General features: G+C 42.9%; 4 protein-coding genes and 1 long non-coding RNA gene across 5 annotated transcripts; 3 read left to right on the forward strand and 2 right to left on the reverse strand.

Annotated features, from left to right (window-relative positions):
* Window positions 1-5,364: 5,364 nt before the first annotated feature.
* Window positions 5,365-26,983, forward strand: ppm1g (protein phosphatase, Mg2+/Mn2+ dependent, 1G). The gene is made up of 10 exons (XM_060925537.1): window positions 5,365-5,937; window positions 6,324-6,393; window positions 6,493-6,578; window positions 14,373-14,502; window positions 14,594-15,051; window positions 15,881-16,000; window positions 21,224-21,458; window positions 21,554-21,683; window positions 24,729-24,825; window positions 25,923-26,983. The coding sequence occupies exons 1-10, from the start codon at window positions 5,827-5,829 to the stop codon at window positions 26,109-26,111; spliced, it is 1,626 nt and encodes a 541-aa protein (XP_060781520.1). The 5' UTR covers window positions 5,365-5,826; the 3' UTR covers window positions 26,112-26,983.
* Window positions 26,984-28,340: 1,357 nt separating this feature from the next.
* On the reverse strand, window positions 28,341-31,693 carry si:zfos-1056e6.1 (uncharacterized protein LOC107988029 homolog). Its single transcript, XM_060924940.1, has 9 exons — window positions 31,630-31,693; window positions 31,060-31,127; window positions 30,540-30,587; window positions 30,344-30,408; window positions 30,081-30,118; window positions 29,907-29,986; window positions 29,718-29,780; window positions 29,171-29,221; window positions 28,341-29,082 (listed from the first exon to the last, which is right to left on the reverse strand). The coding sequence occupies exons 1-9, from the start codon at window positions 31,691-31,693 to the stop codon at window positions 29,029-29,031; spliced, it is 531 nt and encodes a 176-aa protein (XP_060780923.1). The 3' UTR covers window positions 28,341-29,028.
* An 11,667-nt stretch (window positions 31,694-43,360) lies between these two features.
* apmap (adipocyte plasma membrane associated protein) lies at window positions 43,361-80,325 on the forward strand. Its single transcript, XM_060925538.1, has 9 exons — window positions 43,361-43,621; window positions 48,690-48,806; window positions 53,226-53,341; window positions 54,101-54,193; window positions 66,744-66,860; window positions 67,409-67,583; window positions 67,735-67,869; window positions 73,340-73,532; window positions 79,382-80,325. Exons 1-9 carry the CDS (start codon window positions 43,530-43,532, stop codon window positions 79,589-79,591), a joined length of 1,248 nt encoding a protein of 415 aa, XP_060781521.1. The 5' UTR covers window positions 43,361-43,529; the 3' UTR covers window positions 79,592-80,325.
* On the reverse strand, window positions 79,850-81,729 carry LOC132889243 (cystatin-F). Its single transcript, XM_060925539.1, has 4 exons — window positions 81,621-81,729; window positions 81,229-81,404; window positions 81,017-81,136; window positions 79,850-80,817 (listed from the first exon to the last, which is right to left on the reverse strand). Exons 1-4 carry the CDS (start codon window positions 81,706-81,708, stop codon window positions 80,737-80,739), a joined length of 465 nt encoding a protein of 154 aa, XP_060781522.1. The 5' UTR covers window positions 81,709-81,729; the 3' UTR covers window positions 79,850-80,736.
* Window positions 81,730-88,588: 6,859 nt separating this feature from the next.
* LOC132888597 (uncharacterized) lies at window positions 88,589-89,887 on the forward strand. Its single transcript, XR_009654956.1, has 2 exons — window positions 88,589-89,150; window positions 89,251-89,887. It is a non-coding gene; the product is annotated as an uncharacterized LOC132888597 (long non-coding RNA).
* The last annotated feature ends 54,292 nt before the right edge of the window (window positions 89,888-144,179 follow it).

Raw genomic sequence — 144,179 nt, forward strand, 5'->3', positions numbered from 1 at the left:
ATGAGACAAAAATATTCTACTTGGTCATTTATTTATTGAGGAAAATGATCCAATATCACATATCTGTGAGTGGCAAAAGTATGTGAACCTCTAGGATTAGCAGTTAATTTGAAGGTGAAATTAGAGTCAGGTGTTTTCAATCAATGGGATGACAATCAGGTGTGAGTGGGCACCCTGTTTTATTTAAAGAACAGGGATCGATCAAAGTCTGATCTTCACAACACATGAAGTGTATCATGGCATGAACAAAGGAGATTTCTGAGGACCTCAGAAAAAGTGTTGTTGATGCTCATCAGGCTGGAAAAGGTTACAAAACCGTCTCTAAAGAGTTTGGATTCCACCAATCCACAGTCAGACAGATTGTGTACAAATGGAGGAAATGCAAGACCATTGTTACCCTCCCCAGGAGTGGTCGACCAACAAAGATCACTCCAAGAGCAAGGCGTATAATAGTCGGCGAGGTCACAAAGGACCCCAGGGTAACTCCTAAGCAACTGAAGGCCTCTCTCACATTGGCTAATGTTAATGTTCATGAGTCCACCATCAGGAGAACATTGAACAACAATGGTGTGCATGGCAGGGTTGCAAGGAGAAAGCCACTGCTCTCCAAAAAGAACATTGCTGCTCATCTGCAGTTTGCTAAAGATCACATGGACAGAAGGCTATTGGAAAAATGTTTTGTGGATGGATGAGACCAAAATAGACCAGTTCACAGATACGGCAAACCGCAAGGAGTTGTGGGAAAGGTCAAAGGTTAAGGCCTCATAAACGAGAAAAGTAGAGCATGTCAACAATGGCAGAGGCTACAGGCTCGCTGTGGGGACACTGTTGTGTTGTCGATTGCTACAAAGGACGTCGACTGCTTGAACAGTGGATGCGAGAAGACTGTAGTGTACATTTAAGTGAGTGTATACAGAAAAAATTATGTGAATCCAAGCACACAGTTTAACGCAAAAGTTCGTTTATATCCCGACCTTGTCAGCTGTCAGATTTATGTTAATGGACCCGGTAAGCTGGTAAATAATATTTATTTTTTTTCTTTACCAAATTCTAACAGAAAACAAGAGCGCCCAAAAGGGAAAACCGAGCCGAGCCGAGCCGCCTCACGGCTGTAATGCAAATTGCTTTCCTCCTCCGTATACAAGTGCGCTTCCATGGCAGGGAAAAAGAAACTACATTTTGGCGCCTATGTAGCTAGTCCCCTATTTAAACAAATAGGAGTCATTCAGGATTCAGCCATGTTTTTGCTCCGTGTTTTTACTCGACCAAAGTTATACAGTATTATGAGCTTTAAATTGCATAAATAAAACCATTTGGTGAAACTTTGAAGAAGAGATTGTACTGGTTTAAAGTTTTTACCTAACGTTTTCATGTCGACTCCAATTAATACACTAGTAGAATCGATGACTAGTTTAGGAGGCCAAAACTTTTTTTTCAATTTTTGACTGTACCAGCCTGAAAAAACTTGCGACAGTCAAATGGAAAAAAAGCAAGCTGGTCATGTTGTACTGGACTAATCTATGACTGAGTATAGTAAGTGATACTAGTACTGATACAATAAAAGAGACGACTGTAATCTGGTAGGCAGCACGATTTATATTATTTCTCCGTGTCAGATGTTGACCTGTCAAAAACTGCAGTGGGCGTGGCAGTATCACCGGGTACATACCTCGATTTTCCTTCGTCTTCCTTGGACGGTACAGGCTGGATTTTCAAAATATCTGTGGCATATGCAAGCACCCTTAACTCTTCTACCCCCATGGTAGTTGGCAATCCCCGTTCTCTCATATCCATAAGGCGCATTTACTAAGGTTTGGCTTGTTTGCCGCTATGTTTTCATCTCCGATGAGGCCTCGACCTTTGACCCTGCACATGCGCGGCGATATCTGTGAACTGGTCTATAGAACTTTTTGGTTTAAATGAGAAGTGTTGTGTTTGGAGAAAGGGAAACACTGCATTCCAGCATAAGAACCTTATCCCATCTGTGAAACATGGTGGTGGTAGTATCGTGGTTTGGGCCTGTTTTGCTGCATCTGGGCCAGGATGGCTTGACATCATTGATGGAACAATGAATTCTGAATTATACCAGTGAATTCTGAAGGAAAATGTCAGGACATCTGTCCATGAACTGAATCTCAAGAGAAGGTGGGTCATGCAGCAAGACAACGACCCTAAGCACACAAGTCGTTCTACCAAAGAATGGTTAAAGAAGAATAAAGTTAATGTTTTGGAATGGCCAAGTCAAAGTCCTGACCTTAATCCAATTGAAATGTTGTGGAAGGACCTGAAGCGAGCAGTTGATGTGAGGAAACCCACCAACATCCCAGAGTTGAAGCTGTTCTGTACGGAGGAATGGGCTAAAATTCCTCCAAGCCAGTGTGCAGGACTGATCAACAGTTACTGGAAACGTTTAGTTGCAGTTATTGCTGCACAAGGAGGTCACACCAGATACTGAAAGCAAAGGTTCACATACTTTTGCCACTCACAGATATGTAATATTGGATCATTTTCCTCAATAAAGAAATGACCAAGTATAATATTTTTGTCTCATTTGTTTAACTGGGTTCTCTTTATCTACTTTTAGGACTTGTGTGAAAATCTGATGTTGTTTTAGGTCATATTTATGCAGAAATATAGAAAATTCTAAAGGGTTCACAAACTTTCAAGCACCACTGTACAGACAAACAACCATTCACAGTCAATTTAGAGCCACCAATTAGCCTAACCTGCATGTCTTTGGACTGTGGGGGAAACCGGAGCACCTGGAGGAAACCCACACAGACACCAGGAGAACATGCACACAGAAAGGCCCTCGCTGGCCGCTGGGCTCAAAACCAGGACCTTCTTGCTGTGAGGCGACAGTGCTAACCACTACACCACTGTGCCGCTCCTCCGTGAAGTCAAATTCTCGACCATCTTTTCTGATTTTCAAAAAAAGAAATCAAACTTATTCAATTTATTACCAGCTTTATAATAAATTTCATACATTCAATAAGTGTCATAAATAATAAATCATAATAATCATAATAATCAATTCTACTGGACTGTCAAAGACTTTTTCTCATGAATAAATACTAACTGAAGCATACAGGTTGCTTTTTCTTCTAAATTAAAGTACAACAGAAATGTTGTAATGAAAACAAGTTTCAGTTTTCACCCATATTGGAACTCCAATATTTCAGTATCTAAAGGTTGCATATAGGTTATCCTTCAGGTATATTTTACCATGAACCAAATGAAGCATTTTGTTGAGTTTAAGCTGTGTGTCATAAATTCAGGGCATTTTATTAGCATTTGAAAATGCTTTCATAGGCCATGAGTGCTGTGCATGCATGCGAACACCACACTTTCAAAAAATCATTTTGCAAAAATAAGGCAGAACACCATCACAAATTTTGGATATGTTAAAAACAGACATCTAATCTTTCTAAAACAGTCAATTTTATGTTGGTGGATGCTGTCTTTTTTTTTTGCTATAACATGCCAAAAACGTCACCAAATTATTTTTTTTTCCATTTTTAAACTTTAATATCTTCCAAACCGCTCATCAGAGAAGGGCAGTTTTAGAATACAAAGTACAAAGTATAAATGGGAAGGTGTTTGTACAATATCAAGCCTCTGTCTTTGAAATTGCACTTTCCACAGTCCTTCAAATATACTGCCACAGAGCATAGTGTAGAATTTCCGAACAAATTCAAGCCCCCAGAATTCTATGATAAACCAAAAGCACACATGTAAAAGTCCATATTCTACAAGTACTGGTGCCAGATTTTGGCCCTTGAAAATGTGAAGGTCCTAGCTTAAATACTTTTCTAGTTACAGCAATCTCAAAGTGGCTCCCCAAAAAACTCTGCTCAAAACAGGTCCGAGGTTAGTTGCAAAAATGTTTTTTAATGACAAAACTATATAAGGAGGGCGGCACGATGGTGTAGTGGTTAGCGCTGTTGCCTCACAGCAAGAAGGTCCGGGTTCGAGCCTCGTGGCCGGCGAGGGCCTTTCTGTGCAGAGTCTGCATGTTCTCTGCGTGGGTTTCCTCCAGGTGCTCCGGTTTCCCCCACAGTCCAAAGACATGCAGGTTAGGTTAACTGGTGACTCTAAATTGACCGTAGGTGTGAATGTGAGTGTGAATGGTTGTCTGTGTCTGTGTGTCAGCCCTGTGATGACCTGACGACTTGTCCAGGGTGTACCCCGCCTTAGAACAGGATAAAGTGGCTACAGATAATGAGATGAACTATAAGGAGTTCTCATCTCATCTCATTATCTCTAGCCGCTTTATCCTGTTCTACAGGGTCGCAAGCAAGCTGGAGCCTATCCCAACTGACTACCCTTACGAAAATCTACCATGGTTTACTATGGTTTTACCATGGTTTTTATGTAGTAACCATGATTCTACCATGGTATCTCATGGTTATTCTAAGTACTATGAACCAACCATAGTATTACTATGGTTCATCCATGGTAGTAACCATGGATCTACTATGGTATTTCATGGTGATTCTAAGTACTATGAACCAACCATAGCATTACTGTGGTTTATCCATAGTACTGCAGTAGCTGTGGTAACATCATAGTTGTATGTGTAATAGGTCATAGTAACTAGGAAATTAGTTTAAAAGGGATAGTATGGTTTTTAAAAGGATGCACTAACTGTAGTATTACCATGCTTTCGTCCAACAGTCAATGCTGTAGAGAAGGATCTCGATTAACAGCCCAGATACATTAACATTTACTTAGAACCTAAAAATTTAAGTGAACATTGATGTAAAATGCACCATGGTTTTCATGGTTGCCCAAAAAACCATGAAAACCATGAATAACTATAAACCATGGTAAATTTTCATAGTAAAACCATGGTTAATTTTCATAAGGGTACGGGCGAAGGCGGGGTACACCCTGGACAAGTCGCCAGGTCATCACAGGGCTGACACTGACAACCATTCAAACTTACGGTCAATTTAGAGTCACCAGTTAACCTAACCTGCATGTCTTTGGACTGTGGGGGAAACCGGAGCACCCGGAGGAAACCCACGCGTTCATGGGGAGAACATGCAAACTCCGCACAGAAAGGCCCTCGCCGGCCACGGGGCTCGAACCCGGACCTTCTTGCTGTGAGGCGACAGCGCTAACCACTACACCACCGTGCCGCCCACTCCTATTGTATGATTGTATTTGTCAATTTAAAAACTTAAAAAATGACTCTTCTTCAGAAGGATCCGACACGGAAGGACTCGTTTTCCCAAGGAAGCATCCTTGACATTGAGAAGCACTCGTTCTTGTTTTCCTGCGTAAATGTCACGCAGCCAGTGTTTTCACCAGCGCGAGCTCTCTTTCGTGTATGTGTCATGCGCAAAAGCTCGAGCTTCCGCTTCCGGGTAGAATCTCAGTCAGCCCTGTGTGAAATGGATGTGATGGGCTGTTGATTATGTTAGCTCTTACACGTGTTAGATTACTTGTGTATTTTGGAAGAGAGCTCATTTGCATCGGAGTTTGAACCGAAGCGCGGTTCGGGTTGTGTTCGATTGTTAGAGCGCTCGTTTCTGACTGCTTACAGGTTCGAGTTCGGTTAAAAATAAATAAATAAATAAATAAAAATCCCGCAGCATCTCTTGTGTTAGCAGTGAGTGAGTGATCTGGTTAAAGTCCCGGGTGGACGGACAGCTAGGTTTCTCAGAGTGAAATGTGTGACAGACCCGTTGTGTAGACACACACACACACAGCACGCCTTTAAGACTTTTAAATACTCTTTCGTGACCCTTTAGCGGGTTTTGTTTGTCCTGCTTGCTGTTTTGTTTTAAACATTACCCCGGTCGGAGGCTGTAGGACAGCATGGGGGCGTACCTGTCGAAGCCCAATACGGAGAAAAGCATAGCTGATGGAGGAAACCACAAACTGAGCTACGGACTCGCGGCCATGCAGGGATGGCGCGTCTCAATGGAGGTAAACATGTCGCTTAGCCTCCTGCGCCTCAGAAACAGCGGTTTCACTTTCACACGCAGATGGACTAGTGAAGAAAGATTCATTGTGTGCTTTAGGAAGAAGGAAAAGCTGATTGATTGATTAATAATCCTCCCAGCAGTGTTTGTGTGCTTTAGGAAGAAGGAAAAGCTGATTGATTGATTAGTAATCCTCCCAGCAGTGTTTGTGTGCTTTGGGAAGAAGGAAAAGCTGATTGATTGATTGATTAGTAATCCTCCCAGCAGTGTTTGTGTGGTGTGCAGCTTTTCGCGCCTTTCGCTCTGTGTGTTTGACGTCAGGGATCATGGCGCTGCTCTGTGGCTTCTCACTCCTCCAATCCTCATGATTCTCCTGTGTGTTGTTTTCAGGACGCTCATAACTGCATCCCTGAGCTGGATGAAGACACGGCGATGTTCGCGGTTTATGATGGACACGGAGGTAAACACGGCTTTAATGTGCTGCTCGAGAGATTTCTTAAAGCAAGCGAAGCGATGGAAATATTCAATCTCTTGTGAATTTCTTTCTCTTTACTGCCAGGTGAAGAGGTTGCTCTGTATTGCTCCAGGTATTTACCGGATATCATAAAAGAGCAGAAAGCATATAAAGATGGGAAACTGCAAAAGGTAAGCTGGGTTACACTGTACACAAACCTTTCTTTCTTCTCTACAAAGCACAACTTTATCAAGTCAACTTTATTGTCAAATATGCTATAGACCCCTTTCACTGACGTCACCCGAAACCGGAAGTAAACAGACCCTGCGCCATTTTGGAAGACCAACAAACTCGTGATAACGGCAGCGGTATGTGAACCCACGAGAATAAAGTGGAGTGGCAAACGACTTAAACAAACAAATCTGAGCCGTTTTATTTATGATTTATTGGCCCAACAGTAGACTTGAAAGAAACCTGTGTGAGACTTGGCAAAAAACTGTGGATATAATGGTTAAGTCTGTGCATGATCTGTGGACACTTTGAGGTAAGCAAACGCAAGAAATTCAGATTTAAAACATGCTAAATTGGCCTCAAGTTGATAACTGTATGAGGAGCAAGCCTCCCAGACTTCTACAATTTAATAATAATAATAATTTAGGATGGTTTGGGGCTTGCTCTCCCTCCTATTATATAAATAAAGCATAGTTATTGTGTAGGCATATATCATAAATACATATGTATAATTTGGATAAATTAACCTAAATTATGGATACCTTAATAGTAACAAAGTATTAATTTTTCAACTGAAAAGATATATTATTAAAAGATAAATATCAACAAGATTACCTTGGCCATAACTATGTGTAGGTTATTCTTAACAACAGCTGTAATATCACGAACCAAGCCACTAACAACATAATTGTAAGCCTGTAGCCCTTTGTAGGCTTTCAAGTCATCAGCAGTGTAGGCACTGGGTGTAAACAACAAATAGTTTACAATGTCTGGGTAGCAAACAGATGGCAGAATTGGTGTCAGGTCCTCCTTATGTTTCCATTCTCCCTTGCCGCGAGTCTTATCATATGGGTCAAACCCATCAATCACAGCCAGTTTCTCCACATACCGCGCCCTTTCTGCAGCTGGTAATGTACTCACATAACCCGAATTATCAGCCATCATGTCACTTTACTCTCGCTCGTACTTTGTTTTATATTGTGAGTGCATGTACTTGGTCTTCCAATATGGTGCTTAACAAAATCTCGCGGCGCGGTGACGTCATGCGGTAGCCCTCTATAGAGGGCTGCCGCGTGACATCACCGTACCGCGTGATTTTGTTAGGGCGCCATATTGGAAGACCAAATACATACATACATACATACTCACAATACAAAACAAACTACAAGCGAGAGTGAAGTGATATTACAGCTGTTGTGAAGTGACACGATGGCTGATAATTCTGGTTATGTGAGTACATTACCAGCTGCAGAAAGGGCATGGTATGTGGAGAAACTGGCTGTGATTGATGGGTTTGACCCATATGATAAGACTCGGGGCAAGGGAGAATGGAAACATAAGGAGGACCTGACACCAATTCTGCCATCTGTTTGCTACCCAGACATTGTAAACTATTGCAATCTGTATTCATGCTGTTATGGATTTTTTTTTAATTTCATAATTTATTTTTAATTTACTACTTATCTGTTTTTTTATTTATATATCTTTGAATTATTTGGACATGGGGGGAAAAACTATATTTAAAATCCAAAGAGGGATGGAGGGAGGAAAATTAAAACAAAAGAAAGAAATGAAATGTATAACATAAATGTGATAAAATTAAGGATGTTTTTATTCAGTAAACATTTAAAAAATGTTCTACAACACTCTAGCCTAGTGACTTACCAGTAACAAAATGGTCTGAACATATTCTGTACTGCTGTAGACTTGAAGTATTCAGATCCGCTCTGCATAAAGCAGCTAAATCCTCTCTCTGTCTCCTGGCAGAAAGCTCCTTGGGTTGCTCCCCTTGTCTCTCAATCACAGCTGGTATTCTGTAGAAAGACTTCTTTTCACCTTTCCCATCAGCTTTGTTAGAACACCCTAACACAGCACAAAAGTTTACCATTGTAGGTTTTTGATGAATCAAGTGCCTCGTGGGTTCACATGCCGCGCGCTGCTGTTATTTCCCCCTAATCACGAGTTTGTTGGTCTTCCAATATGGCGCAGGGTTTGTTTACTTCCGGTTTCGGGTGACGTTAGTGCAAAGGATCTATACATGCTCGACATACAGCACAGATGAAATTTCAGTCCTCTCTGACCCACGGTGCAAACAGGCAATGCAATAAATAAAAATAGAATAATTTAAAAAAACAAACAACAATATAAACAGCATAAACACTCTAGATATGAACTAGACATAGACTAAACACTCATTCTCATATATATATATATATATATATATATATATATATATATATATATATATATATATATATATACATACACACACACACACACACACACACGCGCGCGCGTGTGTGTGTGTGTTCATCACATGCTTGTGAAATTTCCTCTCTGCATTTAACCCACCTGAAGCAGTGGGCAGCCATGTTAACAAGGCCGTAACCATATTAACCTAACCGCGTGTCTTTGGGGGAAACATGCAAACTCCACACAGAAAGGCCCTCGCTGGCTGCTGGGCTCGAACCCAGAACCTTCTTGCTGTGAGGTGACCGTGCTAACCACTTACACCACCGTACCACCATTAGAGGGTTCCCTCAGGGAAATTAAGATTCCAGCAGCATCATTACAGGATAAAAAGAGAGAACTTCTCATCTCATTATCTCTAGCCGCTTTATCCTGTTCTACACATAGACAACATGGTTGACACATATGCTGTGTTCACACTTATACCGGTACGAAAGTGGTATAACTGTATCGATACAAAGTATACCGGTACAGTTTAGTGCATCTGTCCACACTAGCGAGAAATGTTTGCGGTTTTCTTTCACAGAAGTTGAAGTGCGCGGAATGTTTCCGTGGTTACCGAGTAACTTCCTTCTGAGAATATATGGCAGCCGTTATTTTGAGATCTCGAGAAAACAAAACAATTATTTCATGATCTCAGCTGGATCACTGTATCTCCGTCGGTAGAGACGAAGCCGGGCCAGTCTTCTGCGGAGGTGCCGCGGACTAATTTTGAAATTATCCCTTATTAAAAGACTTAATGCAATCTCTCCCTGTGTCAACTCCTGATCAAAATATTGCCTTATTAGGTGATCGATTATTCCAGACATTCTAATGACCAAAGTTGCGTCTATACAGAATGAGAAACAGCCCCAAAGTCAGCATATCACAAGTCTCTTGGCGCACCTGAGTAAACCATTTCTCAGCTGTTTACTCAAGATCATGAAATAATTGTTTTGTTTTCTCGATCACGGAATAATTTTGTTTTCTCGATCACGGAATAATTGTTTTGTTTTCTCGAGATCTCGAAATAACGGTTTTGTTTTCTCGAGATCTTGAATTAGTTGTGTTGTTTTCTCGAGATCCTGAATTAATTATGTCATTATCTCGGGATAACAAGGTGAATAAAAAAAAAAAAGCATTATATGAAGGGCCTCTCTCGGCTTCCGTACGGTTGAAACAACGTGTGTGTGCTTTTTGTTGTCAGTGTACAGTCTGTATTTCTGGTGGTCATTTATTCGGTCGAATCGTATAAAGCGCGCGAGGCAGTTGAGAAAGAAACAAACGAATCTCCGTTCTTCACTATTTTATTCAGCGAACACATCGATTGAGGTGTGTGACTTTGCGCATGTGCATTATATTTGTATCAATACAGAGCTGCTTCATCTGTCCACACTACAGCGAAGCGCTACAGTACCGATACTGTACCGGTACGAAACCCATACATTTGTGGGTTTCGTACCGATAGTTATACCGCTACAGTACCGGTATAGTTGCTAGTGTGGACAGGTTGCGGTACGAAAGTAGTTTCGTATCAGTACAAAATCCCTAGTGTGGACAGGGTAATAGACAACCATTCACACCTACGGTCAATTTAAAGTCACCAGTTAACCTAACCTGCATGTCTTTGGACTGTGGGGGAAACCGGAGCACCCGGAGGAAACCCACGCGGACACAGGGAGAACATGCAAACTCCGCACAGAAAGGCCCTCGTCGGCCACAGGGCTCAAACCCGGACCTTCTTGCTGTGAGGCGACAGCGCTAACCACTACGCCACCGTGCCGCCCCACGTGTACAAATATAAAAACGATAAGATATGGGGAAGAGAGGAGGAGGAAGGGGCCGGCAGGAGAGGCATTGTACATTGTCCAGTATTGCTCAACCGGGGTGCCGTCAAAAAATTTTATATTCTAACATTGAAATAAATAAAATGAATTAAAATTCCAAAAAACGATAGTTACACTCATGCAGATCATCGCCGCCGCCTCATGCATCATCAAAATTTGTCTCACAGCCCCCTTTCCCATGTCACAGCGTGACTGCGTATGTTTTATATGGGGGCACCTTGAGAATTTGCATACTTCCTAAGGGTGCCGTGACTGAAAAAAGTTTGAGAAATGCTGGGCTAGGCTACTGCTCCTTCCCGTCCTCTGTCCTCCTGTTACACACACCCCCCAGAGAGGATTTGTACAGTCTGATGGCGTGAGGGACAAAGGAATTTTTAAGTCTGTTCGTCCTGCACTTGCGAAGGAGCATTCTGTCACTGAACAGGCTCCTCTGGTTGCTGATGACGGTGTGCAGAGGGTGACTGGCATCATCCATGATGTTCAATAGTTTGTCCATAGTCCTCTTCTCTGCCACCGTCACCAGAGAGTCCAGCTTCATGCTGACCACAGAGCCGTCCAGCCTGGATGTGTCCTCCTTGGATGTGCTGCCCCCCCAGCACACCACGGTGTAAAACAGGACACTGGCGACCACAGACTGATAGAACATCCACAGGAGTTTCCTGCAGATCTTAAAGGACTGCAGCCTCCTAAGGAAGTATAGCCTGCTCTGTCTGTCTCTTCCTGTATAGATGACTTGCAACCATGTGATCAAAATGTGCTGCGTCATGAGTGTCCGCCATGATGGTGGATATACAAAGCAAGTAGAATGGCAGCCGTTAAAAGCGTCTGTAAACAATGCTGAATTTTCTCAGTATCACTACGATTTGAACAGTCGAGCGAAGGTTCGATATAAAGAGAAGATAGATGTGTGGTTTTGACCCGTATTATTTTAAAAAGTCAGACTTTTCTGAAGATAAGACGCTTCTACCGACCATCAAGTACCCAGATATCGCATTCTATCTGGTTTGGCTGCTGAAGAATCAAATCCGACCTTGGATGAAACGCAGCCCATGTTCTGAGCGGGTGCCCAGTCTGGATTGCTTCTATTGTACAATTTTGCTGGAGCTCCTAGAAGTGAAATGGTAAGGGTAGTATCTCACTGGGCTGCGACAGCCTGCGACTAGTTGGAGACACAACAATTGCGATAAAATATGTGAATTGGCGACAATTTTCACTTAGAATCGCACTGAATTGATATTTTATTGCAATTGTTGTGTCTCCAACTAGTCGCAGGCTGTCGCAGCCCAGTGAGATCCACTCGCACTTCCTGTCTCACAGAAACTGACTTGAGAAGGGTTCGTGACGGCTTTGCGACGCATTTGCGGCTATTTTGAGATTTTGTCGTAGGAATTTTTTTGAACATGTTCAAAATTTCAGCAACGAAGGAGCGGCACTTTGCGACTCATGCGAGGAAATTGAGAAGCCCCGTGAATGTTTCAAGACACTTCTGAAACTCTCTCGCGAATGACGTTTGCAATTTGTCGCAAGCTGTCGCAGCCCAGTGAGATACATGTGTTTAAAATTATGACAATGACCAAGTGAACCATGACAACTTGTCATGGCATGTGACAATAAAAATCAAAGTTATTAGATTAAGAATATTTCCACTACGCTAGAAAGCACTAGAAAAGACCTTTAAAATGATGCATGAACCAACTATCTATGATAAATATTAAAGTTATGAATTTTTTAATTTTGAAAAATCAAGCCCTTAATTACACACTAAAACAATAGAACTGTGACCGATATCAGCAACTTCCACCTGTAATTGACCATAACTTGCTTAATTTTTATCCTACTTCAAAAAGTAAGGCATCAGCTGAAAGCTTATGATAAGGGGAACAAGAAAATAACAAAATCACATAAATAACTGCAAGTAAACTTTATTTATTCATTCAAGAGACTGTCTAAGATGAATCAGTTGTTTTATCGTGAATTATAAATGAAACAATGGATTCATAAAGCTCTCGTCCTCCCAAGTTAGCGGTAGAAATCAGTCATGGCCGCCTGTCCGCTAGCAGCACTTGGACACATTAGTTTTCTAATGTTAGCAAAACCATATGCTAGTCTTTTGATTATGATGAAACTTGGCAATAATCAAGAAAAATACCTAAGCTATCACTTCTATACATTTAGAAAATACAACCTACTCACCATTGATGGTAGCAGAAGTCGGATGATGAGGGTTGACTTCATAAACAATTTTTTTCCACTTCCCATTGTGACATCGCGAAAATTCGAGAACCACGAGGTTACTGAGAATACTGACTACATCAGTATTTGTGTACTGAGGAAATCGAAACAGGAATCGATAACGTAGAAAGTAAAAACCAAAACGTCACGCATGAATAGCCGCTGCAGGCTGCTAGCGGTAGGCAGAAACAATACAAGCGCTATGCAGATCATCGTAGTGTAACTACGACAAGAGAACGCTGATTTTATAGCAAAATTCTATCAGCACGAAATAAAATTCTTCCAGGATATCATCGAGAAAGCTTTTGAATCTCATCTGAGATAAAATGATGACTGCAAACATGAGCTGTTTTGGTTTTAGCCTCTGTTAGATCAGCGCTGCTGATGTTGTTCAGCCGTGTTCGTCTCCTCTCCGTACTGAGCCTCGGAGTTTCCTCGCCCTCTTTCCAAATCACGGACGGAATTCTAAAAAATCGGAACGTGCCACGGTCACAAGTACTGATGTGACCACAACCATATACAGCACAAAGATATGGCAGAGCTAAAAGAATGCTTCAAGCAGTGGAAAAATAAAGAGTTGCACACGTGTGACTGTTTTGTATGGAATGTCACTTGACCCCGCATTTGTATCTCCACCAACATGGCCGACATCCAGGTTTCTTTTTTGCTTTTGCGTCACTTGCAAGTCAAGGATTGTCTATAATCCTAAGCAGGTATTCAGCAATAGGAATTCAACACCACCTGAAATGATTTCTTTGTACCATTTAGACTGCCTGCTGGAGATATACATGTTCCCCTCCAGCTGTGGAGACTCTAGCGCTCTCGCCAGCTTTTGTGCTTTTTTTTTTTTTTTTTTTTAATTATTATTTACTTTTATTTTTTTTAAACAGTACTGCTTCTTTTTTCACCCTTGTGTTCTGTTTGCTAGGCACAAAATAGTACAGTACTTGCTTGGCTTATTGCAGTGGGTTAAACCTCAGATCTTCCGTCATCTCAGATTAATTTATAAAATGTCAAGATTCGTCAATCGTTTCACATTCCCTGGTTGTTCGTTTGTGTACCATGAGATGTTGTGGCATTGTATCGTTCAGTTATAACATTAAGATCTAGCTCAATTCCTCTCTGGAAAAGTTCCACATCTGTTAAACCTCGCTGCTTTTCTACAGTTAATAAATAGGGCGATAACGTATTTTTATCATAAGGCTTTGTTTGGGTGCACTCATAACCATTCCTGCAGACTTCTCATGTTCAACAGGAGCATCATCACTGATGCTACTCAACCAGGGTACAGAGAGTTCTCTACCCAGATGTGTAATTGTCTGATGGGAAAAGTGCTATGAGAGATGAGCGAAGGTGGGATGACCACTCCGTAGTGGTTCACGTCCAAACTTAAAAATACATCGACTGACTAGCTAACGTCTTTACTTGTGGATTGTATGGTTGCAGGCTCTGGAAGACGCTTTCCTAGCTATAGACAGCCACATTACCTCCGAGGAGGTTATCAAGGAGCTTGTTCAGATTGCTGGCCGCCCACAAGAGGAGGCAGCACCAGAAAAAGTAGCAGACGAAGATGATGGTGAGAAGCGTTTTGATAAATTGCCTGACTGAATGCAGCATTAAAGCTTGGGCTATAGTTCATTGTGTTTTTGTATCTTCTCTTGCTTTAGTGGATAATGAGGAAACGGCTCTTCTGCACGAAGAGGCCACAATGACAATTGAGGAGCTGCTTGTCCGCTATGGGCAGAACCTGAATAAATTGGCCAAAAAGCCTGGACAGGACGCCCCCAAAGAGCTGGGAGACAGAGCGAACATCCATGCAGATAAAGGGATCAACGGTGAGACGGAATGCGGGGCATCTGAAATGGACAGCAATGGAAAAGCAAAGTTGGACGAGACAGCTGGAGCCTCCAAAGTGAGGGCATGCAGGAGAGCAGCCGGCTCCTGTGGGGGGAGCTCTGCAGCTGGAGACTCGTCTGAGGGGGAGAAAGCAGGAGCCACAGTGGACGCTGGTCCTTCCTGTTCCTCCTCTGCAGCACCCACACCAGGAAGTACCAAATCCAAGTTCTTTGAGGACAGTGATGAATCAGATGAAGGGGAGGATGAAGAGGAGGGCAGTGATGAAGAGGTGAGTAAGGGGATGTTTGAGTGGATTTATAAATGAAACTAGATTTAGACCCTGTCCACACGTAGCCGGGTATCTGCTAAATCGAAGATATTTTTCTACGTTTTGGCCTGTCATCCACATGAAAACACATCAAAAATGAATATTTAAAAAAAACTCCGGGCAAAGTGAAGATTTTTGAAAACTCCGTGTATGCCTTTTCGTGCAGACAGAGATAACCAGAGTTTTGCGTTTTAGAACGTCACAATCTGCGCCAAAAAAATGGCGACAAATCTGCCCTGACGTCAAACGTGCGACCTTTGTTTACTGCAGAAGCCAGATTAAGTTTATACTCCAAAATTGTGTTTAGAAGCAATTCTGTCCAGACGAACGAGCTTGGCGCCATGTTTTATGTTTAGGCGGAAGTGACGCCAACAGAGGGCTATTCTAATGCAATTTGGGGAAATAATGCCATCTACAGGTTTGGAATGCTTATGAATGTGATTGAAAACGCAGATGTTCGGTTATGTGTGGAAGGGATTTTTTTTCGAAGACGAGGTGGTGTGGATAAAACATTTTTATAAACGGGGGGGGGAATGTTCGGTTTTAAAAATACCCGGCTACGTGTGTACATGGCCTTAATCTGTCGAGTCTTTCATGATGCATGTCAATATGCTGGAATAATAGAGCAATTTTTTTTTTTTTTTTTCCAAATTCCTTTACCTGTTTCTATGCTGCTGGAGAGTATTGATTTAAAAGCACTCAATATGGTATGCTGAAACAGAGCAGAAAAGACATGAACAAGTTATCAGGAAAGTGATTTTTTTTTTTTTGTGCATTCATGGTCTGCTAGGACTGCAGTGAGCAGGACGGTGAGGACAGCAGTGAGAATGAAGAGGATGACACGGAAGAGGAGGAGGACACCGATGAAGAAGAAGAAATGTGTTTGCCAGGAATGGATGGGAAAGAAGAGGTAAGTGTGCCCTCGTTTGGGTGGATTTAGGAAATGTTATACAGAGGTATAAGAAAAGAGTTTTCCCAAACTGCACATGCAAAGTTGGATGCAAATGTTGTACTTTCAAGCTTAGTACAGGAACACACTGACTTGGTCTTAAACTTGACAGTTTTATTTATTTATTTATTTTAAAGTCCGATCTGATCTTCATGTTCAAAAGTCCAGTTTGTAGAAGTCAGTGCCGTCATCTTTAATCTGATTGAACTCCATTGCTAATTAAAGCACATGGGAGTTGAGGGAGAACAAACTGTTTTTCTTGGAGTAAATCTGTTTGCAAAGAGTTTTGCACTATTAATATTGCATGTATGGCTGCAGCAAGTTATCTTTTAAGTAATTTATTATTCGTCATCCATTTATTTTATAACTTGTTCTGTGAAGTCCATTATCTTCACTGAAAGAACAATGAAAGAATGTGGCATTCAGCCTCGTTCACAGAGGATGGATGTTTCTATCAGCCAGCAAAGTGTTGGTAGTAGCTGTATATGAACTTTCTAGCTCATATGGATGTGAAATTGCTGGCTGTGGCCTGGAAATTGGAATGCAGTATGTGATAGCATGCATTGGCCCATAACCCGGTGTAGTAGTCAGGCCAGACAAAAAAAATTGTTTTTCCTATTATGTGCCTTGAAAAATTAGGGTAGGTCGGTAGGGGAATTTTTATTTTTTTAAATGTTTCCATGGCTATCACCACTCTTTTTCCCCCCATGTTCACAATAAAATGTCTGCCCACCCAGCGCTCTGTTTGAATGCATGTTTTCAGAAATAAACACTAAAGAACACTTTTCAAATATTTATTTCGAGCCATACACAAACTTCTCACACTGAACATGTGCATTGAACTGTAAAGATCAGCTGTTCGATGTCTGCTTCCCATATGGCCTGTAGCAAATGTCTTTTATGCCTTTTTGAAGGCACTCGTCATATACTTCAATAACTGTTTTAAATCTTTTTCTCAGATCTGGTTTAACACAGTCTTTAAGACAATATGGACAAATATCTGTTCTTCCAAATCCACTGCTATAGTAGGCTATTTCAACAGGATCTGCACAGTTGAGGCATTCTGACACCACAAACTAAGGCAAGAAAATGTTCGGGTGGGGGTAATTACTGGTGTCCCGCAAGACTACTCGAACTCTGACAGCAACACAGTGAGTGCTGTTTGTTGTCGGTGTGTCAACCGATGCTTTGCATAGAGCAGGGGTCACCAAACTTTTTTCTCTGGGGGCCACATTGTCGTTCCTGACTGTGATGGGGGGCCGGGGTCGGGTCAGCTATATAACACAGAATTGTATGACCCAGACAAATATGACCACCAGCAGGCCTCATTGTGTAGTAGAGATTACTAGCCTGGCACAGCCATCCACACTACTATATCCACACTTGATTCCTGGCACATATTTGTTTTTTACTAGTGGTTTGCAAAAGTAGTAATCGAGTCTTCACACTTGGTTTTAATTTGAAATTCCACAGATATCCCATTTATTTATTTTCTAATAAAAATAACATCAAAGCTGTCAAGGTAAGAAACATCTGTCTAGTTGAGGTGATTGACACTGGCAAAGGTGAGTGGAAAATTATAAATTGTAGGTAGGCCTGTTGATTATTATTATTATTATTATTATTATTAATAATAATATTAATAATTGTGTGCAGCACTTAATAAAGGTCAAATAAATAGGCCTATAAAATAAATTATAATAATATGAGCAATAGAGGATTTCGACGTGACGTGACGCCCCGGTGTCCGCCATTTTGAAGGTCAAGCTAGCTAATGTCAACAACAGTAGCTAGTATGTTACTGTAGCAATGTTTACGTTCAGTCATTTGGATGACTGTTAAAACCTTTCAGTCTCAAGTTTTTCCTTTACTGGATTTACTAGTTTACTGAGCTAGCGCGCTCGGGCAAGGCTGGGAGCGAGCGCGCTCGCTAGCTCCCAGCCTGCCCGAGCGAGCGCGCTCGCTAGCTCCCAGCCTGCCCGAGCGAGCGCGCTCGCTAGCTCCCAGCCTGCCCGAGCGAGCGCGCTCGCTAGCTCCCAGCCTGCCCGAGCGAGCGCGCTCGCTAGCTCCCAGCCTGCCCGAGCGAGCGCGCTCCGTAAACTAGTAAATCCAGTAAAGGAAAAACTTGAGACTGAAAGGTTTTAACAGTCATCCAAATGACTGAACGTAAACATTGCTACAGTAACATACTAGCTACTGTTGTTGACATTAGCTAGTGTTAACAGCTAGCTGCTAGTGCACTGCTACAACTACACCGACCCTAATAATAATACAGTTCTTGGTCATTGCCTGGTAACAGCAAATTTATAACGGGCCATGTCTCAACAGACTAAGAAGTTATTTCAATGACATTTAATAACATTTTGTTTATCCTGAGGACCGAAAGTAAATGAAAATGTGAACAAACCTTAGCTGTAATAAGATGGCGACCACCGGCTCCAGGGACGACCCGCTGATGTAGGCATGTTACCCAGCCTGGTTTTTAACGACATAGGTATACAGATCATGTGGGCCGAAGTCAGGTAAAGATGAGGGCTTCGTGTGCTTCCGTACGTCAGTGAACAATCCTGGTGGAAGCAGGTAAACGTCGTTCTCTAAGCCTGCTAACCTCAATTTTTGCAAATACCTCTCCCTCTGCTCGCCCTGTAAATGCCCTACGTCGCTGGATAGTGAAGGTGTTTTCTGCATCTCGCTCCTTTTTCTTTTATGTTTTTTCCCTGGTATTTCCCACACGCCTGACTGCAGGTCAGGAAGGTCACCCGCGCTGCAAAGCCAGAAAAATATAGCCTGGTAACGTGTACGGATCACGTACACCAGCATCATTGATTTTCTGGTGATATCGCTTCTTGCTCGCGTCATCTAGGCTGGATAAAATGCTCAACAATGAGACTTCGTCATGATCAACAGTGTATCGCTACCGGTAGTTGCCATATTTGTGACCGTCAAAATGGCGCCGTCTACTTGTTGACATGGCAACGGTCACGTGGGTCGAAAACCTCTATAGATCAATAGATCACAGCAGTTGTGCTGTGTCCTGCACGTCATTGCTCTCATCCATGGCCAAAGCAAAAAACTCGAATTCTGACGCTCTCTCATTCAGCTGGTCATACACGTTGTCCCCCAAATCTTCGGTTCGCCTGGTCATAGCAGGTGTGGAGAGACTCACCGTATTGAGCGCATCCTTCTTGTCGGGTCACACCTCCTCGGCCACAGCAAGCACGTGTACTTTAACAAAGTCCCCATCAGTAAACGGCTTTCCATGGGTAGCTAGTAGGTGAGCTACCTTATAGCTAGCTCGGACAGCAGCCTGGTTGATCTGGGTTTGGCGGAGGAATACATTCTGTTGTGCAGCCAGTCCACATTTCATCCTCCGAATCCTGTCTTCTCTTGTTTGCCCTCGCAAACTAGCATACTCTTTGTGGCGGGTTTCGTAGTGACGACGCAGATTATATTCTTTGAAAACCGACACACTTTCTTTACATACAAGACAAACTGCACGGTCCTTACACCGAACAAAAAAATAATCGGTGGTCCACTGTTCTTTAAAAACTCTGCACTCTCTGTCAGCTTTTCGCTGACCGCTAGCCATTTTGCTGTCCTGAACACTGACAGTTCTCTGCGCGTGCGCTGCCTGTCACTGCTTGATCGCGAGCATATGGCGAAAATTCGGAAAATATGAATAGTTCATTTTATAACTAAATATCAATTTTAATTGATAAAATCAACAAAATACAAGATGCAGGCATGTTGTTATTTGCCAAAAAGCAATTTAAAAAAATAGGCCATAACTACTTTTGGGGATTGCCTCATAGGGCCGGTTCAAGTGGTGGGGGGCAGAGGGGCTGGGGGGCCGGTCAAAGAGGGGTGGCGGGCCGGAGTCGGCCCGCGGGCCGTAGTTTGATGACCCCTGGCGTAGATTATTTCTATATTTACTCTAGAACTACTGGTGCAAGCTAACAAGTCTTCAATGTCTTTTAAATGTCTCTTTTTCGAGTGACATAACTTGTCTAAGACTGGGCTTGCGATATGCAAGACACGTGTCTTTCAGCACACAAACCACCGCCATTTTCGTTGCTTCCTGTTAGAGGTAGTCATGCACATGCATACAATCGGCTGTTTATGATGCAAGAGACACTCGTGCTATGCATAACGAACGGACGTTGGCTTATGACCAGGGACAACCACACTGTGTGCATCGCATGAACGTTTTGTAGCCTGAGAGGGAGTTGGAGTCACGGGGGGGGGTCGAGGGTCGGTTGGGTAACCGGAAACAATTTTAATTTTTTTTGTTTGGCCTAATAGGTTACCTGCTAATAATCAGTGAAGTCACTCTTGAGTTTTCTTCCTTTTGGCAGGCTTCAGCTGATAAAGGCTTCAAGTTTTTCCAGCCAGATTTTTAAAAGTTGGATGCGTCCCATTTAGGCACACAGAGTAACTCCTAGGAAGCTACTTTGTAAATTAAGTTGCATGGAAAGCCCAGGTACTCTTTTTAGTATTACTTCATAGCAATTTTGTGAATGAAACCATGTAAACACTTGCGTTATTTGATCATTAAAATGCAGTTTCTCTCATTATATGATTGTAAATAGGGATGGACAGAGAGGTGACATTTTTGAGAGATAGCACTTGATATCCTATCGATGATGTACATGTGGCTCTCCGTTAACAAAAAAAATGACAATAGGAAGAAAACCATGTTATAGAATTGAACAAAAATTATTTGCACGTTATTTGCATCGATGCATAGTTTTCATGGAAAAACAGTCCTGACAGCGCTTATGAATGCCGCGAGAGATTTGCATAGTTTTACTTACAGAGAAGGTGAGTTCCACAGTTCTGCAGCACCGAACGTGAAAGTTTTATCACCGATAGAATGATTAAAAACGTGGCAGGACAACGTTCGTGTTTGCATGTCCTTCCATGGACCTCTGCGAAAGTAACAAACCTTTTCATCTGCTGGCTCAGTATCACATTAGATTTCCCAATCCGATTCACTGAAGTATGTAATGTTGTAAACGTGGACTGAGTGACTGAGTACATGGTTAGTTTGGCTTGCTTACAGTGAGGGTGTTCGGTTTTAGTATTGACAAATGCCTAGAGCTTTGACACCTGCATACTACTGAAAATGGCCCTAAAACTGGATTGGCTCACTAAGTTTTCAATTTTCATTTGCTTGTTTTTCAGCCCGGTTCAGACAGCGGGACTACAGCTGTAGTGGCTCTGATCCGTGGCAAACAGCTAATAGTAGCTAATGCTGGAGACTCTCGCTGTGTCGTCTCGGAGAGGGGCAAAGCAGTGGACATGTCCTACGATCACAAACCAGAAGATGAATTGGAGCTGGCCAGAATAAAGAACGCAGGAGGCAAAGTCACAATGGACGGCCGTGTCAACGGAGGTCTAAACCTCTCCAGGGCCATTGGTGTGTACGCTGTCTACTGCTTCTTTCTTTAAGTTTTTAGATTTTGGATATTTGTCTGGAATAAAGGATTCCTTTGACTGTTTTCTTGGGTTTAGGGGACCACTTTTACAAGAGGAATAAGAACCTTCCGCCTGAGGAGCAGATGATTTCTGCTTTACCAGACGTCAAAGTACTGACTCTAAATGAAGAGCACGAATTCATGGTGGTTGCTTGTGATGGAATCTGGTGAGGATAACAATGAAACTTCATAGCTCTTTAAATGGTGACATTTGGCATAAATTTTTTTTCTTTGTTTAATTACACTACCGTTCAAAAGTTTGGGGTCACTTTGACATTTCCTTATTTTTGAAAGAAAAGCACTGTTCTTTTCAATGAAGATCACTTTAAACTAATCAGAAATCCACTCTATACATTGCTAATGTGGTAAATGACTATTCTAGCTGCAAATGTGTGGTTTTTGGTGCAATATCTCCATAGGTGTATAGCGGCCCATTTCCAGCAACTCTCACTCCAGTGTTCTAATGGTACAATGTGTTTGCTCATTGCCTCAGAAGGCTAATGGATGATTAGAAAACCCTTGTACAATCATGTTAGCACAGCTGAAAACAGTTGAGCTCTTTAGAGAAGCTATAAAACTGACCTTCCTTTGAGCAGATTGAGTTTCTGGAGCATCACATTTGTGCGGTCGATTAAATGCTCAAAATGGCCAGAAAAATGTCTTGACTATATTTTCTATTCATTTTACAACTTATGGTGGGAAATAAAAGTGTGACTTTTCATGGAAAACACAAAATTGTCTGGGTGACCCCAAACTTTTGAACGGTAGTGTATTTCAGGTTTTGTAGGTGTAAGTAATCTACAATACCAGTCAAAAGTTTGGACACCCTGACTCTTTCACAGGATTTTCTGCATTGTAGAACAATACTGAAGACATCAAAACTATCCCTGTGTCTGAAATCGCTCACTCGTTCACTACTCCCTATATAGGTAATTACTATATAGAGGACTATATAATGAGCTTGTTGGTAAAATGAAAGCACGCTTTCGGACACTAGTCCGTCGCGCTGGTATTTACGTCATTACTGTCGCACAATTAAAACGTACCAGATCAGTTGGCTGGTGGGTTTTCAAAATAATAAATGCATACATCTATTTTTGTGTTAAATCCATATTATACTGAGTGTATTTCCCACATTAATCAATACAAAGTACCTGCATCTTTCAGGTTTTTTTTTTTTTTTTTTTTTAAATCAAGGCTTTCTCCTTTGCCGCTGCCTTTTATTAAATCAAATTTGAGACTTTTGATTTCTTTCAGCGTGACTGCAATGCATGATGGGATGTATTGCTTTGGTTAGAGACCATCGGTTGTACACTACTTTTCGTGATGCCTTGTTGGATGCTTTTGACTGCACTATATAGGGTGTAAATAATCCTCACTAAGGTTTCGGCAGCACTACAAAATGATGTCCCCGCTATATAGTGAGTAGAGGGCGATTTCGGACACGGGGTAGCAAATAACATGTGGAACGTGTATGGAATTATGTGATGGTGTTAATGTTTTAATATTTTAGATTCTTCAAAGTAGCCAGAGTTTACCTTGACACTTTAGGGGTGTTCACACGGCACATATTTGCATCGATGCTGCACCGATGTATTTTGTTGCGATATATCTTACACCGGTGTAAATTTTGTGGAGCGTTCACACGTCACAAACCTGCTTACTAGAGAGAAGCGTGTTAGCACCGGTGGGTGCAGCCCCACTTGCGTTCACACGGCAGTTTTTGCGACCGTGCTATACGATAGTAATAATGCGGAAATGAAATATGCGCATGCGTGAAAATGTACTTCCTTTTCCCGGTTGTCATGGCATCACCAAGCACCAGGAAAACAACGTGGATGAAGTGTTGCCAGATGCTGCTGATGTTTTCTAGCCCAAAATATGTTCAAATCTGCCAAAATGCACTTAAAACCGCCCAATCTGGCAACACTGGAAGACACGCAGTTCTGTTGTTGATATTCGACATTTTGGAAGCGCAAAATACCAGGATGCAAATTATGCAATGCCCGTATGTAATCAACTCTCCTCACGCGTAGCGAGTCTACCCCTGTAGCGTTCAGACGTCCCATTTTATATCGGTGCTGCCCCGCAAACTAGCATTTATTCCGGAGTAAACTTCTTAAACCACCTCCCGAGCAGGGTTAGATTTGCACCGGTTTAAGCAGCTTTCAGGGGCTATACCGGTATCACTTTGTACCGTGTGAACGCTCTACCGGGGCAGCCCCGGTGCTACACCAGAGTAAAAGTTGCTGTGTGAACACCCCTTTTGTACACTATTGGCATTATCTTAACCAGCTTCATGAGGTCGTCACCTGGAATGCTTTTCAATTAACAGGTGTGCCTCAAGTTAATTGGTGCAATTTCTTGATGCCTTAATGCAGGGGTGTCAAACCTGATCCATAAAGGGCCTTGTGGCTGCAGGTTTTCATTCCAGCCATGCAGCAGCACACCTGACTTGGCTCATTCAATCAACTGAACTGTCTTCACACAGTCAAATACTTGCAGCCACACCCACCCTTGATTAAAAGGTGGGTGTGTCAGTTGATTGAATAAGCCAAATCAGGGTGCTGCTGCATGGCTGGAATGAAAACCTGCAGCCACACGGCCCTTTATGGATCAGGTTTGACACCCCTGCCTTAATGCATTTGAGATCAAATAGTAAACACTAAACATACAGTAAATAGCCCTATTCCACAACTGTAGTAATCCATATTATGTCAAAAGAGAAACCTCGATCATTAAGATATGAAGTGTGTGGGGTTTTTTTTTAATTAAAAAAAAAACAACAAAATCATTATTGAATTGAACTATTGAAGGCATGTCCAAATATTTGACTGGTACTGTATGCAAGAGATCCATTTTGTGGATTAAAGTGAGTTACAGCAGCCAAGTTAGCTTTTAGGGTTTCTGAAATTTGATTGAATGCCTGCCATGATTGCAACCTGATAAAACTGCACCAGTCCCCTTCCCTCTCTAGTGCTGTAAATGGAGAACAGCTTCCACTTCAGTCCTTCCCTTAAGATTTTTTTTTTTAAAGTATTAAGCATGGGGTCAAACGCAAGGTCAGCACTTCTTGTTGGCATCCACAGTGGACACCAGATATCCTGGCAGTGCCATCACGTTAATGGGCCATATTGCAAGCATATTCCAGCCTCTGTGTTTGTGCTATTCAGGATGTCATAACCTGTCGCTATTATACCTGTTTATTACAGGAATGTAATGAGTAGCCAGGAGGTTGTGGACTTTGTAAATGAGAGATTGAAAACAGAAGGAAATGAAGCCAAGCCACTGTCTGCTGTTATTGAAGAGGTGCGTATGACTTGCTTGATTGTACTATTGTGCTTTATTCTCAAAGCAGTAAAGAAAATACAGTAGTTGGAAGAGCTAATTATGGAATAAGAGAAATCAAATCAGGTTTTTTTTTTTTTTTTTTTTTAAGCTGTTAGTTATTTGCAACTTTTCTATTTATCACTCGAGGTACAGGACTGCTGGTCAGTTAGACCCCGTCCACACGTAGCCGGGTATCTGCTAAATCGAAGATATTTTTCTACGTTTTGGCCTGTCATCCACATGAAAACACATCAAAAACGAATATTTAAAAAAAACTCCGGGCAAAGTGAAGCTTTTTGAAAACTCTGTGTATGCCTTTTCGTGTAGACAGAGATAACCGGAGTTTTGCGTTTTAGAACATCACAATCTGCGCCAAAAAAACGACAACAAATCTGCCCTGACGTCAAACGTGCGACCTTTGTTTACTGCAGAAGCCAGATTAAGCATGGACAAAGAGTAATGGATCGGAGTAGTGCCTTGAAAGCGTTAATTATTGTGCAGGTGCTATTTACATGTTTAATTTTAGAAGCCCAACTACTGACAAGATTCCCAATCAACGTTTTCTTGCGTCTTTTGAAGTTTATACTCCAAAATTGTGTTTAGAAGCAATTCTGTCTCCGAGTCTGTCTAGACGAACGAGCTTGGCGCCATGTTTTATGTTTAGGCGGAAGTGACGCCAACAGAGGGCTATTCTGATGTGATTAGGGGGTAGGATTTGGGGAAATAATGCCATCTACAGGTTTGGAATGCTTATGAATGTGATTGAAAACGCAGATGTTCGGTTATGTGTGGAAGGGATTTTTTTTCGAAGACGAGGTGGTGTGGATGAAACATTTTTATAAACGGAGGGGGGGAAATGTTCAGTTTTAAAAATACCTGGCTACGTGTGTACATGGCCTTAATCTTATTTAGAACAAGTCTATATGATTTGTTGATGCTTTTAATCAATCAATACAACCAAGAAACTTTTGTTTATCCAATCCTACTTGGTTGAAAACACTTGCTTGGGAATGTTTTTCCACGGCACGTATCCAAAGCTAGACATGAACTGATGGAAATGTTTGTTTGTATTCCAGCTGCTTGACCACTGCTTGGCACCAGACACATCTGGCGATGGAACAGGCTGTGACAACATGACTTGTATGATCGTCACATTCAGCCCCCACACCGGTAACAACATGGCTGAGAACGCCAAGAAACGCAAGCTGGAGGAGCAGGTGTCCGAGGAGAACGGCAACGACAGCAAAAAATCCAAAACAGAATAAAGCTACCACCAGTGTTCACGATACACTTTTAATGCTCTCCTGATGAAGTCAAATCAGACACTGTTTTTCTCGCTACACGACTCAACCGGACTTTTTATGATGGATGACTCCCCAAGAAAATATTTTAGTTTGAAATAATTTGAAGGTGCAAGAAAATTGAACTGTATACCAGCCATTTGTCGTCATTTTTTTTTTGTAAAGAATTTGTTTTGAGACCCTTAACGCATCGACATGAACGAGTGGAGCTGTCACTCAAAGGACAGCAGTCACTTCAGTTAAAAATTGTGAACATTTATGTGAACATAGCCTTGTATATAAGTTTTCAAGGAACTACTTGTAATTTTTTTTTTCCATTGTTGGTATCTGTGATGCTCTGCACAATTGTTCAAATACACTTTTTTGTAAATTGTGATTGATGCAATTGTTTTAAATTTGGAGACAAAACAAGCAGATCAGCAGGAAAGAATAATAAGAGATGAAATCCATGCAAGCTACATTTGAAACGTTACTAATCAATCCTTTTGTTTGTGGTATGTATCAACAAATGTTTATGTATTTTATCCGTCCTCTTGAGGCTCACAGTGTAACGAGTTTTTTTTTTTTTTTTCCGGTTCTTGAGTGGACATACAAATTGAATGACTTGATGTCTGCAGAGATTCAGTAGTGCAGCTGTAGGGTGGGAGCCTTCAGTGAGAGCCAGTCATCTGTACATATGTCTTGTGTCTCCCTCATACAGCTCAATAAGGTTTCTATACAAGGTATTTTGGAAAATATATTTTGGTACTTTTTAGCATCTTTGGGAGTTCTCTGAGACAACAGTGAACAGTGCTTAGGATGACCTTTTCCTGAAACAATAAACAAGTGGAGACAAACTCGTAATGTTTTTCTTTACTCAAGCAAAAAGCCAAGGCACATCAGACGACTGATTATAGATGGAGATAGTATTCTACTGATCAGTCTTGTTTTAAACATAGTCAAGCCTCCTAGTGGGAATAATGAAACCTGCAAAATTCTTTCCTATGAAATAATAGTCTGACTGTTAAGCAACAAAAAAAGAGGGGGGAATTGTTCGTTTTGTGATAAAAACAGGAAATTTGGCACACTAGCTCAAGTTGATCTATATAATGATTTAGATATATGGGCATTTGATTCATTCTGGTTGCAAGAAAGAGTGTTCAGGTCAATGTAAATGTATGAAAGCTAATCTTCAGTGTACAGCGTTATGCTTTTGTGGCAGGGATTGTAATTAGTAATGGCGAGAGGTATTTTTTCAATGCTTTGATATCACATGATCATTTCATCTCATTATCTCTAGCCGCTTTATCCTGTCCTACAGGGTCACAGGCAAGCTGGAGCCTATCCCAGCTGACTACGGGCGAAAGGCGGGGTACACCCTGGACAAGTCGCCAGGTCATCACAGGGCTGACACATAGACGCAGACAACCATTCACACTCACATTCACACCTACGCTCAATTTAGAGTCACCAGTTAACCTAACCTGCATGTCTTTGGACTGTGGGAGAAACCGGAGCACCCGGAGGAAACCCACGCGGACACGGGGAGAACATGCAAACTCCACACAGAAAGGCCCTCGCCGGACACGGGGCTCGAACCCGGACCTTCTTGCTGTGAGGCGACAGCACTAACCACTACACCACCGTGCTGCCCTCACATGATCATATGAATCCATATTAACAGCTAAAACACTCTTCTGGGGGCGGCACGGTGGTGTAGTGGTTAGCGCTGTCGCCTCACAGCAAGAAGGTCCAGGTTCGAGCCCCGTGGCCGGCGAGGGCCTTTCTGTGTGGAGTTTGCATGTTCTCCCCGTGTCCGCGTGGGTTTCCTCCGGGTGCTCCGGTTTCCCCCACAGTCCAAAGACATGCAGGTTAGGTTAACTGGTGACTCTAAATTGACCGTAGGTGTGAATGTGAGTGTGAATGGTTGTCTGTGTCTATGTGTCAGCCCTGTGATGAGATGACCTGGCGACTTGTCCAGGGTGTACCCCGCCTTTCGCCCGTAGTCAGCTGGGATAGGCTCCAGCTTGCCTGCGACCCTGTAGGACAGGATAAAGCGGCTACAGATGATGAGATGAGACGCCCTTCTGGCAGCCTTTTCATTAATACTGTATCCCTGTGTCATGTGACTAATCATGTAATATCTTTGAGAACAAGAAATTCTCTGAGAGGTAGACGTTCAATGGGTCATTTTTTGTAAGCAATCTTATAAAAATACCTTGAAAACAAAATTTGTTTAGCCTCGTTTTCACATTAGGTCGATTTTGTACGTGTATTCCAAGGTTTAGAAGACGAATTTGAAATGCTCTCATATCTAGAATTATTATATAATCTATATTAACTTGAGCTAGTGTGCCAAATTCCATGCTTCTATCACAAAGTGAACAATTTCTCACCTTAACAGCCCGACTATAACAGGTGAAAAAGGTTGACTGGCACTGTGTGTGAACAGCTACACTTTTATAATCCAAAATTACTACCATAGAAAGCCTGCTTCTCTACAGTATCCACCATCACAATATGACAAAAGAAAACAGGTGACTTATGTTGTGAAGGATTCACTGACATGGTTTCGCTCCACTTTGTCCCATGGGTGGAAGGGCTACGGCAAGTCGGTACAGTGATCAGGCCTATGATGATCACTTCTGTCCTGATGGGAAATGGAAATGGGAAGTCTCTTCCAAGGGCACAAGGACTCGCTGAGTGGTTTGAGTAAATCCAAGGTGGCCCGACACCTTACAAAAACGCTTTTTTTAAACTTTAGTATCTATGATATCAGTGGTAGAATTCTTTGGTAAGTGTTATTAGGTAAACAAGTTGAGTACACAGCTTATCTGTTTGAAAAACACCCAAATTCCCTGCCATTTACACATGAGGTTGGAGTGGAGTGGGGGGGCAAGAATCACCAGAGTGGTGCTCGATTAAACATTCCCTCCCAGCAGTATGACTCTGCCATCTGTTGAAACATACAAGTCATTACATATAGAAAAGGGTGTGGCATATAAAACAAGTGTGGTATTCTGGGACAGGAACCCACCCCTCACCTGCATTCTTTTGTGTAGGAATATCAGCTTCTGGTTCAACAGCTCAATGTCCTGCAAAAAAAAACAAAAAACGTTAGACTCATCTCATTATCTCTAGCCGCTTTATCCTGTTCTACAGGGTCGCAGGCAAGCTGGAGCCTATCCCAGCTGACTACGGGCGAAAGGTGGGGTACACCCTGGACAAGTCGCCAGGTCATCACAGGGCTGACACATAGACACAGACAACCATTCACACCTACGGTCAATTTAGAGTCACCAGTCAACCTAACCTGCATGTCTTTGGACTGTGGGGGAAACCGGAGCACCCGGAGGAAACCCACGCGGACACGGGGAGAACATGCAAACTCCGCACAGAAAGGCCCTCGCCGGCCCTGGGGCTCGAACCCGGACCTTCTTGCTGTGAGGCGACAGCGCTAACCACTACACCACCGTGCCGCCTCGTGTTAGACTGGTATTTTTAAAAATGGCATTATTTGTTTCTGAATTTAAGCAGTTCAGGTGAATTCAGACATGATCAGTGGTGAGCTGCTTTAAATTCCTCCTTTACCTTCACCATCTTCTCATTCTGCTTTTGCTCGATTTGAGGCAGGAGTTCTTCCAGTCTTTCAATCTAAAACAACAGCAATCTTGATATAAATCAGGCTGCAAAAGATGCACTTATAAACTGAACAGAGATTTGATTAGTAATATAATTTTCCCATTATTTATTAATTAAATGTGACAACAGCACACTTACCCTTTTCACAATACTCTGTAGCCTTGACTTCAAGCTCCTATTTATCACCGTCACGGCAATGTTTCTGGGTTTTGCATGAACTTCATGTAGACAAGAGACGAGTTTTACAAAAACGCATTTAGGATTTAACTGATCATAACTCACATGCAGCAAAACCTTTGTGAGAAACCATACCGTGCTGAAAATATCTGGCCACCTCCAAGACATAAGGCCTAAGAGACCAAATGAAAATAATCAATGATGTACGTTATTGGTAATTTAATAGCCTACAGCATGTTGAAACAGGAAAAAGAAAAGTCATATTCTTTATCGTGCACACAGACGAAACACTATTACATACTGTTAGTACATTCAGGTTGTGTTCCTGAAGTGTGAGAAACTCTATTTGCTTTAAAAACCGAGTCGATAAAATGCACATGGGGGAAAATGCCACCTACATTTGTTTGGTGTTCACTGGTATGCAGCCATTCAGAGGGATTAAAAAGCCTTGACTGTTTCGTATCTGTGATGAGATACGAACGTTTTATTCTTTCAGTAGAATTTCATATGCAGTTACATTATATGAGGTAGTACAATACGAATAAAAATAACCAATTTTTATTCATCAGTCCTCAGCCACATTTCTAGAAATACCTTGAAGGTGACCTGAGCAACGTCCAGTCTGAAAGAATGAGCTACAATCTGTGAAGAAATGGAAAAATGGATTACCTCAGAAAGCAAAGAAAATAAAAAAAGAAAGCACAACTTTGTTCATCACACACTTGTGAAATTTCCTCTCTGCATTTAACCCATCTGAAGCAGTGAACACACACATGCGAGCAATGAGCACACACACATACATATATAGATACCCAGAGCAGTGGGCAGCCATGCTAACAGTGCCCAGGGAGCAGTTGGGAGTTAGGTGCCTCGCTCAAGGGCACCTCAGCCCAAGGCCGTCCCATATTAACCTAACCGCATGTCTTTGGGGGAAACCGGAGCACCCAGAGGAAACCCCACGCAGACACGGGGAGAACATGCAAACTCCACACAGAAAGGCCCTCACTGGCCGCTCGGTTTGAACTCAGAACCTTCTTGCTGTGAAGCGACCGTGCTAACCACTACACCACCGTTCCGCCCAAGAGAAGAAGAAGGAGAAGAAGAGGAGGAGTACCTGTCTCACTGTGGTAATTTTTGTCCCTCTGGGGATGTGAACTTCTCTCAGAGCTATAACTCTGTCATCTACAAAACAACCAGTCATCACTCAGTAATGCAGAAAACTCAATGTATAGCTTCACTGCACTGATTCATGCGTGGCATGACTTCAATGCCAATCAATCTATCAATGAATGAAGGAAGGAAGGAAGAAATCTTTGCTAACTAACTCAACCTGCACAGCTCACTCATATTGTTGTCTCTATCAGCTGCACCTGTTAAAAGCTGAGGGCTCTTTAAACCCTCTTACAGCCACTTCTAGCATCCAACATCAAGACTGAATATATATATATATATATATATATTTAACAGCTCAACCATTTACTGAAGTGAGTTGTTAAAGCACTGAGACATAAATAAAAGGGAAATTCTGAACTTATGTACCATGCATAGACTGGGTGTTGCTATGGTAACCAAGACGCTCAAGCACAAGTGTCCTCCCTTATAAATCAGATTTGAATTAAATATTTAAAAATAATAATAATAACAGTAAATAAAAATAGCACAATTACTGGAAAGCCTTACAAACCATTAAGGTCAAGCCTCTTCAGTGCAATCCATACTGACACATGTGTATTTTCTGTATGAGCCATCGGGCCGCTGAGCTGAGTGACTGAGTTCACACTGCTGCTGTTTCAGACCACTGAGCTCGATAGAAAATCTGGAGAGCTCATTGGCTTGTCAGAGTGAAGCCAGCTGCCCGCCATCTTACGACTCACATCGCGGAGCGGAACTGTCATTTAGACTACTGGAAGCTACACAAAATTAGTATAGGTAATCGTATGGGGCCGAGTAAAATTAAGGATTAATTTCACGAGCCGGGGCGGCACGGTGGTGTAGTGGTTAGCGCTGTCGCCTCACAGCAAGAAGGTCCGGGTTCGAGCCCCGTGACCGGCAAGGGCCTTTCTGTGCGGAGTTTGCATGTTCTCCCCGTGTCCGTATGGGTTTCCTCCGGGTGCTCCGGTTTCCCCCACAGTCCAAAGACATGCAGGTTAGGTTAACTGGTGACTCTAAATTGACCGTAGGTGTGAATGTGAGTGTGAATGGTTGTCTGTGTCTATGTGTCAGCCCTGTGATGACCTGGCGACTTGTCCAGGGTGTACCCCGCCTTTCGCCCGTAGTTAGCTGGGATAGGCTCCAGCTTGCCTGCAACCCTGTAGAACAGGATAAAGCGGCTACAGATCATGAGATGAGTTTTCGAAGTTTTGAAAATTTTCAAAACTTCGAAATCACGAGTGAAATTGATCCTTAATTTTACGAGGAACCATACGATTACTTGTTTATAATATATAGGGCCAAATTCATACTTCGGAAGCCATTCAAGTTCACAACATTTGTTATTCACGTTTTCTGAACCAATCAGGGCGCACGTTTGAATCAGTTTCTAAAGCATTCCTTGTTTTCGCAAATCTCTCGCTTTTCCCTTGAGGACTTTTCGTGATTCTTGAAAAGTAACATCTTTCAGGATTGATCCCGGATATTTCTCTTGTCTCAGATGCCGATCCAATGCTGCCTGCATTACTTTAAGAGAGTCTGGTTCGTAGTTTTCCCCATTTTCTTTCCTCACTTCTGCATAAAACTGTGATAGCACCTTGTCTAACTCACAGCATTCATATGCCACTAGAGAGGCGTTTATTTGTCTTTCTGCGGCCCATTTCTTAAACACGGAAAGCCAAAAATTTGTACTTTTTTTTGGCATTTTCATTTTTGCTTGCAGCTTTCAATTGGTTTATCATTTTTTCGTCAAATATAGCGAAACGCGACCTTGCTGAGTCAGCTATTTTGTTGACAAAATTTGCTAATTTTTGCAACCGTAACCAAGCAACGAACTAGCCAATAGCATTTCAGAAATACGGCCCCGTGTTAAGGGAAAAAGCCCTCCTTGATTGACCAATCAGAATTGAGTAATTTGGCCCTATGTATTATAAGACAAGTTATTCATGGAGTTGGTGAGAAAAATTAGAAGAAAAATGCCTGCATGTGCAGCAGTGAACTGTACAAACCGTCAGGCCAAAGGTTGTGGCCTGAGTATAATATATATATCATCTCAAGCCGCTTTATCCTTCTACAGGGTCGCAGGCAAGCTGGAGCCTATCCCAGCTGACTACAGGCGAAAGGCAGGGTACACCCTGGACAAGTCGCCAGGTCATCACAGGGCTGACACATAGACAACCATTCACACTTACGGTCAATTTAGAGTCACCAGTTAACCTAACCTGCATGTCTTTGGACTGTGGGGGAAACCGGAGCACCTGGAGGAAACCCACGCGGACAACATGCAAACTCCACACAGAAAGGCCCTCACCGGCCCCGGGGCTCGAACCCAGGACCTTCTTGCTGTGAGGCGACAGCGCTAACCACTACACCACCGTGCCGCATGCATATGGAAGAAAAAATATACGGAAGAGAAATTTACACTGTATAAGAGAAAAAAACTGAAATTATTAAAAATAATTATAGTGGTAAAAAAAGAGCCATTCCAAAAAATGATCAGAGACTGAACTGGAAAAGGGGGGAAAACAATAACAGTGAAGGGGGGCGCTATACAGATATGTAAGGAATGCACTGCAAAAACCCGGCTTACAAAAACAAGAAAAAAAAGTAATAAAATGAGGAATATTTTACTTAAAATAAGCAAAATTATCTGCCAACAGAACAAGAAAATTTGAGTTGGCAAGATTTTTAAAAACAAGTAAATATATCTAGCTTTAGAAACCCCACAGATGTCTTAAAACTAGTGTAAACAAGTAGATTTGTACTACTCACTTTAACATGCTAGATACTTTGTCCCCCAACCAACAGTTTGACTATTTCATCTGGGCATATTGGTGTACTCTGTTTAAGTAAGTGTTTATACCAACTGAGACCGCCAAATAAATCAAAATCAAAACAACAAACCAATCCATTTTGTAGCCTATTTTTGTTGCCAGATTGACAATACAACAATTCATTTAATTTAGTTATCTGTTTTGTGTTAAGAGATTAAAAGAAAGGATAAGATGCTTGAAATAAGAAATTCTGACTTTGACAAACTTGTCATGGTTAATATAACACCGATGAAATTATGGTAATTCTCATTTTAAGACAGAACTTACTCATAACCAGTAATAAAATCTCAATAACAAGTTATAATACCTTATTAAGATAATTGAGGGAAAAAATGCTTAAAGTAAGTGAAATACTCTGACACAAAACCTGCCTGGAAAGGAGAATTATCTTGGCAGACAAATAACAAGCATATTTTGTCTTGATTTAAGATATTTAATCTTGGTTAGATTTTACTTTTTGCAGTGTGTGGGTAAATGTGAGAAAATAAGAGGAGGTAATGAAAGGGAGAAAAAAAGTCAGGAGATTCTTTTCTTGGGGCAAATTTGATCACAATTTAACACAAGCCAAATATACGCGATGGGAGTGGTAAGATGGCGGCCAAATGGCTTCACTCGTCTCCACAGCGGGGAATGGGCTGTGAGCTCGCCATGTTTACAGACAGCTCAGTGTCTCAGACACTTTTTATGCTTACAGCGATAACCAGTTCCTGTAGGCGGAAGTAAATTTAATTTCATAATAAAAGCGTAATTTAAAAAAATCCCGGAAAATATAGAAATTCAGAAAACCTTAAAAAAAAAACACTTTATTGAAAAAGTATCAAATGTACAAAACCAATATGGCAACTCGATCATATTATCATCCTATTAAATATAGGGAAGAACAGAGAAATTATCAAAAGGAACAATCTGATAAAAATCCAGTTTCAACAACTTATAATATGAAATCGGAAATAAATTATGTCGGAAATGCTGCAGTTAAAGATGTCCATGGACAGAAAGGGAAAAAAGGGAAACAAATAAACAAGCAAGAAAACTAATAACACTTTAAAAAAAACATACATACATACATACATACATACAAGGGGAAACAGTTTTATCTCAGTTATCTAATTTAGTGGGGAAATGTTTTAAAATATACAATCTTTCTGTTTTTGCTCCTTTTACAAATTTTAAGAATCTTAAATAGAATTTAAATTCGTTCAAGAAAAAAAAAATTGGAGCAGGATTTTAGGATTCCTTTCTTGTGTATTTAAAAACCCCAAAACCCTTAGCCAGGCATAGAAGAAGAACACAAGAACAACAACTTTATTCATCACATGCTTGTGAAATTCCTCTCTGCATTTAACCCATCTGAAGCAGTGAACACACACACATACCCAGAGCAGTAGGCAGCCATGCTAACAGCGCTTAGGGAAGAAAAAAATAAAAACCCTTAGCCATAGAATTAGATTAGTAGAGAATTCATCGTGGTTGTTTTGCAAGATCATCTCATTATTTCTAGCCGCTTTATCCTGTTCTACAGGGTCGCAGGCAAGCTGGAGCCTATCCCAGCTGACTCCGGGCGAAAGGCGGGGTACACCCTGGACAAGTCGCCAGGTCATCACAAGGCTGACACATAGACACAGACAACCATTCACACTCACACTCACACCTACGGTCAATTTAGAGTCACCAGTTAACCTAACCTGCATGTCTTTGGACTGTGGGGGAAACCGGAGCAAACCCACGCGGACACGGGGAGAACATGCAAACTCCTCACAGAAAGGCCCTCACCGGCTGCGGGGCTCAAACCTGGACCTTCTTGCTGTGAGGCGACAGCGCTAACCACTACACCACCATGCCACCTTGCAAGATCATACCAAATGTTATATTGTCTCTCGAAATAAGAGTCGGGAAATGATGAGACTTTTTGTTTTATACATTTGTGAATGTGAATCCAGGAAATCCAGAAAATGTGGAAAACAAACAACCAAATAAGCAACAACAACAATAATTTTCTATTGTCAGACTTATGACTTTGGCAACATTGTGCTGTCTTGAGAAATTTACTTCTAACATCCATACACATATTGCACAGTGCTCTTAATGGGGGAAAAAAACTTAAAAATGTAAAAATATGGGGCTGCACGGTGGTGTAGTGGTTAGCGCTGTCGCCTCACAGCAAGAAGGTCTGGGTTCGAGTCCCGTGGCCGGCGAGGGCCTTTCTGTGCGGAGTTTGCATGTTCTCCCCGTGTCCGCGTGGGTTTCCTCCGGGTGCTCCGGTTTCCCCCACAGTCCAAAGACATGCAGGTTAGGTTAACTGGTGACTCTAAATTGAGCGTAGGTGTGAATGTGAGTGTGAATGGTTGTCTGTGTCTATGTGTCAGCCCTGTGATGACCTGGCGACTTGTCCAGGGTGTACCCCGCCTTTCGCCCGTAGTCAGCTGGGATAGGCTCCAGCTTGCCTGCGACCCTGTAGGACAGGATAAAGCGGCTAGAGATAATGAGATGAGATGTAAAAATATGTTTTTTTAAAAACAAAAACTTAGGATATTGGGACGGTTAAAAAGATAGTTAGATAGAGAGGAAAAAATTTTAAAAATAATATTATCAATTATCAGTATTAATAATAATAATATTACTTTTTCACACACACGTATGCTGAAGTGGTCTGCAATTTATTTTAATAGGAAAAGACAAATTAGGGATAAAATTAACTCATATTTAAAGCCTTTAATTTTCTCTAAAGCTGCGATGCAACAATATCTATTGTTAAAAGCGCTATACAAATAAACTTAACAAGACCCTGGTCAGTGTAAACTCATAAAATTTCGCTCTATTTCATCGTACAAAAGTTGTGCGAAATATTAATTAAAGCATATTTTATAGCCGCATCATTAAATAAGGCGGCACGGTGGTGTAGTGGTTAGCGCTGTCGCCTCACAGCAAGAAGGTCCTGGGTTCGAGCCCCGGGGCCGGCGAGGGCCTTTCTGTGTGGAGTTTGCATGTTCTCCCCGTGTCCGCGTGGGTTTCCTCCGGGTGCTCCGGTTTCCCCCACAGTCCAAAGACATGCAGGTTAGGTTAACTGGTGACTCTAAATTGAGCGTAGGTGTGAATGTGAGTGTGAATGGTTGTCTGTGTCTATGTGTCAGCCCTGTGATGACCTGGCGACTTGTCCAGGGTGTACCCCGCCTTTCGCCCGTAGTCAGCTGGGATAGGCTCCAGCTTGCCTGCGACCCTGTAGGACAGGATAAAGCGGCTAGAGATAATGAGATGAGATGTAAAAATATGTTTTTTTAAAAACAAAAACTTAGGATATTGGGACGGTTAAAAAGATAGTTAGATAGAGAGGAAAAAATTTTAAAAATAATATTATCAATTATCAGTATTAATAATAATAATATTACTTTTTCACACACACGTATGCTGAAGTGGTCTGCAATTTATTTTAATAGGAAAAGACAAATTAGGGATAAAATTAACTCATATTTAAAGCCTTTAATTTTCTCTAAAGCTGCGATGCAACAATATCTATTGTTAAAAGCGCTATACAAATAAACTTAACAAGACCCTGGTCAGTGTAAACTCATAAAATTTCGCTCTATTTCATCGTACAAAAGTTGTGCGAAATATTAATTAAAGCATATTTTATAGCCGCATCATTAAATAAGGCGGCACGGTGGTGTAGTGGTTAGCGCTGTCGCCTCACAGCAAGAAGGTCCTGGGTTCGAGCCCCGGGGCCGGCGAGGGCCTTTCTGTGTGGAGTTTGCATGTTCTCCCCGTGTCCGCGTGGGTTTCCTCCGGGTGCTCCGGTTTCCCCCACAGTCCAAAGACATGCAGGTTAGGTTAACTGGTGACTCTAAATTGACCGTAGGTGTGAATGTGAGTGTGAATGGTTGTCTGTGTCTATGTGTCAGCCCTGTGATGACCTGGCGACTTGTCCAGGGTGTACCCCGCCTTTCGCCCATAGTCAGCTGGGATAGGCTCCAGCTTGCCTGCGACCCTGTAGAAGGATAAAGCGGCTAGAGATAATGAGATGAGATCATTAAATAACAGGAAGCAGAGTGTTGCTGCTGACTTCACTCTCCCACATCCACCAGTGATGGAAAGTTCGCTCTGAGCTCTGTATAAAACCTGGAGAGCTCAGACGCCAGTGGGTCCCCGCTGGAGACACGAGTGAAGCCGTCTGGCCGCCATATTACCACTCCCATCGCGTGTATTTGGCTTATGTGTTAAACTGTCGTATCCGATCAAATTTGCCCCAAGAAAAGTATCTCCTGGCTTTTTTCCCTTTCACTACCTCTTCTTATTTTCCCAACTTTACCCACATTCCTGACACATCTTTATAGCGCTCCCCTTCACTGTTATTGGTTTTTTTCTTTTCCAGTTCAGTCTCTGATCATTTTTTTTGAATGGCTCTTTTTTTTATGACTATAATTATATTTACGGAGATTATTTCAGTTTTTCCTCTTATACCATGTAGAGAGAGAGAGAGAGATGACGACATGGTGGTGTAGTGGTTAGCACTGTTGCCTCAAAGCAAGAAGGTCCTGGGTTCGCGGCCGGCGAGGGCCTTTCTGTGTGGAGTTTGCATGCTGTCTGCGTGGGTTTCCTCCAGGTGCTCTGGTTTCCCCTACAATCCAAAAACATGCAGGTTAGGTTAATTGGTGGCTCTAAATTGACCGTAGGTGTGAATGGTTGTTTGTCTCTATTGCCGCTTTTCCACTACCAACGGGGCTGTTGGAGTTGCATTTCGACTACAACCGTGCTGAACCGTGCTGGCTGGAAGTGGGTGGACACATTGGGTGGAGTTAGCGAAAGTGGGTGGATGTCATGTGATGTCGTTAAGCGGCGCAAACAGTGACATCAGTGACCTTTTAAGCGATAGTCTCACGACCCGGATAGTAAACAATAGACATGGAGTTGTTAGTGTTGCTGGTCTTGGTGCTGTGGCTTGTTGTCACCAACAACGCCAACAGATACTGGCAAGAGCGTATAGATGAGGCGAGGTGCATAAGGCTTCAGAAATTCTCGTAATTCGTAATTCTTCCTCTTCTGGGTTTACGGTGTTTACAGATCCCAGCGTGCTCGCGGGGCATGTGTGGGCATGTGAGGACACTCCTCCTCACCAATCAGTGCACAGGGGAGTGTCTGCTCACGCCCCTAGCCCCACTCGACTCGGTTTGGCTCGCTTCAGCCCCACTCCAAAACCGTGCGAGTTTTGGGTGCTGAGTAGGGCTGAAGCGAGCTGAGTCGTGCTGCTCTGAGGTAGTCAAAACGCGAGCCGTGTTGGGCTGAAGTGAGCTGAAAAAGGGTAGTGGAAAAGGGCCAAAAGTGTCTGCCCTGTGATGACCTGGTGACTTGTCCAGGGTGTACCCTGCCTCTCACCCATAGTCAGCTGGGATAGACTCCAGCTTGCCCGTGACCCTGTAGAACAGGATAAGTAGCTACAGATAATGGATATATATATATATATATATATATATATATATATATATATATATATATATATATATATATAAATTATTATACCAACAAAAAGGCTGTACAATACTTCCTTTTTATTTAGGACAGTTCTTGAAACAGGATTATTTTCTCATGTTATTTGTTATTTAACCGTGCACATTTTGTCAATTTGTGCAACTGGGTGTGATATGTGTAGATGATCTACATAGTCAATTGTGCTTAGCCTGAGGTAAATGAAAATAACTACTGACAAAACTAGAATAACATCCATCAATTATCTGTAGTCACTTATCCTGTTCTACAGGGTCGCAGGCAAGCTGGAGCCTATCCCAGCTGACTATGGGCGAAAGGCAGGGTACACCCTGGACAAGTCGCCAGGTCATCACAGGGCTGACACATAGACACAGACAACCATTCACACTCATATTCACACCTACGGTCAATTTAGAGCCACCAATTAACCTAACCTGCATGTCTTTGGACTGTGGGGGAAACCGGAGCACTCGGAGGAAACCCACGCAGACACGGGGGGGAAGATGCAAACTCTACACCGAAAGGCCCTCACCGGCCACTGGGCTTGAACCCAGCACCTTTTTGCTGTGAGGCAACAGTGCTGACCACTACACCACCACTGTGCTCTTTTTATTTGCATCCCTCACTGCCATTTCCACCTAAGGCTATGGTCCTTCTTTCATTTAGGCTACTGATGCTAATTTACTCAGTGCATTTTTCTTTTTGAATTTGAGCCCTTGAGGTTGAGCTCTCACATTCAATATCAAACATGTCTCAACTTCAGCTTTGATCTAATCTGGGACATTTCCATCAAAAATCTCACAGTGTTCATCCCAGATATCAATGTCAGATTTTCAACAAAAACAGACAAGATGATGAGACAGATATTTTTTTTCTCTTCCTATAGGGGGTCCACACAAATGGCACTGTGCACGTGTAAAAATGATCACGCACTAGCTATCAATACTCACAGGTGAAATGTCTGTCCACAACCTTTGACCTTTGGGCGGCACGGTGGTGTAGTGGTTAGCACTGTCTTTCTGTGTGGAGTTTGCATGTTCTCTCCATGTCAGCGTGGGTTTCCTCCGGGTGCTCCGGTTTCTCCCACAGTCCAAAGACATGCAGTTGAGTAAACATGGGGCGGCCTTGGGCTGAAGTGCCCTTGAGCAAGGTACCTAACCCCTGACTGCTCCCCGGGTGCTGTAGTATGGCTGCCCACTACTCTGGGTGTGTATGTGGGCGTGTGTTCACTTCTTCAGATGGGTTAAATGCAGAGGATGAATCTCACTGTGCTTGAAGTGTGCATGTGACAAATAAACGTTTCTTCTTTGCAACCTTTGACCTGATGATTTGTCAAGTCAAGTTTGTTTGTATAGCACTTTTAACAATAGACATTGTCCCAAAGCAGCTTTACAGAATCTGAATGACCCAAGACATGAGCCAATTTTATCCCTAATCTATCCCCAATGAGCAAGCCCGTGGCGACGGTGGTAAGGAAAAACTCCCCCAGATGACACGAAGAAGAAACCTTGTACAGTTCACTGCTGCCCATGCAGGCATTTTTCTTATAATTTTTCTCATCAACTACATAAATAACTTGTCTAATTTTGTGTAGCTTTCAGTAGTAGAGCGCATACTGACTTGCTGCATCTCTGTCTGGTCAGGAGCCTGCAGGGCCTCAGACTGGAAGTCCCTGCAGAGGGTGGTGAAGACAGCGGAGAAAATCATCGGGACTTCACTTCCTCCGATACAGGATATTGCAGAAAAATGCTGCCTGACCAGGGCTTGCAACATCAACAGAGACACCTCCCACCCCTACTATGGATTGTTCTCGCTGCTGGTTTCTGGAAAGAGGCTATGCAGCCTCTAGAGTAGAACAGCCAGGTTCTACAACAGCTTTTTCCCACATTCCATAAGACTGTTGAACCGAATTAATCCCACCACCACCACCACCACCTCCACCTAGGCAATATATATTCAGGCAATACACTTTATATTGTACATAGGATTTTATCCACAGTTTTCTTTTATATATATATATTTATTTATTTATATGTATATCTTCTTTCTTCTTCTTTTGGCTGCTCCCAATTAGGGGTCGCCACAGCGTATCTTTCGTCTCCATTGCTCCCTGTCTTCCGCATCCTTCTCTACCACACCTGCCACTTTCATGTCCTCTCTCACCACATCCATGTATCTCCTCTTTGGCCTTCCTCGTTTCCGTTTGCCTGGCAGCTCCATCCTCAACATTCTCCTTCCATGATGCTCTGCATGTCTTCTCAGGATGTGACCATACCATCTCAGTCTCATCTCTCTTAGCTTAATTCCTAAGCTCTCCACATGTGCTGTCCCTCTGATGTGCTTGTTCCTTATCCTGTCCAACCTCGTCACGCCCATCGCAAACCTTAACATCCTCAACTCCGCCACCTCCAACTTTGCCTCCTGTCTCTTCGTTAAGGGTACGATTTCCAATCCATACATCACAGCTGGTCTCACTACTGTCTTATACATCTTACCTTTCACTTTTGCTGGGACTTTCCTATCACAAATGACTCCCGAAATCCTTCTCCAACTGCTCCACCCTGCCTGCACTCTCTTTCTCACCTCACCATCGCAGCCCCCATTTTCCTGCGCAGTTGACCCCAGGTACTTGAATTCACCAACTTTTTTTACGTCTACTCCTCGCATCTTCACTACACTCTCATCCCCATTCTCATTGATGCACATGTATTCTGTTTTGCTACTGCTCACCTTCATTCCTCTTCGTTCCAATGCATACCTCCATCTCTCCAAACCCAACTCAACCTCCTTTCTACTTTCACCACATCTCACATCATCCGCAAACATCATGTTCCATGGTGACTCTTGCCTCACTTCGTCCGTCAAGCTATCCATCACTATGGCAAACAAGAAAGGACTCAAAGCAGATCCTTGATGGAGTCCCACCTTCACCTTGAACCATTCAGTCATTCCAACTGCACACCTCAATGCTGTTTCACTGTTCTGATACATGTCTTGCACTGCTCTGATATACTTCTCATTCACTCCGCACTTTCTCATACAATACCAGAACTCATCTCTCGGCACTCTATTGTATGCCTTCTCCAGTTCTACAAACACAATGTAGCTTTCTCTGGCCTTCCCTGTACTTCTCCATTAACATTCTTAAAGCAAAAATTGTATCCGACGTGCTCTTCCTTGGCATAAACCCATACTGCTGTTCACAGATTGCTACCTCTCTTCTCATATATCTCTTATCTCATCATCTCTAGCCGCTTTATCCTTCTACAGGGTCACAGGCAAGCTGGAGCCTATCCCAGCTGACTACGGGCGAAAGGCGGGGTACACCCTGGACAAGTCGCCAGGTCATCACAGGGCTGACACATAGACACAGACAACCATTCACACTCACATTCACACCTACGGTCAATTTAGAGTCACCAGTTAACCTAACCTGCATGTCTTTAGACTGTGGGGGAAACCGGAGCACCCGGAGGAAACCCACGCAGACACGGGGAGAACATGCAAACTCCACACAGAAAGGCCCTCGTCGGCCACGGGGCTCGAACCCGGACCTTCTTGCTGTGAGGCGATAGCGCTAACCACTACACCACCGTGCCGCCCCTGATGTGTATTGTTTGATGCAAATCTGAATTACAGTTCCACTCCGTGGTGGGAGTGGTAAGATGGCGGCCAACAGGCTTCGCTCAGGGAGCCTATGAACACGCCAGATTTTATATAGAGCTCAGTGGAAGTTCGGATCTTTTGACTGACTTGGATCTTTGAATCTTGTTCAGTAAAACGAATGAATCTTTTTTTTAAATCATTCGTTCATTGAAGTGAGTATGATGCTGTAGCCACCCAGTACGGTTCATGAACGGATGAGTTCTCCATGCTGAGAACACACAGCCGTGATGAGATGTGATCGAGAGACTCAGACCCGGAAGACCAGTTTGTGAATCGCTCACTGAGTCGACTCTTGACTCCCGAGTCACATAAAATATTCGTTCAAAATGAACGAATCGTTCAGACAGATCAGTGCAGTAACGGAAACCGAGCTGTATCCAGTGTAAACGAGGCTCTTGGCTGGGATTATACTTATTCTGGACATAACAGTAGGAAGTGAAAGGTCAGACATTTCAGTATGAATGAGGCAGAAGGACTGCGATTCAGGAAGCTCAATCGAGCTCAGATATTAACAGATGAAGCTCATGAACCCCAAAACAAGAGCACGAGGTGAGCAGGTTACTAGCTCTGCTATTACAGTCATTTGTTTTTCTTTGTCTTAAGGTGGCTCTAATACCCCAAAGGTGATTAGAATTATTTGTGTTTACATGTACAACTTGGACACATACACTGATCAGCCATAACATTATGACATTACAGTGGCACCTCTCAAGGGGTGGGATAGATTAGGCAGCAAGACAACAGTCAGTTCTCAAAGTTGATGTGTTGAAAGCAGTAAAAATGGGCAAGTGTAAGGATCTGAGTGACTTGCCAAATTGTGATGGCTAGATGACTGGGTCTGAGCGTCTCCAAATTACAGTGGTGCTTGAAAGTTTGTGAACCCTTTAGAATTTTCGATAGTTCTGCATAAATATCACTGAAAACATCATCAGATTTTCACAGAAGTCCTAAAAGTAGATAAAGAGAACCCAGTTAAACAAATGAGACAAAAATATTATACTTGGTCATTTATTTATTGAGGAAAAATGATCCAATATTACATATCTGTGAGTGGCAAAAGTATGTGAACCTCTAGGATTAGCAGTTAATTTGAAGGTGAAATTAGAATCAGGTGTTTTCAATCAATGGGATGACAATCAGGTGTGAGTGGGCACCCTGTTTTATTTAAAGAACAGGGATCTATCAAAGTCTGATCTTCACAACACACATTTGTGGAAGTGTATCATGGCATGAACAAAGGAGATTTCTGAGGACCTCAGAAAAAGCATTGTTGATGATCATCAGGCTGGAAAAGGTTACAAAACCATCTCTAAAGAGTTTGGACTCCACCAATCCACAGTCAGACAGATTGTGTACAAATGGAGGAAATTCAAGACCATTGTTACCCTCCCCAGGAGTGGTCGACCAACAAAGATCACTCCAAGAGCAAGGTGTGTAATAGTCAGTGAGGTCACAAAGGACCCCAGGGTAACTTCTAAGCAACTGAAGGCCTCTCTCACATTGGCTAATGTTAATGTTCATGAGTCCACCATCAGGAGAACACTGAACAACAATGGTGTGCATGACAGGGTTGCAAGGAGAAAGCCACTGCTCTCCAAAAAGAACATTGCTGCTCATCTGCAGTTTGCTAAAGATCACGTGGACAAGCCAGAAGGCTGTTGGAAATATGTTTTGTGGATGGATGAGACCAAAATAGAACTTTTTGGTTTAAATGAGAAGCATTATGTTTGGAGAAAGGAAAACACTGCATTCCAGCATAAGAACCTTATCCCATCTGTGAAACATGGTGGTGGTAGTATCATGGTTTGGGCCTGTTTTGCTGCATCTGGGCCAGGACAGCTTGCCATCATTGATGGAACAATGAATTCTGAATTATACCAGCGAATTCTAAAGGAAAATGTCAGGACATCTGTCCATGAACTGAATCTCAAGAGAAGGTGGGTCATGCAGCAAGACAACGACCCTAAGCACACAAGTCGTTCTACCAAAGAATGGGTAAAGAAGAATAAAGTTAATGTTTTGGAATGGCCAAGTCAAAGTCCTGACCTTAATCCAATCGAAATGTTGTGGAAGGACCTGAAGCAAGCAGTTCATGTGAGGAAACCCACCAACATCCCAGAGTTGAAGCTGTTCTGTACGGAGGAATGGGCTAAAATTCCTCCAAGCCAGTGTGCAGGACTGATCAACAGTTATCGCAAATGTTTAGTTGCAGTTATTGCTGCACAAGGGGGTCACACCAGATACTGAAAGCAAAGGTTCACATACTTTTGCCACTCACAGATATTTAATATTGGATCATTTTCCTCAATAAATAAATGACCAAGTATAATATTTTTGTCTCATTTGTTTAACTGGGTTCTCTTTATCTACTTTTAGGACTTGTGTGAAAATCTGATGATGTTTTAGGTCATATTTATGCAGAAATATAGAAAATTCTAAAGGGTTCACAAACTTTCAAGCACCACTGTAGACTTGGACAACCTTTATTGTCATTCATTATGCAACAAGTGTAATGAATGACAATAAAGGTTGTCCAAGTCTAATTTGGAGATGCAGGTGTGCAGTTGGAACAACTGAATGGTTCAAGGTGAAGGTGGGACTCCATCAAGGATCTGCTTTGAGTCCTTTCTTGTTTGCCATAGTGATGGATAGCTTGATGGACGAAGTGACACAAGAGTCACCATGGAACATGATGTTTGCGGATGATATTGTGATGTGTGGTGAAAGTAGAAAGGAGGTTGAGTTGGGTTTGGAGAGACAGAGGTATGCATTGGAACGAAGAGGAATGAAGGTGAGCAGTAGCAAAACAGAATACATGTGCATCAATGAGAATGGGGATGAGAGTGTAGTGAAGATGCAAGGAGTAGACGTAAAAAAAAGTTGGTGAATTCAAATACCTGGGGTCAACTGTGCAGGAAAATGGGGGCTGCGATGGTGAGGTGAGAAAGAGAGCACAGGCAGGGTGGAGCAGTTGGAGAAGGATTTCGGGAGTCATTTGTGATAGGAAAGTCCCAGCAAAAGTGAAAGGTAAGATGTATAAGACAGTAGTGAGACCAGCTGTGATGTATGGATTGGAGACCATACCCTTAACGAAGAGACAGGAGGCAAAGTTGGAGGTGGCGGAGTTGAGGATGTTAAGGTTTACGATGGGAGTGACGAGGTTGGACAGGATAAGGAACGAGCACATCAGAGGGACAGCACATGTGGAGAGCTTGGGAATGAAGCTAAGAGAGATGAGACTGAGATGGTATGGGCACATCTTGATAAGAGATGCAGAGCATGTTGGAAGGAGAATGTTGAGGATGGAGCTGCCAGGCAAACGGAAACGAGAAAGGCCAAAGAGGAGATAGATGGATGTGGTGAGAGAGGACATGAAAGTGGCAGGTGTGGCAGAGAAGGATGCGGAAGACAGAGAGCAATGGAGACGAAAGATACGCTGTGGCGACCCCTAATCGGGAGCAGCCAGAAGAAGAAGATGATTATGCAACAAGTGTAAATAGAATGAAATTTTATTGCAATTTGGGCGGCACGGTGGTGTAGTGGTTAGCGTTGTCCTGGGTCCTGGGTTCAAGCCCCGGGGCCGGCAAGGGCCTTTCTGTGCGGAGTTTGCATGTTCTCCCCGTGTCCGCGTGGGTTTCCTCCGGGTGTTCCGGTTTCCCCCACAGTCCAAAGACATGCAGGTTAGGTTAACTGGTGACTCTAAATTGAGCGTAGGTGTGAATGTGAGTGTGAATGGTTGTCTGTGTCTATGTGTCAGCCCTGTGATGACCTGGCGACTTGTCCAGGGTGTACCCCACCTTTCGCCCGTAGTCAGCTGGGATAGGCTCCAGCTTGCCTGCGACCCTGTAGAAGGATAAAGCGGCTAGAGATGATGAGATGAGATTGCAATTTGGTTCAGCAGTGAATTAAATAAAATTAAATTATGCAGCAGCAAAAATATTATAAAGTGATCTGTGGAATTAGGAATGTTCAAGTTATAAATAGAAGTTTGGATTTGGAGTTCAGCAGTCTGGTGACCTGGGGGAAAAAGCTGTTACAGAACCTGGTGGTCCTGCACCAAATGCCGTGGAACGTCTTTCCAGAGGCCAGGAGGGAGAACGGTTCATAATGAAGGTGTGAGGGGTCACTGATGATGTTTCTGGCTCGAGACATGTAGCGCCTTGTTGCAATGTCCTGAATGGAGGGAAGAGAAGTCCCAATGATTTTCTCTGCTGTCCTCACCACTCTCCTCACATTCTTCCAGTCAGAGGCACTGCAGCCTCCAGACCACACAGAGATGCAGCTGGTTAGAACACTCTCTGTGGTGCTTCTGTAGAATGTAGTGAGGATGGGCAGGGGCAGGTGGGTTCTCCTCATCCTACGCAGGAAGTGCAGACGCTGCTGTGACTTCTTGACCAGGGATGCAGTGTTCACAGACCAGGTGAAGTTGTCTGTGATGTGCACCTGTAGGAACTTGGTGCTATTGACCATCTCCACAGCCGTGTTGTTGATGAGAAGTGGAGCGTCGCTGGGTTGGTTTTTCCTGAAGTCAACAATGATCTCTTTAGTTTTGTCCACGTTCAGGATCAGGTTGTTTTCCCTGCACCAGCCCACCAGCTGCTCCACCACCTCTCTCTATATAAAATAGCACACCTTGTGGTTTGTTCCTGGTATGCAGTGGTTAGTACTGACCAAAAGTGTTCCAAGGAAGGTGAACCAGCGACAGGGTCATGGGTATCAAAGGCTCATTGATTCGCATGTGGCACGAAGGCTAGGTCATATGTTCCAATCCCACAGAAGAGTTACTGTAGCACAAACTGCTGAAAAAGTTCATGCTGACTAAAACAGAAGGCTGTCTTTTGGTAGGTACTAACCACTGCATTACCAGGAACACTCTACAAGATGCGCCATTTTGGAGAGGCTCGTACCCAGGCTTCTCGCCATTACAATTTGGCCCTTGTCAAAATCGTTCAGATCCTTCCTTACGCTTGCCGATTTTTCCTGCTTCCAGCACATTAACTTTGAGAACTGACTGTTCTCTTGCTGCCTAATATATCCCAACCCTTGACAGGTGCCATTGTAATGAGATCATCAATGTGAGTCACTTCACCTCTCAGTAGTCATAATGTTATGGCTGATCAGTGTATAGGTACATGAATTTGTAGAAAGAGAAGGAATAAAACATTCAGCATCTGCATTTAGTCCCTGTATGTGCTTATTATTGTACAGGTGCATTGCAGTTAAACCCTGCATTTATTTATACACAATATACAACGGTTTCGCATCATACAGCTTCAGAAACAAAGGGGTGTCAAGCTGTTTTGTATGAAACACCCTGTTTTTTTTTTTTTTGCTGCATCTACCATGATTAATTCAGTACATAGCACTTACTGCTGAAAATCTTCTTCACATGGTCTTCTATGGGAGATTTTGGAGCAACATGTTAACTCACTCCACCACCATCACTATCACACATGCAAATTGAGGAAATATCTCGAGAAGCTCTGCTAAAGGCATGTTGAAGCTGTTCTGGGAGCTCATGATCGCGCCCAAGTCTTTGCTAGGACATCTGATTGTGTTGTTTTCAATCTAGGTTATATATCGCATTATCTGTTATTATGTATCGTATATATTTCAGCACGTACAGTGGGAAGGTGTTCCGGGTCACTCTGCTGTCTCTGACTGTGTTCCTGATTCTCCCAATCCTGGTGGTCACTTTTCTCCTGGAGTCCCCCATTCAGCCAGAAGCGTTCAGGTAGTCTTTCTTTCTCTTTCTTTCTTTATAGATATACTTACATACATACAATCCCGATTCCAAAAAAGTTGGGACAAAGTACAAATTGTAAATAAAAACGGAATGCAATGATGTGGAAGTTTCAAAATTCCATATTTTATTCAGAATAGAACATAGATGACACAAATGTTTAAACTGAGAAAATGTATAATTTGAAGAGAAAAATTAGGTGATTTTAAATTTCATGACAACAACACATCTCAAAAAAGTTGGGACAAGGCCATGTTTCCCACTGTGAGACATCCCCTTTTCTCTTTACAACAGTCTGTAAACGTCTGGGGACTGAGGAGACAAGTTGCTCAAGTTTAGGGATAGGAATGTTAACCCATTCTTGTCTAATGTAGGATTCTAGTTGCTCAACTGTCTTGGGTCTTTTTTGTCGTATCTTCCGTTTTATGATGCGCCAAATGTTTTCTATGGGTGAAAGATCTGGACTGCAGGCAGGCTAGTTCAGTACCCGGACCCTTCTTCTACGCAGCCATGATGCTGTAATTGATGCAGTATGTGGTTTGGCATCATCATGTTGGAAAATACAAGGTCTTCCCTGAAAGAGACGTCGTCTGGATGGGAACATATGTTGCTCTAGAACCTGGATATACCTTTCAGCATTGATGGTGTCTTTCCAGATGTGTAAGCCGCCCATGCCACACGCACTAATGCAACCCCATACCATCAGAGATGCAGGCTTCTGAACTGAGCGCTGATAACAACTTGGGTCGTCCTTCTCCTCTTTAGTCCGAATGACACGGCGTCCCTGATTTCCATAAAGAACTTCAAATTTTGATTCGTCTGACCGCAGAACAGTTTTCCACTTTGCCACAGTCCATTTTAAATGAGCCTTGGCCCAGAGAAGACGTCTGCGCTTCTGGATCATGTTTAGATACGGCTTCTTCTTTGAACTATAGAGTTTTAGCTGGCAACGGCGGATGGCACGGTGAATTGTGTTCACAGATAATGTTCTCTGGAAATATTCCTGAGCTCATTTTGTGATTTCCAATACAGAAGCATGCCTGTATGTGATGCAGTGCCGTCTAAGGGCCCGAAGATCACGGGCACCCAGTATGGTTTTCCAGCCTTGACCCTTACGCACAGAGATTCTTCCAGATTCTCTGAATCCTTTGATGATATTATGCACTGTAGATGATGATATGTTCAAACTCTTTGCAATTTTACACTGTCGAACTCCTTTCTGATATTGCTCCACTATTTGTCGGCGCAGAATTAGGGGGATTGGTGATCCTCTTCCCATCTTTACTTCTGAGAGCTGCTGCCACTCCAAGATGCTCTTTTTATACCCAGTCATGTTAATGACCTATTGCCAATTGACCTAATGAGTTGCAATTTGGTCCTCCAGCTATTCCTTTTTTGTACCTTTTAACTTTTCCAGCCTCTTATTGCCCCTGTCCCAACTTTTTTGAGATGTGTTGCTGTTATGAAATTTCAAATGAGCCAATATTTGGCATGAAATTTCAAAATGTCTCACTTTCGACATTTGATATGTTGTCTATGTTCTATTGTGAATACAATATCAGTTTTTGAGATTTGTAAATTATTGCATTCTGTTTTTATTTACAATTTGTACTTTGTCCCAACTTTTTTGGAATCGGGGTTGTACATGCATACTGTTCTGTCCACGATTATTAGCACCCCTCTTGCGCTTCTCGTCTTCAGCTCACCCTACAGGTTTTCAGTGGGTTTCAGCTCAGGGGACTGAGATGGCCACATGGCAGAAACTTGATTCTGTGGTCAGCTAGATCAAATGATGACCCAGTTTTAATTTCCTGGCAGAGGCAGCCAGATTTTGATTTAAAATGTCCTGGTATTTCATGGAGTCTATGATGCCATGAACCGTAACAAGGTCTCCAGGGCCTTTGGAGGAAAAACAGCCCCCAAAAAAACCCATCACAGAACTTCCAGCATATTTGACAGTTGGGATTGGGTTCTTTTCATTATAGCTGTCTTTCTTTTTACGCCAAACCCACCTTGAGTGTTTCTTGCCAGAAATCTCCATTTTTGTTACATCAGACCAAAGAACACGGTTCCAGTCAAAGTTGTTGTAACCTTTTGCAAACTCCAGACACTTACATTTGTGGTTAACTGCCAGAAAAGGCTTTTTTTTCTGGAATACCTTCCAAATAATCTATTGGCATGGAGGTGGCGTCTGCTGGTGGTTTTGGAGACCTGGAAACCCCAAGATTTTATTTTTTCTTGTAATTCACCAACCGTGATCCTTAGGGATATATATATTTTTTTGCCTCTCTTACCCTCCTCCTCACTGTACATGGGGGCAAAATAAACTCTCTGGTCCTCTTCCAGGCAAGTTTGTAACAGTTCCAGTTGGTGTTCACTTTTTATTATTGTCCCACCAGTAGAAATAGACATTTTCATTCGAGTAGCTTTTTTATTTTTATGACCATTTCCTGACTTATGAAGGTGAATATGCTTCTCCCTCATTTGGTTTGGGTGTTCTTTCATCTTCCCCATGTTGATGGATGACTAAGGGAATTTGGCCTCTGTGTCACCTCATATTTGTTCCCCAGTTAATCAGGAAGTCATGGATTGCAGCTTGAAAGTTCCCACACACTCCAATCAACTCAAAAATGTCCAATTTAAATGGGAAACATGGTTCAGTTATATTTGTGTTCACTATAATTTCCAGGGGTGCCAATAATCATGGCAGGCACCGTACATACATGTACATGCAACTTTGGAAAATGGTGGTCACCATTCAATGTGGCCTCTTAGTTTTGTTTTTCCCCCCATAGCTGTATATACACCAATCATCCATAACATTTTGACAGGTGAAGTGAATTACATTGATTATGTTGTTACAATGGCAACTGTCAAGGGGTGAGATATATTAAGCAGCAAGAGAACGGTCAGTTCTTGAAGTTGATGTGTTGGAAGCAGGAAAAATGGGCAAGTGTAAGGATCTGAGCGATTTTGACGAGGGCCAAATTATGATGGCTTGATGACTAGGTCTAAGCACCTCCAAAATGACATATCTTGTGGGGTGTTCCCAGTATGCAGTGGTTAGTACCTACCAAAAGAATCCAAGGACGGTGAAGAGATGGGACCAGGATGCACTATGGGAAGAAATCAAGCCAGTAGAGGCAGTGTGATGCTCTTGTCAATGTTCTGCCAGGAAACATTGGGTCCTGGCATTCATGTGGATGTTAATTTGATACATACTACCTACCTAAATATTGGTGCAGCCCAAATACACCCCTTCATGCTAACAGTTTTCCCTAACGGCAGTGAACTCTTTCAGCACAATGCCCTGGCACACTGCAGAAATAGTTCAGGAATGGTCTGAGGACCACGACAAAGATGTTAACTTGGACTCCGAATTCCCCAGATCTCAATTCGAACGAGCATCTGTGGGATGTACTGGACAAACAAGTCCAGTCCATGGAGGCCCCATCTCACAACTTGCACACCTTCAGAGGTCTTGTAGAGACCATTCCTCAATAGGTCAGAACTGTTTTGGCATCACAAGGGGGATCTACACAATATTAGGCAGGTTGTTTTAATGTTGTTTGTATATTTTTGGCTTTGTGTTGTTTTGGAGGAAGCATGTACTGTCCTTCCTGGACAATACTTGTCAAATGGTAGGCAATTGGTAAGAGTGGGAGATTATTGTCAAGTGAACAAATTGAGGATCACTTGGGTTAAAAATAAAGAATGGAAATCGTTAAATTGTGCTCTACTTGTAGCAGCTCATTTATCCTGCTGTCATTTGGTTCTGTTATATGCTCCAACATGTAGGATTTGACATGATCAGTCTTGTTCAGAAATGTTACATAAGAAGGAACTTATTTTTCCTTGATTTTTGCATGGGCCTTTCCAGGTGTTTAGCAAATGGGTGTGGAGCTTTTTCATTTTCAAAAGCCTGAGTCAGTTGTTTAATGTTGTCATTAGTGCGCAGACATATGACAGATATTTCAGGACAATTTCATACTACTTCCTCCATTTAATTCTCGACCGTTGGGAAAGTTGTCTGATGGGGTTTCAATGTGACCACTGTATACTGTATGTAAATGAGTTCTTTTTTTTTTTTCTGTGATAGTGACGAGCTCCCTGCATTCACTGCCTCGTGTTGCTTTTTCTTTTCTGAGTGAACTCCCAAAGCACTGCTGCATATTTAAATACCCTTGGCACTAAGATCAAACTGATCTGCAAACATGTCTCATATGTATTCATTTCTCAGTTCTGTGTCATGGCTTAATGATTGATCTTATTCCTGCTCCTGTTGGACACTGCAGTATGCCTCCACTCATGTTATTGCGTGTGCTGGGAACTGGTTTTCCCAAGAACCCAAGCCTTAACTAATGTTCTCATTTTTATGCACTTTAAGTTTTGTTTTTTGTTTTTCTGTAGTCTCAGTGAACCACCGCTCATGACTGGTTGCTTTGAACCCAACCTAAAGTTGAGACAGGCAGAAAGACTGTTTGAGGACCAGCTCATTGGGCCTGAATCCATCGCAAATATTGGAGGTCAGTACCGGTATATGCAGCCAGTGTGATCTCTGTCATTCATTATCTTTTACCCATTCTGTTCTTGTGTAAGACACAGTGCTACATTAGGAGTGTCAGTCAAGTGGGGTAAAGGTCGCATGCTTTTAATGTCTGTTTTGTTAATCTGTAATGTCTCATATCTGTGCCAGTCTGTTTTGGTCTGTATATTTACTGTCTCTATTTGGTCACATCACATCCTTATGTTCTTTTATTTATATAATATAATATAATATAATATAATATATGTGGGCGGCGGCGGCACGGTGGTGTAGTGGTTAGCACTGTCGCCTCACAGCAAGAAGGTCCGGGTTCGAGCCCCGTGGCCGGCGAGGGCCTTTCTGTGTGGAGTTTGCATGTTCTCCCCGTGTCCGCGTGGGTTTCCTCCGGGTGCTCCGGTTTCCCCCACAGTCCAAAGACATGCAGGTTAGGTTAACTGGTGACTCTAAATTGACCGTAGGTGTGAATGTGAGTGTGAATGGTTGTCTGTGTCTATGTGTCAGCCCTGTGATGACCTGGCGACTTGTCCAGGGTGTACCCCGCCTTTCACCCGTAGTCAGCTGGGATAGGCTCCAGCTTGCCTGCGACCCTGTAGAACAGGATAAAGCAGCTAGAGATAATGAGATGAGATGAGATAATACAGTATGTATGCGTGTGTGTGTGCGTGTAATTTGTTTTTTTTTTCCTGAATTTACATTATTTGTGTTTTATCTTTTTATGACAGTTTTTTTTCCCTTGCAGATATTCTATACACTGGTACTGCAGATGGAAGGATTGTGAAAATTGATGGGAGGAAAATCAAGGTTGTAGCAACACTGGGCAAACCTCCGTGTGGTAAGCGAAAAGGACAAACTGTTTCCTCACTGGCTGTGTTGCAACATTTTACAATGGTGTCAGTGTTCGTCAATAGAGCTGAGGATTTTAAAGGACAATTTACAACTGATACAGCACGGAGAAATGCTTTGTCATTCTCGATCATAGATTTCTCACTCAGCACAAGCATGTCTAGGACCGGGTTATTGGGTTGAAGCCCCGGATAGTTTTTCTATAACCCTGAACCTGTCCTGCTGGTTGTAGGTTGCATTCCCTTTTGAATGGTGTTGTAACGTTATTATCGCATACTTTCAACGAGGTTGACCATTTGGATGTTGAAATCTGATCCTCTGCAATTGACTGCCCCCCCCCACCACCACCACTATTCCCCTTACCTCAGCCTGTTCAAATGTCTTGTTTTGATTCTAACCAAATGCACACGTTCACACCGACTACATTGCCTGATTGCTCCAGGTTTTTCAAATACTTATTAGGACACAAGAGGTAAAACTTTTGTTGACATTATAGTTACCCTGGTTAACAATGTTGTAGTTATTCCATAAACTGTGAGATCACATTACATTACTTGACAGGCATTTAGCAGACGTGCTTATCCAGAGCAGTTGAGGGTTATATGCCTTGCTCAAGGGCATTTCAGCCATTCCTTTTGGTCTCAAAGCTGCTTCGCTAACCATTAGGCCATGGCTTCCTACTGTGGCCTAATCACACAGGGTTTCCCGCAGAAAATCAGTTAGTCAAGGTGGTGACCAGGGGGGAGGGGGCGTTGCCTGGGGGGCAGTGGTGGCGGCGACAGTCGAGTCGGGGGGGTGTCCTGTTTGGGCGACATTGGCGAGAAATCTGGATCACAGGGCCAACAACTTCTTTAAGGGCAACAGCCTTGTTTTATTTAATGAACTCTTTATAAATAAACAAAACAGTTAAAGTGCAATAACAATAACAAGATAACAACATACAATCACACAACATGTGCAAGTATTCTAGTGTGATACAACTTCACATAGTTGTCTGTAAACTCTGAAGGGGCACTGTTGAGTTTTGTTTGTGATTTGGGTGGAGGTAGGTGTTTACAGGATCATAAGGGAAACAACATCTTATTTACTCTTTATAAATAAAGCAGTAACTAAGCGCAAGGTACGGCATACAATTGCACAACAAATGCATGGGCAAGCAGTTGATAGGACACTCTAAATATGTTTAGTTTAGATGAATAATTATCTTACCTCCACATGTCCTTCCCACGACGACGACAGGTTGTATGATATCCAGTTGCTGGATAATTAGCCTCTTCCTGTTAAAAAAAATAATGTTGGCGTAGCAACAGGTGATAGATGGCGCAGTAACATATTTAACCAGCAGATGCCGCTATTCTGCCTCATCGTGATGCGGCCGTATTTTAATTGTCTATGTATGCGTGGATGCGGCAGATTTTTTTTTTTTCCCGGGGGACCGTAGTCAAGGTGGGGGGCAGTTGTTGTTAGGGCGGCTGCCTTGACTATAAAGCGCTGCGGGAAACCCTGTCACATCATAATTTGCTATCAGGTGGATTAGCCTACAGCCCGATAGCTATGTTAGCTGGCGAATGTTGGAGCCAACTTTTCTGCTCAGTAAAAGCCAATAATTTGTATTTAAAAAGCATACTATATGTTTCCTACGACATTTCTTGTTTTGTGTGTTTACTTAAATTCTGGCTTATTTAGGCTAGCTAGATCAGTGTTTCTCAACCTTTTTTCAGTCACGGCACGCTTCAGAAGTATGCAAATTCTCAAGACACCCCCAGATAAAATATACGCAGTCACGCTGACCCCGGCAGTGACGTTGTGACATGGGAAAGGGGGCCGTGAGACAACTTTTGATGATGCATGAGGCGGCGATGATCTGCATTAGTGCAACTATCATTTTTTGAAATTTTAATTAATTTTATTTATTTCAATGTTAGAATATATATATTTTTTGACGGCACACCTAACAAAGCCAGACGGCACCCTGGTTGAGAAAGGCTGAGCTAGAGAACGACGGACATCAGAAGGGTTTTTTTTTTGTTTGGTTGGTTTTTTTTTGCTGCTCATTGGAGAGCTGGAGCTGGAGATGAGGGTACAGTTTAGCAGGAAACAGTTAATAGTAGACTACAACTAATACGGCTCACACACTGGCTTTGTGGTCAGGGTGCAAGTTTGGTACCGTAGACCTAGGTTCAAGGCCAGGTGGGGTGACTGCTCTCTCCTTTCTCTACATAGACCTACATTGCAGAGGAACATATTTTAAATACACACACACCTGTATATGTTACTTCTCTTTACATGCTCGCTCACTCCCCCTCCCATCTCTCTCTGTTACATACACACATGCGTGCACACACACACACACACACACACAAACTACTAGACGCCTGTCTTTGGCCACTAGTTTTTATCCTCCGCTAACCGAAAGGCCCAAAGGGGGATTATGTCGTGGCAATGTCCGTGCATCCTGGGAAGGCTTCTCTTCTCTTCTCTTCTCTTCTCTTCTCTTCTCTTCTCTTCTCTTCTCTTCTCTTCTCTCATCTCCTCTCATCTCATCTCATCTCATCTCATCTCATCTCATCTCATCTCATCATCTATAGCTGCTTTATCCTGTTCTACAGGGTCACAGGCAAGCTGGAGCCTATCCCAGCTGACTACGGGCGAAAGGCGGGGTACACCCTGGACAAGTCGCCAGGTCATCACAGGGCTGACACATAGACACAGACAACCATTCACATTCACACCTACGGTCAATTATGGCTACGTTTACATTAGACCGTATCTGTCTCGTTTTCTTCGTGGATGCACTGTCCGTTTACATTAAACCGCCTGGAAATGCCTGAAAACGGGAATCCGCCAGCGTCCACGTATTCAATCCAGATCGTGTCAGCTCCGGTGCTGTGTAAACATTCAAAATACGCGGATACGTTGTGCTGAGCTCTAGCTGGCGTCTCATTGGACAACGTCACTGTGACATCCACCTTCCTGATTCGCTGGCGTTGGTCATGTGACGCGACTGCTGAAAAACGGCGCGGACTTCCGCCTTGTATCACCTTTCATTAAAGAGTATAAAAGTATGAAAATACTGCAAATACTGATGCAAATACTGCCCATTGTGTAGTTATGATTGTCTTTAGGCTTGCCATCCTTCCACTTGCAAGTAGTAAGTGATATGCGCTGGGATCACACACACAGCGGCTCAGTCCCGAATCACTGCTTGTGCACTTCACTCGCGCACTCTGTGAGCTGCGCAGGGCCGGAGTGCGCACCCTCCAGAGGGCACTCGCTGTTCAGGGCGGAGTGATTTGGAGCGCAGGATGCCTGCGGAGCCGAGCGTATCCGTGTATTGGTGTTGCTGTGTGCACGGCTAACGGTTTTAGTGTAAACGCGAATTGTTTTAAGAACATTAATCTGATGATCCGCTGATTCGACGTAATGTAAACGTAGCCTTAGAGTCACCAGTTAACCTAACCTGCATGTCTTTGGACTGTGGGGGAAACCGGAGCACCCGGAGGAAACCCACGCGGACACAGGGAGAACATGCAAACTCCGCACAGAAAGGCCCTCGCCGGCCATGGGGCTCGAACCCGGACCTTCTTGCTGTGAGGTGACAGTGCTAACCACTACACCACCGTGCCGCCCCGGGAAGGGTACTCACTTTCTGAAATCAACTCCTCTCACAGTTTTTGGAGGAATTTCACGAAACTTGACAGGATTCTTTGTTCTATGTCGGTAATATGCATATTGCAATTTCATTCAATTCAGTCGTATTTTACCAGAGTTATGGCATGGTTGCCTGCAGGCGGCACGGTGGTGTAGTGGTTAGCACGGTCGCCTCACAGCAAGAAGGTTCCGGGTTCGAACCCAGCGGCCGGTGAGGGCCTTTCTGTGTGGAGTTCGCATGTTCTCCCCGTGTCTGCGTGGGTTTCCTCCGGGTGCTCCGGTTTCCCCCACAATCCAAAGACATGCAGTTAGGTTGACGTGGGGCGGCCTTGGGCCGAGGTGCCCTTGAGCAAGGTACCGAACCCCTGACTGCTCCCCAGGCGCTCTGGTGTGGCTGCCCACTGCTCTGAGTATGTGTGTGTGTTCACTGCTTCAGATGGGTTAAATGCAGAGGATGAATTTCACTGCGCTTGAAGTGTGCATGTGACGAATAAAGGTGTAGAGCTCTCTTAGGTGTGGGTGGAGCACAGAGGACGGCAGGACAACACTTCAGGTAATAACAGGCTTTTATTGCCAGACTTTTCAGTATAACAATAGTTCTATTGGGCAAATACACACACACACACACCCTGTGTTCTTGTCCCGGGAAGAGCTCCTCCCTCTGCCTCCTTAAATAGGGCGCGGTTACTGGGAAGACACACAAACACAGGTTAATTACCGTCAGGTGTAGTGATTCTGCCACTCACCTTCCCTGGCTCCGCCCTCCTGTCACAGACCGGCGCTTGACCACGCCCCCACTGCCACATACCCCTACCGCCTGACTCAGGCCGGGCGGCTGTCCGGCCCGCAGCCAACTCCCCCCCCCCCCCTTGACGGGAGAGGAAGTCCGCCACGACCATCTGCACCCCCAGCCTGTGGACCACCTTGAAATTGAAGGGTTGGAGTGCCAGATACCAACGGGTGATCCGCGCGTTGGCATCTTTCATGCGGTGGAGCCACTGGAGGGGCGCGTGGTCCGAACAGAGGGTGAAAGGGCGCCCCAGCAGGTAGTAACGGAGGGCGAGGACCGCCCACTTGATCGCCAGGCATTCTTTCTCAATAGTGCTGTAGCGCCCCTCACGCACCGACAGCTTCCTGCTAATGTACAGGATGGGGCGGTCCTCCCCCTCCACCTCCTGGGACAACACCGCCCCCAGCCCTCTGTCCGACTCGTCGGTCTGCAACACAAAAGGGAGAGAAAAGTCAGGGGAGTGTAATAGTGGCCCCCCCACACAGTGCAGCCTTTACCTCAGAGAAAGCCCGCTGGCACTGCTTCGTCCACTGGACCGGATCTGGCGCCCCCTTTTTAGTGAGGTCAGTCAGCAGGCTGGTGACGTCCGAATAATTAGGTATAAACCTACGATAGTAGCCAGCCAGCCCCAGGAACTGTCTCACCCCCTTTTTGGTCTTGGGCCTCGGGCAGGCCGCAATCGCTGCTGTCTTATTAATTTGGGGACGCACCTGCCCGTTGCCCAAGTGGAAGCCCAGATACCATACTTCCACCCGCCCAATCGCACACTTCTTCGGGTTGACAGTGAGACCCACCCGCCTCAGCGACCTAAGGACGGCCCTCAGGTGTTGCAAGTGCCGCTGCCAGTCGTTACTATAAATGATTATATCATCAAGATATGCGGCCGCATAGGTGGCGTGGGGCCGGAGGACCCTGTCCATCAGCCGCTGAAACGTAGCGGGCGCCCCAAACAGCCCAAAAGGAAGTGTGACAAATTGGTGTAAGCCGAACGGTGTGGAAAAGGCCGTTTTCTCCCAGGATAATGGAGTCAAGGGGATCTGCCAATATCCCTTCGTCAAATCCAGTGTCGAGCAAAAGCGAGCCGTGCCTAGTCGATCGAGCAGCTCGTCAATACGAGGCATTGGGTACGCGTCGAATTTAGACACCGCGTTGACTTTTCTATAGTCCACACAGAACCGGACCGACCTGTCGGCCTTGGGTACCAAGACCACCGGGCTGTTCCAGTCACTGTGGGATTCCTCGACGATGCCCATTTCGAGCATGGTCTGAAGTTCTTCCCGAACCACCGTTTTTTTGTGTTCGGGTAGCCTGTAAGGGTGGCTACGCACTACCACCCCCGGGGGCGTCTCTATGTGGTGTTCTATGAGGTTAGTGCGACCGGGCAGGGGCGAGAACACATCTGAAAACTCGGCCTGCAACTGGGCGACCTCCGTGAGTTGGGTCGGGGAGAGGTGGTCTCCACAGGGGACCGGAGAGGTACGTGATGCCAATGTCCTTTTTTGAACCTCTGGCCCCAGCTCCGCCTTCTCCAGAACTACCGACACCAACGCCATGGGGACCTCCTCGTTCCAGAGTTTAAGCAGATTGAGGTGGTAGATCTGTAGCGCCCCCCCCGTCCGTTCGCCTCACCTCATAGTCGACATCCCCGACTCGCCGTGTGACCTCAAAGGGTCCTTGCCACTTGGCGATTAATTTGGAGCTCGACGTGGGCAGCAGTACGAGTACCTTATCTCCCAGAGTGAACTCTCTAAGGCGCGTGCCCTTGTTGTACAGGCGGGCTTGCCGTTCCTGGGCCTGCCGCAAATTCTCCTGAGTTAGGTGGGTGAGCGTGTGGAGTTTTGTGCACAGGTCCATAACGTACTGAATTTCGTTTTTACTCTGTGAAGGTCCCTCCTCCCAATTTTCTCGCAGCACATCTAAAATGCCGCGCGGCTTACGCCCGTATAACAATTCAAACGGGGAGAACCCTGTGGAGGCTTAGGGGACCTCTCGCACTGCAAATAACAAGGGTTCGAGCCATTTATCCCAGTTACGTGCGTCCTCACTTACGAATTTTTTAATTATATTCTTGAGGGTGCGATTGAACCGTTCAACTAAACCGTCCGTTTGTGGGTGATAAACGCTGGTGCGGATCGGCTTAATACCTAATAGCCCATACAGTTTGCTCAGTGTTCGTGACATAAACGAGGTGCCTTGGTCAGTCAGAATCTCTTTCGGGATTCCAACTCGGGAGATGACGTGGAAGAGGGCCTCCGCAATACTGCATGCTGAGATATTGTGAAGAGGCACCGCTTCTGGGTATCGCATTGCATAGTCCACCAGAACTAATATAAAGCGGTACCCTCGTGTTGACCGATCTAATGGCCCGACGAGATCCATCCCAATTCTTTCGAACGGGGTCTCGATTAATGGTAGGGGGCGCAAAGGCGCTTTTGGAATGGCCGCTGGATTTACTAACTGGCATTCGCGGCACGCCGTACACCACCTACGGACATCGCCGCGAATCCCCGGCCAATAGAATCGGGCCATTATTTGGGCTAGTGTCTTATCCTGCCCTAGGTGTCCAGCCATGGGATTAAAGTGAGCCGCCTGAAATACCAATTCCCGGCGGCTCTTTGGAATTAACAACTGTGTGACTCGCTCTTTCGTCTGAGTGTCCTGCGTCACTCGGTATAATCTATCCTTCATAATAGAAAAATAGGGGAAGGACGGGGTGGCGTTCGGCTGGAGCGTTTGACCATCGATTACTCTCACTTGGTCAAACGCATGTCGCAGAGTCTCATCTCGCGATTGTTCTAATGGGAAATCCGCGAGGGATTCCCCAACAGAAAGAGGAGGAGCCGGCGGCTCCTCACTCTGTCGCGGAGATGATGTAGACGGCTCTGCGACAGCAGCTCCAGCCAAAGCGACACCGGGACCTCCCCCTGTCAAATGGCAGGACCCACTCTTTACTAGGCACGTCATTAAACCCCGAAATCCCGGCCAATCAGTCCCCAAAATTAAAGAGTGGGTAAGGCGAGGATTAACCGCCACCTTCACTATAGATTTTTCCCCTCTGAAAAATATGTGGACCGACACCAAAGGGTAGCTGTGAACATCCCCGTGCACACACAACACCTTCACCCCCTGTGCTCCCCCCAATGCCTCGTCTTGCACCAGGCTTTGGCGGATCGAGGTCTGATTGCAACCAGAATCCACCAATGCCTGATATGTAGCCCCTTGGACACTCACCGGTATGCGATACGCTCCGGCCCGATCGAGGGCAGCCTCTGGCGCGTCGGGGATCCGTACCACCACGTCCACCTCCATTGCTGCGCACTGTTGTTGCAGGTGGCCCGGCTCCCCGCAGCGCCAGAAAACCGGCCCGGGCTTTCCTTCTGCACCGGTGCTCTAGGGCTCACTCACCTGAGGGGGGGGAGAGACAGACACAGAAGGGAGAAACGGGAGGGCACCACGGGTGCGGCGGGCCGGCTGGGGTGGAGCTGGCCCCCGTCTCCGTGGTGGGGGAATGGGGCGAAGACGGGACACAGAAGGGAGGGGAGAGAGAGAAGAGAAGACGTCGTCGGCTGTCCTGCCGCCGGAACAGCCGCCAAATGATCCTCCGCCAGTCCTACTGCCTGATCCAGCGACGCCGGGTGGTGGCACTGGACCCACTCCGCGGTTCCGGCTGGTAAGCGGGCGATGAACTGCTCCAGCACCACCTGATCGATGATTCCCTCGGCGTCGCGGTTGTCGGCCCTCAACCACCGCCAGCAGGCGTCCCGGAGCTGCTGGCCGAACGCGAACGGCCGGCCGACTTCCTCCAACCGCAGCGCACGGAAGCGCTGGCGCTGTTGTTTTGGTGTGCGCCCCACGCGCTGGAGGACGGCCCGGCGAAGGTCCGCGTAGGCCAGCCGGCAGTCAGCGGGGAGCTGTAGCGCAGCCAGCTGCGCCTCTCCCGTCAGGAGGGGGAGGAGGCGCGCCGCGCGCTGCTCCATCGGCCACCCCGAGACTTCGGCGACCTGTTCAAACAATGCGAGGAACGCCTCGGGGTCGTCCTGCGGGCCCGTCTTGGTCACGGTGAGGGGAGACGGGCCCGCGGCCGGGGCGCTGGTGGACCCCGCCGATGCGAGGAGATGCCGGAACGCCTCGCAATCTTCCTGCTGGGCCAGCACCAGGGCTTCGAAGCGCCGCTCTTGTTCCTTTCGGAGCGTGACGAGCGCCTGGTGCTGGCTTTGCTGAGCCGTGGCGAGGGCGTGGACCAGGTCCACGAACGGGGAGGATTCCATGGGGCTGCTGGGTTGGTGCTCCACCTTTCCCGGGTTTCGGCACCACTGTAGAGCTCTCTTAGGTGTGGGTGGAGCACAGAGGACGGCAGGACAACGCTTCAGGTAATAACAGGCTTTTATTGCCATACTTTTCAGTATAACAGTTTTTTTCAGTATAACATACTTTTCAGTTCTATTGGGCAAATACACACACACACCCTGTGTTCTTGTCCCGGGAAGAGCTCCCCTCTGCTCTCCCTCTGCCTCCTTAAATAGGGCGCGGTTACTGGGAAGACACACAAACACAGGGTAATTTCCGTCAGGTGTAGTGATTCTGCCACTCACCTTCCCTGGCTCTGCCCTCCTGTCACAGACCGGCGCTTGACCACACCCCCGCTGCCACAAAAGGGTTCTTAGGGGATATTGTGCTCTCAGAACACTCGTTTGTGCATGTTATCGGGTCTTATATGTTGTTGGGTGTTATATGTCATAAGCTCTACAAAGAACAAATCCAGCATATGCATGTTGTACATATTGTTTATCCATCCGTGTAGCTGTTATGCTTTTATATACATTTTAAGCATGTTTACTCAGATGAGTTTGAACAGACTGACTTTAATATATTGTCTTTGATAAAACTTGTGGTTGACATAAATCAAGAAGGCTCTAGAACAATTGGGCTGTTGTCATTGTCACCTCTGTGATAATGGCTGTCTTTGTAGCTTTGCAGATGAACTCCTGTACTGATATTGAATATTTAGGAACATGACTGCCTTTCTTTCCTCAGTGAGGTCACAAAGGAAAGAGGATGCTAAGATAGAACAGAGTATGTCAACTACATGTGGACTGAGTCCCTGGCCTCAGTACATCCTAGACATACCCCTGTCACTCAGCACGCTCCTAAAATGAATCACAGAAGAGCTGTTGTAGGTTGTTTGGCCTGAAAGGAATGTCTGTTTTCTTATATACTTATGTGAACTGTCGAGTGAGCAGCCAAGTCATGTCATGCAAGACCTTGAGGTATGATAAAAATATTATCCATCCATCCGTCTGTCATCTGTAGCCGCTTATCCTGTTCTACAGGGTCGCAGGCAAGCTGGAGCCTATCCCAGCTGACTATGGGCGAAAGGCGGGGTACACCCTGTACGAGTCACCAGGTCATCGCAGGGCTGACACAGAGACAAACAACCATTCACACTCTCATTCAGACCTACAGTCAATTTAGAGCCACCAGTTAACCTAACCTGCATGTTTTTGGACTGTGGGGGGAAACCAGAGCACCTGAAGGAAACCCACACAGACACGGGGAGAACATGCAAACTCCACACAGAAAGGCCCTCGCTGGCTGCTGGGCTCGAACCCAGGACCTTCTTGCTGTGAGGCAACAGTGCTAACCACTACACCACCATGCTGCCATAAAATATTATAAATATTGTAAAAATATTGTGATCCCCCTGGTAGGAGATCTTTACTCACACAAAACACACAAGGAGGAAACCAAATACGAATACATTATGCAAATCGGTGTGTATCAGGACTGGGATCACCCATACACGATATGTTCAAAAGTTTGTGGACACCTCATGTGTGCTTTTTGAACGTCCCATACTTGGGTCCCCCTTTGCTGGTATAATAGCCTCCACTCTTCTGAGAAGGCCTTCCACTAGATTTTGAAGTGTGGCTGTGGGGATTTGCCCATTTCTGCACCAATGTCATGAGGGTACTTGGAAAAAGTTCTCGGCCTCACCCAGAAAACGTCACAGGAGAAAGATTGTTGAAAAATAATGCAAGAACATAGTCTCCTTTAACTTCAGTGCACTTGGTCCACCAATGTTCAAGCTTTGCTATCCCTTTGCGGAAGAAGGCCACATCTTGAGCCTCCAGATTTTCTTCAACAGCATGGGTGACTTCATCATCACTCTGAAAATGGTGACCACACGAGTAGGACTTCAGTTTGGGAAACAGAAGTCAGACAGTGCCAGGTCAGGTGAGTAAAGTGCATGGGGTAACAGTTCAAAGCCACATTTGGCTGCTTCTGCCCCTGCCACTTGTACTGTATGGACGGGCGCATTGTCCTGGAGCAGCAGCACACCAGCTTGAAGCTTTCCTCTCCTTTTTTCTTTGACTCTTTCATTTGTGTTTTTGTGGACGGTCGTATAAGGCTTTATAGTATTCAGTTATGCCCCAAAATGGGAGCTACACCCCTTGTTTTCAGGTGAGGCCGAAAACTTTTTGAAGTACCCTTGTACGTAAGAAGGCCTGGTGCGTAGTTGGTGTTCAAATTCATCCCAAAGGTGTTCAGTGGTCAAGGCTGTGTGCAGGCCGCTCAACTTCTTCCAATCCAACCTTGGCAAACCATGTCTTCAAGGATCTCAACTGGAACAGGTTTGGGGCCCTTAGTTCCAGTCAACGGAAAATGTAATGTTGCAGCATACAAAGATGTTCTATATAACTATGTGCTTCTAACTTTGTGCCAACAGCTCAGGGAAGACTCACATGTTGATGTGATGGTGTAATTTCACGTCAGCTGTCTGGTATGAAGGTCAAATTAACACCCAGCAGTCCTTGGTGACAGCCTGATCAGGGTCATGGCGGTTTACATACATCGCATTACTAGCTTGTTTATGTTTTGTGAAATAGAACCAGCTAAATCCATTAGAAAACATTGTGGGCAGGGACAAACAAAAATAATTACTCTAATAATAACACTTCCACCTCTCTATTTGAGACCAGTTATGAACTCGAGTGATGAGTTGAGGAGAATTCACAGTCCATGCTGTCAGTGCTGACTTTACACCCTTAACAACTATTTCAGTAATGCAGCTGATTTAATGAACCATTATTTTTAGCTTGTGATATACAGGGTGTTTTCAAAAAAATTGATATTTTTTGAGATATAAATATCCCAGAAACTACATAGTCTAGGCAGATGAAACTGAACAGGCTTAATGTTGAGCAATATAAGATTTATTCCTCAAAATTTGAATAAGAAATTCAAAAGGTATGTGGATTCCATGAACGATTTCACACATTTTCAGTATTCGCAAACCCGCTCGACCATCTCTTCCGATGCTGGTGGTCGTCCAGATCCTTTTGCCCTGCACACACAGCCTTCCTCTTTGAACTTTTTGTGCCATGTCCAAATCTGCATTGCATTAGGTGCATTTTTAGAGAATTCTCTCATAAATGCACGCTGCACAGTCTTGTTCGACTGTGTTTGAGCGTACTCTAACGCACAAAACGCCTTTTCTTCTCCAGTGAATGGCATTTCTAGACCTAAAAAGATCTCATCTCATCTCATTATCTCTAGCTGCTTTATCCTGTTCTACAGGGTTGCAGGCAAGCTGGAGCCTATCCCAGCTGACTACGGGCGAAAGGCGGGGTACACCCTGGACAAGTCGCCAGGTCATCACAGGGCTGACACATAGACACAGACAACCATTCACACTCACATTCACACCTACAGTCAATTTAGAGTCACCAGTTAACCTAACCTGCATGTCTTTGGACTGTGGGGGAAACCGGAGCACCCGGAGGAAACCCACACGGACACGGGGAGAACATGCAAACTCCGCACAGAAAGGCCCTCGCCGGCCACGGGGCTTGAACCCGGACATTCTTGCTGTGAGGCAACAGCGCTAACCACTACACCACCATGCCGCCCAACCTAAAAAGATAAAAACAAAAAACATAAAATTTTGACCTGTTTCCACACATACTGTAAATTTAAAGTCAATTGAACGAGAATTGCCAAAGTTATTAGATTGTGAAATGATATCAAATTTTTTAAACACCCTGTACAATAAATAGGGAGTCAACAGTTGTTTCATTTTTCTTTCCTCTCTATAAAGGGTCTCCTGAGCACGAGCATGTTTGCGGAAGGCCGCTTGGAATCAGAGTGGGTCCGAACGGCACCTTGTTCGTGGCTGATGCCTACCTGGGCCTGTTTGAGGTTAATCCTGTCACGGGTTAGTTAAAGAAAACAACTTTCTTTTGTAGTTTTTGTCTTTTTCTATCCCTTTTCTCTCAAGTTTCCATCAAGCTTTACATTTTGAATTGAAATGCTCTTTGATAGTGATCACTACCAACCAGTACAAAAAAAAATCTAAAGATATGCTGCAGGGAAAATAACAGCCATCACAAAACAAGCTCAAATGTTAATTAGTGTCAGTCAAACCCGCCCAAAGAAAGATCCAACATTCTGTTTAAATTCCACTTTAACAAATGTCCAGTGTATAGTAATCAGTATCTTCAAACAACCCCCTAAGTTTTAAGTCGTAATAGTTAATATTACTCAAACTAGATAGGTGCCATTCTGTGTATTGTACACTGACTCACATTATTTTACTATGAGCCCAACCAAATGCAGAGAACATCCTGTCTGAGCCTCACTCTATCCTGAAAAATGTAGACTAGAATATTCCCTTGTCTCTTCTCTCAAATTGTCATAATGTTACCTTGTTAAACTCCGTCCATTAATGTCTCCATGACCTACTCCTTTGTCTTCGGCCTTCAGGTGAGACAACACTTCTAGTGAGCACCAAGAAGCTGATCGGGGGTCGGCGTCTCTCATTTGTCAATGACCTGGATGTGACACAGGATGGGAAGAAGTTGTATTTCACTGACTCCAGCAGCAGGTGGCAGCGTAGAGACTTCATGAAACTCATCATGGAGGCCACAGCAGATGGCCGGTAGGTGACTCCAGTGAGTTTCTGGCTTTGCTTTTACTATAGTTTCAGGTGATATTGTTTTTAATGCAGGTTGCTGCTACAAGTAATAATGTCTGTGTATTAAGGTAGTTCACTTAATGCTATGACTCCTAATACTGATTTAGTATTTTAGGGTTCTGGAGTATGATACTGAGACTAAAGAAGTTGCAGTCATGATGGAGAACTTGCGTTTCCCTAACGGTATTCAACTCCTTCCTGATGAAGAGTCTGTTCTTGTTGCTGAAACTACGATGGCAAGAATAAGGAGGTAGGTTTCCATCTTACCGTTTGGTGGGTATCTCGGCTATATTGTAAAAATGGACTTGACTGTTTTTAGTTTGTTTTTAGACTACAAAATGTTGCAGCAAGACTAAGAAACTCTACTTAATGCCACTTCTTTAGTTCAACAATGAGAAAAGCCTCACGATATTACTATGTCTGTTCACTCACTGACTTTATCAATGTCTTGTGATGGATTAATTTGAATAACTCTGATTAGCCAGTGGTTGAAATTAACAGTGTAAGCAAATATTTCATGTCCTGACTTTTGAATAGCTCGCTGTAACTGATCCCTGACCAACACACACTCACTGGCCACTTTAGTAGGTACACCTTGCTAGTACCAGGTTGGACCTCCTTTTGCCTTCAGAACTGCCTTATTTCTTCGTGGTATAGATTCAACAAGGTGCTGGAAACATTCCTCCGAGATTTTGATCCATACTGATGTAATCGCGTAACGCACTTGCTGCAGATTTGTCGGCTGCACATCCATGATGTGAATCTCCCGTTCCACCACATCCCAAAGATGCTCTATTGGATTGAGATCTGGTGACTGTGGAGGCCATTTGAGTACAGTGAACTCATTGCCATGTTCAAGAAACCAGTTTGAGATCATCTGAGCTGTGCGACATGGTGCGTTATCCTGCTGGAAGTAGCCATCAGAAGATGGGTACACTGTGGTCGTAAAGGGATAGACGTGGTCAGCAGCAATACTCAGGTAGGCTGTGGCGTTTAAATGATGCTCAATTGGTACTAAGGGGCCCAAAGAGTGCCAAGAAGATATCCCCCACACCATTACACTACCACCACCAGCAGCCTGAACCGTTGATACAAGGCAGGATGGATCCATGCTTTCATCTGTTTATGCCAAATTCTGACCCTACCAACTGAATGTTGCAGCAGAAATCGAGACTCTTCAGACCAAGCAACGCTTTTCCAATCTTCTACTGTCTGATGTTGGTGAGCCCGTACAAATTGTAGCCTCAGTTTCTTGTTCTTAGCTGACAGGAGTCGTACCCGCTGTACTCTTCTGCTGCTGTTGCCCATCTGCTTCAAGGTTTGATATGTTGTGTGTTCAGAGATAGTCTTCTGTATACCTTGGTTGTCACAAGTGATTATGTGAGTTACTGTTGCCTTTTTATTATCTCGAACCAGTCTAGCCATTCTCCTCTGGCATCAACGAGCCGTTTTCACCCAGAGAACTGTTGCTCACTGGATATTCTCTCTTTTCCTGACCATTCTCTGTAAACCTTTGAGATGGTTGCACGTGAAAATCCCAGTAGATTAGCAGTTTCTGAAATACTCAGACCAGCCTGTCTGGCACCAACAACCATGCCATGTTCAAAGTCACTTAATTAAATCACCTTTCTTCCCCATTCTGATGCTTCAGCAGGTCGTCTTGACCATCCCTGTGTCCGAAATCACTCATCTCATTTCATCTCATTATCTCTAGCCGCTTTATCCTTCTACAGGGTCGCAGGCAAGCTGGAGCCTATCCCAGCTGACGACGGGCGAAAGGCGGGGTACACCCTGGACAAGTCGCCAGGTCATCACAGGGCTGACACATAGACACAGACAACCATTCACACTCACATTCACACCTACGGTCAATTTAGAGTCACCAGTTAACCTAACCTGCATGTCTTTGGACTGTGGGGGAAACCGGAGCACCCAGAGGAAACCCACGCGGACACGGGGAGAGCATGCAAACTCCACACAGAAAGGCCCTCGCCGGCCACGGGGCTCGAACCCGGACCTTCTTGCTGTGAGGCGACAGCGCTAACCACTACACCACCGTGCCGCCCCCGAAATCACTCACTGCTCACTATATAGTGGACTATATATAGTGAGCTCGCAATTTTGTAGTGCTGTCCGAATGCATCGTGAGAATTATTACACCCTATATAGTGCACTCAAAGTATCCCACAATGCATCATGAGAAGTAGCGTACAACTGATGGTCACTAACCAAGCAATATATCCCAACATGCATTGTGGTCGTGCTGAAAGAAAAAAGTGTTGGGGTGAATGGACGGAGGAAGAAACGCGTTATAAATGGACATTCAAGTACAATTAGAATAGTAAGAGAATAGAAAATAAGCTAAAATAGAATAAGACATAAAATACAAGAATAAAAGTTACGGTGCAGAGCGAGGAATTAATCAAAAGCCTCAAATTTGATTTAATAAAAGGCAGCAGCAAAGAATAAAACAAGTATTCAGCCTGGATTTAAACGAACTGAAAGATGCAGCAGACAAAATACTTTGCATTTATCAATGTGGGAAATACACTGAGTATAATATGTATTTATTATTTTGAAAACCCACCAGCCGACTGATCTGGCACGTTTTAACTGTGCGACAGTAATGACGTAAATACCAGCACGACGTGGTAGTGTCAGGTTTTTTTTTTTTCATTTTACCAATGAGCTCACTATATAGTCCTCTTTATAGTAATTCCCTATATAGTGAGTAGGGAGTAGTGAACGAGTGAGTGATTTCGGACACGGGGCATGTCTACATGCCTAAATCCATTGAGTTGCTGCCCTGCGATTGGCTGATTTTAAATATTTGTGATGTTGAACAGGTGTACCTAATAAAGAGGCCAATCAATAAACATTGTCCTGAAACTGAATACTAAATAGTAGGCTACTCCACTAGCAGGTGGTACACATATTATTTTAACATAGTACGCTAACGTGTGATTTAGGACAATATACCCAGCTCTATGTTCAATGTGTGTGCAAATGACGAGTGAAACAAGCCTGGAGAAATGTAGCGCTGTTGCTGCAAAGTGGCATATTAATCTTCCTGAATGTAAACCTCAATTACCAATGGGTTAAATCAATTTTCAGTTATTCTCCGACTGCTCTTCCAACTTCCCAGCTCACAATATGATTCAATTCAGTCAGGACAGTTTACAGGTCAATGTGACTGCACTCAGCTGACTTAGCTTGGGGCTTAATGACCTTAAAGAATGAATCCGTATATTCCTGCAAAGGATTGAAACAGCACTAGTTTGCAAACTACTGATTTCAAAACAGGCTTATGTGCTTTACATACAACATGCTTTGCGATATGCAAAGCAAACTAATGAATATTAATGAACATTTGGAGTCTGCTTTATGAACATTTAATGATTAATGGGGAGTGTCATGGAAAATTCTCTGAGCTGGAAAGATAGTAAAAAGGCACAGTCATTTAAGCCACCTGAGGTGTGTTTCATGGGTGGGTGGGTGGTGTTTTTTTTTTTTTTTTTTCTTTTTTGTTTTGTTTTTTTTTAATCAGTTTGTGGCAAATGCTTGAAATACTTTGTAGGAATTTGTTCCTGTTTTTCATAATCTGCCGTAAAGGACTGATAAACTAGAGCAGGGGTTCTCAACCTTTTCTGCTTTAAGGCCCACCTATTCATACTTGCAACAAAAAAAAGATCCCCAATTATTTTCACTCATCTATTCTATTCTAATTAGAATCTAATAATGTATTAACGGCATGCAACATCACTCCCTGTTACAGATGGGAGCCCAGGAATTAAATAAATGCAATAAAAACTGTTTTTAATTGTAGGTATTGTATTTAAAACTGTCTGGATGTACCAGAAGCCAACATAAAACCCTGCATGCAGGGCATTCTCAGTCAGAAGGGATTAATGATCCAAAAGTGGAGTCTGGTCCATTAACACAAGAACTTATTACCATGTTTGTGTACATCAAACAAGCAAGTTATTAAAACCAAGAAGTACACTCAAAAGAAGTGGATATAGAAACCACTCAATGGGATTAGATCCTTACACGCTAACAAAGAAGGATTTTCCCTACGAGTTGGAAAATTATCTATCTGTTGAGTTCCCCGACATCCCAAACTACCTGGTGCTGCAAACATCGGTCTACACGGACAAACAGATGAAAACCTGGAAGAGCATGGAGGAGTACAACTTTTTATATGTGGGCGGGTTAAAGAGCTACAAGATAGACAGTGGTACACGGATCTAAGTGCAGGGAGAGTGTTTATTAGCAGGCGTGATATTTACAAAAGCAAAACAGAAAGCAGAATCATAAAGCAGAGTATTTAAACAGCGTTATAAACATGGCTAGAAACAAACGTGCCCGTGATAATGATAATACTTTGCAAATCCTCTGTGAAAACAGCTTCCATATCTGTGCGTGCTGATTCCGTATCTGTGCGCCAGACTCAAGCGCACAAAGGCATGACAGCCGAGTCACCTACTGTGTGACCACAACTTTTAGCTCACGTGTATATCGCTACCAGAATGCCTCCTTTTCATCGATAAAGCATCGCAAGCTGTAGTGTGACCATAGCTTCATGAGGCGGATGTAACGTCTGATGCAACCCAGCAATTGCACCCTACTACGAGTAAAAAATTAACTTCAACTTGGAAAAAAAATTCGTGGCCCACTGGCTGAGAAACAATGAACTAGAGAGAGTTCTCTCATTGTGATTGAAATTAGCTGATTAAATTAGCTTTGCCTTCTGCTTTCCCCTTCCCATTTTTCCTCACGCTTGCGCATTATTCACACGTTTATTTCAGAGGTTCCCTTCTTGGCCTGCAGTCGATTGACTGTCACATCACTTCTCACGGAAAAGTGCTGTATGTAAATGTGCTCTGCCCCTCTCGCTGTTCACATACAGCTCATGTCTGCTGGAGGCAGCGCGAGTCTCTCCACCCACACACACACACACACACACGCATGCACATGCTTTACCTGGATGAATGATGCAAGCTTGTTGTTGCCTAGGTAACAGAATCCTTCATTAAGCTTCCAGCGTTGAGAGACAAATGGCACGTTCCTTCTATTAGTGAAGGTAATGTGGGCACAACAAGGGGAAGTGTAGGAAATGCTGTTGTGGAGGCTCGCTCTTTTATTGTTGTGGTTAATAGAAGCTTTGTTTCATGGGAAAGTGGAACGCTTAATGTTAGTCAGCCTTTGATTCAAATAAGGCTGAAGAAACCCAGTCACACACTAAAGTATGGAAAGTTACCAAAAAATTAGACCGCTACAGTTGTAGGAACCAAGAGCATGTTAATGAGTCATCAGTAGCTTTTATTGATTGTTAATCACATTTATTCGGGAGACAGTAAATTCTTCTTCTAAATTCTTTATGAATTGGATCCTTGCGAAAGATCCTGAGTGAACCGTCATTGAGAGAGTTTCATTGTTTCTGGTCAGCTACAGTACACAGGATTAATTAAGGGACATCAGTGAAACAGTTCAGTATTATAAGGTACTGTCTCACTGAAGATAGATAGACTGCCATATAGAACCATAGAACATCAAGGTCATTACTTTGCATTAAACAGCACTTTCAAAAGTATTGCTAAAGCCGGAACACGACTCAGACACGACTATAGCAGTTTTATTAAACTCCGTCATTACTCTCCAAGGTTGTTGGTGATAATGTGCTGATTGTTTCATTTTTGGTGTTGCTTAATTGCCCAAAGGATTCACGTGGCTGGTCTCAATAAGGGAGGCATGGACACTTTTATAGAAAACCTGCCTGGCTTCCCTGACAACATCCGCCGCAGCTCCTCTGGTGGTTACTGGGTGGCCATGTCTGCCATCCGGCCAAACCCTGGCTTCTCCATGCTCGACTTCTTGTCAGAAAGACCCTGGATTAAGAATATCATATTTAAGGTAGGTGTATATTACCCATTCAGGCTGCCTTCCAAAATTATTAGCACCCTCAATAAACAGCCAAACCGTGAGGAAAATGTGTATGTTGAAATACTTAAGTAAAAGAAAATGATTTTTTTTTTTTGTTTGGTTTTTTTTGGCCCCGTTGTTCCAGTGTTTAAAAATATCTTATTAGTCTTCATTCAGCTCTCTCTACAGGTTTTTGCTGGTGTTTAGTAATCACTATCTCAGACCTCTGAATTAAAGCTCGTTTCTCTGTCCAGTGAACAATTTTTATTTGTGATTGGATTGTTGTCCTACTGGAAGATCTAACCATGTCCCAGTTTCAGTGTCCTGGCAGAGATGGTGTGATTTTTTTTTTTTAATTTAAAATCTTCTGGGGTCTTATTTATAATACTTTGCCAAGGTTAGGTCCCCCAGAAAAGAATCATTGTTTGTTTATTAATCATTTGTAAGCATTTATAATAGGTGGATTTTTTTTTTTAATTTTGTAATTGTTTGTACAAACACTGGTCAAGTCAATGTCTTTAAAAAAAAAAAAAAAGGAGCATTTCAGAATTTGAACGTGTTCCCAGGCAAAACAAACCTCGCCCGGCAGCACTTTTTATACCTATATGTTGATAATGGTAACATTTCTCAATCATCAGCTGTCAGGTGATAGTCCTATGAAAATCCATGACTTTGAGTTTGGCATTTCAAATTCCTTCAAGGTCAAAGGTCATGGTGCTAAATGAAAGCCCATAGGGTACTTCCTATGAGTTGATAATGGTAGATATGTCTACCATCAACCGTTTTCAAGTTACAGCCCTCTGAAAATCCGTGACCTTGAGTTTGACCTTTCAAGGTCAAAGGTCATGGTCCCAAATGAAAGGCCATATGGGAGTTCCTGTATGCTCATAATAGTAAACATTTGTTTATTGGCAACCATTTTTGAGTTATAATGGAAAATGTTATTTTGACTGAAAGGTTGACCTTTCCGGTGACCTTGACCTTCATGTTGACCCGATTACCCCCAAAATTTAATCAGGTAATCTACGGACCATTGCCCACCTACCCGGAAAATCTGAAGTCAATTGATGCAACCGTCTAGATGCTAGATTGTTGACACACACACAAACAAACAAACGAATTGATTACAATACCTTGCCCCACTTACTCTGTCACGGACGAGGTAATCATCTAATACATCACTATTAAATAAAATGTGCAGGTGTAATGACCCAAGTAATCAAGTAAATAAGTTAATCCAAGCCAATTTACTCATCAGAAATCACTTGCACATTTATGGAGTGACAGTAGTTTCTCCTTTAAAAAAAAAAAATCCTAACACTGCCTTTATTGGACATGGGTGCAGTCGATTATGCTGGTTATGCTTCAGAAAATCAGCAACTGCTGCCAGTGGCATTTTGATGTTGGCCTGGTTGATATATGTGGGTGTGAAACTATGTATGCCATCCTATATGGCTGACATGGCACGACTCAGGGATGACTCAGTGATGCCAGACCTCATCAGTACTTGCTGGAACGTACCCATTGCAAATATCTCAAAATTGTCAATGCCTTGTAAGATAGGTCCTGAGGGATTGCATAATTTTTGCATGATGATCTCTCCTGTGGTGGCTGTAATTCAGAACACAATTCCAAGTGGATCTCCCTTAGGAATTAAAGGCAGTTCATAAGCCAGTTATTATTTTAAGCCAAAAAATCTTGGGGGGAAAAAAAGCTTTCTCATTAGTCTCCAGTTGGTAGAATGCTCTAAAAAAAAAAAACCCCAAACCAACAAGTCTATTGTCCGTTGTTATGCAACACTTCACAGCATTTTAATAGACTGAAGCACACTCATTACTGTTTTGGAAGGGGCTGTACGCATAAATGTGACAAGGGATTACATGTGGATGTCAGTTAACTCTGACTGCTTTTCACAAACACTCTGCTCCAGTCATGATGTCAGAACTTCAGCCACTAATTGCCCTTTTAGTGGAAATGGTTATGTAAGGTGTGAAGCTATTTTAATAGCCATTGGCTCATTTCTGAAGGTCACCATCTTTTCTCATTCTCTGGACATTTTCTGATTTTTGCCAAGTTGATGGATAACAAAGACACAAAAATGTTCCTAATGGTTCAGTTTTGCTTAAAAAGGTTAAATATTAATGTCACCTATTTTGGTTTAAAACAGTTTTCTGGGTTCTAATAAGTGAGACCTTTTCTTTGAAAAATTTCTAGTGCTGTCAAGCGATTAAAATATATTTAATCGCGATTAATGTCGCGACTGTCATAGTTAACTCGCGATTAATCGCAATTTAATCGCACATTTTTGTCACATGAAAAACCATTGTAATTCTCTTATCAGCATAAAAAAGTGAATGGGCTTGCTTTGTACCAAGGTTTTTTTTTTTATTGCAGAGCATAACACGTCTTGTCACAGCCACTGACATCCATAACTTCCATATTAGATGAGAAAGCCAAGGGATGAAAAATAAAGTGCATATCACTGTGGAAATAAAAAAAAAATGTTTTATTTTACTCTTCATTAGTTTCTTTTGAAGAGAAGTATTTGCCATAAAAGAAGAAAAAAAACAGATAACAAAAATAAAAACATTCATCATACATTCAAAAATGTTCATCATAGTGTGGCACTGTATTATCTAATTCTCACTGCTTTATAACTCTACACCTACCCGGTGGAGCTGAGCTGGGAAACTGAAGACTGAAGGAACAGTATTGAAAAGTATTTTTCCAGTCTCACCTGTGAAAGGTAATCCCATGTGATCTTGTTTGGACGGTAAACCTGTTGGTACAGTTAAACGCAGCACATGAATGAGGCATCTTTATTCTCGGCTACTGTCTAGACGCTACACCAGAGACGGTTGAAGAATCTCCACTTTGCCACATCCAATATGGCGGCGAGGATGTTTATATGTCTATGCCTTTCTCCATCACTCACACGTACTCTTATTGAAGCAGCGCGCGACAAGCCTCAACAGGAACTACGGGTGACTCGCAGGGCCAAATTAGAATTTGCGTTAACGGCACTATTTTTTAAAATTGCGTTAAATTGAGATCGCGTTAACGCGTTATTATCGCGTTAACTTTGACAGCACTAAAAATTTCACTTCAGTGAAAAGATGAAATTCCTCTCATATTTCCAGTTTATAAACAGCAATGGTACAACCCCAATTCCATAAATTTGGGACACTGTGTAAAACATAAATAAAAAAAAATGAGAATTTGCAAATCATGGAAACCCAATATTTGATTGAAAATAGTACAAAGTCAACATATCAAATGTTGAAACTGAGAAATTTTGTTTTTTTGAGAAACATGCTCATTTTGAATTTGATGCCAGTAACACGTTTCAGAAAAGTTGGGACAGGGACATGTTTACCATGGTGTTGCATCACCTCTACTTTTAACAACACACTGTAAACGTTTGGGAACTGAGGAGACCAATTGCTGGAGTTTTGAAAGAGAAATGTTGCCCGATTATACAATTTCAGTTGCTCAACAGTTTGGGGTCTCCTTTGTTGTATTTTGCACTTCATAATGCGCCAAAAGTTTTAAATGGGAGACAGGTCTGGAATGCAGGCAGGCCAGTTTAGCACCCGGACTCTTTTACTATGGAGCCATGCAGCTCTAATATGTGCAGAAAGCGGTTTGGCATTGTCTTGCTGAAAGAAGGAAGGCCTTCCCTGAAAAAGACGTCTGGATGGCAGCATGTTGCTCCAAAACCTGTAGATCATTCAGCATTAATGATGCCTTCCCAGATGTACAAGCTACCCATGTCATGTGCACTAATGCACCCTCATACCATCACAGATGCTGGTGTTTGAACTGTGCACTGATAACAAGCCGGATGATCCCTCTCCCCTTTAGCCTGGAGGATGTGGTGTCCATGATTTTTTTTTAAAAAGAATTTCTACTTTTGATTTGTCAAAGCTCGGGACAATTTTCCACTTCACCTCAGTCCATCGTAAAAGAGCTCAGGCCCAGAGAAGGTGGCTGTGTTTCTGGATATTGTTTATATCTGGTTTTAACTTGCATTTGTGAATGTAGTAACGAACTGTTTTCAGACAATGGTTTTCTGAAGTGTTCCTGAGCCCATACAGTGATTTCCCCCAACAGACACGTGTCTGCTTTTAAATCAGTGTCTCCTGAGGGCCTGATGATCACAGGCATCCAATGTCAGTTTTCAGCCTTGTCTCTTGCATACAGAGATTTCTCCAGATTCTCTGATTCTTTTAATGATATTATGTACCGTAGATGATGTGATCCCCAAATTCTTTGTCATTTTACATTGAGGAACATTATTCTTAAATTGTTGCACTGTTTGCCCACACAGTCTTTCACAGAGCGGTGAACCCCTTCCCATCTTTACTTCTGAGAGACTCAGCATCTCTGGGATGCTCTTTTTATACCCAGTCATGTTATTCACCTGTTGCCAATTAACCAATTTTTTTTTAAAGCATTACACAACTTTTTCAGTCTTTTGTTGCCCCATCCCAACTTTTTTGAAACGTGTTGCGGGCATCAGATTCAAAATGAGCATATATTTTTCAAAAAAACAATAAAATGTCTGTTTCAACATTTGATATGTTATCTTTTTGTACGGGCGGCACGGTGGTGTAGTGGTTAGCGCTGTCGCCTCACAGCAAGAAGGTCCTGGGTTCAAGCCCCGGGACCGGCGAGGGCCTTTCTGTGCGGAGTTTGCATGTTCTCCCCGTGTCCGCGTGGGTTTCCTCCGGGTGCTCCGGTTTCCCCCACAGTCCAAAGACATGCAGGTTAGGTTAACTGGTGACTCTAAATTGACCGTAGGTGTGAGTGTGAATGGTTGTCTGTGTCTATGTGTCAGCCCTGTGATGACCTGGCGACTTGTCCAGGGTGTACCCCGCCTTTCGCCCGTAGTCAGCTGGGATAGGCTCCAGCTTGCCTGCGACCCTGTAGAAGGATAAAGCAGCTAGAGATAATGAGATGAGATGAGATCTTTTTGTACTATTTTCGATTGGTTTCCAAGATTTGCAAATCGTCATATTCTGTTTTTTATTAGCTCATCCGGCTGCAGGACAGATGAGCTTACGCGATCACGCGTCGTCTGTCCGTCATCATTGTCCGTCCACAATTTACAAAAATCGCTACTCCTCAGACAGGATTGATTGGATTTTGATCAAACTCCTAAAGAATGTTCCCCAGGTTGGTATGTATAAAAGTTGTCAAGACGGTGGTGCCACCTGTCATATTTAACATTTTATGGGCGTTGGAAAATTTTGGGTGACTCGTCACCCCAAATACTACTGTTTGTAAACTGCTAGGATGTTTTCATTGAAACTCACCCAGAAGGCTCTAAAGACATATCCCAACAAGAATTGTTCACCAGGTGGCGCCACCTGCCATGGATGCAGCTACACGGGGATCATATGCAATTTCACAAAAAAAATCGCGACTCCTCCCGCAGGATTAATCGGATTTCAAATTTGCACACAACAACAGTGGCCGGTATGAGCTACAGCCTCGTTGAGGCTGTTTTTGATGTTTTATACAGTGTCCTAAATTTATGGAATTGGTATTGTATTTTAATACCCCCCGTCCTGTTTTGCTAATATCTACCAAGGGTGCTAATAATTCTTGAGGGCACTGTAGCAGATTTTCATATCAGTGATGCTTGGCGCTCTTGTTCTCATTTTCAAGTTGATGATTCAAATTATTTGGAACACTAAATCTTAATTCTGGAACTGTTATTTATGAAGGACTGTTCTCACATCCAAGGGTGTTAATCACTTTTATATGAAGTGGTGGGTATTTGTAAGACAGTAGCAAGGTCCTTGCTCATCCTCAGGTCATCTGTGCATTTTCAGCTCTTCAGCCAGGAAACACTAATGAAGTTTGTGCCACGCTACAGTCTGGTGGTGGAGCTGCGCGATGGAGGAACATGTGTGCGGAGTTTCCACGACCCTCACGGCACTGTGACGGCCTACATCAGCGAGGCCCATGAGCATAACGGTCACCTTTACCTGGGCTCCTTCCGCTCTCCTTACCTCTGTAAACTGGACTTGAGCAAAGTGTAAACCAGTCCTACATGAACATGGGACTAGCGCTCGTATGCTCGTACCCTGGGGCTGCTTCTTTATCAGTCATGTAACATTTTCCTCAACAAACCCTTTTTGTACCCTGTCCCACAATCCTCTGCTGAACCTGAGTCCTTCGTGCACATTAATGCAGATATTCGGCTTTGACACAGCATTTAGGTTTTTGTTCTGTATGAGCCATGTGACTATTTTAATTCTCCCTTTTTATGTTGAATGATGCACATATATAAACATGCCTGCAGATGCCAGCTTGCTTTATTTAAAAAAGGTGACATTTCTATATTTGTTTTGCTCTTATGACAGATGGTGAACAGTGTTTGCACTGTGATTTCTGTTATTTGCACTGAACTCTCCTCTGGCCCTTAAAATAGAGCTGCTGAGTTACTTGAAAACTTTGCAACAGGAATATCAGTGCAGATGACAACTTGTGAAATTTATAACTTCTAGTTGCAAGACTGAAATGTAACTCTGGAATGACAAAACAGTATTTTACATATCCATTGCTTTACCTTAACACATTGGCATTAGTTAAGTTTTGAGAGTCTCTGAGCTTCCATTTGCAAAGTTCATTTCAGCGCTGAAGAGGGAACTGGCAATTAGCAATAATTTCATGTTGAATGCTTTGCTAATTTGTGAACTGTGGTAATTGTCTGTGGTAACTTTTTCATATCAGCTACTGCATAGCGTGTACAATAAATTAAAAGAAAGAGCGAGCCTGTTTATACAATATGTCCAAAGCTAGGGCCTTACACAAGACTAAGCTTAATATGAATACTCAGACTAGTTATCTGACACCAACACCCATGCCACAGTGAAAGTCACATTTTGAGATCACAATTTCTCTCATTCTGATGTTTGAAGTGAATATTCACTGAAGCTCTTGATTTGTATCTGCATGATTTTATGCATTGTGCTGCTGTCAAGGGACTGGCTGATTAGAGAACTGCAGAAAACAGCAGGTGGATGGGTGTTCCTAATAAAGTGGCCAGTGAGTATTCCAGCTATTATGCATGATCAGTGACAGCACATTTAAAATTACGTGTACCAGTTGAGCATTTTATTCTTAGCCAGTTAAATTGAAAGTACATGCTGTTTCAGACGTATAGTTATTAGTCATACTTGTTTCAAGAAACGCAAACCCAATATGTGGTCTTCATTATCTTCTGCCATGGTATAGCCCACACCTCAAAGTTACAGAGGAAAGTCTGAAAGATAAAAAAACAACTTATGTAATGGTAAAAAAAAAAAAAAAAAAAGAGTTGACTATCGAATAAAATTTAATGAAAAGAATGACTGAACTTTATCTAAAGGCTATTCAAAGATTATAGAGGGCTCAAGCTGTGTATGCAATTATTCTTAGCAGAATTTAAAATTTTCACACATTCAACAGAAAACACATTTCACCTGTTGCAATTGGCGTTCTGTCTGGAAGCTACATTTATCAAGATCAGCACCAGCGTCTCTCTTCTTGCACACAGTCCGAGATATCTCAATTTTGAGAATGTACTTTATACCTTTAACAATCTGTGATGATGATAAAAAAAAAAAAATAGGAGCAGCATGTTATGGTTTATTTCACACATGAAGACTTGGAAGAGGTAGATTGGAGGTCTTACTTGTTTCTGTGCATCATCAATGGCTGAAGCCTTAAAAAAGAAGGCATCATTGGACTTGTTGTTGAAGAAGTAGACTGCAGTTAGGACAGCCTTTTTAACTTCTGTATCATTCTTGCTGACATTTTGTGGTTTGCCCGGAGCTGGCCCACTCTCAAAGAGAGAAACTGGAGATTTCTCTGGAAGATTTTCAAAAAGATATTCGTTTTCTTTTCCTTCAGATGGACAACCTTGACTGAACACTTCAGTAGCGAATACATGCACTTTTAAAAAGGCATAGATTTTCGAGTGAAACCCTTCAGACAAGTTACTAGTTCTGGTAAAAATCAAATACAGCTATTTAAAGGCTCTTAATGTTTAAAAGTTACAAAGGCTGTAGTATATGTATTTCTTACCAGATGAACAAAACCAAGCCAGTAGAAAGACTAGAAGCAGATGATAATAAGCGTCCATAATCGTGCAAGTTTTCTCAGCTTTGCTCATTGACTTCCTGTGGAGCAACACTCCAACCACCTTAATATAACTGATGCAGTCCCCCAACAGCACTTACCCACACCACTGCTAGAAAGTTCCACTTTTGCTAAACTGCACCACAACTGCAGCAAGGAACAGATGAATTTAATTAAGTAATACCCTGTCAGACAGAGTGTTTTAACTCTCCTAGGATATTCGTATTCATTTTGTATATGTTATATTTAATTACTTATCACCTTTCTTAGCTCTCAGGGTTTTTTTTTCCTCTTCTTAATATTTTGCACCTTAACTTTTTGCACCTTTGGGACCAACACAAAAGAAATTTCATTGTGCCTTAACAATGACAAAGTACTTGAACCTGAACTTAATTTTTATAATAATATCACTACAGCTCAGGACACTACAAAAAAAAACAAACACATTATTAATAATAATAATAATAATAATAATTTTAAAAAAGCCAATGATGCTAGCTAATTATTTAACTAATCCTGTAATGTGTTTACATTTCTGTACTGATGATCTGTTCTTTTTATTGCCATTTGTATGAACTTTACAAAGACCATCACATAGAGTAGTGACTGAGACCCAAGAGTTTAGAAACGACACTCAGTGGTGCTAGCAGACCCTAGTGGTTTTCCACACATCCTGTGTTCAGAGCAAATGTGTACACGTGTACACACACCACTAAAGAGCTTGCAAAACTGATAAATTCTTCCTTATTAAATTCTATCATTGGCTTCAGACAAGCGAGATTGTTCGTGAAGTAACTCTTGAGGGGGAAAAAAAATCGAGTTAGCTCCAGAAAAGCAACTTCACACAAGTCTCCATGGCTTGCACCTAAACCAGTTGGATTAAACCCCTCTTCCAGTTTTTGATTGGCTGATTGGAATCATCTCCAGTCACATGGTGAAAAACAAGATTCCCAGTTTGTGGAACCAGCAGCACTACATGCTTTAGAACCGATTTGTCCCCCATAGTGGTTTCCCACACACCCTGTGTTCAGAGAGAATGTGTACACATGTACACACACCACTAAAGAGCTTGCAAAACTGATGGCTTCAGACAAGCGAGATTGTTCGTGAAGTAACTCTTGACAGAAAAAAAAAAAAATTGAGTTAGCTCCAGAAAAGCAACTTCACACAAGTCTCCATGGCTTGCACCTAAACCAGTTGGATTAAACCCCTCTTCCAGTTTTTGATTGGCTGATTGGAATCATCTCCAGTCACATGGTGAAAAACAAGATTCCCAGTTTGTGGAACCAGCAGCACTACATGCTTTAGAACCGAATTTCCCCACTTTTCTTTCCTGATGTCATTTACTTTTCACTGAGAAAGTTTGTGAAAGTTTTGGAGTTGACTCTGCTGTCAGTGAAATTGTTGCTATTTCTTATGTTTTATTAAATAGCCCCCAGCCAGTAGCCTACTTGTGTCTGCTGTGGAATTTGCATGTGTGTCCGGCAGGGGGCGCTTTGTGGACGCTGGCGTTTTCAGTGTTCTGCCTCATGGGAAATAACGTGTTCGAGCTCTCCTTTATCAATAAGGTAATCATTACTGCTGTCAGATCTTGGATACAGAAATATCCATTATTTAACAAACAAAATGAAGCCTGGGAAAACTATAGATTCGGATTCATAATTTAGTTCTAGTGGCTTTGTGTCATGAAAAATGCACACGCTTCACAATTTTGAGCATACAACATTGGCTACATTTTCAGTCCTACATCTTTATCTTATTTGATCCTATTTTATTAGTGCTTTCTCTCCTCAATGACCTAGACTCAATGAAAGTTTAATGGGATGATAGTCTGTTTATTGTAAAACAAATCATCATTCCAGTTTTACTCGACTCCCAGAATGTTAGTTGCAAAGATGGTGTGTACCTGTCAAAAGTGTCTTCATGCTTTCCAGCGGTTGGAACCGTGTCCAGCCATGACCAGTTCCCAGAGCATTTTTTAAGGATTTTCCACTAGGAGACCAACTGGTCTGGGCAATACAATCACAGGCCCCAGAGTCCATGCGGCTGCACCGCTGCAGCATATTCTGTGATGCAAAATGGTTCACCAATCACCATACAGACAAACACACTACAGTGACTACACAGCTATCAAGAGCAATTACCAAGCACAAATGTTATGTCAAAGACACTTAAAGTTACACAGTAATGACATCGGATTCTGACATCAGCCATCTCAGTAACCAAATTTTAGTTTTGTTTTTCTTAACCAACATGATCTTGTGTGCATATCTTATAACATAGATCTTCATTTTCCTTGTTAAATGTATACTTACATGGTACTTGGTTAATTAACTGCAACTGATTGAACCAAATGATAAGACATAACTTGGTTTAAAATTTGGTCTCCCAGTGAAGCTGGTTTGGCATTGACTAGGAGACCAAATCTGGCCACTGGGAGACCATTTGGTCTCCCAGTAACTATGTTAAAAAATGCTCTGCCAGTTCCTCATGTGCATGCTCCTCTTGCATGTTTTTTGGCATGTGCTTGCTGGTCGTAATTGAACCTCTGCCTGTCCACTTCATCATAAATTAGATTACCGTAGCTGAAGAGCATGCAGCCATATCCTCATATGAGAGACCACAAAGCTCATCAGAGCATTCACACTGAACCCCCTGCCACCAAAATCCCTCTCCATCTGTTGTTTATCAGCTGCTTCACCACTACCTATTCAGGGGCTTTTACTCATTTTTAATGTTGATCCTGGCGCAGTTTTCCAAATCCTAATATTGTCACAGTCACTTTTTGCATTTAGTGTCATTCTTACCAGTATCATTTGTTATTTATATATTTCACATATAACAGACATGAAAAAAAACCACCACATAATCACAAATGTGTTTTTATGTGTTCATTTGCAGACTTCACAGAAATACAAAATATTGTACTTAGATTTAATTGTACTATTGCATATTTCTTGGCTATGAGGCATGCATATTATTCTATGTGATCTGATCATAAAGGTTTACATACACTCACCTGCCACTTTATTAGGAATACCCATACACCTGCTATTTTATGCAGTTCTCTAATTAGCCAATCCCTTGACAGCAGTACAATGCATAAAATCATGCAGATACAAATCAAAAGCTTCAGTTAAGGTTCACTTCAAACATCAGAATGGGGAAAACTGTGATCTCAAAGTTTGACTTTCACTGTGGCGTGGGTGTTGGTTTGAGCCAAATGGACTGGTTTGAGTATTTCAGAAACTGCTGATCTCCTGGGGTTTTCACACACTACAGGCTCTAGAGTTTACACAGAATGGTGTGAAAAACAAAAAACACTGAGTGAGCGACAGTTCTGTGGGTGGAAACGCCTTGTTGATAAGAGAGGTCAGAGGAAAATGGCCAGATTGGTTCAAACTGCCAGGAAGGATATAGGAACTCATAGCAACTCTTTACAACCGTGGTGAGCAGAAAAGCATCTCAGCATGCAACAAAGAGCACATTGGGTTCCGCTCCTGCCAGCCAAGAACAGGAATCTTAGAATCAAGAACAAGTTCCTATTAAAGTGGCCAGTGAGTGTAATGTCCTTAACAATTTGAATGATTATATATTCAAATCTTTATGACCTCCATCAACTTTGTTGGAGGAGGTTGTGTTTTTGACTCCGTTTGTTTGTTTGACTGTTCCTAACGTAACTCAAAGTAGTGAACAGATTTTGATGAAATTGTGAGGAAAGGTGGGCCATGGGACAAGGAACAATGGATTACGTTTTGATGCAAATCCGGATCTGTAGTATGCGAACCCAGCATCTTTTTAGCTGTACCCAGCATAACTCAAAAAGTAGTGAATGGATTTAGATGAAATTTGGTGTACAGCTTTCGTATTATCCTAGGTCCAAGTCATTTTGATTTTGCTGTTGATAGTATGTGACTTGGTGGAGGTATACACTCAACAGTGTGCCTTTCTAGTTATCAGTTGGAACATTTATTTATTTATTTACTCACTCACTCACTCACTAACGTTTTTAAAAAAAAATTCTTAGCTTACCTGCTACAAACCTAAATCTGCAGACTGGGAAAAAAAACACGAATATAATTTGATTGTGAAATGGGTAGACAAACAGCAACATGTTGCAATGTGATACATGTCTCACATTTTTCCTCATAATTACATATTAGATCAGATACTATTAGATATTAAACCTTTGTCTCTTGACCTGTCACAACATTGAGAGTATTAAGACAGTACATGAGACCTCAGTGACTGTGGGGAAAAAAAACCCATCTCTTCAGGACACAGCAGTGCAAGTCTTCAGTTGTTGACATTACAAGAAATTTATATTCTGTGTTTTATATTGGTGGCACGGTGGTGTAGTGGTTAGCACTGTTGCCTCACAGCAAGAAGGTTCTGGGTTTGAGCCCAGTGGATGATGGGGGGCCTTTCTGTGTGGAGTTTGCATGGTTTCCCCATGTCTGCATGGGTTTCCTCCGGGTGCTCCAGTTTCCCCCACAGTCCAAAGACATGCGGTTAGGTTAACTGGTGACTCTAAATTGTCCATAGGTGTGAATGGTTGAGAGGAGAAAAGCTCTTTTATAATCCAGTAGAAGGCAATGGGAAACCAATACTGTAATTCTTCCCTTGGAGCTTTAATGGATGAAGCTGTTAGAGCGGACCTGCCATCAGGCAGAACACTAAAGAAGAAGAAGAGGAAGAAGATATTTTATATTCTATTCAGATTCATATCTCATACTGTGGATAAATATTAGTTAGATAGATTTTTTTTTATTCATTCATTGCCCTTTAAGTATTTAGGAGTCTAACAGCCTGCATTTAAGCCTTGGGGTACACAGTGTTTTTATTATAGAATATACGGTAGATACACATACAGAACATAGACCACTGACCCTTATTTCTCAAAGATGTGTGTGATCAAATGTGAACATGACTCCTCAATTTCACAGATACACTACTGTGTACAGGCTGTTTTATGAGCACTGTTTAATCATTTATTCATTTTAATACTCCCTGAATAAAGGCATAATATTTAAAGATAGAAAGTCTAAAAGTCAGATAAGGTCCAAGCATTATTTCAAGCATAAATTCACTGTGAAATTACAGCAAAATACAGTAGATGTCTGTGCAGAATGCATTTGGGATGCACATTACATGCAATTTCAAACTGTGAAAATGTCTGATTCTATGATGGCAAACTGTTATTTGCAAAGTGTTCCTGGAAGAAAGAAGGTAAGATGTCTGATTTTACTGTAATTTGAAGAGTGGTACAATTACCAGTCTTCAGCAGTCTCAAGCTGGTGGAGGACATACCGAGAAAGTGTAGTTCTTAAAACTATTTACATATTGCCTACACATTTCAATCCTACATAGCCACAAACAACCTAAAAGACAAGGTCAATGGGGAGGGAGTCAGTAGGCGGTTTGTGTGTCTTTCCTGTTAGCTGTTTTTATGTGGGATGTAAAGAACTAGGAGGATTCAGGCTATTGTGTGTCTTCTTAACCCCACATTCTCCTAGAGGTTGAGAGTTTATCTCCTATCTGTCATGTTTTCTTTTGGTTGATTTGCTTCTCTTTCTGTGTAGTGCCATTACTTTGTAAAGCGTCCTTGGGTTGGAAAAAGGCGCAATATAAATTCAACTTGTTGTTGTTATTGACTTGACAGGCAGGATGGTTGTGAATTGATTTAAAAAAAAAAGTTTGTGAGTTGAGCTGTGGTGTGTTTGAGAAACGAGTAGCAAGCTACAACCCCGATTCCAAAAAAGTTGGGACAAAGTACAAATTGTAAATAAAAATGGAATGCAATGATGTGGAAGTTTCAAAATTCCATATTTTATTCAGAATAGAACATAGATGACATATCAAATGTTTAAACTGAGAAAATGTATCATTTCCCTGAAAGAGACGTCGTCTGGATGGGAGCATATGTTGCTCTAGAACCTGGATATACCTTTCAGCATTGATGGTGTCTTTCCAGATGTGTAAGCTGCCCATGCCACACGCACTAATGCAACCCCATACCATCAGAGATGCAGGCTTCTGAACTGAGCGCTGATAACAACTTGGGTCGTCCTTCTCCTCTTTAGTCCGAATGACACGGCGTCCCTGATTTCCAGAAAGAACTTCAAATTTTGATTCGTCTGACCACAGAACAGTTTTCCACTTTGCCACAGTCCATTTTAAATGAGCCTTGGCCCAAAGAAGACGTCTGCGCTTCTGGATCATGTTTAGATACGGCTTCTTCTTTGAACTATAGAGTTTTAGCTGGCAACGGCGGATGGCACGGTGAATTGTGTTCACAGATAATGTTCTCTGGAAATATTCCTGAGCCCATTTTGTGATTTCCAATACAGAAGCATGCCTGTATGTGATGCAGTGCCGTCTAAGGGCCCGAAGATCACGGGCACCCAGTATGGTTTTCCAGCCTTGACCCTTACGCACAGAGATTCTTCCAGATTCTCTGAATCTTTTGATGATATTATGCACTGTAGATGATGATATGTTCAAACTCTTTGCAATTTTACACTGTCGAACTCCTTTCTGATATTGCTCCACTATTTGTCGGCACAGAATTAGGGGGACTGGTGATCCTCTTCCCATCTTTACTTCTGAGAGCCGCTGCCACTCCAAGATGCTCTTTTTATACCCAGTCATGTTAATGACCTATTGCCAATTGACCTAATGAGTTGCAATTTGGTCCTCCAGCTGTTCCTTTTTTGTACCTTTAACTTTTCCAGCCTCTTATTGCCCCTGTCCCAACTTTTTTGAGATGTGTTGCTGTCATGAAATTTCAAATGAGCCAATATTTGGCATGAAATTTCAAAATGTCTCACTTTCGACATTTGATATGTTGTCTATGTTCTATTGTGAATACAATATCAGTTTTTGAGATTTGTAAATTATTGCATTCCGTTTTTATTTACAATTTGTACTTTGTCCCAACTTTTTTGGAATCGGGGTTGTAATTAAAATATTAATGCAACATTGCTAACTAGCTAGTGTATCACTCCCAAGCACACCATAGGTCAGACTATACAGCCAGACAAGGAGTCAAAGTGGTGGAGTATTTATTGTGCAATGCTAGCTGGCTAATAACATCAGGTAAGTGGCACTGCATTGATTTGTGTTCACTATTTGTGCTAACTAATGACTGCCGATGCAAACCAGGTGTGAGTTCTGGTGCCGGTTTGTAGCTGGTTCGATTTGCAAACCTTCTAAGAACTTCACTGAAAAATGGAGGCAGCATTTGAAGAACATGGCAAGGTTATAATTGATTTCTTTAATCTGAGGTCCACAAATGAAGAGGTGAAGCCTGTCCTGTACAGTCTAGATGGTGGCCGAAGAAGTATCCATCGCTTGTTGATAGCAAACTTCAGGGAACAGATGGACTCCCTCTTCAATAATGCAGATGTACTAGTGCATCTCAGACCATTAGAATATCATGAAAAAGTTCATTATTTCATAATTTAATTCAAAAAGGTAAACTTTCATATATACTGCATTCATTATACATAAAGTTAAAATATTCCAAACCTTTTTTAAATTTTAATTTTGATGATTATGGCTTATCTTTCTTAAGATCAATCAAAATAGGATTTAGAAAGGAACCCCACTGAAAACCCTGTGGAGTGAACTGAAGAAGAGAAGCACAAGAGAGGGCTTCAGACCCTGGATGATCTGGAGAGATTATGTAAAGAGGAATGGTCTCAGATGCCTTGCTCTGTATCTCCAACCTTATAAAATGTTATCGGAGAAGACTCGGTGCTGTTTTACTGGCAAAGGGAGGTTGTACAAAGTATTAAATGCAGGGGCACCAATAATAGTGGAATGTGTGTCTTTGTTGAAAATAATTATTTCTTGATGAGGGATTTGGTTTTCTCTGAATAAATTTATTTCAATTAAAGGTTGGCTTTTTCTGAATTTTTTTTTTTCATTGTGAGATGGGGCAAAGGGACGGTTCAACAAAAATAATCCTTTAAATGTAATTTCATCTAATATTACTATAGCCACAAATCGTGTGTGTGTGTGTGTGTTTTTATCCACTGTTACTTGTTTGTAATGTGTGAGGACCGCTGTTAAATATTTGCTGTGCAATTATTAGAGCTGTATTTTAATTTCAATAACAAGGCCAAATGAATTTCTTTGTAAATTAACTGAAGTGTTTTTGCTCAGGTGTGAATCCCTGTATTTCATTAAACTGCCTTTTTATGGTAAAATTTTATTGTTAGTGTGCATGTGTTTGGGGTGACCTAGAACGCAAAAGAAATATATTGCTATAAATAAACAACGTGCTCTTGGTGACACTGGTGTGTTACTGTAATTCCACACCACACCACACCAATTATAATACAATAACCTGTTGTAATTTGCAGAAACAGTGTACTGTGATTTAGGTTAAAGTAACTGTACTGTAAATAAACAGTCTCCTGCTGGTGAAACTTCTGCCAGTACTTTACTGTAATTTTACAGAAAATGAATTAAGACTATACTGTAATTTCACAGAGAATCACTGTAATAGTACAGTTAAATACTGTAATAAGATATACAGTAATTTACTGTAATTATGTTTACAGTATCAATATTGTAAAAAATAAAAAGGAGTATTTTCCTGTAATTTTACAGAAAAAAATATTAACAGTGTTGGTATTATGAGGGTATCAACACAAGGGTATGCTGAGGGAGAGAAAAGAAGAGCTCCCAATTCCCAGAAATTTCCTTGCATTAAAATGGTCAAGCATACCTTGAACAAATCTGACACATTACTAATTTTGATATAATACACTGTACTATTTAACTATAACTATACAGCATGCTGACATATAGCTATAATTCTTTATATGTAATATTATGACCTTTCTTGTATTATTTCTACTTAATTCTTGAAATTGCAGGTTACAAATTTTCTATTTATTCAATTGCTTTCTATGTCTGCCTGGGTAAATGTTATGTATATTTAATAACTTTGTTTCACATAAATTTTGTGCCTATGTAGTAAATTGTGATGTTATATTGGATTCTCAAGAGTCCTTTGGATGGTTAAGGGGAATCCTGAAGGGATTCTACTTGGAACTGTTGCTGAAAGGGAAACATCTGGACTAACTGAGAAACATCTGGACTATCTAAAAAAATCAGGCGGATCTTCTACAAACACAACATTCCTGTACATTTCAGACCCAGTAACACTCTGAGGCAGAAATTGGTCCACCCTAAGGACAGAATACCCAGACACAAACAGGACAACATAGTGTACATTATTAAATGCAGTGAGGAATGCACGGACCTGTACATTGGAGAAACGAAACAACCGCTTCACAGGCGCATGGCTCAACACAGGAGAGCCAGTTCTTCAGGCCAGGACTCTGCAATCAATCGTCATCTCAATAACAAAGGACACTCATTTCAGGACTGCAATGTATACATTTTAGCCAGAGAAGACCAGTGGTTTGAAAGAGGAGTAAAAGAAGCCATCTTCATCAACCTGGAATGACCATCACCGAACAGAGGAGATGGTCTGAGACACCGTTTATCAGCCACCTACAATGCAGTTCTTGGCACACTTTCCCAAAAACTGAATACACATCCACACCAAGACTCAGCTGACTTCAATGACTCACATGATGGCAGAGAGAGCCAATGACCTACAGATCACCCAAACGACATTCTCGGCTGCTAACACCGTTCGCACCCAGCCTCCAGTGACCTACACCTACAGGATGACTCAGTGACCCATGTGACCTCAATAACTCTCCTTAGGGTTGCTTTTGATCCAATGCAGGATAAATACCTGGAACTCTCCACTAGTCAGACAGAACTGAAGAAGCCTTTCGGATGAGAGGTGAAATGTCTTCAAAAATTTCAAGCAAGTCCTGTTGCCTTCTTTAGCACCTACATGACCTGGATGACTGAGAACCTTCATAGACATAGAAAGGGAAACATAACATTTATCAGGGAAAAATACATTTGCCTAAGAGTTACTGATTGTCTTAATACAGTACCACTCAAAAGTTTGGATACACCTACTCATTCATAGGTTATGTATTTTTGCTATTTACTACATTGTAGAAGAATACTGAAGACATCAAAAGTATGAGATAGCAAATGGAACATATAGGGAATTATGTGGTAAACAAAAGTGTTTTAAAAATATTTTATATTTTAGATTCTTCACTGTAGCCAGTGTTTACCTTGATGATGCTTTACACACTATTGGCATTATCTTAACCAGCTCCATGAAATAGTCACCTGGAATGCTTTTCAATTAACAGGTGTGCTTCATCAAAATGTAATTGGTGCAATTTCTTGCCTTCTTAATGTGTTTGAGATCAAACAGGAAATAGCAATTTTTTTATTAGTACTGTACATTTCCAGCAAAACTCTTTAGGAATGGTCCCATCAAATCAATACCTAACATCTCCCAGGGTCAGCAGACCACACTTTACTCCAGTTTGCCCCTCATTCAGCGACTTTCAGGTTTATATCATTGGCAAACCTGACAGGCTTGCACATGTAGTTTCACATCTAAATTGAGGTTTGGCCAGTAAGCGAGACTCTGTAACCTTTTAAAGGTCATAAACCATCCAAAATTACCAGCCAGTGGGTCTTAATGAAAGAGTTCAGAAACTGTGGGAATATACATCTTATAGATGGTCTTGAATGGAAGTTTGACCACGCTGAAGACTTTGTTTCATATTTCAGATTCTTCAAGTAGCCAGTGTTTCCCTTGATGACGCTTTGCACACTGTTGGCGTTATCTTAACCAGCTTCATGAGGTAGTCTCCTGGAATGCTTTTCAATTAAAAGGTATGCCTCATCAAAAGTTAATTAGTGCAATTTCTTGCCTTCTTAATGTGTTTGAGATCAAACAGTAAATAGTAAATAATAAAAATACAGTAAATAGCCCTATTCCACAACTGTAGTAATCCATATTGTGTCAAGAACCACTCAACTAAGTAAAGAGAAACGACATCCATCATTACTTTTAGACATGAAGTGCCTTTTAATTAATAAAAATAAAGAAAAGCCATTGAATTAGGTGTGTCGAAACTTTTGATTGGTACTGTATCTGTGGATAGACACATTCTCATGTTACTAATACGATTCCACACCTGATTCACACACTGAAATCCTCATTCTGATTGTACAATAGTTTCATCCATCAGATGTGGAATTGTTTTTCCATCATTTATGGTGTTTCTTATTATAGTTCATATAAATACTGCCAGTAATAGTAGCAAAAATGTATATGAGTCTTGGTGGATATGTGCTCTGTGCCACAGAGCAGTGAAAATGTTACTTTGTGAGCTTATGAGATACAAAAATAGTTGATAGTCTGCTGTAATGCTGAAGTCATTTCTGAGGTCAGTATCATCTTGTGTATTCAATAGTTTTGTATATGCACTGCATTCACACTCTGTGATAGGTGTGAGACAGGGATGGTTTTAAACCGGGTTAATAGCGCATGTCTGTCAGTAATTACCACATGGCGCATGCTGACTAAACACTTCGTAAAGCTGTATGCAGGCAATGCACGTGAGCATGTGACAAGCGAGAAAATGAAAATTTTAGGCCAATAAGCTGAAAAATGTATCTCGTGCACATCACACAAGGTCATGAAGTCCAGTAGAGATCTATGGAGGCCCAAAGCTGGTTACACATTTGGTATTGCAATATTATGATGTTAGTGAAATAGTATAGAATAGAAAAAAATCATTATATACTTGTTAGTCTGAATAAAAATGATGCAAAATGAAAAATTATTGTAATTACACATGGGAGTTGCACTGTTGCTTTTTTTCTTGATTTACTGTCTGTGAATAACATTGAAAATATCCTTTTTAAGGCATAAGTTGAGTAACAAAAATTGTTAAGACCCCCCCCAGACACACATTATATTCCCAGATGAACATGATTTCACCTTTTTTGTACAGAAAATATATCCATCCCTTTAGATCATCTGTCACTTAAATTTCTTGTAAGTAGAATTTTTTATAGGACAAAAACATTGAAATCCATAATCCATACTTGTTTAGGGAGTAGAATATGCTATAAAGGTGGGAGAAGGGGGAAACCTCTATGATGATATATCAGAACCCCACCCACACCAACCAGTACCTCCTGTTTGACTCTCATCACTCACTAGAGCATAAACTGGGAGTGATCCATATTTTGCAATATCAGGCAGAGACTATATTCACACATTCTGAAGCCAAAGACAAGCAATATAATCACATTAAAGAAGCACTGAAATGTTGTGATTATCCAGAGTGGAGCTTTATTAAAACACCAATATACACATAACACAAACAAATGTTTAGTCAAAGAAAGTGGATCGCAATGTCAGAAGAAATCACATTGTCTTTCCTTATGTATCTGGAGTTTGAGAAGTTCCGAAGGGTTTTCTCCAAGTATAACATCCCTGTGTGTTTTAAACCTATGAAGACACTAAGACAACATTTGGTCCATCCAAAGGGCTGGATCCCTAAACATCTCAAGAGTAACATTGTATATGCAGTCAACTGCAGTGAGGAGTGCGAAGAGATATATGTCGAGGAAACTAAAGAGCTGCTCAATAGACGCATGTCCCAACACAGGCCACCAAACTCTTTGGAGACGACTCAGCAGTGTATACACACACACCAAAAGAAACACAGTTTTCATGAACATGAAGTACATATTCTGAAATACACAGGGAAGTATGAAGTACATGGGGAAGCCATGGCCTAAAGGTTAGAGAAGCAGCTTTGGGACCAAAAGGTCACCGGTTCGCTTTCACAGACCAGCAGGAATGGCTGAAGTGCCCTTGAGCAAGGCACCTAACCCCCAACTGCTCCCCTGGCTGCTCTGGGTATGTTGTACATGTACGTCACTCTGGATAAGAGTGTCTGCTAAATGCCTGTAATGTAATGTAAATATTCTAGACAGAGAAGACAGGTGGTTTCAAAAAGCTGTTAAGGAGGCCATCGATTTCAAAGTGGAGCACCCCTCACTAAACGGAGGAAAGGCTTTGAGACACCATCTGTCCCCAGCTTATAATGCTGTGTTAAAAACTGTACCTCAGCACTTTATGGACAAACCAGCTTGCTCCACTTCACAAGGAGGAGGAGGGGGACCACCACAGGTGGCCAGGAACAATTCAGTCACAGCTTAAGTAGTCATGTGACTTTAAAATCTTATATTATGTGCTGATAATGTGACCCTCTTGTCTGTACTTTTGTCAGAGTTACTTCCTGTCACATTTTTACAACTGATGATGGTGTTTGGAAGAACAATGAAACTTCTTGTTTGGTTTTGAATAGTCCAGTGATTGACTGTGATCTGGCCTAGTGGTTAACGTGTTCGCCTCTTGATTGGGAGATCACAAGTTCTACAGACCACAGACCATCATAAAAATGGTACCTACTGCCATCTGGCAAGGCATGCTGCAATACAGATATGAGTGGGGAATCAAACTCTCATGGTTACCAGAGGGCTAGCCCCCCCACTGTAACCCTAGTTGTATAGGCGAGAGGCCGAGGACTATAGACTGCTGCCGCTGACGTCACCACTACCAGAAGTAATAGCACTCTTCGCCATATTGGAAGACCAAAAAATTTGTGGTTAGGGAGAAATAACGGCAGCAGTAAGTGAACCCATGAGAATAAAGTTGAGTGGCAAATGACTTAAACAAACAAATCTGAGGTGTTTTATTTATGATTTATTGACCCAACAGTAGACTTGAAAGAAACCTGTGTGAGACTTGGAAAAAAAACAGTGGCTAGTCTGTGCATGGTCTGTGGGCATGGCAGATTATTTCAAAACCCTGAAGCATGCTGAAAGGAAGCGATATGTAGAGAAACTGATGCTGATTGATGGTTTTGACCCTTACAGTGATTCTGGGGCTGAGTGGGAGCAAGATGTTGACATCCTGCCAGCTGTGACCTATCCAGATATAGTAAATTATCTGGTATTCTCACCAAGTGCCTACACCATGGACAGTCTAAAAGTCTACAAAGCCTGGATGCTTATAATCAGTTTGTGTGTGGTTGGGTCCGTCATGTGTTTGTCATGATGAAGAATGAAAATCATGTTGTGAAATGCAAGGTAATTTTCTTATGTTTTATTCAAATTAATAAGTTCAGTGTCTTTCGCGCTGATCTTCTAATATGACGGTGCAAACAAATCACATGACCTCTGATGTCATGCGGTAGCAGTCTATAGAAGTAGAGATCGGTGCTGACCAGTGCACCTTAAGGGCGTGGTTAGTACTGGGATGGGAGGCTGCCTGGGAAGACCAGGTCCTGGCACAGAAGGGACTTTGACTTTGAGTCCAGTGATTCCAAATAAACATTTTTAAACATTTTACTATCTGGATAACTTAAAATGAACTTACACAGACACATAATCCACACTCACACATGAGCAATTATTAAACTGTAAGAGCTCTGTGAAAGCATCTGTTTTTCAGTTGTCTGTTGTGCTTATACGATAAAGCAAATGATGATGAAGTGAGAACTTGACATTTTCATAAGCAGTCCATTGGGGATTCAAGGGCCAAACTTTCTCTTTGATTAAACTGTCAAGTGTTTAGGCAGAAACAAAGTTTGCAAATTTGATTTAATAACTTGATTTTTCATGGTTATCTAGTTTATCTATGATCACGCTTCATCGGAGACTGTTTCTGAGTATAATATAATGGCTTTATCAGTGTACTGGTTTCTGTGATGACATCCAAACTCCTCTTTGTGCTGTTTTCTTTTATCCCTCTTCTTAATGAAGAGAAAATAATTAAAGGGGAACAGATTGATTGCCAAACACAATTATCCTGCAACTGGTTTGGGCTTAAATACGTGGGTGAGGGTTACAGAAGCATTTTAACAGAAAATGTTTTGAAGTGACTTGTCACTGTTTTAAAGAAAAGATTCTCAGCTCAGATGCTTCTCTAAATATTGCTTAATTAGAGAACTGTACTCCTAGGGAAAGGTTTCCAGAAGAGTTCTTTGTATGGTTAACAGTTCTTCTACTTGGAACTTTTTTGTAACTAACTCAAGCACTCTTTAGGGTGCTACAATTAACATTTTCTTTTAAAGAATGCAATTTAATAAATAATCTGTGAAATACATTCGTTGTCATGGACAAAGTCACATCCAGCCAAAAAAGCCTCTCCTGCCCTTTATCTCAGCTGACCTTGAGACCTCACTATAATTCCCCCGTCTATTTGCTGTTCTTAATACATATAATAAATTGCCTGGGTAAAAAATTGAATGTGAGTTATAACATGAGTACGATGTGCTAGAACAGTTTGTTCTTGATCAGAGAGGTGATTTAGAATAGTGGGTCATTTTGCTGCAATATATCACATTGAAATCTAATTCCTTTGCGTCCTTTACTGATTACCATCGGTGTAACAAAATTGACTGATGTTCATGGATATGTTTAACCAGAGAGACAGGGGACATGAATTCAATCTTCAGTTTAATCTTAAGTCTCAAAGCCACTGTGACATTTGGACTCTACTGGGTCATTCTTTGGTTTAGCATCATAGAGTTCTATTCAATATTTTCTCCCACATTCCTGATATGTTCTCAAGAGGGACCTGAATGAGATTAGAAGCACTGGACAGACCTGATAACATGGTCATTTATTCTTCAATTAGTATGACAGGAATATTTTTCTTCTTCATAGGGACATGTCTCTGATACAGTGCCTTGCAAAAGTATTCATACCCCTTGAACTTTTTCACATTTTTCCACCTTACAACCACGAACTTAAAAGTTTTTTATTGAGATTTTATGTGATAGACCAACACAGAGTAGCACATAATTGTGAAGTGAAACAAAAATGATAAATGGTCTTCAAAATTTTAAATAAATAAAAATCTGAAAAATGTGGTGTGCATTAGCATTCAGCCCCCCTGAGTCAATACTTTGTAGAGCCACCTTTTGCTGCAATTACAGCTGCAAGTCTTTTGTGGTATGTCTCTACCAGCTTTGCACATCTAGACACTGAAATTTTTGCCCATTCTTCTTTGCAAAACAGCTCAAGCTCAACCAGATTGGATGGAGAGCGTCTGTGAACAGCAATTTTCAAGTCTTGCCACAGATGCTCAATGGGATTTAGGTCTGGACTTTGACTGGGCCATTCTAACACATGAATATTCTTTGATCTAAACCATTCCATTGTAGCTCTGGCTGTATGTTTAGGGTCATTGTCTTGCTGGAAGGTGAATCTCCTTCCCAGTCTCAAGTCTTTTGCAGCCTCCAACAGGTTTTCTTCCAGGATTGCCCTGTATTTAGCTCCATCCACCTTCCCATCAACTCTGACCAGCTTCCCTGTCCCTGCTGAAGAAAAGCATCCCCATAGCATGATGCTGCCACCACCATGTTTCACAGTGGGGATGGTGTGTGCAGGGTGATGAGCAGTGTTAGTTTTCTGCCACACATAGCGCTTTGCATTTAGGCCAAAAAGTTCAACTTTGGTCTCATCTGACCAAAGCACCTTCTTCCACATGTTTGCTGTGTCCTCTACATTTCTTATGCCTGTCTTTCAACAACGGCTTTCTTCTTGCCACTCTTCCAAAAAGGCCAGATTTGTGGAGTGTACAACTTATAGTTGTCCTGTGCACAGATTCTCCCACCTGAGCTGTGGATTTCTGCAGCTCCTCCAGAGTGATCATGGGCCTCTTGGCTGCTTCTCTGACCAGTGCTCTCCTTGCTCGCTCGGTCAGTTTAGGTGGACGGCCATGTCTTGGTAGGTTTGCAGTTGTGTGTGCCATGCTTTTTCCATTTTTGAATGATGGATTGAACAGTGCTTCTTGAGATGTTCAGAGCTTGGGATTTTTTTATAACCTAACCCTGCTTTAAACTTCTCCAGAACTTTATCCCTGACCTGTCTGGTGAGTTCTTTGGTCTTCATGATGCTGTTTGCTCTTCACTGTTCTCTAACAAACCACTGAGGCCTTCACAGAACAAGTGTATTTATGCTGAGAGTAAATTACATGCAGTAGGACTCTATTAATGAATTAGATGACTTCTGAAGGCAATTGATTGCTTTAGAAGTATCAGAGTACAGGGGGCTGAATACTCATGTACACCACATTTTTCAGATTTTTATTTGTTTAAAATTTTGAAGACCATTTATCATTTTCATTTCACTTCACAATTATGTGCTACTCTGTGTTGGTCTATCACATAAAATCTCAATAAAAAACTTTTAAGTTCGTGGTTGTAAGGTGGAAAAATGTGAAAAAGTTCAAGGGGTATGAATACTTTTGCAAGGCACTGTATTTGAACATCAAGCGCCACTTCATGACAAGAAAGGTGCATTTGCTTTTGACCATATGTTAGGGTTTTGCTGGGATTCAAACCTGGTTCACTGGTGTGATAATCCAGCAAACCCCCACTAGGCCACCAGGGGGATGACTCAAATGCAGAGGCGTGAGGCGGAAGTAGAAAAAGTATCAAAAGGTTTATTTACAATATTTACACTATTTACAATCCAAGGCAAAAACAAAAGTATAATCCAAACGCTCAGAAGATAACCAGGAAAAAAACAAAAGTTCAAAGAAACAAAGAGCCAAAAAAACAGAAAAGAAGAGGCAAAAATACAAATGCTCAGAGGATCCAAAATGGTAAACACAAAGTCCAAAAGAAAGCAAAGTACAAAAACCACAAAGACACAGGAGAGGAAATCGGAACAGCGGTTACTGGAGCTAAACATAACAGCACAAAGACTCCTTGACAAGAAGACTGGACTCAGGGGTATAAATACACAAACTAATTAAGGACAGGGCGGGGCAGGAAACAGGCAATAAGACAAAAACAAAACACAGAACACAGTGGTGACCTCTAGAGGCCCAAAACAAACATGGCCAGAAAAGGAAATAACAGTGGCCTCTAGAGGCCAAAACAGTCCCAGTCCTAACACCATAAAATCACTTACATCCTTTCATATTCATCGCACCTTGCAATATTCCCTTTGGAGTAAAACTTCTATTTCATGTTTTTCCAATTTATTACTGTTTCTACACATGGCAGTTGATTGCAGCTGAAAAGAGACCAAATGGTTGGGACACCAAAGTGACAACAAAAGTGGTGATTGGTACAAAATGTAACCTTTATTCCATGGTGAGATGCCTATTAAATATAAATAAAGCCCTTCATGATAACACTTCAGATCTTCAACATGTAGTCTAACAAGTACAAAGATATGGTCAGTATAAACAAAATGGCCCAGACCTCATCATACTCTGCATTTAGTCTGCATCATGTTCACATGAATTTCATATTAGAGATCCAGCGAGGTTGGAATACTCCAATGGCTTCAAATCGCAAGTGAGCAGGATCACAACACTGCGTGGTTTAGTGTTTTCTCTATTCAGACACTGACTCAGCTTTTCAAGGACTTGGCAGTTAGATGCTGTGTTCATCTCATCTCATCTCATTATCTCTAGCCGCTTTATCCTTCTACAGGGTCGCAGGCAAGCTGGAGCCTATCCCAGCTGACTATGGGCGAAAGGCGGGGTACACCCTGGACAAGTCGCCAGGTCATCACAGGGCTGACACATAGACACAGACAACCATTCACACTCACATTCACACCTACGGTCAATTTAGAGTCACCAGTTAACCTAACCTGCATGTCTTTGGACTGTGGGGGAAACCGGAGCACCCGGAGGAAACCCACGCGGACACGGGGAGAACATGCAAACTCCACACAGAAAGGCCCTTGCCGGACCCGGGGTTCGAACCCAGGACCTTCTTGCTGTGAGGCGACAGCGCTAACCACTACACCACCGTGCCGCCCTAGATGCTGTGTTGATTCAGGAATTTTGAAAGCAAGAGATCACTAAAACCTCCTCATCCTCATTATCTCTAGCCGCTTTATCCTTCTACAGGGTCGCAGGCAAGCTGGAGCCTATCCCAGCTGACTATGGGCGAAAGGCGGGGTACACCCTGGACAAGTCGCCAGGTCATCACAGGGCTGACACACAGACAACCATTCACACTCACATCTACGGTCAATTTAGAGTCACCAGTTAACCTAACCTGCATGTCTTTGGACTGTGGGGGAAACCGGAGCACACCCACGCGGACACGGGGAGAACATGCAAACTCCACACAGAAAGGCCCTCGCCGGCCCCGGGGCTCAAACCCAGGACCTTCTTGCTGTGAGGCGACAGCGCTAACCACTACACCACCGTGCCGCCTCACTAAAACCTAGAAATGCAATTCAACATGTGCAAAACAGACAGTTCTCAGTGTTTATCTTGACTGTGAATCTTTGCTCTGGGTTATGTAATACTATAGATGTTTGTGGTCCTTATGAATGCAGCTGAATGCTATTTTGAAAAATGAAACTATTCATTTACTATTTGGCCTGATATGTTAATACTGTTATACAGAATATGGTTTTGTTTTTGGATGCATCAGGATGCATTGCTTTTACTACACCATTGTTGTTGTTTCACATATTAGATTAGATTAGATTAGATTAGATTAGATAGAACTTTATTGATCATTACAGGATAAACAGAGAAAAGAAAATATAGAAAACTTCTAGATAAATTAAATTAAATTAAGTATTTTACAGATATAAAAAATAATAAGATATGGGGGGGCGGAGTCCAGCAGGAGAGGTATTGCACATTATATTGCACACTTATATTGCACATTGTCCAGTATTGCTTATTGTTAGGTTAGGCTACTGCTCCTTCCCATCCTCTCTCCTCCTCTTACCCCTCCTCCCCCCCAGAGAGGAGTTGTACAGTCTGATGGCATGAGGGACAAAGGAGTTTTTAAGTCTGTTAGTCCTGCACTTGTAAAGGAGCATTCTGTCACTGAACAGTCTCCTCTGGTTGCTGATGACGGTATGCAGAGGGTGACTGGCATCATCCATGATGTTCGGTAGTTTGTCCATAGTCCTCTTCTCTGCCACCTTCACCAGAGAGTCCAACTTCATACCGACCACAGAGCCGGCCCGCCTGATCAGTTTGTCCAGCCTGGATGTGTCCTTCTTGGATGTTCTGCCCCCCAGCACACCACGGTGTAAAACAGGACACTGGTGACCATGGACTGATAGAACATCCACAGGAGTTTCCTGCAGATGTTAAAGGACCACAGCCTCCTCAGGAAGTATAGCCTGCTCTGTCCCTTCCTGTACAAGTGGTTGGTGTTGCAAGTCCAGTCCAGGTTGCTGTCCAGCCACAGCCCGAGGTACTTGTAGGAATCCACAGCCTCCACCTCGACTCCCTCAATTAGAACTGGTCATGACCTTGGTCTGGACCTCCCAAAGTCAATGACCAGCTCCTTGGTCTTCGAGGTGTTGAACTGCAGATGGTTCCTGTTGCACCAAACGGCAAAGTCCCTCACCAGGCTCCTATACTCCTCCTCTCTGTCATCCCTGATACACCCCACGATGGCTGTGTCATCAGTGAACTTCTTCTTCTTTCACAGAAGGATCACCCTTCCTTTACACCGGATGTCTTTCCTGATGCAACCCTCCCCAATCTATCTGGGCTCAGGACCAGCACTAAGTATGCACTGGCTTGTGCAACCCCAGTAGCTGGGTATTTTTTCCTAATCTGAATGTTTTTGAACTGTGGAAGGAAACCAGAACACCCAGAGGAAACCCACGCATGTTATAAGGTGACAGTGCTAACCATTACATTACCGTGCTGCCATGTTTCACATATTATCTAATCTATTTATTTCAAAAGAGATTTCAGAACATATCAATCAATCAATCAATCAATCAATCAATCAATCAATCAATGTCTTTTCAATATGACAACAGGTGAAACTTAAAAATAGACGGCCTTTCGATTTCATAAAACCGGTGAAATTTAGTTCCTTCTGAAATGTGGTCATTGTGATATACGTTTATTTCTGTAATATCCAAAAAAATCCCAGGCCATTCTGTGGCTGGGAAGTTATTTAATTTGAGAGGATTCCCAAGCAAATAATGTGCACGAAATCACTCACTTCGTGCCGTCAAGCAGACGGGGAAGTCCGGTGTGCACATTTGCATGTTTATCTTTCGCCGTCGTCCTCTTCTTCTTCTCTTGGATTTTACAGCAGCTGGCATCCAGTGTTGCATTACTGCCATCTACAGGTTTACCTTGACCGTGCACTGACAGTTACATCATTCTGTCACTAAATGAACAGCTGATCACACCAAGGGGCTCGCTGACCGCCGATATTTATTAGTTTGGTCCTGCGTTTCCTTTCCTTTGCAACATAACGTCTTTTCTTCTCACTTTCCATTACTGTAGTCAGTCTTCCACGTTTCATTCGCGTCCTCCTTTGTTCTTTCCTGTTTCAAATTTGTATCCCACAATGCCTTGCGCAAACAGGGAAAGCCCACCACGTGATGCATGATGTAGTCTCTTGTATTGCATCACAGTGAAGCAAGAAATAATAGCAGAGAATTTAGGGCCATGTGGCCATAAATTCATTAATTGTTCCAATTTTATTAGTTTTTAAAAAAAATAGAAGTCTGTGATTCGAATTCAGTAGCTTTCGGTCCACTAAATAAAAATAATTGGGTGTCAGGGAAAAATTTTTATGACCAAAACCTGAAAAATCTGAAAGTCAGTCTACCTTTAAAGGAAGAACTAGTGACTCCACTTGTCCCCTTAGATGGAAGTCACTGCAAATCAATACAAAGCTATTCAGGCTGATCACATTTATCCTACAATGAAACATTTCTATCCTGATAGGTATGGTCTCTTCTAGAATGATAATGTCCCCATCCACAGGGCACAAGAGCTCACTGAATGGTTGATAAATACAGTGGTGCTTGAAAGTTTGTGAACCCTTTAGAATTTTCTATATTTCTGCATAAATATGACCAAGAACATCATCAGATTTTCACACAAGTCCTAAAAGTAGATAAAGAGAACCCAGTTAAACAAATGAGACAAAAATATTATCCTTGGTCATTTATTTATTGAGGAAAATGATCCAATATTACATATCTGTGAGTGGCAAAAGTATGTGAACCTCTAGGATTAGCAGTGAATTTGAAGGTGAAATTAAAGTCAGGTGTTTCCAGTCAATCAATGGGATGACAATCAGGTGTGAATGGGCACCGTTTTATTTAAAGAACAGGGATCTATCAAAGTCTGATCTTCACAACACATGTTTGTGGAAGTGTATCATTGCACGAACAAAGGAGATTTCTGAGGACCTCAGAAAAAGCACTGTTGATGCTGATCAGGCTGGGAAAGGTTACAAAGCCATCTCTAAAGAGTTTGGACTCCACCAATCCACAGTCAGACAGATTGTGTACAAATGGAGGAAATTCAAGACCGTTGTTACCCTCCACAGGAGTGGTCGACCAACAAAGATCACTCCAAGAGCAAGGCTTGGAATAGTCAGTGAGGTCACAAAGGACCCCAGGGTAACTTCTAAGCAACTGAAGGCCTCTCTCACATTGGCTAATGTTAATGTTCATGAGTCCACCATCAGGAGAACACTGAACAACAATGGTGTGCATGGCAGGGTTGCAAGGAGAAAGCCACTGCTCTCTAAAAAGAACATTGCTGCTCGTCTGCAGTTTGCTAAAGATCACGTGGACAAGCCAGAAGGCTATTGGAAAAATGTTTTGTGGATGGATGAGACCAAACTAGAAATTTTTGATTTAAATGAGAAACGTTATGTTTGGAGAAAGGAAAGCACTGCATTCCAGCATAAGAACCTTATCCCATCTATGAAACATGGTGGTGGTAGTATCATGGTTTGGGCTTGTTTTGCTGCATCTAGGCCAGGACGGCTTGCCATCATTGATGGAACAATGAATTCTGAATTATACCAGCGAATTCTAAAGGAAAATGTCAGGATATCTGTCCATGAACTGAATCTCAAGAGAAAGTGGGTCATGCAGCAAGACAATGACCCTAAGCACACAAGTCATTCTACCAAAGAATGGTTAAAGAAGAATAAAGTTAATATTTTGGAATGGCCAAGTCAAAGTCCTGACCTTAATCCAATCGAAATCTTGTGGAAGGACCTGAAGCGAGCAGTTCATGTGAGGAAACCCACCAACATCCCAGAGTTGAAGCTGTTCTGTACGAAGGAACGGGCTAAAATTCCTCCAAGCCGGTGTGCGGGACTGATCAACAGTTACTGGAAACATTTAGTTGCAGTTATTGCTGCACAAGGGGGTCACACCAGATACTGAAAGCAAAGGTTCACATACTTTTGCCACTCACAGATATGTAATATTGGATCATTTTCTTCAATAAATAAATGACCAAGTATAATATTTTTGTCTCATTTGTTTAACTGGGTTCTCTTTATCTACTTTTAGGACTTGTGTGAAAATCTTATGATGTTTTAGGTCATATTTATGCAGAAATATCGAAAATTCTAAAGGGTTCACAAACTTTCAAGCACCACTGTATGAAAATTATAGTCACTAGTAGTGATGGCAGTTCCAGCTCTTTACAGCAAGTCAGATCATCTGGCTCAGCTCAACTCTTTTGGCTTGCCAGTGGCCCATTGCCTTTTTTTTCTAAATCAGACAAAGTACACAATATTTTGGCCAGTGAACAATGTTTGAAATTCCATCCATCCATCCATTATCTGTAGCCACTTATCCTGTACAGGGTTGCGGGCAAGCTGGAGTCTATCCCAGCTGACTATGGGCGAGAGGTGGGGTACACCCTGGACAAGTCGCCAGATCATCACAGGGCTGACACATAGAGACAAACAGCCATTCACACTCACATTCACACCTACAGTCAATTTAGAACCACCAATTAGCCTAACCTGCATGTCTTTGGACTCTGGGGGAAACTGGAGCACCCAGAGGAAACCCACACAGACACAGGGATAACATGCAAACTCCACACAGAAAGGCCCCCATCAGTCACTGGGCTCAAACTCAGAACCACTAGTGCTAACCACTACACCACCATACCACCAGTTAGCATTCAGTAAGCATGTTACTGTGTCTGTTTCATTAAGAAGATTAATTTTTATGTATACCGATAATTAACTCCTCTAATACACTTTGACTACAAACATCTCCACCAAGCCATGTTGAACACTGCTGACTGCACCAGCATTATTTCAAGCAGCGGTCCATCTCTACAGTAATGCCACCCAGCTTAGTTTAGCCTGCTGGTTATTCTGGGTAGGACAAACCTATTAAAATATTATTGGGTTATATTTGTAATACTATGAGTAGATATGAAATAATGGCTTATTATTACTATACCTTCTCTGTGTGACTCTTCATTGAAAATGAATGACTTCTGGTCTGTCATTCATTGGAAGCTGTAAAAAAGTGGAATTGGTAGCACTCTCTAATTGAGGGAATATCGTTTTGAAAGAATGGTGTACATCCCTCCAGTACAGTTCCAGAGACCTCTCAAACCTATGCTAAGGCACAGTGAAGCGGTTTTGGTGAACCAACACATTATGAAAACACTAAGAGATTTCCTTTAACCCATGTGTATATATCTTTTCAAACACTTAAACAAATCTCCGGATTATTATAATTATTTAACATGTTCAGAAATTATATGGCTAGTTGCCGAGGGAAATAACTATCTCTATATTTTGTCTTCATTCTCTAGAATACATGTTCTCGATGTACTGTAGAAATGACAGAGCCAGTTCTTTGTCAGTGGAAACAGAAAACCCGGTTCCAAACTAAGCACTGGCCCCGAACCAGCCCTGGAACTGCTTTGGTGGAAAAGGGGCATTAGCTAACGATGTAACTAGCAACCTAGACAGTACTAAAAATAACATACGCTCTGCTGGTTATACAGTATATTGTTCACAGTGTTTATTGCACAACTTAATTTTTCTTCTCTCCAAGACCATTTTCTCATCACTGCTTTGAGAAAATGTCACAGCTGCAAAGTGAACTTTACCTGCTTTGCAGATGGGCATTTCTCACTATATACAGGTAGTCGTCGACTTACGACTGCGTTTGGTTACGACTGACCGGTCGTAAACTGATCTGGTCATAAGTCGGTCTATGTTAAATGAACGTAAGTATATTGTGATGTGTAATGAGATTGTAATCATCTTAAAGTCTTATTTTATCAACATTTTCTTATTTCATTACCTTGGCTCATTATTTGGTTTAAGTCAAACACTGCATACTACACTGCGTACAGTACAATTCGTTTAATATGTGCAAAACAAAAAATACGAAATACAGATGTGAAAAATAAAAAACATTTTAGTTTGAAACAGACCAAAATACAAATGTAAAACATAGCAAAATACAAAATTTAGTGACCACTGGCATCACTGGTGCTTGGCTGTGGGTCGTCTACGTCATCATCAGCTGTTGCAGCGCTTGGGCTGGCGGGAGGATTTGCTCGTTTCATAAACCAGGAGCTGGGGTGGAAACCGTATGACGGAGTGCGTGAGGGAGCGCGAGAGAGACTACGCATGTGCCTGGAGCTGAGGTGGAAACTGTTGTACATGGCGAGAGGCGCTGCCGGGAGCTGGGGCGGAAACTATCGTACGCTCAGCTGGGAAACACTTGCCAGTCATGACCAGACGGTCATAAAGTCGATCGGTCGTAAGTCGCATAGGTCGTAAGTCGACGACTAACTGTATGTATATATATATATATATATATAAAATAAAAGGATCAGCCGTCAGCTCTGTGTGGAGTGTAACCTAGCAACAGTGTTTAAGTGCCATCTACTTTAATCTAGATTTCCAAACACAGTGCTTGCTGCTGAAGTAGGGTTGTATCTAATGTCACCTGGATTTGCATTTTATAGAGCCTGTATGAAAATGATAAATAAACTGTTTGGCAAGAAGAGAAATAACTGTGGTCATTCATTCCATAGTGCACAACAACTCTATGATATGTTTGTTCCAACATGTTGCTTTAGCAGTGGAATGAATGCAGGCTGTAGATGGTTTGTTTTTCCCATAAGGCGCTGTAGGACATTTTCTTCCTTTTCCATTTGCTAGAAGGAAAGGAACCATGTAGAAGTTGATAAGAGCAGGGTCAGGAATTAAGGTATGGCACAGACTATACAATAGATCAAGACCAGGCAGCTGGGGTGAGACAGAGGTTTGTTTTTATAGCAGACACAGCTGATGGATGACTATAGACAGGCAAAATGCACAGTAAACAACACACTCTTTTCTGTAGCAACATCTACGCTCAGTTAAGTAGTAACATTATTAATCACAGACAGTGATAATCTTTGACCTGCTTTCACTGAAGACTGCATTATGCTGGATGAGGCAGTGGACGTCCCTCACTACTGAACTGTGAATGCTAATCTCATCCTGTTCCTGAAACTTTGCTTTTATTAGTGCTCACATTCAAAGATCAATAAATGACAAATGAGCTTGTAAAAAAGTTCAAGGTATCCTGGCTTTATTGACCTGCTTACAACCTAGCTGAAGACCTTAAGCCATCTGAGGAGAAAAAAAAGAAAATAATTGAATTAAGGTGAACTGTTTGGCAGACAAGAAGGCAGTCTGCTTCAGAAAAGCACTTTATTCTTCAAGATAGATGCTATGGCAGAAATTTATACCACTTTATGAATCAATATAAAAAGACTTTTGATTCCATTGTTCATAATAATAGCATTTAATAAAACAGTCAGCACTTCAAAATATTTGGTCTCATTAGTGCCTATTGATACAGTATTACTGAATTATTATTAGTGTTCCCTGAAGCTGTATAATCAGCTTTGTGCCAAATGAATTGTCACATTGCTCTTCTGAAGGTTTATCTTTAATAAGTAAAGAAAGATTACAAAGTAGGGAGATGACTGCTGTACACCTCCAATACAAAATAGAGCTCGAGATCTTTGCTTTGGGCTAAGTTCATAGGGCTGTTCATATATATATATATATATATATATATATATATATATATATATATATATATATATATATATCGGCCGACGAGGGCCTTTCTGTGTGGAGTTTGCATGTTGCCCCCATGTGTGCGTGGATTTCCTCCGGGTGCTCTGGTTTCCCCCACAGTCCAAAGACATGCAGGTTAGGCTAAGTGATGGCTCTAAATTGACCGTAGGTGTGAGTGTGACTGGTTGTTTGTGTCTAAGGTGGGGTTTACATTAGACCGTATCAGCGGATCATCAGATTAACGTTTTTAAAACGATTAGTGTGCACACAGCAACACCAATACACGATTCGCGTGCACACAGCAACACCAATACACGGATACGCTTGGCTCCGCAAGCATCCTGCGCTCCAAATCACTCCGCCCTGAACAGTGAGTGCCCTCTGGAGGGTGCGCACTCCGGCCCTGCACAGCTCACAGAGCGCGCGAGTGAAGTGCACGAGCAGTGATTCGGGACTGAGCCGCTGTGTGTGTGATCCCAGCGCATATCACTTACCACTTGCAAGTGGAAGGATGGCAAGCCTAAAGACAATCATAACTACACAATGGGCAGTATTTGCATCAGTATTTGCAGTATTTTCATACTTTTATACTCTTTAATGAAAGGTGACACAAGGTGGAAGTCCGCGCCGTTTTTCAGCAGTCGCGTCACATGACCAACGCCAGCGAATCAGGAAGGTGGATGTCACAGTGACGTTGTCCAGTGACGACGCCAGCTAGAGCTCAGCACAGCGTATCCGCGTATTCTCAATGTTTACACAGCACCGGACCAGACACGATCTGGATTGAATACGTGGACGCTGGCGGATTCCTGTTTCCCGGCGTTTCCAGGCGTTTTAATGTAAACGGACAGTGCATCCATGAAGAAAACGAGACAGATAAGGTCTAATGTAAACTTGGCCTATGTGTTAGTCCTGCGATGACCTGGCGACTTGTCCATGGTGTACCCCACCTCTCGCCCATAGTCACTTGGGATAGGCCCCAGCTTGCCTGCGACCCTGTAGGACAGGATAAGCGGTTACAGATGATGGATGGATGGATATATATATATACTCACCAGATGTTTTTTTTGTTCACCATGCTTGTAAAGATTTGCTATGAGTTACTGTAGATCCCTTGCACTGATCTCACACTTATGCTAACAACCATTGCTACCCTTGTTCTGGGGGACAAGTGAAATTTGTTTACATATAGAAGGCAAGCCATATTGAAGATGTCAAATGTCCGTAGTTTTATTTATTTATTTATTTATTTATTTATTTCGAACATGTATAAAAAATGTATGTAACTATTTGGACATACAAAAGAAAGAAAACAAGAAATTAAAAAAAAAATAACATGAGCTAAGACATTACAAAACACCGCACATTGTTTGAAAAAGGAGTGGGAAGAAGTACAATACTTTTTTAATTTCCCACCCCTAAAACTACCCCGAAATCCAAACTACATTAATACACCTATAAAAATATATACCATATATACACTTCATGAATATCTATATAAATATATAATTACAAAATAAATATCTACTACATACCTATCCCTGTAAATATAAATATATAAACTATCCCCATAAATAAATATATACCATATATACCATATACTAAGTTAGTTCTAAGATAACAATCAACCCTATTCTATTTATAGATTTATCCCTCATCATCCTCTGTTAACATACTTCCTCTTCCATATGCCTGTTTAAAAATATTTTTGTACCTTTTTTTAAACAGATTTATATTTGCACTTTGTTTTATTTCTGTCTCCAGTCTGTTCCATAAAGTCACCCCACAGCTCGATACGCACATGCTTTTCATATTTGTTCAAACCTTTGTTTTTTTTAAAATTTAGGTCTCCCCTTAGGTTATATCCCCCCTCTCTCTCACTAAACATTCCTTGTATATTTTTTAGCAATAGATTATTTCTCGCTTTGTACATTATTTGTGCTGTTCTGAATTTGACCAGATCCATAAATTTCAACATGTGTGATTTTATGAATAGTGAGTTTGTGTGATCTCTGTATCCTGTTTTGTTTATTGTCCTGATTGCTCTTTTCTGTATTGTACATATCGGCTGCAGAGTGGTTTTGTAGGTGTTTCCCCAGACTTCGACACAGTAAGTCAGATACGGCAAAAATAATGAGTAATATAGAGTATACAAAGATTTGCAATCAAGAATATGTTTTGTTTTCCACAGTATTGCTGAGCACTTTGCCAGTTTTGCTCGTATGTATCCTACATGAGGTTTCCAGCAGACTTTATGATCCAAAATCACACCAAGAAATTTAATTTCCTGTACCATTTCTATCTTAGTATTGTCTATTATCAATTCTACATTACAATCTATTTTGTGTCTCCCAAACAACATGATCTTTGTTTTGCTTAGATTTAATGATAATTTATTTTTGTCAAACCATAGTTTTAGTTTATTTATTTCAGTTGTGATTGTCTCCAAAGTCTGCTGTAAATTCTCACTGGAACAAAAAATATTGGTGTCATCTGCAAACAAAACAAATTTCAGTACTTGCGAAACTCTACATATGTCATTGATATATAATATGAATAATTTCGGACCTAATATTGACCCCTGTGGTACCCCGCATGTAATGTTCATGAAATCAAATTTATGGTCACCTATCTGCACAAACTGTTGCCTGTTTCTTAGATAGCTCGACAGCCAGCTCCACCCAACTCCCCTAACAGCACACTTTTCTAGTTTACTTAATAATATACTATGATCAATGGTATCGAATGCTTTTTTTAGGTCCACAAATACTCCAATTGCTATTTTTTAATTGTCTATACAGTTTGTGATTTCCTCTATTAGTTCCATTAGTGCCATCGATGTTGATCTGTCCATTCTGAATCCATATTGACTGTCTGTAAGGAGGTTGTGTTTTTCAATGAATTTGTCCAGCCTATCTGAAAAAAAGTTTTTCGAGTATTTTGGAGAATTGGGGGAGTAAAGAAACAGGCCTGTAGTTTGTGAAATGGTGTCTATCTCCGGTTTTAAACAATGGTATTACTTTTGCAATTTTCATTTTGTCTGGAAATGTACCTGATTGAAAAGATAAATTGCAGATGTGGGTGAGTGGTTTCACAATTCCCTCAATAACTGTCTTTACTGTTAACATGTCTATATCATTCCAGTCTGCAGAGGTTTTGTTTTTACATTTTCTTACAATTTGCATAATTTCTTCATCATCAGTTGCAGTTAGAAAAATTGTACTTGGATTTCTGTCCCCCATATCTTTTATGTCCCCACATTGTGTTGTCTCGGGTTCCTTTATTTTTGCCGCTAAATCTGGTCCCACATTTACAAAGAATTGGTTAAAACCATTCACCACATCCTCCATATTATTTATGGTCTTGTCATTTTCAATGTAGTACTCTGGGTAATTTGTAGTTTTGGATCCATTTCTCACAATACCATTTAGTACAGTCCATATACCTTTAATATTGTTTTTATTTTTCTCCATTAATTTATTATAATAGTCTTTCTTACATATCCTCATAATATTAGTTAATTTATTTTTATATTTTTCCTCTGCCTCTATAGTTCGATGCTTTAAGAATTGTCTGTATAATATATTTTTCTTTTTGCAGGCATTTTGTAGCCCCTTGGTGACCCACAGACTATTTGTATATTTATGTATATTACTGTATTTCTTTATAGGACAATTTTTATTATATAGTTCATTGAATATTATTAAAAATTCCTCATATGCTTTATCAACATCTTTTTCTTTATAAAGTACATTCCAGTCCTGTATCATTAAGTCATTTTTTAGTGCAATCATGGTTTCTTCAGTTTTCACTCTTATATAGTTATAATTTTTAGTATTCTTTTTCTTGCTATAATTACAGTAATATACATTAAAAATAGGTAGGTGATCACTGATGTCTGTTAATAGTAGTCCACTCTCTATATTATTTTCCAGGATATTAGTAAATATATTATCTATTAAAGTGGTGCTGTGAGAAGTGATCCTGCTTGGTCTAGTAATAGTTGGATACAGTCCCATACTGAACACTGAGTTAATGAACTCTTCTGTCATTTTATGTTTCTTATGATTTAAGAGGTCGATGTTAAAATCACCACAGATGTCCATGACCTTCCGTGTTGTTTTTATAAACATACTTTCCATCCAATCTACAGTATAAAAACTTCTATGCTTGATCCAGGCGATCTGTATATACAGCTCACCGTTATATTTTTCATTTTTTCACAACATATTTCTACTGTAATACACTCCATCCAATCATCAACAGCTACCGTCATTTTATTATTAATTTTATATTCCAAACTATTATCTACATATATTGCCACTCCCCCTCCTCTTTTGTTCTTTCTGTTTATATAATTAAGTTCATACCTGTTTAGCTCAAAATCTACTCCCAACTCATCATTGATCCAAGTTTCTGATATGGCTATTATATTGAATGGAGTATTGAACTGACTAAGATATTCCTTCATTTTATGGAAATTGGCATACAGACTTCTGGTATTGAAATGAATAACTGATATCTTATTTCCTTCTCTGATCATTGCATTGTATTGATTTTCAGTGTAATACCGGCAGCTAATATTGATGTTGCTGAAAAGATTTTTTTCCGGATCAATATTATTTTCCTATCTTGTGTTTTATGCTCAGTATAAAGGAAAGTGTCCAGTTCTTGTGTCCAGTGTCCAATCCTTGTGTCATGATTGTAAGTTGCTTTGATTGGCTCCCTCAGAATTTGTCCAGTTCCCCAATATCTCGGATGACCAGGATCTTGGCCTCTTCTGGAGATCCCTTCAGCTTTATGAATATTTTGGAGTTCTGTGTCCAAGTGTTTTGGATTTTCCCCTGCTTCCTCAGGAGTCTCGCCTTTCTTGCAATGTCTGCATTTTTTTGGGTTAAGTGCTCATTTAGAAAAACGTCTGAGCCTTTCAGTTTCCTCCCTTGCTTTAACAGTTGCATTTTATACTTTCTGTTGGCAAATCTTATTATTAAAGCCGGTTTGTCTGTGTTGCTTCTCTGTGGGAGAGGGTGACATGCTTCGATGTTTGTGCTTTTTACCTCTATCCCTTTGGAGTGCAGGAATGCTATCACCTATTGCTCCACAGAGTTAGCATCCTCCTCGTTCTGCTCCTCTCCGTCTCCTCTCACCACTGCTCCAGCATATGACTGGGGTTTAATCTGCAGTCTGGTCACAATGATGTTATTTATCCAGGTGTATTGCTCCAGATCCTCCACTCGGTTCTCGATAAAGGCGATCCTCTTTGCCTTCTCCGTGTTCTGCAGCCGCAGAACTTTGACCTCTTCCACCAGGTCCAGGATGGTCTTCTGCTGCATCCTGACAGCAGAGATTTCCTCACCCAGAAAGTCGAGGGATTTTATGATGTCGTCAATCTCCTCGACCGTAGGAGCTCTCTTCGGGGGCATTGCGTTTGTTGTTGTTACGCAGCCCGCAGGTAGCTCTCGGCCCGCTCCCGCGCAGCCTCTCAGCCCGCTCTCGCGCAGCCTCTCAGCCCGCTTTCACACCGCCTCGCTCCCGCGCAGCCTCTCAGCCCGCTCTCGCGCAGCCTCTCAGCCCGCTCTCGCACCGCCTCACTCCCGCGCAACCTCTCAGCCCTCTCAGTTCAAAGAAAGCTACAATTAAAAAACCTTTACGGGGGCGTCGTGGCTCAGGTGGTTAAGGCGCCATACCATGAATGCGGGCGACCCGGGTTTGATTCCGGCCCAAGGTCATTTCCCGATCCCTTCCCGTCTCTCTCTCTTCCGCTCATTTCCTGTCTCTACACTGTCCTATCCAATAAAGGTGCAAAAAGCCCAAAAATATCTTAAAAAAAAAAACCTTTACAACCAGATTACTTGGATAATCTAAGGCAGAAAGAAGTAAACAGTAGATATATGTGGAAATTCAAGTTTATTATTGGTTATGAGCTGTACAAAATTCCTCAAAATGATTGGAGTGACAAGGTAGATTTGTGGCCTAACATTACCAACAGAGATGTTGGATATTTGTCACTGCATTTTCTCTATTTTAATTTTTTTTTTTAAAAAGCATTTGCTGGAATTGAAGAGCAGGGAGGATTGAGAATCAAACAGCTGTGGTTTGTTTACACTTGATACTAAAACTTGTAGCATCCTAGCAATCACTGCAAAGACGCGTACAAAAAGCCCCAAAATGCCTACTTACCCAGGCATAAATGATACAGGATTTATCTTGTAGTGTCCTGATCCCCAGATCTGTAACCCAGCCACATATAAAAAGTTGTAGCCTCCATGCTCTTCCAGGTTTTCATCTGTTTGTCCGTGTAGAACGATGTCTGCAGCACCAGGTAGTTTGAGATGTCGGCGAACTCAACAGATGGATCATTTTTCAACTCATCAGAAAATCCTTCTTTAGTAGCATGTAAGGATCTATCCCATTGCAAAGAACAACTTTCTAAAGGTATCTTGACCATGCATTGGCCTCTAAACTGCGAAAATAATTGGAGACAGTTTCACTAGCTTTTTGCATAATGCCCCCTGCTGAGAGGCTGCCAAATTGGTTTGTCAGACCACCACTTCATTCACTGGAAGTAAATTCGCAGGCAAAAGTCACAGAACTGAACACAACCTATATTCTATTCCAGGTTAACCACTCGGAAAGAATGACTGAAAAACCTATAACTCTGTGGACTGTCAGTGACAAAAGTGGCAAGATCATGGCTGCACACTGTGACTGTGTGGCAGGCCTTGGAGAGAGCTGTTTTCACATACCGTAGCATCATTGCTGTGGGCTCAAAGCTGGAGTGAAACAAAGGGATTGACTGAAAGTTGCAGATAAAAAAGGTGAATTGAGTTCTTCTTACTGCTGTGAAAAAGTCTCATACTCCTGGACCAGAGATATTACCTTTCTAAAGAATTGCCCAAGTCAAGTTCCTAAGCCACAATCAGAAGTTCAAGAAACAGTTCCAGGGAGACGGTAATACCTTTTATCTTTTTCTCTATTTGAACGATTGGAACAACCAAAAACAGCGCAAAAATGAACCATATTTAAGACAGATTAAGCCTTGCTTACAGGAAAGATGGTGTCTTATTGTCCCCCTGGAGAAATTATCACGGGATACGTGATGTCACGTACAAGGGGTCCTTCCTGGCAACTTGAATCAATATGGCCATTTTCCTCTGACCTCTCTTATCAATACGGTGTTTCCACCCACAGAACTGTCACTCACTCAATGTTTTTTTGTTTTTTGCACCATTTTGTGTAAACTCTAGAGACTGTTGTGTGTGTGTGAAAACTCCAGAAGATCAGCAGTTTCTGAAATACTCAAACCAGTCCATCTAGCATCAACACCCATGCCACAGTGAAAGTCACAGAGATCACAATTTTTCCCATTCTGATGTTTGAAGTGAACATTAACTGAAGCTCTTGATTTGTATCTGCATGATTTTATGCATTGTGCTGCTGTCAAGGGATTGGCTGATTAGAGAACTGCATAAAACCGCAGGTGTTTGGGTGTACCTAATAAGGTGGCCAGTGAATATCACCTGTGTGTGTGTGTGTGTGTGTGTGTGTGTGTGTGTGTGTGTGTGTGTGTGTGTGTGTGTGTGTGTATAAAATCATGGCGATACAAATCAAGAGCTTCAGTTAATGTTCACTTCACACACACACACACACACACACACACACACACACATATATATATATATATATATATATATATATATATATATATATATATATATATATATATATATATAAAGGCTGACTATCTGTATTTATCCAATATAGGAATAATAAAAGCTTGTAGAGCATCTAATATTTTATTTAACCAGGAAGGTCCCATCGAGATATAGTATCTCTTCTGCCATGAAAATGAGAAGAAGGGTTTCATATAAAGGTGCAAACGGAGACAGATAATGTCACAAAAAAAAAACATATCAAAAATACAATAGATAGAGACAAAACATACAAGGATCAGGGGCTAAAAAGAATAATAGAAAATAATTTTAAAAGCACTGACATTGTTCTGTAAAAACTTTTTAAAATATTTTTACGCATGTCAGGAGAGGATATAGATTCCAAGTTAAGTATGCCGTACAGTTCATTCCATGCTTGTGGCACATGAAAGGAAAATAATTTACCCTGGGAAGATTTACCCTGGCTAAAATTCCCTTTTGAATTTATTTTACTCTTTCTACAAATAAACACTTTGGCAACAGTCATTGTTTTTGAATAAGGTTTAGAAACTGCACTCTCATGAAATTTAACTTCATCTCATCTCATTATCATTAGCCACTTTATCCTGTTCTACAGGGTCGCAGGCAAGCTGGAGCCTATCCCAGCTGACTATGGGCGAAAGGCAGGGTACACCCTGGACAAGTCGCCAGGTCATCACAGGGCTGACACATAGACACAGACAACCATTCACATTCACACCTACGGTCAATTTAGAGTCACCAGTTAACCTAACCTGCATGTCTTTGGACTGTGGGGGAAACCGGAGCACCTGGAGGAAACCCACACGGACACGGGGAGAACATGCAAACTCCGCACAGAAAGGCCCTCGCCGGCCACGGGGCTCGAACCCGGACCTTCTTGCTGCGAGGCAACAGCGCTAACCACTACACCACCGTGCCGCCCCTGAAATTTAACTTGTTAAATATAAAATATTAAAACAATGCCAACATAATTATAGATTGATTGATTGATTGATTGATTGATTGATTGATTGACTGACTTTATTGATCCCAAGCTGGGAAATTGTTTTGTTTTGTTATTGTAATTGCTATATTGATTCCTTGTTGTTAATCTGCTCTCAATCTTTTTTTTCTAATTTTTCCTCATGCCAGTGAGTCATGTGCATCAAACTGCCATAGTACTGTATCTCTGTACAACAAGCTCGATTAATATGCAGAAGTCTCTCACATCAATAAATGTAGGTCACATACAGGCAGAAAGTCTGTATTTTCGTTCTCCTGAAGATTTGAGGGATTAGACTGAGGCTCAAGATTCTTTTTGTATTAAGTGACTGAGTCTCCATGTCTGATTTTCTAGTGTTTGATTCTCCAGAATAGCCTTGCCATCGTCTTTGTTGAATCATACCCCAATCAGCCATAACATTAAAAGCACTGATTGGTGGCGTGAATAACACTGATCTCCTTACAATGGTACCTGTCAGGCAGTGCGATATATTAGACGGAAAGTGAACAGTCAGTTCTTGAAGTTGATGTGCTGGAAGAAAGAGCAATGTGTAAGCGTAAGGATATGAGTGACTTTGACATGGGCCAAATTGAGGTGGCTCGACGACTGGGTCTGAGCATCTCCAAAATGACACATCTTGTGGGGTGCTTCATTAAAAGGGGAAGATTTTAAGAGAAAGATGCGCTGAACACTCAAAAGTCTACCAAAATTTCACTGGATATTTTTCACGCATATCTACAAGAGAAAAATATACCAACGGACATCAAAAAACTGGAAAAGAGAGCAATAGCGGAAATATTGTCAAAGTTCTACTTGGAGGTGAGGAAAAGTGACAGAGACTTTTACACGATGACTTCATTTGTGGACTTCACTCAGCAAAGCCCTTTTGTTTTGAACAACTGTAATGTAACAATTAACTACTACCAAAAGTAACTTTCAACTTGAACTGTCACCCTGGATATTGCTTGTATATAAGTTGGGTTGTTGTTCAGGCTTTTTGGACTTGTGCCATTTTTACTGTTAGAACTCTGACTTTGTACATGTACATTGGATTGACAAAACATTGAATTACATTCGATCAGAATCAGCATTCAATATTGGGAAGTTACCCCACTGTTCTTAACTTTCTGTAAAATCTATAATTGTTCCATCAATTTTGTATGTATAATAATAACAATATTGGCTGGGTTTTTTCATGGTATACCAGATATATTCCATTCAGCTAGCATGATATTGAACTCATCTTTGACTCGTTCGGTATCATACTAGCTGAATGGAATATATCTGATATACCACTCAAAGCCAGCCAATATTATTTAAATATACACTGTCTTGCAAAAGTATTCATCCCCCTTGGTGTTTATCCTGTTTTGTTGCATTACAAGATGGAATTAAAATGGATTTTTGGGGGGTTCGCACCTTTTGATTTACACAACATGCCTACCACTCTAAAGGTGCAAATTGTTGTTTTATTGTGACACAAACAATAATTAAGATGAAAAAACAAAAATCTGGAACATGCATAGGTATTCACCCCCTTTCGTATGAAACCCCTAAATAAGAGCTGGCCCAACCAATTCATTTAATAAGTCACATAATTAGTTGATTAAGATCCACTTGTGAGCAATCAAAGTGTCACATGATGTATGTATAAATCAGTCTGTTCTGGAAAGACCCTGACTCTGCAACACTACTAAGCAAGCAACATGAAAACCAAGAAGCACTTCAAACAGGTCAGAGACAAAGTTGTGAAGAAGTATGGATCAGGGTTGGGTCATAAAAAATATCCCAAACTTTGAATATCCCAGGTTGCACTATTAAATCCATCAGAGCAAAATGGAAAGAATATGGCACCACTACATATCTGACAAGAGAAGACCACCTACCAAAACTCACAGCAGAGATGGGAGTATCTGTCTATAGGACCACTTTAAGCCATACACTCCACAGAGTGGGATTTTTTAGAAGAGTGGGCAGAAAAAAGTCATTGCTTAAGAAAACACGTTTGGAGTTTGCCCAACAGCATGTGGCAGACTCCCCAAACACAATGAAGAAGATTATCTGGTCAAATGAAACTAAAATTGATCTTTTTGGCCATCATGGGAAATGCCATGTGTGGCGCAAACCCAACACCCGGAGAACACCATTCCTACAGTGAAGCATGTTGGTGGCAGCATCATGCTGTGGGGATATTTTTCATCTGCAGGGACAAGAAAGCTGGTCAGGACTGAAGGAAAGATGGATAGCACTAAATACAGGGCAATCCTTGAGGAAAACCTGTTTGAGTCAGCCAGAGGTTTGAGACTGGGACAAAGGTTCACGTTCCAGCAGGACAATGACCCTAAACATACTGCTAAAGCTACATCGGAGTGGCTTAAAGGGAAACATTTAAATGCCTTGGAATGGCCTAATCAAAGCCCAGACCTCAATCCAGTTGGGAATCTGTGACAGAACTTGAAGTTTGCTGTACACCAGTGCAACCCATCTAACTTGAAGGAGTTGGAGCAGTTTTGCCTTGAGGAATGGGCAAAAATCCCAGTGTCTGGTTGTGCTAAGCTAATAGAGACATACCCCAAGAGACTTGCAGGTGTACGTAATTGCAGAAAAAGGTGGCTCTACAAAGTATTGACTTTGGGTGGGTGAATACCTATGCACACTCTAGATTTCTGTAGTTTCATCTTAATTATTGTTTGTCACAATAAAACAACAATTTGCACCTTTAAAGTGGTAGGCATGTTGTGTAAATCAAATGGTGCAAACCCCCCCCAGAATCCATTTTAATTCCAGCTTGCAATGTGACAAAACAGGACAAACACAAAGGGGGATGAATACTTTTGCAAGACACTGTACTTTAAGGTGAATAACTGAATGATAATGAATAAGAACAATAATTATCTTACTTAAGCAGAGATGGGTAGTAACGCACTACATTTACTCCGTTACATTTACTTGAGTAACTTTTTGGATGAATTGTACTTGTAAGAGTAGTTTTAATGCAGCATACTTTTTACTTTTACTTGAGTATATTTGTGAAGAAGAAGCGGTACTTTTACTCCGTTACATTGGGCTATATTCTGCTCATTACTTGCTACTTTATTTTTATTGATGCGTGGTCTGTTTGTTTATGTTTTGTCGAGACTTCCAGCAGAGGCTCTGTCATGTGACAGCATCTCACCGATCAAATGTAGCAGCCAGAGCCATAGTGGGAGGAGCTATCAGACCCTCCAGGATTTCGCGATGTTGCAATTTGCAACTTCAACGCAAATTCAACCAATCCCCGCGGTGTTGCAATTGTATCCAATCACCGCAACTTTCCCGCAAATTTGACCAATCATTGGCGTCGTTTTGAGGTGACGTCGACAAGCTACCTTCCGCCTTACTTCTGTGTATACGTTCAAGAGAAGCAGCACGTGCAAGTCAGTGTTTATATAGGCTTAAATTCTGTTACTGAAAGTGTGTTATGTTTACAGTGAAGGACTGTGTGCACTTTACATTATTTTTTTTACTTAATACAAGAAATTAATGGATGCCAACATTTTTGCCAAAATGATATTTTATTTTCCATTGTTTAGGCAGCTTCAGCATCATACTGTGAGATTCTGTTCAAATTGTTTTTTTTCTTCTATGAAGCCTGAGCCATTTATTTTATTAGTTTATAATTATTGTTTATTTTAGTCTTCAGGAGAGACTGCCTGCACACAGTACTAATATTAATAGTTTTTTTATTTTCTTACATGAAAGCTGAGGCATTTATATTATATTTTAAGGTAACTTCATGTTGTGCTGTGAGGTTCTGTGCACTTTAACTTTTGAACCAACAGACGCATTTGGATAAGTAAAGCCTATTTTTCTGCATTTTTGTAGTCCTGGTAATCTTTTATATTGGTAAAGTTGTTTATAGGACCATTTCTCAGTGTCTTTGTTTTTTTAATCAATAGTTTTTCAGTAATAACTTAATATTTAACATATCGCTCAATTTTAATCACAAAAAGAGAAAATCGCAACAATTTCTCGCAACTTTCACTTCCTCCTGCAATGTAATCGCAACAAAAACCTAAAAAACACCGCAACTTTCATCGCAATTTTTTGGAAAACCCCCCGCAACATCAGACATTTTAGCCCGCAACAATCACAAAAAAGGCCCGCGGAATCCTGGGGGGACTGGCTATGGTTTAACTCCGTTTCGCCAATCAAACAGAGCCAAGCCGCCACGTGCGCCCGCACACAAAATTCTCGCAGCAAGAGCAGTCCAGGTGGAAAAGAGCATGGAAGCAGAAGAAAAATGGCAGAGACAGCGGCCAGCATTTCTCATCAAGCTGAAGAGGCACACCCCTGGCCACACATACAAACCATGTTCACTCTCCAAACAACAAAAAATAATAGTTATGTTATGCGGTGTCACATGTGTCTCCCCAAACCAGTGGATGTTTCAGCTTATAAAAACTCAACGCCGAATTTGAGGAAACACATTGCAGTAAGTAGGCTATGTGCTTTTGGCTGTCTTCGTAGGCAGACGTTAGCCCTGTTGTAACATCATAAATAACTGTAAAATACATTGTTTTGTGGAAATGTATTGACGCACTGCGGCCTCAGACGGCAAGATCACACACACACACACACACACACACACCAGAGAACCAAGAAATAAAACTACAAAAAATCTTCCTAACAATCACTTTTTATTGATGTGAAACCAAAAAATGCTCATGAAAATAAGGTTGCTCGCCTAATGTCAGCTCCTCAATAGCGTTACAGTTGTACACGGCTCTGGTCAAAAACTGGGAATGGAAGACTGGTGAAAACTTACTAAATAACAAAACGTGTAACATATCGTTTGTGAAATCTCCATTTTTCGAGCTACTGTATTTGTTGTGGATTAGAGGGATTTGTGAAGACTTTAGGTGTTTTTTTCTGTGAGATTTGTTTTATTATTTGTCTACAAGTGCTTGTTCACAAAAGGAAGGGCATTAGCTTGTTAGCTTGACCGCTTGCTAGCAATCCCCACCACCACCCAGCCAAGCACTGGCAGCTAGTTAGCAACCTTTTTGCTTGTTACTTCCACTTTTGCTTGTTACTTCCACTTGCTAACTCCTCTGCGAGATGGAGCCAGTAAACAACTTTTTGGGAGATGAAAGGATTAACATCGTTGATCGCATCTTACAGGATTATTTCCAGTCTTTTTCGTATGAGGAGATATTACGTATGATGTTCAGCTGCTGTTAAAGCTGAACAGTCACTTCACGGAGTGAACATGCACGCGCGCGCGCGCACAGTGTTATGGTTTATGTGCAGACTGCCTTTTTCTTTTTTTTCTTTGTAACCTCTACCCATTGTTTTGTTATTATGTTACTTTGTAAAGATTTAATTAATTAATATTTAATTTATTATTGTTTTCACCTGTTCACGGCTAAAAGGTCACAGCTTCACAGTGCAAAATTGAGAGCCAGCTGCTGTTAAAGCTGAACAGTCACTTCATGGAGTGAACATGCACGTGCACACACCACAGTGTTATGGTTTATGTGCAGGCTGCCTTGAGCTTCTTGTTGTTATTGTTAATACACAGAACTACACACACACAGTTTATGTGTGAAATATATATGAAATCTCTGCCTGTTATGACATCTCATCTCATCTCATTATCTCTAGCCGCTTTATCCTTCTACAGGGTCGCAGGCAAGCTGGAGCCTATCCCAGCTGACTACGGGCGAAAGGCGGGGTACACCCTGGACAAGTCGCCAGGTCATCACGGGGCTGCCTGTTATGACATGCTGATCAATAAACAAAGTTACTCAGCAGTTACTCAGTACTTGAGTAGTTTTTTCACTTAGTACTTTTTACTCTTACTCAAGTAATTAATTGGACGACTACTTTTTACTTGAGTAATATTATTCTAAAGTAACAATACTCTTACTTGAGTACAATTTTTGGCTACTCTACCCACCTCTGTACTTAGGTCATTCTGACTCGACATTCAGCATGCCAAGGATATGATTATTTATCGGGCTTAAGGTTAATCCAGCAGAGGTTTAGAAAGCACTTATTACTGATTGTCTGTTTGCTTTAGTCTGTACCGTACTCAATACCTAATAAATTAGTGGTATAATATATCTGCATGGCATTGAATGTATATTTACAATTTCACTCTGTCAACAAGTGGATGTTGTCTTGTTTATTTTGGCGCACTGACTTGCTTGACTTGACTTGTGAGCCTTTTGCACATGCTTCACTGGCTTTAGCATTCATCATTATTCAATTGATTTCATTTATTCTACTCAAAATTAGCTCTATCATTTAGTCACCGGTTAATTATTCTACTCGCAGTCTAGCCTTCCATTTTATCTATATTTTGAACATTACATCTTAAAACAAATGTCATATTAATTATCAGTGTAAATGATGTTAGTATTTTACAAATACATGTTACTGTATTATTTCCTCACCATTATTTTATGCCCTGAGTGACATTATACCCCAGTGTGTCCTGAATTTGCATAGTAATTAAATGGCTGCCCTTTTAAAGGTTGGTTTATTCTATCTTTTTTTTAAATTGGCCATTTAACCTCTCTTTATCTGTTTTTGTTTTGTTTTGTTTCTCTCCCAATTATTCCTCAAACCACCAATGCAGGAAGAGTTTTAGTAGTGATTAGATACCCCCCCATTAACATGATAATGTGAATAAACACTTACAAAGCACTCAGCATAAACATTGCCAAACCTTTTTGAATCATCCGAAGATTGCACAGACAACAAGGCTGGACTTTACTGTCAATCAAATCACAACATTAATACAACCGCAGTTCCAAAGAAGTTGGGACACTGTGTAAAACATAAATAAAAAACTGAATGTGATAATTTGCTAATTATGGAAACCCTATATTTCATTTAAAACAATACAAAGACAACATATCAAATGTTGAAACTGAGAAATGTTGATGTTTTTTTTAAAAAGATATGCTCATATTGATTTTGATGCCAGCAACACATTTCAGAAAATTTGGGACAGGGTCATGTTTACCACTGTGTTGCATCACCTCTACTTTTGACAACGCTGTAAACATTTGGGAACCGAGGAGACCAATTGGTATAGTTTTGAAAGTGAAATCTTGTCCCGTTCTTACCTGATATGCAATTTCAGTTGCTTAACAGTTTGGGGTCTCCTTTGTCATATTTTGCCCTTCATAATGCACCAAATGTTTTTAACAGGAGACAGGTCTGGACTGTGGGCAGGCCAGTTTAGCACCCAGACTCTTTTGTTATGGAGCCACGCAATTGTAATACATGTAGAATGCAGTTTGGCATTGTCTTGCTGAAATAAGCAAGGCCTTCCCTGAAAAAGATGTCATCTGGATGGCAGAATGCTGCTCCAAAAACTTTATATAATGCACCCTCATAGATGCTGGCTTTTGAACTGTGCGCTGATAACAACCCAGATGGTCCCGCTCCTCTTTACTCTGGTGGACACAGTGTCCATGAGTTCCAAAAACAACTTCAATAGGTGGGTTGCATCTGATGTCACATCCACCTCATTAGATATACAAGGCATGTAGTGGTGGTCAGCTAAGCTCACTGTTCACAAAGTGTTACTATCGCTGGGGCACCTTGCTAGTCATTAAAATGCCCTGCAGTTGCGTTGTTTTGGGCTGCTCGAATCAAACAAACCCTGAAACTGACAAAAGTTTCTTCTGGGTTCCCTGTGAAGTGATAAAAAGGGGTAAAAGTACAAAGGATTTTACCAAAAGAGTAAGGTAGCTCTTGAACCTTTTGCTGCGATTGAATGGAGCCAAGTCGAAGAATGTTGGAGTTTGCAGTGATCACTTTGTGAAAGGTTTGTAAATTCCTCTGATTTATTTCGTTTGGATTCTCAAATCACTTTTCTCGTCATTTTCTGTTATTTCGTAATGTTTTGAAGTTCAGGAGACACTTAAGTCCTCAGATATGTTTTTGTTTACTGTTTGATCATGGTCACCATATTCTAAACTAATGTGTATGTTTTCACTTTATTTATCAGGATGTCTGTAGCGGTTCAGTGTTGGTGGGTGGAGCACAGAGGACAGCAGGACAGAGATCAGGTTCACAATAGTTTTTATTTTACACACTTTTCAGTGGTCTCTCAGAAACATATAGCCAGACACGCACGCACACACACATCAGGTGTCTGATTCGGGAGAGCTCCTCTGCTCTCACTCTCCCTCCCTAAATAGGGCGTGGTCACTGGGAAGACACACACAAACAGGTTAATTGCAGTCAGGTGTAGTGATTCTGCCACTTACCTTCCCTGACTCCGCCCTCCTGTCACAGACTGGTGCTTGACCACGCCCTTGCTGCCACATACCCCCACCGCCCGACTCAGGCCGGGTGGCCGTCTGGCCTGCAGCTGACTCCCCCCCCCCCCCCTTGACGGGTGAGGAAGTCCGCCACGACCATCTGCGGCCCCGGCCTGTGGACCACCTTAAAATTGAAGGGTTGGAGTGCCAGATACCAACGGGTGATCCGCGCATTGGCATCTTTCATGTGGTGGAGCCACTGGAGGGACGCGTGGTCCGAACAGAGGGTGAAAGGGCGCCCCAGCAGGTAGTACCGGAGGGCGAGGACCGCCCACTTGATGGCCAGACACTCTTTCTCTATAGTGCTGTAGCGCCCCTCACCCTCTGTCCGACGCATCGGTCTGCAACATAAAGGGGAGAGAAAAGTCAGGGGAGTGTAAAAGTGGCCCCCCACACAGTGCAGCCTTTACCTCAGAGAAAGCCCGCTGGCATTGCTCCGTCCACTGGACCGGATCTGGTGCCCCCTTTTCAGTGAGATCAGTCAGCAGGCTGGTGACATCCGAATAATTAGGCATAAACCTACGATAATAGCCAGCCAGCCCCAGGAACTGTCTCACCCCCTTTTTGGTCTTGGGCCTCGGGAAGGCCGCAATTGCTGCGGTCTTGTTAATTTGGGGACGCACCTGCCCGTTGCCCAAGTGGAAGCCCAGATACCGTACTTCCACCCGCCCAATCGCACACTTCTTCGGGTTGGCTGTGAGACCCGCTCGCCTCAGCGACCTAAGGATGGCCCTTAGATGTTCAAGGTGCCTCGGCCAGTCATTGCTATAGACAATAATGTCGTCGAGATAAGCGGCCGCATAGGTGGCATGGGGCGGAGGACCCTGTCCATCAGTCGCTGAAACGTAGTGGGCACCCCAAACAGCCCAAACGGAAGTGTGACGAATTGATGTAAACCAAACGGTGTGGAAAAGGCCATTTTTTCTCGGGATAGTGGAGTCAAGGGGATCTGCCAATATCCCTTCGTCAAATCCAGCGTCGAATAAAAGCGAGCAGTGCCGAGTCGATAGAGCAACTCATCAATACGAGGCATTGGTACGTGTCAAATTTAGACACCGCGTTGACTTTTCTATAGTCCACACAGAACCGGACCGACCCGTCGGCCTTGGGTACCAAGACCACCAGGCTGCTCCAGTCACTGTGGGACTCCTCGACGATGCCCATTTCGAGCATGGCCTTGAGTTCTTCCCGAACCACCTTTTTTTTGTGTTCGGGTAGCCTGTAAGGGCGGCTACGCACTACCACCCCCGGGGGCGTCTCTATGTGGTGATCTATGAGGTTAGTGCGGCCGGGCAGGGGCAAGAACACCTCCGAAAACTCGGTCTGCAACTGGGCGACCTCCGCAAGTTGGGTCGGGGAAAGGTGGTCTCCACAGGGGACCGGAGGGATACCTGACGCCAATGCCCCTTTTTGAACCTCCGGCCCCAGCTCCGCCTTCTCCGGAACCACCAACACCAACGTCACGGGGACCTCCTCATTCCAGAGTTTAAGCAGGTTGAGATGGTAAATCTGTAGCGCCCCACCCCTGTCCATTTGCCTCACCTCATAGTCGACGTCCCCGACTCGCTGTGTGACCTCAAAGGGCCCTTGCCACTTGGCGACCAATTTGGAGCTCGATGTGGGCAACAGTACGAGTACTTTATCTCCCGGTGCGAACTCTCTAAGGCGCGTACCCTTGTTGTACAGGCGGGCTTGCCATTCTTGGGCCTGCCGCAAATTCTCCTGGGTTAGGTGGGTGAGGGTGTGGAGTTTTGCATGCAGGTCCATAACATATTGAATTTCATTTTTGCTTTGTGACGGTCCCTCCTCCCAATTTTCCCGTAGCACATCTAGAATGCTGCGTGGCTTACGCCCATATAATAATTCGAACAGGGAGAACCCCGTGGAGGCTTAGGGGACCTCTCGCACTGAAAACAGCAAGGGCTCGAGCCACTTATCCCAATTACGTGCGTCCTCACTTACGAATTTTTTAATTATATTCTTGAGGGTGCGATTGAACCGTTCAACTAAACCGTCTGTTTGTGGGTGATACACGCTGGTGCAGATCAGCTTAATCCCCAATAACCCATACAGTTCACGCAGTGTCCATGACATAAACGTGGTGCCTTGATCAGTCAGAATCTCTTTCGGGATTCCAACTCGGGAGATAACACGGAAGAGCGCCTCCTCAATACTGTGTGCTGAGATATTGCGCAGAGGCACTGCTTCCAGGTATCGCATTGCATAGTCCACCAGAACTAATATAAAGCGGTCCCCTCATGCTGACCGATCTAATGACCCGACGAGATCCATCCCAACTCTTTCAAAAGGGGTCTCAATTAATGGAAGAGGGCGCAAAGGCGCTTTTGGAATGGCCGCTGGATTCACTAACTGGCATTCGTGGCACGCCGTACACCACCTACGGACATCGCCGTGAATCCCCAGCCAATAGAATCGGGCCATTATTCGGGCTAGTGTCTTATCCTGCCCTAGGTGTCCAGCCATGGGATTAAAGTGAGCCGCCTGGAATACCAATTCCTGGCGGCTCTTTGGAATTAAAAGCTGCGTGACTCGCTCTTTTGTCTGAGTGTCCTGTGTCACTCGGTATAATCTATCTTTCATAATAGAGAAATAGGGGAAGGACGGGGTGGCGTTCAGCTGGAGCATTTGACCATCGATTACTCTCACTTGGTCAAACGCATGCCGCAGAGTCTCGTCTCGCGACTGTTCTAATGGGAAATCTGCGAGGGATTCCCCAATAGAGAGAGGAGGAGCCGGCGGCTCCTCACTCTGATGCAGAGATGACGTAGACGGCTCTGTGTCAGCTGCTCCCGCCAAAGCGACACCGGGACCTCCCCCTGTTAAATGGCAGGACCCACTCTCTACTAAACATGTCATTAAACCCCGAAATCCTGGCCAATCAGTCCCCAAAATTAAAGAGTGGTTAAGGCGAGGATTAACTGCCACCTTCACTATAAATTTTTCCCCTCGGAAAAAAATGTGGACTGACACCAAAGGGTAGCTGTGAACGTCCCCGTGCACACACAACACCTTCACCCCCTGTGCACCTCCCAATGCCTCATGTTGCACCAGGCTTTGGTGAATTGAGGTCTGATTACAACCAGAATCCACCAACGCCTGATATGTATCCCCTTGGATACTCACCAGTATGCGATACGCTCCGCCCCGATCGAGGGCGGCTTCTGGCGCGTCGGGGATCTGAACCACCGTGCCCACCTCCATTGCCGTGCACTGCTGTTGGAGGTGGCCCGGTTCCCCGCAGCGCCAGCAAACCGGCCCGGGTTTCCTCTCTGCACCAGTGTTCTGGGGCTCACTCACTTGAGGGGGGGAGAGACAGACACAGAAGGGAGAAACGGGAGGGCACCGCGGGTGCGGCGGGCCGGCTGGGGTGGTGCCGGCCCCCGCCCCCGCGGTGGGGGAATGGGGCAAGGACGGGACACAGGAGGAGGGGGAGAGAGAGAGAGAAAAGAGGAGAGAAGAGAAGAGGCGGTCTGCTGTCCTGCCGCCGGAACAGCCGCCAAATGGTCCTCCACCAGCTTGATGGCCTGATCCAGCGACGCCGGGCGGTGGCACTGGACCCACTCCACGGTTCCTGTCGGCAAGTGCGCGATGAACTGCTCCAGCACCACCTGATCGACGATCTCCTCGGCGTCGCAGTTGTTGGCCCTCAGCCACTGCCAGCAGGCGTCCAGGTGTTGCTGGCCAAACGCGAACGGCCGGCCGACTTCCTCCAAGCGCAGAGCGCGGAAGCGCTGGCGCTGCTGTTAGGGGGTGCACCCCACACGCTGGATGATGGCCCGGCGAAGGTCCGCGTAGGCCAGCCGGCGGTCGGCGGGGAGCTGTAGCGTGGCCAGCTGCGCCTCTCCCGTTAGCAGGGGGAGGAGGCGCGCCACGTGCTGATCCATTGGCCACCCCGAGGTCTCCGCGACTTGCTCAAAGAGCGTGATGAAAGCCTCTGGGTCATCCTGCGGGCCCATCTTTGTCAGGGTGAGGGAGGACGGGCCCACGGTGGAAGCGTCGGTTATCCCCGTCTACGCAAGGAGGTGCCGGAACGCCTGTCGGTCCTCTTGCTGGGCCAACACCAGGGCCTCGAAGCGCTGCTCCTGCTCCTTACGGAGCATGACTAGCGCCTGGTGCTGGCTTTGCTGGGCCGTGGCGAGGGTGTGGACCAGGTCGGCGAACGGGGAAGACTCCATGGGGCAGTTCGGTGTTGGTCCTCCACTCCCGGGCTTCGGCACCACTGTAGCGGTTCAGTGTTGGTGGGTGGAGCACAGAGGACGGCAGGACAGAGATCAGGTTCACAATAGTTTTTATTTTACACACTTTTCAGTGGTCTCTCAGAAACATATAGCCAGACACGTACACACACACATCAGGTGTCTGATTCGGGAGAGCTCCTCTGCTCTCGCTCTCCCTCCCTAAATAGGGCGCGGTCACTGGGAAGACACACACAAACAGGTTAATTGCAGTCAGGTGTAGTGATTCTGCCACTTACCTTCCCTGACTCCGCCCTCCTGTCACAGACCGGCACTTGACCACGCCCCCGCTGCCACAATGTCCTATCAGTCTTTACAAGGACGATGATGTAGATGTGGCTCCTACACTGAACTAGATAGATAAGATAATTGAGACAATCCACGTAAACACAAAAGCAGAGCTCATGAGTTAACTGCATGAAACTGCTTCCCTGGCCATGCAGTTACAGTGAGCTGTGATAACTTCTCCATCCTGTTTCACCAATGCCCAGGTCTTTAAAGGGGTTTCTGTGGGTCTTTGTGAATGATTTATTTACCTGGAAGAGAAGAGCAGGGCGGCACGGTGGTGTAGTGGTTAGCGCTGTCACCTCACAGCAAGAAGGTCCTGGGTTCGAGCCCCGGGGCCGGCGAGGGCCTTTCTGTGTGGAGTTTGCATGTTCTCCGCGTGGGTTTCCTCCGGGTGCTCCGGTTTCCCCCACAGTCCAAAGACATGCAGGTTAGGTTAACTGGTGACTCTAAATTGACCGTAGTTGTGAATGTGAGTGTGAATGGTTGTCCGTGTCTATGTCAGCCCTGTGATGACCTGGCGACTTGTCCAGGGTGTACCCCGCCTTTCGCCCATAGTCAGCTGGGATAGGCTCCAGCTTGCCTGCGACCCTGTAGAAGGATAAAGCGGCTTGAGATAATGAGATGAGAAGAGCATGGAGGATTGCGAATCAAGCAGCTATGGTTTGTTTATACTTGATACTAAAACTTGTCGCATCCTAGCAACCACCGCAAAGACGCGTACAAAAAGTTGAAAAATGCTACTTACCTGGGCAAAAACGATATAGGCTTTATCTTGTAGTGTCTTGATCCCCAGATCTTTAACCCAGCCACATATACTCCTCCATGCTCTTCCAGGTTTTCATCTGTTTGTCTGTGTCCAACGATGTCTGCAGCACCAGGTAGTTTGAGATGTTGGGGAACTCAATGGATGGATAATTTTCCAACTCATAGGAAAAATCCTTCTTTGTTAACATGTAAGGATCTTTCCCATTGCAAAGAGCAATTTTCTGAAGGTGTCTTGACCATGCACTGGCCTCTAAACTGCAAAACTAGTCAGAGATGATTTTATTAGTTCTTTGCATAACGGCAGCCAAATTGGTTTGCCTGACCACTACTTCATTCACTGGAAGTAAACTCACAAGCAAAAGTCACATAACTGAATACAACCTATTTGTTAGACCTTGGGACAATTTTCCACTTCACCTTAGTCCATCATAAAGGAGCTCAGGTCCAGAGAAGGCAGCGGTGTTTCTGAATATTGTTCATATCTGGTTTTAAGTTGCATTTGTGGATGCAGTGATGAGTTGTTTTCACAGACGATGGTTTTCTGAAGTGTTCCTGAGCCCATGCAGTGATTTCCACTACAGACATGTGTCTGCTTTTAATGCAGTGTCACCTGAAGGCCTGAAGATCACAGGCATCCAATGTTGGTTTTCAGCCTTGTCTCTTGTGTACAGAGATTTCTACAGATTCTCTGAACATGTTTATGATGTACCATAGATAATGGGATCTCCAAATTATTTGCAATTTTACATTGAGGAATGTTATTCTTCAACTGTTGCACTATTTGCCCACTATTTGAACCCCTCCCCATCTTTACATCTGAGAGACTCAACTTCTCTGGGATGCTCTTTTTATACCCAATCATGTTACTGACCTGTTGCCAATCAACCTAATTAGGTTTTTTTTTTAACATTTCAAAAATTTTCCGGTTTTTTTGTTGCCTCATCCCAGTTTTGTTTTTGTTTTTTTGAAACGTGTTGACATCAATTTCAAAATGAGCATATATTTTTCACAAAAATATATCAATAAAATGTCTTAGTTTCAACATTTGATATGTTGTCTTTGTACTATTTTCAATGAAATATAGGTCTTCTATGATTTGCAAATCATCATTTTGTTTTTATTTATATTTTGCACATTGTCCGAACTGTATAAGTAGTATATGACCATCTACCTTTGCAGAGGACCCCTCGCAAAAGACCCAGGGGTGTTGGGGAAATTTCTTCCTTCAGGAGAAGTGCTGATATGACTTGTGTTTGACTCAACAATAATATCAATCATTGTTTCTTGCTTGCAGTGATTTGCAAACCTCAGAAATGAATAATTACATGTATTGAAATGCCAAAGGGAAACATTTGACCTAGACATCATTTCTAATTTATTGACATTCAAACACATTCAATGAATAAAATGTAAAGAATGTTGTTTATATGAATTCATGCCTAGCTAATTAGAAAGTGGATGGAACTCATCCACATATATTTTCACTGCATTACAAATTACATATTATTGTCCATGGGTCCATATTTCATGTTTGCAAGAAAGATGGCCTATCTCCATCCAACAGACGTTTGTGTATATTGTTTGGATAATAGTTTTCAGGGTGTTAGTTCAGTCATGCGGGGAGAGCGATATGGTGCCGTACTGTATTATAAGCTGGTCGAATAAACAGAACTGCCTTTCTCTCTGGGCTATGTATAAAAAGCACAGTGTTTGTGTTCATATGAAATGAATGACTCTAGAGGAAAGACTGCCACACTGACTCATTGAGCAGATGCCTGAACACAATGCCCAGTCTCTGATGAATGGTACCACTCTTTCGTTATTCCACCTTTTGAATCATTTATTTGATGTTTTTGAAGTTAAACAATACACAGACTTTCAACAGGTGTCTGCTGGGTGACTTTAGCCTGCTTCATGTTAGGAGTGTGAATATACAGTGTACAGTATGTGCAATAAACTTGTCTAGTTACCCTACAATATAAAAGACAATTCCTAGAAAGCATTTATTCCTATTCTCCTGATATATTCAGTAAAATCCTTCTTAAAACTAATAATAACTTCAGGTAGCATGGCAGCACGGTGAGTTCCTGCCTCACAGCTTAAGGGTCCTAGGTTCCTTGGTAGGCTTGGATTACTGTCTATATGCTAAGTTCTGCAGATTCTCCATGTGTTTGTGTAAGTTTGCGCTCGGTTCTCTAGTTTATTCCTACCTTCCAAAACATGTTGGTAGGTGGATTAGTTATGCTATTTTTTGGGGAAGCCATGGCCTAAAAGTTATATAAATTAATAAATTAAATTAATAAATTAATAAATAATAAATTAATAAATAAATTAATCTATTGTGCCTCATTTAAAAAAAAATACAATTGGATTTTTTTTTTTTGAGAAAACTGCACTACAATCTGGTTAACCATGTTGTGTTTACATGTACAACCCCAAATCAGAAAAAGTTAGGATGGTGTGGAAAATGCAAATAAAAAAAGAAAGCAGTGATTTCTAAATTTACTTTAACTTGTATTTCACTGCAGGCAGCATGAACCCAAGATATTTCATATTTTGTCTGGTGAATTTCATTTCATTTGTTAATATGCATCCATTCCTGTGTTTCAGGACTGCAATGCATTCCAAAAAAAGTTGGGATGGGAGCAATTTATGGCTAGTAATGAGGTAAAACAATTAAATAATCATGTGATTAGAAACAGGTGATGTCAACAGGTGATTGTAATCATGAATTGGTACAAAATCAGTATCCAGGAAAGGCCTAGTCTTTGAGGAGCAAAGATGGGCCATGGATCTCCAGTTTGTCAAAAAATGCACGAGAAAATTATTAAAATGATTAAAAACAATATTCCTCAAAGAAAGATACAAGGGGATTTGGATATTTCACCCTCTGCAGTGCAAAATAATATATAGATTTAGGCACTGCCTAAAAGCGGAGCTCCCATCTGTTTCTGGGTTGTAGAATTTTCTTATATCATAGCCAGTCTCTTTTGTTTTATTTCTTTACTGGCTAGCACTGGCCACGAGGCGGTGTGTATGACTGGTAATTACTAACACTGACCACTAGGCAGTGTGTATGACTGGTAATTACTAACACTGGCCACTAGGCGGTGTGTATGACTGGTAATTACAAACACTGACCACTAGGAGGTGTGTATGAGTGGTGGTACACGTACACGGACAAACCACAAAAAATCGACTCGATGGGTTTACCATTTTTTCTTAGGTATGGTGCTCCGCTCGCGCGGGCCTTTGGTCCGCGCGGGAGCTCCACTATCGTTAAACAATTCAAGGAATCTGGAGGAATTTCAGTGTATAAAGGCAAGGGCACAAGCCTAAGCTGAACACCCGTGATTTCCAATCCCTCAGATGGCACTGTATCAAGAACTGTCATTCATCTTATAGCTGATATAACCACATGGGCTCAGGATTACTTTGGTTTGGGATAGTGAGAAAAAGCTAAATTTTAAACATGTGAATTTATCCCTAATGAGCAAGCCTGAGGTGACTGTGGCAAGGAAACTCTCCCTGAGATGACATGAAGAAACCTTCAAAGGAACCAGACTCAAAAGGGAACCCATCCTCATTTGGTTGATAACAGATAGATTGACTATAAATAATCCACTTCCAATACTATGTCCTATATGGTCAAAAAATGCAATTGTGTAACCAGGAAATTCATTATAGTTTTGACATGAAGTCTATTTTGTTGAAATTATCAGCTGTTCATTGAGGAGATTTGAGTGCAAAACTGGTGATAACAACTGCAATCCTGAAGTTATCATGGTAATTGTAATCCTAAGCCATCATATCAAAACTGTTTGTATTAATTATCCAAAGCCATCTTCTAAGTGTATCTTTAGACTGTCCATATGGGGCCATCTTCCATAGGAGCAAAGTGATGAGAACTCCAGCCAGGCAGGTCCGGAGAGCAGGAGAGGTAAGAATCACTGGTATCTTATGATTGGTATGTGTAGCTTGGCAGAGAGAGAGAGAGAGAGAGAACCAGATTGTTAGAAACTCCAGCAAGGGATTCCAGCAAAATCAACTATGACAGCATAACTAAAATGGAGCACCATAAGGTAACACAAACATGAGGATGCCCTGGGACATAAAGCGGCCAGCCACTCCACTATCGACAAAACTGAATGAATGCATGGGTGGTGACAGCATTCAAACAGTCCAGTCTACCAAAACATTCTATGCCAGAGAACCCTCCAGATCTGCTCTATCCATCCATTATCCATAACAGCTTATCCTGTGTAGGGTTGTGGGCAAGCTAGAGCCTATTCCAGCTGACTATGGGCAAGAGGTAGTGTACACCCTGGACAAGTCACCAGATCATCACAGGGTTGACACAGAGACAAACAACCATTCACACTCACATCTACGGTCAATTTAGAGTCACCAAATAACTTAACCTGCATGTCTTTGCACTGTGGGGGAAACCAGAGGAGATTACCATTATCAGAGGAGATTACCATACAAAGCCCAGAGGAGACCCCATGCAGACATGGGGAGAATATGCAAACTCCACACAGAAATGCCCCTGTCAGCCACTGGGCTCAAACTCAGAACCTTCTTGCTGTGAGGCAACAGTGCTAACCACTACATCACCATGCCACCCCAGATCTGCTCCTTTAACTAATAAAAAGCTATGAACAAAAGGCTTGACTAAACAAATGTTTTTTAGCCTAAACACTAAAACTGCATTTGAGTCCCAAACACTACTTGGAACACTGTTCCATAACTGTGGGACTTTGTAAGAAAAGGCTCTGCCCCTGCTGTAGCCTTCACTGTTTAAGGTACCAACAAATAACTCACACCTTTTGATCTAAGTAGGCATGGTGGGTCATAAAAGACTAAAAGTTTGCTCAGATACTGTGACACGAGACCATTCAGTGATTTGTAGATCAATAGTAGTAGTTTTTTTTAATCAGTGCAAATTTTCATTAGGAGCCAGTGCAGTGTCAATAAGATGGGGTGATGTGGTCACATCTGCTGGTTCTAGTAAGGACCCTTGCTGCTGCATTCTGGACTAAATGGAGCTTGTTTATGCACGTACTGGAACATCCAGATAGTAAGGCATTACAATAATCCAACCTAGAGGTAACAAAGGCATGAACTAGTTTTTCTGCATCATGTCATGACTTTATATTTCTTATCTTAGCAATATTTCAGAGATGAAAGAAGGCTGTCCTAGTAATATTACCTACATGAGTTTCAAATGAAAGACTGAGATAATGATCACCCCAAAGTCTTTTACTGCTGCATGTAAAGAAACACAAAGGCCATCCAGAGTTACTATATAATCAGAAAAACTTGCTTCTAGTTGCATGGGGTCCGAGTATAAGCACAGCTGTCTTGTCAGAATTAAGGAGAAGGAAGTTAATAAGCATCCAGGGTCTAAGGTCCTTTACACATTCCTCAAATCTGTTAAGTTGGTATTTATGATCTGGCTTTGCTGAAACATACAACTGTGTGTCATCAGCATAAAAGTGGAAGCTAATATCATGCTTATGAATAATATTGCTTGTGAATAAGTGGGCAGGCCAAGATTGAGATGCAAGGACACATTCAAACACAACCTCAAGAGATGTGGAATCAACCCTGACGCCTGAGAAAGCACTGCCAAAGTCCGTGGCGCAGCACTTGCAGCGAGTGCATCCAGGTCTTTGAGGAGAGGCAAACTGGTCAACTTAATGAGAAGTATGCCAAGAGGAAGGCCATTAACACCACTACCAGCCCTTTGTACCAGTGCAGCATATGTGGCAGGGCTTGTGGCTCTAGGATTGGTCTCTTCACTCATAAAAAGAGAGTCATCACTAGTGTTGCTGGATACTCATGCATTGCCTTCAACACAAAAATCCATCCATCATCATCATCATCATTATCGTGATGAATAATATTACCCAGAGGTAGCAAATATAAAGAAAAAAAAAAGCAGTGGGTCTAAGATGTTGTAACGCGGCTATGACAGACCAGACGCTCGCGGATTAAGAATAAACTCAAGGTTTTAATAGACACAGTGAGAGAAGGCAATGTACAATAACCAGGCCAGGTCAATACCGGAAAATCCAACAGAGTAATGAGGGCTAGACAACTGGTAGTCATAAAATAGGTGAAAGTCCAAGAACCGGTGTTAGGACTTGGACGATCTTGGCCTCTAGAGGCTGCTATTATTCTGTCTTGTCATGTTTATTTTGGCCTCTAGAGGCCGCTATTGCTTCTGTGTTTTGTGTTTGTCTTTATTGCCTGTTTAGTCCTCATTATTGTCACCTGTTTCCCATTTATTTTGTGTATATATACTCCCTCAGTTCAGTCCCTAGTCACGGAGTCTTTATGCGATGTTGTCTAGTGCTAGTTTCCTCTGTCCCACGTATCTTGCCTGTGCCCTTGTGTTTTTGATGTTTTTGCTTTCTTTGGACTTTGTATTTTTTGATCTTCTGAGTGTTCAGCATTTGCCTTTCCTTTTGTTTTTTGGACTTTGAACTTTTGGATATTTTTATTTTTGGTCATCTTCTGAGCTTTTGGATTTTCTTTTTGTTTTTTCCATCGGATTGTAAATATTGTAAATAAGCTGTTTTTTGATACTCTACCTATGCCTCACGCCTCTGCACTTGAGTCATCCCCCTGGTGGTCTAGTGGGGGTTTGCTGGATTATCACACCAGTGACCCGGGTTCGAATCCCAGCAAAACCCTAACAGAAAGACTCCGTGATGACCAACTCAGCAGAGGCTGCTTCAACGGTCTACCCGGCCAACCTTCAGGGAATTATGGCAGCTCCGACACGCTTTGGAGAGACCATGGACGCTCATGGACGAACACTTGCAAGCCAACGTGAGGCCCTTGCTCGCCACGAGGTACTGCTTCAGCAAATTGGGAGAACTCTGCCCGCATCTCCTCATCCTGATCCGACTCCTGCTCCACCATCTGCTCCCACTCCAGTGCCTCCCGCCACGCTGTCTCCTTCACCTCGTGAACCCAGCCTTCCTGCACCACAGAGGTATGACAGCAAGCACGGTGAGTGCCGGGAGTTCCTTACCCAGTGCCAACTCACCTTTGAGCTTCAGCCTACCACCTACACTACGGATCGCCGCAAGATTGCCTTTGTGATAACCTTGTTAGCTGGTAAGGCACGAGCTTGGGCAATGGCCATTTGGCCATTCGCCGACTCCTGCTCCACCATCTGCTCCCACTCCAGTGCCTCCCGCCACGCTGTCTCCTTCACCTCGTGAACCCAGCCTTCCTGCACCACAGAGGTATGACGGCAAGCACGGTGAGTGCCGGGAGTTCCTTACCCAGTGCCAACTCACCTTTGAGCTTCAGCCTACCACCTACACTACGGATCGCCGCAAGATTGCCTTTGTGATAACCTTGTTAGCTGGTAAGGCACGAGCTTGGGCAATGGCCATTTGGCAGAGACAGGGACCCGAGTGCTCTGATTTCAAGCTGTTTATGGAGGAGATGCTTCGTGTCTTCGATCAGGCAGACACCAGTAAAGACACAGCCAGGAAGCTCATGTCCATCCGGCAAGAAGGAAGAGTCGTGGACTATGCCATCGCGTTCCGGACGCTCGCAGCAGTCAGCGGATGGAACGAAGCAGCCCTGGTTTCAGCCTTTCACCATGGTTTGTCTGACCCCATCAAAGACGGCCTGGCCTCTATCGGATGCCCAAGTGACCTCAAAACTCTGATCTCACATTCTACTCGTCTTGACAACAGGATTAGAGAATGCCGCCAAGTCCTGAGTCTCCCCGGCCTCACTGCATCAACATGGAGCCCGTCTACCTCCTCCAGTGACTGTCCAGAACCCATGCAAGTGGGCCGTACTCGCCTCTCCACATCTGAGAGGGAGCGCAGAAGGAGGGACAAGTGCTGCATCTACTGTGGCAAGCCTGGCCACTTCCAAGCATCATGTCCCGAGCTCTCGGGAAAAGGACCACCCCGTCCAGCCGAGGGAGGGTTGTGACGGGGCCTACCCTCTCTCCCGAACTCCCTGGCCAAGGTGTCTACATTCCGGTCTCCATCTCCTGGGGTGAGTCCGTCCACTCTTGTCAGGCCTTGTTAGACTCCGGGGTGGCTGGAAACTTTATGGATGTTCACTTCGCCCAAAGTATCAATGTCCCGACTGCACCTCTTGAAGTCCCACTGTCTGTGTCTGCCCTGGATGGCCAAGCCTTAGGTGACGGAAGAGTCACCCAAGTAACTTCTCCAGTCTTCCTCCAGTCTCAAGGTCACAAGGAAGAAATATCCCTGCACCTGATTCCTTCACCAGAGTTCCCAGTTATTCTAGGTCTTCCTTGGCTTACCCGCCACAACCCTCGTATAGACTGGGTCACTAGCCAGGTTGTGGAGTGGGGTCCTGCTTGGTATGCCTCTTGTCTGCTCTCTAGCTCTCCTGTATCTCCTGCCGAGCCTCCTGATCTCACCGAGTTATCTCAAGTTCCCACAGAGTACTGGGATCTTAAAGAAGTATTTAGCAAAAGCAGGGCCGCCGTTCTTCCTCTGCACTGTGCCTACGACTGTGCCATTGACTTGCTTCCTGGGACTACCCCTCCTCGTGGCAGACTGTTTTCCCTATCTCAGCCAGAACGCAAGGCCATGGAGGAGTACATCAAGGAAGCCTTGGCCTCTGGGTTCATTCAACCCTCCACCTCACCCGCTGGTGCCGGCTTCTTCTTTGTCGGCAAGAAGGATGGGGGGCTCCGGCCATGTATTGATTACAGGGGTCTGAACAAGATCACTGTACGCAACCGCTATCCCCTTCCACTGATGTCTACAGCGTTTGATCTGCTCCAAGGCGCCACTGTCTTCACCAAATTGGACTTACGGAACGCATACCACCTCATCCGTATCCGACAGGGAGACGAGTGGAAGACGGCCTTTAACACCCCGTCTGGGCACTACGAGTACCGGGTGATGCCCTTCGGACTCACCAATGCACCAGCTGTTTTTCAGGCCCTAATCAACGACGTCTTGAGGGACATGACTAACCTGTACGTTTTTGTCTACCTCGACGACATCCTAATCTTTTCCAAGACCGTGCAGGAGCACCGCCACCATGTCTGCCAGGTTCTCCAGAGGCTGCTACAGAACAATCTGTTCGCTAAGGCCCAGAAATGCGAATTTCATGTTCCTGAGGTCTCCTTTCTGGGTTTTATTGTACGGACAGGCCAAGTCCAGATGGATCCAGCCAAGACCCTGGCCGTCCGGGACTGGCCCACCCCCAAGTCCGTCAAAGAGGTTCAGCGGTTCTTAGGATTTGCTAACTTCTACCGCAAGTTTATCAGGAACTTTAGTTCTGGAGCAGCGCCCATATCGGACCTCACCAAAGGGACAGGTGGATCATATGTCTGGTCTCCTCAGGCAGAAAAGGCATTCAAAGACCTCAAGCACCGCTTCTGCATGGCACCCATTCTGGTCCTCCCGGACCCTTCGCAACCCTTCATCGTCAAGGTGGACGCCTCGGACAGCGGCGTCGGCGTGGTCCTCTCTCAATGCTCGGAAGGAAGGTTGCACCCCTGCGCATACTTCTCCCACCACCTGAGTTCTGCGGAGTCCCGGTATGACATGGGGGATCGAGAACTGCTAGCAGTTAAACTGGCCCTTGAGCAGTGGAGGCACTGGCTGGAGGGAGCGCAACATCCATTTTTGGTCTGGACGGACCACAAGAACCTGGAGTACCTCCAGCAAGCAAAGAGACTCAATCCACGACAGGCTAGGTGGGCCTTATTTTTCAGTCGGTTTGACTTTACCCTATCATACCCTATCATACCGCCCTGGCTCCAAAAATACACGCTTTCCAGGCTGTTCGCTCCCACCAACAGGGAGAGCGAAGTTGGGCCTATTATCCCTGTGTCCCGGATTGTGGCTCCTGTCCGCTGGGGTATTGAGGAGGCCGTCTGACGAGCCCAACGCCAGGACCCCGGTCCTGGGACAGGGCCACCTGGCCTCTTGTACGTCCCACATCAAGCCCGGGCCAAGGTTCTCCAGTGGGGTCACTCGTCCCCTCTCACCGCCCACCCGGGAGCTCGAAGGACCCTGGACTTTTTGAGAAGATGCTTCTGGTGGCCTAGCATGAAGAAGGAAGTGAGGTCATTCGTCCTTTCCTGCGAAGTGTGCACCAGAAGCAAGAACCCACGACAGCATCCCCAGGGTCTCCTGCATCCTCTGACCATTCCCCGGCGTCCCTGGTTCCACGTGGCAGTTGACTTCATCACGGGTCTCCCTGAGTCACAAGGTAACACTGTCATTTTGGTCATAGTTGACAGATTCTCCAAGGCCTGCCGCTTTTTACCACTGTGCAAGCTCCCTTCTGCTCTTGAAACAGCTAAACTATTGTTTAATCACGTCTTCTGAGTCTTTGGTCTCCCACAGGATATCGTCTCTAACTGGGGGCCCCAGTTCTCCTCCCGAGTGTGGCACGGGTTTTGCAAGGTCATCGGAGCCACTGCCAGCCTCTCCTCTGGGTTCCACCCACAGTCCAATGGCCAGACGGAGAGGCTCAACCAGGACCTGGAAACCACCCTGCGAGGCCTGGCTATGGATAACCCGACATCGTGGAGCACCTGGCTGCCATGGGCAGAGTACGCCCACAACACCCTGCAGTCATCGGCCACCAAGCTGTCGCCATTCCAGTGCCAATTCGGGTTCCAGCCACCTCTGTTCCCGGACCAGGAGGAGGACGCGGGGGTGCCCTCGGTCAACCAATATGTGAGACGGTGTCACAAGACCTGGAGCAAGGTCAGGAAGACCCTCATCCAGACCTCCAGAACCAACCAGACTCAGGCCAACCGCCATAGAAGACCTGCCCATGCTTTCCACCCTGGGCAGCGGGTTTGGCTGTCCACCAAGGACCTTCCGCTGCGGGTGGAGAACCGCAAGCTTGCTCCTCGCTACATTGGCCCCTTCAAGGTGGTGCGCAGGGTGAACCCTGTCGCCTACCAGCTCCAGTTGCCCCGGACTCTGAGGATCAACCCCACATTCCATGTTTCCCTGTTGCGGCCCGTACTTATGTCCAGGTATGCCCCTGCCCCTAGGAATCCCCCACCCCCCCGCATCTTCCAAGGTCAGACTGTGTTCACTGTGCATCGCCTGCTTGACTCCCGCCGGGTCCGCGGCGGGCTTCAATATCTGGTGGACTGGGAGGGCTATGGCACTGAGGAACGCTGTTGGGTCTCCGCCCGGGACATTTTAGATAAAGGACTTTGCCGGGACTTCCATTTGGCCCATCCTGAGCATCCTGGGAACGTCAGGAGACGCTCCTTGAGGGGGGGGTCCTGTTAGGACTTGGACGAGCTTGGCCTCTAGAGGCCGCTATTATTCTGTCTTGTCATGTTTATTTTGGCCTCTAGAGGCCACTATTGCTTCTGTGTTTTGTGTTTGTCTTTATTGCCTGTTTAGTCCTCATTATTGTCACCTGTTTCCCATTTATTTTGTGTATATATACTCCCTCAGTTCAGTCCCTAGTCACAGAGTCTTTATGCTATGTTGTCTAGTGCTAGTTTCCTCTGTCCCACGTATCTTGCCTGTGCCCTTGTGTTTTTGATGTTTTTGCTTTCTTTGGATTCTGTATTTTTTGACCTTCTGAGCGTTCAGCATTTTTGCCTTTCCTTTTGTTTTTTGGACTTTGAACCTTTGGATATTTTTATTTTTGGTCATCTTCTGAGCTTTTGGATTTTCTTTTTGTTTTTTCCATCGGATTGTAAATATTGTAAATAAACTGTTTTTTGATACTCTACCTACGCCTCACTCCTCTGCACTTGAGTCATCCCCCTGGTGGCCTCGTGGGGGTTTGCTGGATTATCACACCAGCGACCCGGGTTCGAATCCCAGCAAAACCCGGAAAGCAGGAAAACACAGGCAGAATAAACACAAGGGCTAGGCAGAATCGGAGTCGAGGAACAGGTGGAGATCGAGAAACCAGGAAGCGAGAGAAGAGAGCAAACAAACAGAAGGGCTAGACAAAATGAGAAGGAAACCAGAAGGCAAAAAGGATCAGACATGGAACCGCAATCAGATACAAATGCTCAGTAGGCTCACGAAAAATGTGGAGGCAATACTGTGCAAAGAACTAAACAAACAGAGGGGTATAAATACAGACATAAATAAAAGGTACAGGTGAATACGATTAGAACTCGGGGGAGCCACTCCTAGGAAGTGGCTCTGGATTGGTGGATTGAGTGCACATGGTAGTGTCAGGTGTGTGAGTGGGATTGTGGGAAGTGGAGTCAAGCGCATTAGGTGAGCCTGGGAGCATGACAGATGTAACCTTATGGAATACCAAATTTTATATTAGTAGGCACAGAACAGTCACCAGCCACAAATCCCAGTTAAAACTTTACTGTGCAAAAATGGAGCCTTTTTTTAATTGTGTCTGGAAGCACCATCAACTTCTCTGGGCTCGGAGGCATCTGGGATGGACCATCACACAGTGGAAATGTGTATTGTGATCAGACGAATTCCAGGTCTTATTTTTGTAAGAAATGGACACCATGTGCTCTAGACCAAAGATGAAATTTTACTATCAAGTCTGTTACCAACAACAAGTCCAAAAGCCAGGGTCTGTCATGGTATGGGGTTGTGTCAGTGCCCTTGGCAAAGGTAACTTATGCTTCTGTGATGGCAGCATTAATGCATAAAAAGTACATTGAGATTTTTTTAGTAACATATGTTGGCTTCAGGCGGCATGGTGGTGTAGTGGTTAGTGCTGTCGCCTCATAGCAAGAAGGTCCGGGTTCGAGCCCCGTGGCCGGCGAGGGCCTTTCTGTGCGGAGTTTGCATGTTCTCCCTGTGTCCGCGTGGGTTTCCTCCGGGTGCTCTGGTTTCCCCCACAGTCCAAAGACATGCAGGTTAGGTTAACTGGTGACTCTAAATTGACCGTAGGTGTGAATGTGAGCGTGAATGGTTGTCTGTGTCTATGTGTCAGCCCTGTGATGACCTGGCAACTTGTCCAGGGTGTACCCCGCCTTTCGCCTGTAGTCAGCTGGGATAGGCTCCAGCTTGTCTGCGACCCTGTAGGACAGGATAAAGCGGCTAGAGATAATGAGATGAGATGTTGGCTTCAAGACAATATCTTTTCCAGGGATATTTCAACAATGCAAAACCACATTCTGCACACATTGCAAATTCATAGCTGCAGAAGAAGAGAGTGTCTGTCCCCAATAGAGAACATGTGGTGAATTTTGAAATGTAAAATATGACAATGATGACCCCCTATTATTGTACACCTTAAGACCTATTTGCAGGAAGAATGGGACAAAATAACAATTGAAATGGTTCATCACTTGGTGTCTTCAGTCCCTAAATGTCTTTTAGGTGTTGTGAGAAGGAATGGCAACATTACAAAGTGGTCCAAACT

Source organism: Neoarius graeffei, chromosome 7 (assembly GCF_027579695.1).
Source record: "Neoarius graeffei isolate fNeoGra1 chromosome 7, fNeoGra1.pri, whole genome shotgun sequence".
Lineage (NCBI taxonomy): Eukaryota > Metazoa > Chordata > Actinopteri > Siluriformes > Ariidae > Neoarius > Neoarius graeffei.

Coding starts and splice junctions, on each gene's coding strand:
- ppm1g (XM_060925537.1), top strand. CDS start 5,827: ATGGGGGCGTACCTGTCGAAGCCCAATACGGAGAAAAGCATAGCTGAT. Junction 15,052..15,880: donor AGGAGGGCAGTGATGAAGAG/GTGAGTAAGGGG, acceptor ATGGTCTGCTAG/GACTGCAGTGAGCAGGACGG. Junction 21,459..21,553: donor AAACCTCTCCAGGGCCATTG/GTGTGTACGCTG, acceptor TCTTGGGTTTAG/GGGACCACTTTTACAAGAGG.
- si:zfos-1056e6.1 (XM_060924940.1), bottom strand. CDS start 31,693: ATGGCTCATACAGAAAATACACATGTGTCAGTATGGATTGCACTGAAG. Junction 30,409..30,539: donor TTGCTCAGGTCACCTTCAAG/GTATTTCTAGAA, acceptor ATCTCATCACAG/ATACGAAACAGTCAAGGCTT. Junction 29,987..30,080: donor GGCCAGATATTTTCAGCACG/GTATGGTTTCTC, acceptor GTCTACATGAAG/TTCATGCAAAACCCAGAAAC.
- apmap (XM_060925538.1), top strand. CDS start 43,530: ATGAATGAGGCAGAAGGACTGCGATTCAGGAAGCTCAATCGAGCTCAG. Junction 54,194..66,743: donor ACTGGGCAAACCTCCGTGTG/GTAAGCGAAAAG, acceptor CTCTCTATAAAG/GGTCTCCTGAGCACGAGCAT. Junction 67,584..67,734: donor GAGGCCACAGCAGATGGCCG/GTAGGTGACTCC, acceptor TTAGTATTTTAG/GGTTCTGGAGTATGATACTG.
- LOC132889243 (XM_060925539.1), bottom strand. CDS start 81,708: ATGAGCAAAGCTGAGAAAACTTGCACGATTATGGACGCTTATTATCAT. Junction 81,137..81,228: donor TTGATGATGCACAGAAACAA/GTAAGACCTCCA, acceptor TCATCATCACAG/ATTGTTAAAGGTATAAAGTA. Junction 80,818..81,016: donor CAGAACGCCAATTGCAACAG/GTGAAATGTGTT, acceptor TTTATCTTTCAG/ACTTTCCTCTGTAACTTTGA.